At 41.0% G+C, this 144,179-nt stretch overlaps 2 protein-coding genes across 2 annotated transcripts; one reads left to right on the top strand and one right to left on the bottom strand.

Moving 5' to 3' along the window:
- Positions 1-2,609: 2,609 nt before the first annotated feature.
- Positions 2,610-15,865, top strand: syngr3b (synaptogyrin 3b). Its single transcript, XM_079811944.1, has 4 exons — positions 2,610-2,794; positions 4,263-4,497; positions 11,605-11,750; positions 14,491-15,865. The coding sequence occupies exons 1-4, from the start codon at positions 2,693-2,695 to the stop codon at positions 14,707-14,709; spliced, it is 702 nt and encodes a 233-aa protein (XP_079668070.1). The 5' UTR covers positions 2,610-2,692; the 3' UTR covers positions 14,710-15,865.
- Positions 15,866-30,843: 14,978 nt separating this feature from the next.
- On the bottom strand, positions 30,844-122,019 carry cacna1hb (calcium channel, voltage-dependent, T type, alpha 1H subunit b; the record flags this gene model as incomplete). The annotated part of the gene is made up of 33 exons (XM_079811975.1): positions 30,844-32,244; positions 38,573-38,730; positions 38,813-38,969; positions 40,988-41,281; positions 41,968-42,089; positions 42,530-42,608; positions 43,012-43,082; positions 43,704-43,837; positions 47,388-47,497; positions 49,488-49,639; positions 52,449-52,641; positions 55,236-55,325; positions 57,138-57,263; positions 57,451-57,577; positions 59,510-59,694; positions 60,042-60,110; positions 62,904-63,027; positions 63,140-63,240; positions 63,542-63,868; positions 65,249-65,436; positions 65,708-65,792; positions 68,385-68,540; positions 70,324-70,441; positions 73,027-73,212; positions 73,309-73,460; positions 74,991-75,340; positions 76,696-77,350; positions 86,893-86,985; positions 87,600-87,912; positions 110,016-110,175; positions 111,616-111,713; positions 113,869-114,002; positions 121,927-122,019. 33 exons carry the CDS (start codon positions 122,017-122,019, stop codon positions 31,228-31,230), a joined length of 6,417 nt encoding a protein of 2,138 aa, XP_079668101.1. The 3' UTR covers positions 30,844-31,227.
- Between the last annotated feature and the right edge of the window lie 22,160 nt (positions 122,020-144,179).

The following is a 144,179-nucleotide window of genomic DNA, read 5'->3' as shown; positions in this document are numbered from 1 at the left end:
ATTTTCAGCGTCCATTTTTATATCCATTTTTGCCGAGCGTTACATTATATGATCACGCTCTTATACATGTAAATGCTTCTAAGCGCGACAAGACACAAGAGAATGTGCCGTATGTCAATGTCCTGTCTGTGTGTGTGTGTGTGTGTGTGTGTGTCAGTGTCCTGTCTGTGTCCTGTCTGTGTGGCTGCGTCTCATGTCAGCTAATGGAGGGACACTCTGACACACACACACACACACACACACACTCGACGCACAGTCAGTCTCCTGCTCACATCGAGTTCTCTTTTGCTCATGTACAAACAATAACAACAACACAGATAATTTTGAGTATTCTCATATTAGGAGTCTTAAATTAGTTAAATAACGTCTTAAATGAACTTAAAGAGTTGTGAGGAAATAAAATGCGCGGGACAGCGCGTGAGATCTGCATCATGTTTGTCAGCAGCCATTCTTAAAGTGACAGTAGCACTGATGATGCCTGTCATTAATGTTCATCAAAGAACAACGGGAACAGAGAAAATTGTAGCTTTAATGATGATTAATCTATATTTCATGTATTATTTATGGCGTTAAGAAAGGTGTGTGATAACTATTACATTTCTGTATATGTTTAACAGGGAAGGCACAGGTAAAAATAATATTTATTATAATGGGGTTATGTAAAGATTGTTTTAAGTTCACTTAAATTAAAAGGTGTTTTTTTAAAAGCCTAATAAATGTTGAAATTGATAGCTTTCAGTTATACTGTAATGTAACGTCATTAATGTTTCATAGAGACATTAGTATCAGTGATACTGGCCATTCATAAAAACAACATATTGACAATACAACACATATTTAAAATATGCTGTCAATAAATAGTTTCTACATTAATTTGGAGAGTAACTGAAATTATTACAATATCAAAAAATTAAAAACGTATAAATCGTGATTAATTACAGAAAAAAATGTGAATAATTAGTTAATTTATTTAATCGATTCCCAGCACTACCTAAAACAGAATCATCCGTTGCAGTTTTCCAGCTGTTTATTCAAGTGCATTTTTTAGAGTCCATTGCTTTTTTTGTTTTGGTTGTTTTGTTCATTTATTGTGGATATTTAAAATGCTTTCCGTTTTACGTGTTAAATAGTCTTTAGAAATAAAAGTTTATTGATCTTTGAAAAGGTGTACCTCCATTATTATTTTAGATGAAAATTGTCTCAGAACGACAATATTATTGTTTATCGCAATAATTTCTTGGCCAATTTATCGTCCAGCAAAATTTGTTAACGTGACAGGCCTATCTGTAACAATGCAATACTAACACATATAAAAAAAACATGTTTTACTCACATAAGTGTGTGTTGCACCATTCCTGTCGGATCCCAAATAGAAGGCACAGCATTGTGTTTTAATCTCAATATGTCTGCAAATCCAGTCTCGACCTGTATCTTGTTTACAATCGATTCTCCTGTGAAATGAAACAAACAAACGCGCAATGTCTTACGCATGTGAGCTGGAACGTTTATTGCTCGGACCCGTTTAGCTCCATGAGTCGGTGGGCGGGCTTGAGGCGGTGCTTCTGCATTCTATGACGTCAGTGCTCGACATATTCTGAGATCTCTCGTTTTCTGGGCCTGGTGTCTATAAAAGCTTTTCTTTGACTAACAAGGACGTTTTCAGCTCTGAAACTTACAGGATATTCTTATATCACGATGAAATTTTATATATCAAAGGCTCAAAGGAAAGTTGATTTCTCAATTCATCACCCCTTTAAAGTTGTCTTGTTCTGTTTGTGATATTGATGAGAAGTTTTAAAGTTGAGAATAGAGCAATACACTCACCTATATAACGTATATATAATTTATATAAATGTATTTTTATTTGCAACAGTTATGTTAACAGCAATAATAAGAAATATCTGTCGTAAGAACAGCTACGGACTGTTTTGAAGGACCCATTGGATGTAGGCCTACTATCCTTCACAGCCTTAAATCACCCACAATCCTTTGCACACATTTAAAATTCACAAAAGTAAACTGACAGAAAACGAGTCGGTACTGAGCTTGTCTAGATTATGAAATGTAAGACAAAAATAATATTTTCTTATATGAAGTATGTTATCTTTTGTTTTGCTGTAGGCTAAATGAATTACAATCAGTAAACTGACAATAATGTAAGCCTGGGAGACCGCAGTAGTGTCATTCACTGTATTGCAATTGCAGTTAATTTAAAGATTTGTAATACAAAGTATTTTCCCAAAATTAAATTTCAATAGTATTTTCGTACCGTGACTGTGAAGGCGAGAACATGTGTGCCGTAGCCATGCACACTTAGGCCTACTAGACCGTCTCATTCTAGTGTTTAATTGCTGAGGAGGACACTATAGCCTGCTACAAGCCTCAGAAGGAAGGACTGGACAGGTCGCAGTCTCGGTATGATGCAGCCTTCCGTTTGAGAAACACCCTTGGTGTTGTGCCATCTACTGGCGCACGATATACAGGAATCCGCAGCTTAATGAATCTTTTCGGTGAAGTGATTCAAAAGATTCGAGTCACTGAGCTGAATCAGAATCCCCACTGACAGGCGCGCGCTCGACTATGGGTGTGCACGACAGGCGCCCGTGGACGCGCTCAGCTCTCCTCTTCCGCAGAGTATCGCACAGCAGCAGCAGCAGCAGCAGTCAGCGCGCCACACTTCTGTTCTGGGAGGATGGATGGAGCGGGCTCGTTTGGAGCGGGCCGAGCCGGTTCGGCCTTTGATCTGATCGCGTTCGTCAAACAACCACAGACAATCCTAAGAGTGCTGGCATGGGTAAGAACAGCAATCTTCTATGAATTATGATGGGCAGATTATGGCTTGCCGTTTATGCTCCGCTTTCAATGGTCGAACCATTATTTTAAAGGGTTGATTTTCCACCACGCGTTATATATTTTTTATTTATTTTTGACAATTTGCATAACTTTAAGGCGTTTGTAATCATATCATTTAATGAATGGGTGTTATTATAGGATGCTATCTTCTTTAGGTGGACGCGCGTCAGATGTAACTGTGACGCACGCATCGAGTGCGCGCAGTTTTTTAAATGGCTGCAGTGCCACTGGTTGCAATATTTGGGTCATTCTTAAAATATGGTGATAAATAAGCGACTTTTATAATAATATGATTAATAAAAAACAATATTTCATGAAAAATATTGCGTATTGAATAAACATAATACAAATCTTCATTCTAGACCTATAATATCTTATGAAATAATATGAAAGTTCAGTGTAAGAGACTGCGAGGAAGAGACTTATATCCCTTCAAAACTGTAAAGTCATTGATTCACCTTAGACATGCTCACTTGGTTTATTTACATGTTATTGGTGTCTGATCAATAGGGGTTTTACATGTCATTTTTAAACACAACATCACAAAATATTAATGGCAGATCTCATTGAAAACCAAGAGACATGATTTTTCTTATTTTTTATAAGAGACCAAGTTATCAAAGCTGTATTTTAGGAAAATAGCCATATACTGTATTGTTTTGGCAGAAACGTTTGTTAAAGGCAGAAACCTTTTACAGTATCACAGTGAGCTATGTATATATATTTTACTGATTTAATTCAAGGCATGTTATTTAATGACTGAATCAACCTGGCTACATTACATCAACAAAGGGGATCAGATAGGGCTTCCTAGAGGCATATTGGATGTCGCTTCTTCATTTAACACGTTTCATCCAGCCAGCCAATAACCAAAGCAGCTGCAACTGTTTCTATGACGACTGCATGATGTGATGTATGCGTCAGTTTATGGAGTTTCTTTGCCAAAAATAGCACATGGCACGTCATTCCTGAGCTTTGCTACTTATTTTGTCTTACTGTTACTCCAACACACACACACACACACACACACACACACACACACACACACACACACACACACACACACACACACACACACACACACACACACACACACACACACACACACACACACACACACACACACACACACACACACACACACACACACACACACACACACACTTGTTTGAGTGGGTGTAGTTGAGTGCGTGATCTGTTGCATTAGTGTGAATTAGCCACATTTTCTCCCTGAGGTGTAAATGAAATTCTTTCTGGGGAAATGCATAGCACTGCACAGCATCGGTAAAGAGAAAGATGTGTCACTTCCACTTCCGAGAATGCAAATAATTGAAGGGTTTTTATTAATTTACCAGCAGGGATGAAGTGTATGGACCTATTTCTGTGACTCATGTCTGTTCTCTTTCCAGATCTTCTCCATGGCGGTCTTTGCTTCTATAATAAATGAGGGCTATGTGAATATGGGGAGCGAGCGACTGCATTGTGTCTTTAATAAGAACGCAGACGCCTGTAACTATGGCATCACTATAGGAATTGTGGCTTTCTTAGCCAGTGTCTTCTTCCTGGCCCTGGACGTCTACTTCCCACAGATCAGCAGTGTCAAAGACAGAAAGAGAGCAGTGCTGTTGGAGATGGTTTTTTCAGGTAAAAGTCATGAATCACTTTGATTTGATGTTTGAAGATGATTCATTTGTTCTGATGCAGGTACAGTAATATCCAGTCAGTGATTTGTATTTACTTGTACATTTACATGCACTGATACAGGCACCCAACCCATGTGAGATGGGAGGAAAAATTATATGTCAATGCTTTTGAGTTCTTTCACAAATGATTAGCGTTCTCCTGAGAAACTTTGTGTTTGCTCTCAAAATGTTTTGCATTCCCCCAAGAAACTTTTATGTTCACTCTCGAAATGTTTTGCGTTCTCCTGAGAAACTTTTGTGTCCGCTCTCAATGTTTTGTAGCCTAACGTTGTCATACTCAATTCTAGTCAGAATTTGAGTCTGATACTGCTCCATTGGGCTGTGATTATGGGGCGTGTTTCAACCAAACCAGGAAAGACCTCAATTGGATAGACCTACAACCAATCAGAGCAATGGAGCGACGCATAACGTTAGTTGTCAAATGCAGAGGTGTCAAAAGTATTCGCATTCATTACTCAGGTAGAAGTATAGATACTGGGGTTTAAAAAGACTTCTGTAGAAGTTGAAGTATCAACTCAAGCTTTTTACTCAAGTAAACGTGTAAAAGTAACTGGTTTCAAAACTACTTAAAGTATAAAAGTAAAAGTAATGTAAGGGGAAAAAATGCCATTAAAGGGGTAGTTCACCCAAAAATGAAAATTCTGTCATAATTTACTCAAATTGTTCCAAACCTGTATGAGTTTCTTTGTTCTGAAGATTGAATAATTTTTGAAACAAGCAGATTATATGCAACCATTGACTGCCATAGCATTTTCCCCCTACTATGGCAGTCAATGGTTGCTCTATCTGCTTGGTTACAAACATTCTTCAAAATATCTTCAGAACAAAAACTCATATAGGTTTGGAACAACTTGAGGGTGAGTAAATGATGACAGAATTTTCATTTTTGGGTGAAGTATCCCTTTAAGGACAAAAGATTAGGCCGCGCCACAGTGCATACCCCACCTCCTCAAAAAAACATTTTTCTGAAGGCCATAATGACTATAATGTTATATTAAAAAGTTAATGTTGAACATTTTTAGATGCACTTGGCTACGCGTTTCAGCCGCATATATTCCCATTGAAAATGAACGCATTTTAGGACAATGCAAATACATTAAAGAACCATATGTGTACTACTGAGCATTAACGTGTTTCATGGAGCGGAAGATTTGATGACTAGTTGCCTATAAATATTGTAAAGGTGCAAAAAGTCAAAATTCAGAGGCATGTTATCAATAACCATTTTTTGAATGTGTGATCAGTGTGGCCAGATTGGGTCAACAATTTCCAGCCCAAAAACCTCACCAAATGTACATTTATATTTAAAAAAAAAAAAATGGTTATTGATAACATGCCTGGTTATTGATAACAATTTTGCACATCTTACAATACTTATAATAATAATAATAATAATAATAAATTTTATTTGTACTGCACTTTACATTTGGAACAAATCTCAAAGTGCTACAGTTAAGATCATTTAAGAAGGATAAAATACTAATAGATTGAATGGTTAAAAGTCATAAGTTCTCCTAAAAAGAAATGTTTTTAGTCCTTTTTTAAAAGTCTCAGTAGTTTGAGGTGCCCTCAGATGGTCGGGGAGGGCATTCCAAATCCGAGGAGCGGCAGAACAGAAAGCCCGATCACCCATAGTGCTGAGCTTTGTCTTGGGGAGAAGGAGGCGGTTTGAATTTGTTGATCGAGTTGTAGTTGAAGGTGTGAGTAGTTCTTTCAGATAGGGGGGGGCATTTCCATAGATGCACTGGTGGGTTAGAAGGGAGACCTTATAGTCAATCCTGGCGGTAACAGGAAGCCAGTGAAGTGAATGGAGAATGGGTGTGATGTGATCGTATTTTCGAACTCTCATCAGGATCCTAGCAGCACTATTCTGAACGTACTGCAGTCTCTGCAAGCTTTTGTTAGGGATCCCGGTGAGAAGTGCGTTACAGTAATCCAGTCTGGAGGAGACAAAGGCGTGGACCAGTTTTTCAGCATCTGCTAAGGATAGCGTTGGACGGAGTTTTGCAATGTTTCTGAGATGGTAGAAAGATGTTTTGCAGAGGTTTTTGATATGGGCTTCAAAGCTGAGTTGTGGATCAAATCTTACACCAAGATTGGTGACAGTTGTGGAGAGGGGAACGTCATGACCAGAGAGTGTTATACCAGTTATGGAGGAAGACTGGGTTTGATGTGGAGTGCCAACAAGAATTGCCTCAGTTTTAGAGCTGTTTAACTGGAGGAAGTTGCGCTTCATCCACATCCTTATCTCCTCCAGACAGGCGGTGAGTGTTGAAGACGGAGATGTTGTTGTTGAAATGGAGTTGTGTGTTTCTGATTTCATGTACAGTTGTGTGTCATCAGCATAGCAGTGAAATGAGACTCCATAGCGGCTAATGACATGGCCGAGGGGGAGGATGTAAATGATGAAGAGAATGGGGCCAAGGACTGACCCCTGAGGAACCCCGCAGGTAACTGTGTGTTGCCGGGACCTTGCACTTCCAAGTGAAATGTACTCTGTTCTGCTAGTGAGGTACGATTTAAACCAGTTAAGAGCAGTGCCAGTGAGTCCAGTGGTTTGATGCAACCGGTTAAGGAGTATACCATGATCCACTGTATCGAATGCAGCAGACAGATCGAGGAGAATGAGGAGGGATGGTGAACCTGCATCAGCTGTCATCCGTAGGTCATTTGTGACTCTAACCAGGGCCGTTTCCGTACTGTGTGCAGAGCGGAAGCCAGACTGAAATTTTTCGAAAAGATTGTTGTATTTGAGATGATCCTGGAGGTGGGAAGCTACAACTTTTTCCAGTACTTTGGAGAGGAATGGGAGATTGGAAATGGGCCTATAATTTGCAAGCACATCTGGGTCAAGGGTGGGTTTTTTGAGAAGTGGTCTGATTATGGCAGTTTTTAGGGCAGATGGAACATTGCCAGACTGGAGGGAGTTGTTTATTATTGTGGTAATCAGAGGACTTAGGACAGAGGTGTTTACTTTCACTAGAGCTGAAGGAAAAGGGTCGAGGGCACAGGTGGTAGGTTTCATCTTTTTAATTATCGTCTCAACCTCTTGCTGTGAGATTTCTGGAAAGCGATGTAGGGGCTCCGAAATTACAGGCTGTGAGTGCATAGTCAGGGTGGATAGTGGTGAGGATCCAGGAAAGGTAGAGTGAATTGAGTCTATTTTTGTTTTGAAAAAGTCCAGGAAATTATTACAGTGCTCTTCTGTAGTTTCTGTAAGTGAGGGGGTTTGTGGTTTGAGTAGATGGTTTATGGTGGAGAACAGCTGTTTGGAGTTTCCGGGACTATTTCTGATGAGGTTTGAGTAGTAAGTTGACCGTGCCTCCATAAGTGACTTTGAATAGTCCTTTCGGTGTTCCCGAAAAGCAAGCTTGTGCACAGTGAGACCTGTGGTTTTGAATCTCCTCTCAATGGCACGCCCAGCTGCATTGATTAGTTATAGGCAACTAGTCACTCCAAGAAAAAAACCCAAAACTTTAACTGCCAAAATAATGTGATATTATTGTATTGCCATACCAATCAATGTTGATAAGTAAGTTACCATTTTATCTCCTTAAAGCATAACATTGATGATTAAAAAAAAAAAAATCCCAGTAAAACGGTTCAAATATGACTATATGTCCAGGTAGAAACTGTCAAAACAGCAATCCCTTAGAAAAACACAAGATTTTCAATGTCAACAGTAAGAAGACAATTTACGTGCAAAAAGTGCCCAATATAGAGATTGGAAAAAGCAATGTAATTAACAGGCATTTCACACGTTAATGCTCACACCAATGTCAAAATGCATAATTCATTGATACTGTACAATAATCCGTCAACAAATAAATAACAACAATGCACTTACCTTTGTGTTGCACTTTGCTTTGAAAAAAATACAGTACGTCTTTTGTGAAGTACATGGAAGAGTCAACACGGATTAATCGTTGATTTAAAGCTCTTTCAGCAGCTGTCGGGGTTGCAGATGTCCTAAGTGTGTATATGATGATGGACTGGAGTCACGGTTATATTTAAAGAGTCTTCGTGTCACAGGTGTAATTCACGTTTGAGAGTTGAGTCACTCTCCAACTCTTTACTGTAGATACAACTTATATGCCACTGGCATAGCGATCACTGGAATATACAGCTAAAGTTATCGCGCTAAAAACCGGCTAAAGTCATGAATGAGGCTGAGCACGTCTGCCTGCTGATCGCTGATTGGCTGAAAGTACGTGCTCGTCGGCGAGAACCCGCCCTATCTGGCCACATGGTGTGTGTGATTTGTGCAGGTGCAGGCGTGATTGATCGCCTACAACCCAATAGGGTGTCGGAATGGTTTGTGTTTATCCTTCTCATCCAACCACAATCATATTCACTCTGTCCGGATGGCGCGATTTATCTGGATAGTTGTTTTTTTTTTATGACAAGCCGGAATGAAAACATGCCGAAATGGAATAGGAGTAACGAGGCTATTTTTAAAATGTAAGGAGTAGAAAGTACAGATAATTGCTTGAAAATGTAAGGAGTAGAAGTAAAAAGTAGGCTGAAAAATAATTACTCCAGTAAAGTATAGATACTCAAAATTTCTACTTAAGTAAGGTAACAAAGTATTTGTACTTCGTTACTTGACACCTCTGGTCAAATGTCAACAGAACTCAACTGCACACAGTGTCGCCAAGTCCACCGTTTTCCCGCAGGATGTTTTTCCATGTCCGTGGGTTGAAGCGACCCCAATTATGTGATATTTAGACCCAGGAATGCAAATTTTAGCAGGCAACCCTGCCAAAAAAACACAAATTTTACCCCCAAACGCCATATTTTTCCAGAGAACCCCCCGGGAAGCTATTGGGCTTGTTTTGGGCTAGTTTTGAGTAGCAATTGGGCGGGTTTTGTTGTGAAAACTTGGCAACCCTGTCTGCCCGCACGCTGGAAGAAGTAGAATCTTTACGATCTTAATTTGCCGGTGTTGTAAAAAAGAATTAAAGGATACACAGAGTACTTACCAACATGATCATCATTTCTGAGAGAAATAGTAAGGGTGAATGCATATACGAACAAGTTCTCTGTTTAGGATTAGAACGAATTCAACCCAAGCGCTCTTTGGTGACATGGATGATTACGTTACTGTTGATCATCTGTCCATCATTGCCTAAAGCCCACCCTGACAATTTAATTGGTCCGAACAGCTTCTGTTCGGGCATAGTTGCTCCACAACGGATCAAGTCCAGACCAAACTTCCCGAACTCAAATGTTGTGGGCGGGGATAAGTTCGGCTGGCATCCAGGCTAAATGTTTTGCGTCCTCCCGAGAAACTTTTTTGTTCGCTCTCAATGTTTTGTGTTCTCCAGAGAATCTTTGTGTTCGCTCTCAATGTGTTGTGTTCTCCAGAGAAACTTTGTGTTCACTCCCAAAATGTTTTGCATTCCTCAACTATGGGGGGAAATTGTTCACCTTTCAGGGACACCATTTGAAGGGGTGTTCCAAACCAAAAGTGAAACCTTCCGTTTGAGAAACACCCTTGGTGTTGTGCCACCTACTGGCGCACGATATACAGGAAACCACAGCTTAATGAATAATGAATGAATTTTTCGGAATGTTTCTCTCAATGTTTTGCATTCTCTTGAGAATCTTTGCGTTCACTCTCAAAATGTTTTGCGTTCCCCTGAGAATCTTTGCGTTCCTCTGAGAAACTTTGTGTTCGCTCTCAAAATGTTTTGCGTTCCCCTGAGAATCTTTGCGTTCCTCTGAGAAACTTTGCATTCGCTCTCAATGTTTTGCGTTCTCCTGAGAAACTTTGCATTCACTCTCAAAAATGTTTGCGTTCCCCAAAGAAACTGCGTTTGCTCTTGCGCTCCCCAAAGAATCTTTGTGTTCGCCCTCAAAATGTTTTGCGTTCCCCTGAGAATCTTTGAGTTGCTCTGAGAAACTTTGCGTTCGCTCTCAAAATGTTTTGCATTCCCCTGAGAATCCTTGCGTTCCTCTGAGAAACTTTGCGTTCGCTCTCAATGTTTTGCGTTCTCCCGAGAAACTTTGCATTCACTCTCAAAAATGTTTGCGTTCCCCTGAGAATCTTTGAGTTCTTGTGAGAAACTTTGTGTTCGCTCTCAAAATGTTTTGCGTTCCCCTGAGAATCTTTGCGTTCGCCCTCAAAATGTTTTGCGTTCCCCTGAGAATCTTTGTGTTCGCCCTCAAAATGTTTTGCGTTCCCCTGAGAATCTTTGAGTTCCTCTGAGAATCTTTGCGTTCGCTCTCAAAATGTTTTGCGTTCCCCTGAGAGTCTTTGCGTTCCTCTGAGAAACTTTGCGTTCGCTCTCAATGTTTTGCGTTCTCCCGAGAAACTTTGCATTCACTCTCAAAAATGTTTGCGTTCCCCTGAGAATCTTTGAGTTCTTGTGAGAAACTTTGTGTTCGCTCTCAAAATGTTTTGCGTTCCCCTGAGAATCTTTGCGTTCGCCCTCAAAATGTTTTGCGTTCCCCTGAGAATCTTTGTGTTCGCCCTCAAAATGTTTTGCGTTCCCCTGAGAATCTTTGAGTTCCTCTGAGAATCTTTGCGTTCGCTCTCAAAATGTTTTGCGTTCCCCTGAGAGTCTTTGCGTTCCTCTGAGAAACTTTGCGTTCGCTCTCAATGTTTTGCGTTCTCCCGAGAAACTTTGCATTCACTCTCAAAAATGTTTGCCTTCCCCAAAGAAACTGCGTTTGCTCTTGCGCTCCCCAAAGAAACTTTGTGTTCGCCCTCAAAATGTTTTGCGTTCCCCTGAGAATCTTTGAGTTGCTCTGAGAAACTTTGCGTTCGCTCTCAAAATTTTTGCGTTCCCCTGAGGGATGTTTTTCTCCCATCTCAGTTATCTGAGTTATCTCAGTTTCAGTTAATGTTTATTTTCTTTCAAATTATGGATTTTTTAGTAATAACGTTATCTAACCCCAATATACCAATAGCTGAAATTGTCAGTATTTTTGTATGATGATAAAATGTGAAGCATGCAAATAAAAAACAATTAAACCAAAAAGTTTTTTTTGAAGTCTGTATTTGTTATTTCTCCCACACACATTTTCCATGTCTTCTCTTTAGGATTTTGGACATTCCTTTGGTTTGTAGGATTCTGCTTTTTGGCCAATCAGTGGAGCCGTACGTCCCCTGAGGAGCTGCCGCTGGAGCAGGCGTCAGACGCAGCACGAGCAGCTATTGCCTTCTCTTTCTTCTCCATCCTTACCTGGGTAAGACATCCCACCTTCCCAGATACATACAGTCACAATTATATTCATATTTGAGCCAGTGTTGGTGTTTGTGTTCCAGGGCTATCTATGTCTGCTAGCAGTGCACAGTTTTAAGAACACTGCCTTTATGGAGGATAAACAGAGGCTTTTGCCCAATCAGACTAACAGTCTCTCAATAGTGTAGATAGTGCACACTAAACTATGCTAGTCTGATAGTAATACAAAGTGCTATCAATATGGTTAACCCAAAGCGTGCACTCTATAATAACTTAGATTTATAATAAACATAAATCTATAAAGCTTAAAAACAAGAATGTGTCATAAATATTGGTATATTCATACTTTGCATATAGTGTATATAAGATAAGTGTTAATATTTATTAAACTTTGCTTTCAGTAATTTATTGTTTTATTATACATTACTGTTTAAATAATAATAGCAAGAAGAAATGTTTCTTAAGCACCAAGTAAAGGATAATGTGAGTAATGGCTATTGAAAATTCAGCTATGCCATCACAGGAAAAGATTACATTTTAAAGTCTTTCTTGTAATAATATTTCACAATATTCCTATTTATGTTTCGAATACAGTAAATCCAGCTATGGTGAACTTCTTAAAAAATCATCCCAAACCTCAGAACCATAGTGTACATGTAGACATTTGGCCACTGTATATAGATGTATGACTATAGCATGTTTTATGGCACATTATGATATTTGGCTATTAAAGCTGAAAGCATTCAGAAAATTAATAAACCTACCTGAAGTGGGTTTTTTCCTCTTTAACTTTGGAATCAATTTATTTTATTCAGGGGAGACAAACATTTGCAGCTTACAGAAATTCCAGAAAAAAATTAGACTGATTTCCGGGTACACAACAAAACAGGCTGTACTTCCGTCCCCACATATTGTCTACTCTGATTAAAGTCAATCACAAATATAAACGCCCGATTTACACCAAGGACAATAACTATAACAATAACATTAAAGATACAGTTCTAAGAATTGTTCTAAATTTTAAATAATAGTAGAGTCCACACCACAACTATAACAATAACAACATTTTCAGAGCGATTCTTTCCAGCTGATGACTGAAAAAAAAAAAAACACTGATAGATCCATCCTGCTTTAAAGAGCTTGAGCATTTAAAGCGGCAGACGACGAAACTTCAGCGTGTGCTTATAATAAACAGAACAATATCGTCCACTGGTGTGGATGCTAATATAGTTATTGTTGTAGTTATCTTTACGCTAATCATTCTTGGTGTGAACGGGCCTTAAAGGGTTAGTTCACCCAAAAATGAAAATGATGTCATTAATTACTCACCCTCATGTCGTTCGACACCCGTAAGACCTCCGTTCATCTTCGGAACACAAATGAAGATATTTTTGTTGAAAGCTGATGGCTGAGAAAGGCTTCAGATAGGCCTCCATTGGCATTCAGTACATTTACACTCACAAGACCCATAAAAGGCACTTAAAACGTCGTTACAAAGTCCATCGCACCACAGTGACTCTACAATAATTTTACGATGCGACGACAATAGTTTTTGTGTGAAAAAAAAAATCAAAATAACACCTTTATCCAACTTGTTCTTGTCTTCCGTGTGTGCCTCCACAACGCATGCGCGAGAATATGACGCAGATCCGGTGTTCGGACACATGACCCAGAAGCGATTTGTTTACAAGCAGAGGAAGACACGCCGTATCTAAGCTGTTGAATTCTACATTGATCGTGCTTTAGGTCTCGGCGTAGTTCTCAAAATGGGACTAAAGTGTGCATTTCATGGATTCCCGAACCCCAGCGCTACGTCATATTCTCACGCATGCGTCGTGGAGGCCTACACGGAAGACAAGAACAAGTTAGATAAAGGCGTTATTTTGATATTTTTTTGCGCACAAAAACTATTGTCGTCGCAGCGTAAAATTATTGTAGAGTCACTGTGGTGAGATGGACTTTGTAACGACGTTTTAAGAGCCTTTTATGGGTCTTGTGAGTGTAAATGTACTGAATGCCAATGGAGGCCTATCTGAAGCCTTTCTCAGCCATCAGCTTTCAACAAAAATATCTTCATTTGTGTTCCGAATATGAACGGAGGTCTTACGGGTGTCGAACGACATGAGGGTGAGTAATTAATGACAGAATTTTCATTTTTGGGTGAACTAACCCTTTAAAGGTTCAGTGTGTATATTTTAGCAGCATCTAGTGGTGAGGTTGCGAATTGCAACCGCCCACCCCTCCCTTTCAAAGCACATAGAGAAGCTACGGTGGCTGACACAGGACAAAGATGTCGTTGTCTGAGACAGAAGAGAGTAGCTAGCGCTCTGTAGAGAAGTTTTTCCGTTTAGGGCTACTGTAGAAATATGGCGGCGCAAAATGGCGACTTCACTGTAAGGAGACCCATGGTGTATGTAGATAGAAATGCCTCATTCTAAGGTCGTAAAAACAAAACGGTTCATTATGTAAGCTCTTTATACACCACTGAAAACATAGTTATGTATATTATATTGCATTTCTGTCGATAGATCCTCCTAAATATTACACACTGCACCTTTAAGAATGAACTTCAACTTCTAGATGTAGTCAGAAAACATTCATCTTTTGCATTTATACTGTAACTTTGTTAACTCAAGCATTCCAACTAACTCTTGCTACTATGCTTGATACTTCAAAAGCTTGGTTATCTTTCTTACTAACATGTTAATCAGACTAATATGCATAATCCTGGTTATCCTGACTAGGCGGGCCTTACGGTGTGCGCCGTTCAGAGGTTCCTGCTCGGTACAGACATGACACTGTTCTCCACCGAGCCCGTGGCCGTCCAGGAACCAAAGCAGCCGTACCCCTCCAACGATGTAATCGGTCAGACTACCATCCCCGTCAACGCTTACCAGAGTCCACCGCTCATCGAAACCGTGGAGACCCGCCCCCCTGGATACAAGATCCCGCCTGCGTTTTAATCCACAGCCAATCAGAAGACAAGGAATATACAGTAGCAGCGCTAAAGGACAGAGTATAGACTGCCGTCAATGTTAGCTAAATGTATTGTATCGTATCGCGTTTTAGTAACAAGGTGGCGAAGGGATAATGCATACCTCTGTAGTCCGCACTATAATACAGAATGAAATGATAATGTAGTCTCACGTTAACTTGAGCAGAAGTGGATGTTTTGGGACATTGATTGTCATTGCCTACCCACGCGTTTTACATTGACAGTCAGCAGCAAATTATTGTCAAAATCACAATGTGCTATTTATTTACTAAAGCATTTAATTATTATTACTTTTTATCTAAAAAAAATAATTGAAGGTGCACCAAGCAATGCTTTCGGTTACTTCTTTTGCCATGGTAAAACCAATTGTGAAATTACAATTTATTCTAATAATAATTAAACAATATAAATTATTATCATGAAAAAGAATGAAAATTATTAATTCAACTAAATTGCCAGATTATAAAGGATGTGTTGAAACCTTTTTCCAGTTGCAAAAGTTAGCTAGTGCACCTTTAAGTATGATAAAGAAAATGCATTATACTTATTTTTCTTATTTTTGTGTTTCTGATTATTAAATAATAGCATCTTGGCACAGCTGATCATACCAAACGATACATCACATCAATGTTTAATGCAGTTAAATCAGTGCTGTCCACGTCATTTGTGTCAAAATATGTTTTTTGTTGAGAAAGAATGAGCATATTTTGTTTTAAAAAGTACTTAAAGTATGTCCCTAACAAGAGAGAGAGAAATAATGAGAAATGGTCAGAGCAAACGAGTGCGTGCCTCAGTCTGTGTGTGTGTGTGTGTGTGGGTGTGTTTGACGATGGACTCCCGGAGCAGTCAGAGACATTCCAGATGAGATAACTGAGATAACAGGCTGTTTACTTAACAAGCATACTTGTGCATATATGTGTGTGTGTGTGTGTGTGTGGGTGGAATGTGTGTGCTTGATCTAATTGCATGATTATGGTAAAATGCCACAAATTCCCCCGAAGCAGAGAGGTAACTGTTATATTTTGTTAATGGACGAATAAGTTACAGTGGTTATCAAAGTCTTCAAGGTGACAGTACCATGAGGTCCTGAATAAAGATGAGCCAGTACAATGATGGATACCATGATTGTGTGCTGTGATTCATGTTCTTTCTGACGTTACAAACCCAAAATACATTAAAAAAACTACACAATTCTGTTCCACAGAGAACAAAAAAACAGCATAAAGTTTTGAAATGACATGACGGTGCAATAAGAGAATTTTCATATTTGGGTGAACAATCATTAATTCTGAGAGAAGGTGGAAAAAGGTAATCTATTACCGTAAATAGCTTTTGTCCAGTGCTATTGTAAAATAAAAGATTTAAAAATAGTTTTTAGTAATTGAAATGATGCTGAAATAACAAATTAAATGAAAGAAAAAAGAAAGAAAACTGGTCTTGGCCATATGTTTAAGTTGAAGTACCAAACTTGCTAAAACTTAAATAAAATGTACTTTAAGCTACAAAAAAAATATGAATAAATAGTATATAAATAATAGTAAAAAAAAATCAAATAATAAAACAGAAAAAGTAGAAGTCTTTGCTGTGTCAGAATTTTTTTGTTGCTCAAATTCACTTTGCATCACAGTAAAAAAACAACAAAAAACAAACAAAAAAACTATGAGAAACAGTGTTTTAGGTTTAAGCATCAAATGACAGTGTCTTATTAAATAATTTCCATCAATCCAGTTTAATTAGCAAACGTTCCCTTAATGCCATAAAGCCCTTGACAAGAGACTTGAATTTATAAAACATTTACAGGTGTATCCATGAAGTTGCAACCCAGATTTATAGTACAGTGTGTCCCTTATAGTGTGCTTTATTATGCCATAAGAAAAACAAACAGAAATAAGGGCAACATACAGTCAGGTTGATATACATGCCATCAGGACAACACACAGAAGCTATCTGGTGCTTTCTTAAATATAGTACATGGTACAGCAAACTAAAGTTTGTGTTTCAAAAACCAGCTATGAATAGCTTTGATAACAAAAAGCTTGCAAATGAAGCTTGGGGGATGGAATTCTCCACAAATAGGGTACAAACGGTGTCCTGTTACTTTTTTTTCTAAAGCAATATATTTAAAAATCGCACGTTCTTCAGGCAGAGAGTTATTCATATTTAAGATACTATTTAACTAACATAATAAGCTATTCACAGCATTGCAATAGCTTCCAAAACATATTAAAAAAAAAAAATTAATTTAAGGGACATATAATTTTATATATAACTACAAACCAACATTTGGACCCAAACCAACTAAACCTAAAATTAGTTTAGACAAAATCTGCAATGCTGTTACCAGTGTTGAGAAAAGTATACTTTTAAAAGTAATACGCTACAATATTGCATTAAAGTAACTAATTGCGATACATTACTTTTTTGGAAAGTAATGTTACTTACAAAAAAAGTGATATTTTGGCAAATATCCAATATTACACTACAAGTGAAATGAATAAGCCTCAGGCTGAAAGAAATGCAAGCTCAAACAAACCTTTCAGCTGTGCTGCCATTCTGTGGTGCGTTTCTAAAAAGCATCGTTAGCCAAATATGGTCACAAGTTCTGTTGTTATCAGCATAGGTCAATGATTCGGTGGCTGCGTCCGAAACCTGCAAAATGCTGGCTTCGGAGGACACATTTCAAGGCAGGAAGGCACCAAGGGACGTCCAAATCTAATGTTAACTTCCTGTCTCATGAGATCCCTTCATCTGATCGATTTTTTAAGGCTACATATATGTATCCTTCCCTGCCTTTGATATCCCACAATCCTGTGCGTTCCATTGTGTGACAGTTGAGCTGGAAAAAAAAGATGGCGTCCGAAAGTTGCGTTTACTGGTCAGTTTGTGTGTAAATGTACATTTTTTACCAACATTTTCCACTTCTGATGTCATTTCTAGCGAGAAATTACTAATGTAGTTATTAAATATTTGTTTAGTTCTCACCAAAGCTCTCTCTATTTTGCTGTAGATCATTAAACGGTTCCACTGCCTAAGAAGTCTGTCCAAAATGAGTTTGCCTGTGAGGTGCCTTCATGCACAAACACTGCCTTACAAGCCATTGTCTGATAAGGCAACGAGGCAACAAGGTTTTCGGACGCAGCCGGTGTTTCCCGAAACTATAGTTCCAATGAACATTCGCAAACAGCATCGCAAAGTTGTGTGGGTTAGAAGCATAGTTTCTTGTTTGCATAACATGCACACTCAAAAAAAAAAGAGTACAAAATTGTACCTTTTCAGGTACAAGTGGCCGTCACTGGGGTGGTACCCTTGAGGGTAAATTTTTGTACCTCTAAGTCAGTCAGGGGTAGGCAGAATTTAGCTCCAACCCTACTAAGCCATCATAGTATAAAACTCATGGCTCCCAGCATGCATTGCAGCATTAAGTATGTCACCATTGATGAGATTCATATGCTGATTCTTGATATCTGTGTGCATCTAAACTTTTTCCCCCAAGAATGTATTTAAAAATCAAAATTCAGAATGCCTGATCTGTGGCAAGAAAGTATTGTTGGTGAATATTATTTATTAATAGTTTTAGTCAGTGATGAGTTCAGTCAAACATTTGTCTTCATGACAATTTTTGTTTATGGCTTCTTTTGATTTGAACAGATTATGTGTTTTGTTAACACTGTAACAAAAACCCCAAACTCACATAAAAAGCCAAGAGTCAAACTACCCAACTAAATGAAACACTGATCCACATAATGGTAACCAAACATTTTCAATACAACCAACATCTAAACCTCTGTTAATTCTCAATAGGAGATTCTATAGACGTCTTTCAGGGTTGGAGCCAAACTCTGCAGGACAGCGACTCACTAGGACTGAACTTGCCTGCCAATGGTTTAATTGTACAATAAGGACCAATTGTGTACCTTTAAAGGTACAGTTATATGTTTTATTCCCCAAGGAACAAAATTGTACCTCCACTGTACCTTTATTTCTGAGAGTGTGTGGACTTAATAAATCTATATCTTGAGCAAAATAAGCAAGCTGACAAATGTCTACAAATGTCATTTACGTCTTTTAGTTTGTTAGTTTAAAGTGCTGTTTTTGAAGAGTGGGCACGTACGTCCTCTATACGTACAAACGAGCCTGTGATTGAATCTGGAAATAAAGTAAAATCACATAAAAAAAGCTAAATAAATGAGAAAATTGAGAATTAGTCCTCAGATGCCATGTCCGTCATTTTTGCATTAATCCGATCTCAAATTAATTTATTAAATAAAGTTATTACTCCACCACCTGCGTGACTTCATTAGCCAACGTGTTTGAACGACATATTTGCTACAGTACGGTTTCGGGAAACAGTGGATTTCCTCAACGATGCATCGTAGGTACTAGTTAAGCTGTGAGTTACGCCGTTGTACGAGAAAGACACCCCTGAATTGCAGCAATAACCCCCCCCCCCCAAAAAAAATCACAAATATGTTTATCTAAATTACGGTTATGATATTGAGGATGTTGAATTGGAACATCGATGGTCAGAAGAAAAATGCATTGGTTAATAAAGTGAGATTAAATACATAAAGTGCGTTTGTGTTTTTTAACATTTAAATATTGCAGGTTTGTGTAATATTTGCATTTCACTGATTTTATTCATTTTGAGGAATACCGAATTTGTTTTTGTGCAAGTAAGACGAGTAAATGCCAGCTCACATTTAGTCTACAACTAAAATAAGCATGATGTTCACACAACGCCTCTGCACTTATTCGCGATTTCTTATGGGGTCAGAAGAGGTGTCAGTCAATACATGGGAAAATAAAGTAACTTGTGTTCCTTATTTGGAAAAGTAACTATATTTACCTTAGTAATTTTGTTGTAAATATAAAAATATTTAGTTGTAAATTTAAAAGTATTGTGTTCCTTAACTAGTTCCTTAAAAGTAATCTGATTACTGATTACCCAACACTGGCTGTTACCCATTCATTGTGTTAAGCAATGCTGTTAAGCATTTTTTTTATTATTATTGTAATACAGCTCATAGTTTACTCTGCTGAGGTGGATAAACGATATCTTCTGAAGATTATGCTCCTCCTTTCACCGACACATGTTATTGTCATTATTGATTATTGATATTTAATTTAAGCCCTATTTTGTACCCCATTAATGGAAAGTATTGGTCTGCCCTGTTTACACGCTGATCTGCCTCTTAAATGTTCACACATGTGACACACATGGGAATTACAGTCAGGAAACAAAGCACTGCAAGCAAAATAGAAATCTTTTCAAGTAGTTAACAGTCTCTAAACGTTTAATGTCCATAGTTTATCAACAAAATGTTTCTAAGTGAGACTCATTAGATCTCATCTGTAGAACAGCAGCCAAAATCATGAAGCAGTCAAACATCATTCTGGATCTCACACTGCACACACAACACACTTTCCTCAGTACAGAGATAACGCGTTTATATTCAGCAGCCCTTGGTTTTCCCCGAATTCCTCCATCACACTCTTGTTAATCATATAATGCATTTTTAAATATTAATATGTATTAGTGTGATTTTGAGAGCGAGTAAATGTGTTTGCTATTTTTAAAGGGCTTTTCACACTAATGTTTAACTCCAGGTTAACATGTGTGACCTGTTTTAACAGCTGCTTGTTTATAAATGATCGTGATTTTAACGGTAAAAGACTGTAAAAATGCTACAGTTAAAAAGAGTTAACTGGTTAACAGAAAGCTTCCGTACTATATACAGTGAATAACTGTAATAGAGTTAACCTTACATCTTTACAGTAAAATACCGTTAAAATGTTCTAAAAGAAGAAAAACGTCTCGGTTACGTATGTAACCCTCGTTCCCTGAGGAGGGAACGGAGACGTACGTTAGTGACTAACGAATGGGGGGTTTCGCTTAGAAGCCAATAATCTCAGAGAATTCAACAGCGCCCAATGGCAGTGCCAATGCCATGGGCATGCGGAATTTGCATGCGTAACTCCGCCCCACCTCGTGGGTATATAAGGAAGTACGCTGGCAACATCGCATTATGTTACTGCTGCAGGAGCCAAGACTGAACTCTGCGTTCCAGGCAGCACAGCTGACGTGGCAAAGGAAACGTACGTCTCCGTTCCCTCCTCAGGGAACGAGGGTTACATACGTAACCGAGACGTTCCCTTTCGTTCAGTCACTACGACGTACGTTAGTGACTAACGAATGGGGGTTCCAATACAACAACGCCACTCAGCTGTCATCCAGTGCCCTGCGTAAGTGTGAGTACCCTGTCGTAAGACTAGTACGGACGAAGGACTCCCACTTAACACAGGATTACCAAGGTACACTGGGAAGCATATCCCAGTGAGGGAATGCCAAGATGCCTACCCGTGGGGAGGACTTAGAGAATACACATATGACCCGCTAAGGGCTGCATATGGAAGATCTCTAGGGTACCAGCCGAAGGTGGATTTTTAACCCTAGGGGCGGCAGGGACTTGCCAAGGGAAAGACACCTGCTCGCTGAGGAGGCTTACGGTGGAAATACTCGTGTGGGGGTCGCCGGAGGGGAACCATGCACACGGAGCACCTGGCCGGACATGAGGGTCTGGGCTCGAAAGGGCAGACTGAACTGATGTCGGCGTAAGCAGTGCTGGAGGAGCTCAGGGCTCTCGGGGAGCTCACCTGAGGGAAAATATCGCACGTATCCAGTCCTTGGAGTGGAATGGCGAGCAAGCGAAGACACCTGAGCCTGGCCCATTACCGGCCACCCGTAAGGGCGAGTACATAGTTGGACACTGGCTCCACTCGGAGATTGTAGAATCTGGCGAATGTGTTGGGTGTCGCCCAGCCTGCAGCTCTGCAGATGTCTGTTAGCGAGGCGCCATGCGCTAGAGCCCAAGAGGAGGCCACACTCTGAGTGGAGTGTGCCCTCACACCAAGGGGACATGGTCGACCTTGCTGCTGGTAAGCCAAAACAATGGTGTCCACTATCCAGTGAGACAACCTCTGCTTTGAGAGAGCATTTCCCTTCCGCTCTCCACCATAACAGACAAAGAGCTGGTCTGAGGTCCTGAAACATCGCGTACTGTCTACATAGGCGCGGAGAGCGCGTACTGGACAGAGCAATGCCAAGGCTGGGTCTGCCTCCTCCAAAGGCAGCGCTTGCAGGTTCACCACCTGATCTCGGAACGGAGTGGTGGGAACCTTGGGCACATATCCGGGCCGGGGTCTCAGGATCACGTGAGAGTTAGCCGGCCCGAACTCAAGGCACGCTTCGTCAACCGAAAATGCTTGCAGGTCCCCGACCCTCTTAAGCGAGGCCAATGCGGTCAGCAGAGCCGTCTTCATAGACAAGAACTTAATCTCAGCCGACCGCAAAGGCTCAAAGGGAGGCCTCTGCAGAGCACTTAAGACTACTGAGAGGTCCCAAGAGGGAACGAGAGGAGAGCGAGGAGGATTCAGTCTCCTCGCCCCCCTCAGGAACCTGATGATCAGGTCGTGCTGACTTACCTTTTTGTCTCCCAGGAGATCGTGGTAGGCAGATATTGCGGCCACATACACTTTAAGGGTGGAAGGAGACAGCCTTCGCTCCACCCCCTCCTGGAGAAACGATAGCACGGACCCGATCGGGCATTTCCAGGGGTCTTCTTGGCGGGAAGAACACCATGTGACGAAGAGGTTCCACTTCAACGCATAGAGACGTCGCGTAGACTCAGCTCTAGCGGAAGTGATGGTAGCGACCACCGCAGGTGGAAGACTACTCAAACCTGCCGCGTCCCGTCCAGAAGCCACACGTGGAGCTTCCAGAACACTGGACGCGGGTGCCAAAAGGTGCCCCGTCTCTGAGTGAGGAGGTCCGGTCTCAGAGGAATAGGCCAGGGAGGGGCTGTCGCAAGGAGTAGAAGTTCTGGGAACCAGGTCTGGCCGTGCCAATACGGGGCGACCAACAATGACCTACTCCTTGTCCTCCCTGATCTTGCACAGTACCCGTGCAAGGAGGCTCACTGGGGGAAACGCATACTTGCGTAGCCCTGGCGGCCAGCTGTGCGCCAGTGCATCCGTGCCAAGGGTGCCCTTGGTCAGGGAATAATACAGGGAGCAATGGGAAGAGTCCTGGGAGGCAAACAGATCTACCTGTGCGTCGCCGAACCGTTCCCATATCAGCTGGACCGTCTGGGGGTGGAGTCTCCACTCTCCGGGGAGAGGCTGAATCCGTGAGAGCTCGTCGGCTGCACGGTTCAGGTCTCCCGGGATGTGGACAGCACGAAGGGACCTCAGGCGCTTCTGACTCCACAAAACGAGATGGCGGGCGAGTTGAGACATACGGCGGGAGCGTAGACTGCCCTGGTGGTTGATGTACGCTACTACGGCCGTGTTGTCTGTCCTGACTAGTACATGTTGACCCCTCAGCAACGCTCGGAAGCGGTGCAGGGCGACCTGTACTGCCAGTAACTCGAGGCAATTGACATGCAGAAGGCGCTGGGGTCCTATCCAGGAGCCTGCGGCTGCTTGTCCATTGCACCCCAGCCCGTGGATGATGCATCTGTTGATACAACAACATGCCTGGAAACTCGTTCTAAGGACACTCCGGTCCGTAGAAAGCTGAGGTTCGACCACGGGGTGAGCGTCTGTAAGCAGGCCCGAGTCACTTGTACCCGGAGCGTGCCAGACCGCCATGCCCATCTCGGGACTCGATCGCGTAGCCAGTGCTGAAGCGGTCTCATATGAAGCAATCTGAGCGGCGTCACCGCGGCTGCAGATGCCATATGCCCCAGGAGCCTCTGAAATAGTTTCAGTGGAACCGCACTCTTGCCCTCGATTTGACGAAGGGAAGTCAGCAGAGACTGCGCGCGCGCGCTCGAAAGCTGCGCGCACATGGCGACCGAGTCGATATCCATACCAAGAAAAGAGATCCTCTGCGCGGGGCAAAGTTTGCTCTTCTCCCAGTTGACCCGAAGGCCCAGACGGGCTAGGTGATGGAGCACCAAATCTCTGTGTCCGCAAACCTGCTCTCGAGAGTGACCCAGTATGAGCCAGTCGTCGAGGTAGTTCAGGATGCGAACCCCGTGCTGCCGAAGGGGCGCAAGGGCTGCCCCGGCAATCTTCGTAAAGACGCGAGGGGACAGAGATAGCCCGAATGGTAGAACTGCGTACTGATATGCCCGCCCCTCGAAAGCAAACCGTAGGAACGGTCTGTGTCGAGGTAGAATGGAGACATGGAAGTAGGCGTCCTTCAGGTCGACCAAACCAATCGTCTGGACGAACGCATTCGAAAAGGCATTTCGCTGTCAACATCTTGAACGGAAACCGGTGAAGGTAACGGTTCAAGACTCGCAGGTCCAGGATCGGTCGTAGCCCACCGGTCTTTTTGGGTACAATGAAGTACGGGCTGTAAAACCCGGAATTCATCTCGGCTGGAGGGACAGGTTTGATCGCACCCTTCGCCAGTAGGGTGGCAATCTCCGCTCGCATGACGGGGGCATTGGCCCCGATCATAGTGGAACGGACTCCCCGGAAGCAGGGAGGAACCTGCGCAAACTGAATCGCGTAGCTGCGCCTGACGGTCCGCGCGACCCAGCGGGACAGCCCTGGAAGCTGAAGCCAGACTTCCAGAAACTGCGCCAGCGGGTCATACGGAGTACAGACGTACCCGGTGTCGGCTTGCAGCGATGCAGCGTCACCGGCCCGGACATGGGAGGCTGAGGGGCGTCCCGGTGCGGGGGCACGGTTGACTGCTGCGTCCTGACAGAGGAGACCAGGGAAGGACGCACGTTCCACTGGGGTCTGCTCTGCCAGGAGGCTGGCGACAGAGTGGGATGCGAGTGGCGGGACCCGTGGGTGGCGCGCACCGTCATCACCGGACTCTGTGGGCTCAGGGATGGGAGTGTTGATTCTTTCTTTGACCAAATTAGGGTGCTGCTGACCCGGGGGCCAGCAGCTAAACAAAGGATTCTCCCCCGGCCCTCCACCGGGGGAAGGAGTGGTCCTGCCACCATCTCCTGGAAAGAATACTCCATCCCTGAGCCATCCGTCTCAGGAACGCCGCTTGGCCTGGCGTTTAGCGGGGCGCGGGGCGGGCTGAGCGGATTGTGACGCCTTCCTTCGGCGACCTCTGCCACCCGGCCCGGGTGAAGGCTGCTGATTGGGCCGGGCGGGAGGTGCGGGAGCCTTAGGAGGGCGTCCTCGGCGTGGAGCAGGCTGAGGCGACTGTGCCGGCGGCTGGGTGGAGGCAGCAGCTGGCCGCCGGGGCAGTACGTGTTTAATAGCCTCAGTCTGCTTCTGGGCGATTGAGAACTGTTGGGCAAAGTCCTCAACCGCCCCGCCGAAGAGGCCGGCCTGGGATATGGGGGCATCGAGGAACCGGGTCCGCTCGGTGTCCCGCATTTCGGCCAGGTTCAGCCATAGGTGACGCTCCTGGACCACGTTTGTGGACATCACTTGACCCAGGGAGCGTGCGGTCACCTTCGTCGCCCGGAGAGCGAGGTCGGTGGCGGCACGCAGCTCATTTAAGAGCCCCGGATCAACTCCACCCTCGTGCATGTCCTTGAGGATCCTGGCCTGGTAGACCTGGAGGATCGCCATGGCATGCAAAGAAGCGGCAGCCTGCCCCGCGGCTCTGTGTGATTTCGCCACCAAGGTTGATGTGAATCGACAGGCTTTGGAGGGGTGCTTAGGATCACCGCGCCAGGTTGAAGCGCTCTGAGGACACAGTTGCATCGCAACAGAACGTTCAACTGGGGGGACCCCAGTGTACCCATTAGCCGCCGCCCCATCGAGGACGGGGCTTTGTTCCACACCGTAACCGTCAGGTCACCCTGACCACCAGCCGAAGTACTGGGCCTCTGGGACTCAGTAGATCGGGGTGTGGTAGAGGGGACTCTCACTTCATTACGAAGGTAATGGAGTCTTGACCGCAACACCGCGATGGTCATGTTCCCGCAGTGGGAACATGACTCATCCACAAACGCTGCCTGGGCATGTTGAAAGCCCAAACATACCAGGCAGTGTTTGTGCCCATCAGAGGGAGATAACGACCGGCCACACCCAGAAGTACACGGACGAGACATCCTGAAAAGGACGCGTCACGTGTAAGCTCTTTTATGAGAGGAAGCTTCGCAGAGAACGCCGAAGCGCCCAGGGACCACACACCAGCTGTCTAGCGGACCACTGCGCAGATCAGCAGGCAGGCAGATGATGATCACTGGAACGTGCCGTCACACCAACGTCTCTGGAAAGCTGCTCGTCTCGAAGGCTTGTCGAAGACTCAGATCAGGCTTGAAGGAGTGAAGAGATACTCTTGGCTCCAAAGCAGAAACATAATGCGATGTTGCCAGCGTACTTCCTTATATACCCACGAGGTGGGGCGGAGTTACGCATGCAAATTCCGCATGCCCATGGCATTGGCACTGCCATTGGGCGCTGTTGAATTCTCTGAGATTATTGGCTTCTAAGCGAAACCCCCCATTCGTTAGTCACTAACGTACGTCGTAGTGACTGAACGAAAGGGAACTGTAAATTGACATTCCCAGAATTCCCTGCGTGACACTTCACATTTAATGTATTAGTTTTTTCTAATCAGTTATGTACATTAGGGTTTTAAGTTAATGTTACATTAATGTTTATTGCATTTTTAAAATGTCATGTGTTACCATGATGTTGTTTAGTGTTTGTGTGAATGGCACTGTGCACCTTCTATATTAGTTCTGCCCTCCTTAAAGCTGCTTTTGATAATCTTTGATTCATCATGTGACTCTCATCCTCACTGTGATTGGTGATTGTCACTATGTATCAAAGGTAACAGATATTAGTATTTCAATAGGTTGGTCATTTATTTTTTAATTTAGTTAATGAAATATGGTTATTTACTGTAAATTTAACTTAAATCTAGAAAACCTGAAATGTTGCTACCGTATTTTTTTTTTACAGTAAAGTTCTGGCAACCACAGCTGGCGTTTTTTTACCGTAAATTTTTTTACAGTGTATGGAAATGTGGCCATGTACACTATAAAGTGTATTCAAACGATTTTTTTTCTTATAGTCAGTATTTATTTGACCAAAAATAAAAACAGTAATATTGTGAAATATTATTACGATTTAAAATATCTGTTTACTATTGTAATATATTTTCTAATATAATTTATTTGTGTGATCAAACCTGAATTTTCAGCATCATTCCTCTAGTGTCACATGATCCTTCAGAAATCATTCTAATTTGGTGCTCAAGAAACATGTTTTATTATAATCACAGTTGTAAACCGTTGTGCTGATTATATTTTTTGTGGAAACCCTGATTTTCGAGTGAATGTTGCTTAATCTAGGATTAAAAGTGGCCTTAACCTGGGGTTTAAAAGGCTGTTAACCCAGAGTTAAGTGTGAAAAGCCTATTCAGCTGTTCATGCAGTGGAAAGGATTCACAATTTTTGATGCACATCTGCCTTTATGTGAGGAGGTACTGAACAACCTTCATGTTGTTGCAAATACTGCAACGTTGACAAGAATGGAAATCATGTTAATGCTATTCAATACATGTTGGGAATTCGAAACATCTCTGCGCAAATGTAAATATTCATGGGCTATACTTACTATTGACTTCATCACCTGATGGGCCAAAACACAAATGTTATCAATTCAAAAAAAGTGTGAGCATTCCTGTTATAGCTCATTTCTTTGGAAGCTTCTGTGCTTGTGCATATGAAAACAACAACAACAAAAACATTCAATTTGATCAAATGTTTACATGAAGCATGTTAGTGCACTATAGTTCAAAAGAAAGAACACTTCGATGGTTTTATAATTTAATGATAATCTCTACTGAAAATAATTTTGACTTCTCAATTTAATAAAAACTAAATGTGTTACAGTAATGCTCTTACAAAAAAAGTCTAAGGGGAAAACATTCCAGATGGGTTTAAAGAAAACACGTTTCTTTTCTGCAATTTCAACTCTTTTTAAAAAAAACAAGTTATACAAGGTGCAGTGTACAATTTTAGCGCATCTAGTGGTGAGGATGTGAATTGCAACCACCCACTGCTCACCCCTCCTTTTCGAGAGAAGCTACAGTGGCTGACACAGGACAAAGATGTCATCTGAGACAGCAGAGAGTAGCTAGCGTTCTGTAGAGAAGTTTGTCCGTTTAGGGCTACTGTAGAAACATGGCGGCGCAAAATGGCGACTTCACTGTAAGGGGACCCGCGGTGTATGTAGATAGAAATGCCTCATTCTAAGGTAATAAAAACATAACGGTTCATTATGTAAGCTCTTTATACATCAATGAAAACATAGTTATGTATATTATATTGCATTTCTGTCAATAGACCCTCATAAATACTACACACTGCACCTTTAAGTCAATTTAATATAATTTAAGTTGAAATGACTTGTAGAGGCAATTTGATTATACTCAAAAATTGAAGGCAGAAACAGTTTTTAAGTTGAAATAAGGTAGAAATGTTTTACAGTGTAAAAGTCCCTTTCTGGTATCTATTTGTCATTTTGAAAAAGACTTGACATTTTTATTTTGAATTAATAAAGAAATAATTTTTTTTATTTTTTACTTTTTGGCGCTCAGTCCTCTATAAACTGTAAAAACAATAAAACAAATATTAAATGAACACTCCACTTAAAAAAACTCCCCTAGAGTTTGAAAAGAGCATAGGAACTATACTCTCATTCTGGCGTAATAATCAAGGAACTTTGCTGCCATACCATTTGTTCAGCAGGCGAATGATATCACGCAGCGCCTGAAAATAGTCCCCAGCTCCCTGTGCAAGCAGGTTGTCATGGTTCTGCATAATATCATTGCGCCCCTGCACCCAAGGTACGGCAGCAAAGTTACTACAGAAGTAATGTAACTACAGAAGAGTCAAGTTTTAAATAGGAAAAATATGGAAACTCTTTGGTCATTTTTGAGCGAGATGCTAACGGTCTAATCAGATTCAATGATCTATGCTAAGCTATGCTAAAAGTGCAACCGTCAGACCCGGAGATTGGCTGAATGGATTCGAAAACGGTAAAACTCAACTGTTTAACTTGGACTTGGAAAATGAGCCTATTTTCAAAAAAAGTGGAGTGTTCCTTTAAGGGTTATTATTGTTAACTAAAACTAAAACTATTCAAACATTTCTGTTGATTAAAATAAAGCTGAAATAAAGGAAAATATAAATATTAGTTGATAATTTTTAACAAAAAAAAAATGTATTTGTTGCCAATTAATGAAATAATGAAAATTTTAAGTAAAACCAAAATACAAATAAATTAAACCTAAATAGCAATATATTTTTTAAAAGAAATTACACATTAAATGTTCAGTACTAAAAATGTTACTAAAATGAACATGAAAACTATTAAAATATTAACAAAAGTATAATAAAATAACACAGCAAAGATTATTGGAGTACATTTTACAAGAAAATACTATCTTTCTACTTTTTACCAAAGTTTGTAATTATTTGTGAAATTTACTAGCAAATTCTGAGCGATTATTTTTTAAAGTAAACCCAAAACACCAAATTCATAACTTTGCATAGACAGGGTTAGTAGGTAGGCAATGTTGTCACAGTTGTCATGTCGACACAATGTTGAAGTCTTGTGACTGTAGTTTTGAATGAGACTATAGTGTCTGTTTGATCCTGCTGCAATGTTTTCCCCCATAGACTTCCACTGCATCACTGCACACACACATTTTTTTACAATTAGAGGCATGAATCGAAATTATTTTCTGACGTAGAAGTTGAACACGGAACATTCCTTTAACACGGTTTCTTCCTGAAGGCCAACAACATGTAAAACTCCGACCCTTTACAAAAATATCACATGCCACACATATATACAATAATCATTTCATTCATTCAGCTACACAATCTGCATTATGAAACATGCATATGTTTCAGCTAAAATATTTCTATGTGTCGTATACTCTGTATAAGACAATAGGGTGTTACATGGGGTATGACTGTTAAGATAATTGATCATATGATATTTTGGGTTTGTTTGAAGATGAGACATCTAGCGCTGACATTTAACCCTCATGTTCTGTTGAGGCTGGTTCACTAATAAGAATTATTTCCCTTCAGATTCAAAACTCAGCAGACAGATATTAACATATCTGTTTTACCACAATTTGACTATTATCCAGTACAGTAATGTTGTTTCTGTCTGGAGTCAATAATAGAACACATTAAAAAAATCTTAAGAAATTGTGTTTTTCTTTTGCCAGAGGAAGATGAAACTCTAATATTTTAGAAAAGTAAAACTACACTTCTGCTCAACAAACTGCATGATATCATTCATGTCCCGTCACAAATGGTGCTGGTCAAAGGTTTCAAAAAAAGAGAAAACATCGATGTCATGCATGTGAAAATGATTTGCATTTATTCATGCTTTATACCTAAGACTCCAAACATAAGTGTACCATAAGTAATGTATACTTTTCATGATGGATATGTTCATTATAAAATGTACTTTTATGATAAGTTCTCATAATATTAGGAAACTCATGAAATGAACTAACCCTATAAAGTCAACTGCATCATATTTGATACGCAAATTTCTAAGGCCTCAAAATTATCAACACGATCAAAACTTTGCTGAAAAACCCGTTGTCTTCCGTCATCTGATTTATAGTTTATACTTTTTGATCAAGTTGAGAATCATTTCCTTCAAGTTGTGGTATACGTGTCTTTTTGCTGTGACATCTTTGCTGATATTTATAAAGAAAACGTAAGAATACGTTTTATATTGTTAGTAATATTTCAAGGTTTAGTTGATTATCAATACATCATTTTTTTTCCGAAAAATCATGTTAAAATGTGAATATCAAATATGGCTTTTGATACATCAGGCTTTTGAGGAACATTTGATTTATCTCTCAATCATTATTGTATTGCATTACATGTTTTGCTTCCACAATAAAAACTGCATTTAAATATCATCAGACATATTTTGGGAGATATAATCTCATTAATTTACATTACAAGCTATCAGTATTTCAACTTGCACCGAATTGCATATTTTTGCTCAGTTTGGGGTGTTTTTGTCCTCCATTTTTCTATATCATACCATAAAAGCCTGATGTATCAAATATGATACTCAACAAAAATACATATTCAAACGTTTTTTATTTGATTTTATTATAAAATATTTTGTTCCATTTAAAAAAATTCTATTTCATATGTCAGGCATTATAGGGTTCATTTAAATGACAACTATTAAATGATCGACCTTTCAGACCCCGAACAAAATATGAGGGTTAAAATTGCACCATCATGTACAGTAATTCTATGCCACGATGCGACTTGGTTCTGTGATGGATTTTCATATGAATTCACAAAAAATGTCACAATATCAATGCGTGTGATGGTGAACACTAACAAAAGTTCCCTAATCAATATGATCAGGCAAAAAAGATCAGTTCCATCAGAAACACATTTGCATACTTTTGCCGACACCGCCTCTTCCAGTTATTAAAATGCTTTACGAAGAGGTGGAATGCGTAAGTGGCTTCCTGCGCTTTTGCCTAGGCAATCGAATCCTCATTTCCGGGATCCCTAGTGCTGGCCATTCGGACCAATACCTTCTTCCTGAGTGGACTATGAGCTGCGTCCGACCGAGCCTCGGGAGGGAAGGACTGCGTCGACTGGTCACTATCCGAAAGCAGTTCTGACAGGCTACTCAGGGAACTTACATCCGATTGGTCAAAAGAGAATTGTGGGAGGGGCAAATGACTTGGCAAAAGAGGTTCGTCCTGCATGTCAGGAAGATCTAAGGACTCCCGTGGTAGTGCAGAGTCAAACGATGGGGTCCGCCGCCTTAGGACTGTGCAGCGCTCCTGGCTGACCGCTGAAGACGGAAACTCCGCATCGGTGGGAGGGTCGATGGAGATGCACGGCGGGCTCATTTTCTCCTTCTTGGGTGTCGGAGAAGGACCAGATGATGGTGAAATTGTCTGCTGCTGAAGAAGTAACTCCTCTCCGTGCGTCGAGTGACGGCGAGGGATGTGGAGCTGAGACAGGAAGCCATTATTCTCCATACTATTGTACTTCCGTAGACTATGAGCACTGGTATCCGGTTGACGGGCCGCCCCACCGTGCAATGAGTCCTGAGACTGGGTGTCAGGACAGAAAGGTGTGTCACAAGGGGACAAATTGTGACTGCGTGCCCCACGCCGAGAGGCTCTTCTGTGGGTGATGCTCGCGCTGAGTCGGACCGCCTCGTCAGTACCGTCCGAATCCCGTAGCTTGGTTTGTGCATGTGCGTGCGTTATTTCCAGAGATTTTATGGATTGCGTATGGCACGTGGTCTGTCGACAGGGGATGCTGCGCTGGCTGTACACGTTTCTGTTTGTTTGTACGCTCGCTGTCCGGCTGCGGAGGAGAGGGGGAGGCGAGGCCTGGGGGGAACAGGGGGCGGATCCACCGGTGAGGGGAATGATGGGGACTTTGAGAAGAAGATTATCACTGGAGCAGGGCTTGCTCGGGATATGTAAGGTGTCTCTGGAGTCAGCGTAATCAATGGAGTCACTCTTTATTGCTTGCTGTAGGTAAGAACGGATGTAAGAACACACATTCCAAATATATCCATCATTTACTGCAGAATTCTCTAATAATTTTCTTATATATTGGAATATATATATGTATTTGTTGAAAATGAATCTAATTTAATACATGATATTAAATACATTATAAATATAATTGAATATAGAATACATAGTATATTTTTAATGTACTACATATAAAATTATATATTTATATATGTTCATTGATTTAAATTACATCTCATTGATTTACATAACAAGCTATCGGAATTTCATAATTTTTAGCCATTTAAACAGTAGCATCTGCAAATTAATTTCTTTTTTCTCAGTTTGGGCCTCTGAGGTGTTTTTTTTCTTCCTCATATATGAGCTTCAAATTTTTCTATATCATATTATATGAGGTCACATAAAACATATACATTCAATTAAACACTGAAGTATAATTAATATCCTTTTATATTCATTGAGAGAACGTCTCGGGTTATGACTATAACCCTTGTTCCCCGAGAAGGGAACGAGACACTGCGTCGTCGAGTGACAACACTCTGGGAACGCCCACAGCGTTACGCATCTGAAGTATGAATGAAATCAAGCCAATCTGATTGGTGGTGCGTCGTGACGTAGTAGATGACGGCATACCCGGAAGATACAAAAAGGAAGCTGATGCAAACACACACTAGCTCTTTTGCGATGAAGCAAGCGCTCTAATCGTGATAGGTGTGGCGACGAGACGCAGTGTCTCGTTCCCTTCTCGGGGAACAAGGGTTATAGTCATAACCCGAGACGTTCCCCTTCGAGGGAACTCGAACTGCGTCGTCGAGTGACAACACTCTGGGAACGTTAATACCCACTAGGCCACACCGAAATCACCCCACGTCCCAGTGTGAAGCTGGAGACCCAGGCACACTCAGGACGCAAGAACTCGAGCACCAGGCGTCACCGGGAGGTGCAGACTGTAAAAACGTATGAAGGTGTGCGGGGTGGCCCACCCGGCCGCCTCGCATACCTCTTGAAGCGAGACGCCAGAAAGGAGGGCCACTGAGGAAGCCATGCTCCTGGTGGAATGGGCCCTCACGGCCATGGGGGAAGGCAAATTGCACACCCCATAAGCCGTGGCTATAGCCTGGACGATCCAGTTACTGATCGTCTGAGTTGACGCAGGCAGCCCCTTCTTGGGTGAGCCAAAGCACACCAACAACTGGTCTGACCTCCTCCAATGGGAAGACTTCTCTAGATAAATACCCAGAGCTCTGACCGGGCAGAGCAGATGAAGTCTCCCCTCTTCCGCCGTCAGGTGGGGAGGGGGATGGAAAGCCTGAAGAACCAGAGACCGGGCTCCCTGAGATGGAACCTTGGGAATGTAACCCGGTCTAGGGTGAAGAATGGCCCTTACTCTGCCAGGGGCAAACTCCAGGCAGGTTGGCGTGACCGCCAAAGCCTGGAGATCTCCTACTCTCCTCAGAGAGGTAATGGCGAGTAGAAAGGCCACCTTCAAGGTCAGGTTCTTAGGCTCAGCCAGCTCCAGTGGCTCGAAGGGGGCCTCAGCCAGCCCTTCCAGAACCACCGCCAGGTCCCAGGTTGGGACTCTGGAGCGAGCTACCGGCCTCATCCTCCGAGCCCCACGGAGGAACTGTACAACCAGGTGGTGCTTCCCCAAAGGTCCATCACCTAGAGGTGCGTGGAAAGCCCCAAGGGCAGCCACGTACACCTTCAGGGTGGACGGGGTAAGACCAGCGGAGAAGCGATCTTGGAGGAACTCCAGCACTGAAGCCACTGGGCAGTTAACTGGATCCACCTCACGCTCTCTACACCAAGTGGAAAATACGTTCCACTTGAGGCTGTACAGTCTCCTGGTAGAAGGAGCCCTGGAGCTGAGTAAGGTCTCGACTACCTCTGCTGACAGGCCTGCCTCTAGGTACCGAGCCCCCTCAGGGGCCAGACCCAGAGGCTCCACAACTCCGGCCGGGGGTGAAATATTGTGCCCCCTGCCTGAGAGAGCAGATCCCTCCTCAGAGGAACCTGCCACGGAGAGCCGTCTAGCAGAGCTATGATGTCCGAGAACCATACTCGAGTGGGCCACCGGGGTGCTACTAAGAGCAGGCTGATGCCCTCCCGGCGGACCCGCTCCAGAACTCCCGGGAGCAGAGTGATCGGGGGAAATGCGTACAGACGCAGCCTCGGCCACGTCTGCATCATGGCGTCCAGTCCCAACGGGGCTGGATGCCTGAGAGAGAACCACAGTGGACAGTGGGACGTCTCTCGAGACGCGAACAAGTCCACTTCCACTGGGCCGAATCTCTCGCACATGGCCTCCACCACCTCTGGGTGGAGTCGCCACTCCCCGGGCCTCAGCCCCTGCCTCGACAGGATGTCTGCCCCCTGGTTTTGGTCCCCGGGAATGTATATCGCCCTGAGGGACGATAACTTCCCCTGGGACCACAGGAGGATTTGATGCGCCAGTCTGCATAGAGGGCGCGACCTCAAACCCCCCTGGTGATTGAGATACGCGACAACCGAAGTGTTGTCTGAGCGTATCAGGACATGGTGGCCACGGAGGTCCGGGTAAAAGCTCCTCAGAGCCTTGTAGACCGCCAGCATCTCCAGGCAGTTGATGTGCCATGAAGAATGCCGGGTCTCCCACAGACCTCTCGCAAAGCGGCCTTCCATGACCGCGCCCCAACCAGTGAGGGAGGCATCTGTTGAAACGGCCTTCCGGCAACATGATGCTCCCAGCACTGGCCCCTGGGACAGGAACCAAGGTTTCCGCCATATGACGAGGGAACGAAGGCATCTGCGCGTTACCCTGATCATACGAAACGGATTTCCCCTCGGGGAAAACCCCTTGGCCCTCAGCCACCACTGTAGGGGTCTCATATGCAGCAGGCCAAAAGGTATCACGTTGGACGCTGCTGCCATGAGCCCCAGCAGTCTCTGGAACTGCTTCACAGTGAGGCTGCGGCCTGACTTCACTCTGGAGACGTTCGCCAGTATGGATTCCACGCGTGCGGGAGACATACGTGCCCGCATCGACGTGGAATCCAATACGACTCCCAGGAACGTGGTCCTCTGGGAGGGCGTCAACACGCTTTTCTTCGTGTTGAGTCTCAGCCCCAAGCACCTTATGTGGGCCAGAACGACATCTCGATGCCGAACCGCCATCTCGTGCGATCTGGCCAATATGAGCCAGTCGTCGATGTAATTTAGTATACGGATGCCCTGGAGTCTCAGCGGAGCCAGTGCTGCATCCATACACTTGGTGAAGGTGCGAGGGGAGAGTGCCAGGCCGAAGGGAAGAACCCGATATTGGTACGCTTCGCCCCCGAAAGCGAACCTCAGGAACCTCCTGTGGGTTGGAAGGATGGAAATATGGAAGTATGCGTCCTTTAGATCTATCGTGACGAACCAGTCCTCGGACTGGATCTGACTCACGATGGCTGGAATTGTGAGCATCCTGAACCTGAATCTCCTCAGAGACCGATTCAGAAGCCTGAGATCTATTATCGGACGCAACCCACCATCCTTCTTGGGAACTATAAAGTACCGGCTGTAGAACCCGGAGTCCCTGTTCGCCAACGGAACCCGCTCTATGGCTTCCTTGGCTAACAGGGCCTGTACTTCTTGTTCCATAACCCGAACCTGCTCTGGGCCGACCACAGTCAGGACCACCCCGTTGAACTTCGGGGGAGGAGAACCGAACTGCAGTCTGTAACCCAGCTCTACAGTCTGCAGGACCCATGTAGATACACTCGGAAGGCATGTCCATGCGCCAAGATAATCTACTAAGGGAACCAGCCTCTCGAGGCTGGCCACGGGTGTCAACCGAGCCTCGTTCCCGATCCCCTGAAGCGGCTGACCGGCAGGGAGAAGTCGGGAACGATTTTCGGTGGGTGCACACGTTTGCTGTCCAGCCGCAAGTCCTGTTGGAGGCAGCGAAGACAGCACGCGTGTGCGGGAGATCAGTGAGGCCCGAAGCGTCTGTGACGGCGGGAACACAGCACTGATCTCCCGAGAGCTCCGGGGGGAAGACGACCTCGGTCGTTCCAACCCGGGGGGGGCAGCTCTGAGCAATCCAGCCGCAGCTAGGACCGCTTAGTGGCAGCCTTTTTCGCCTGAAGGACGGTCCTCAGATCGACCTTAGGCTCTGAAGGCTTGCCACGAGAGCGCCGCCTCTTTTGCCAAGCTCCCTCAGGAGGGGCGCAAGAAGCAACGCTCTCCTTCTGCACCTGCCGGTGCGAGGAGCTAGCAGACGGCCGAGGCTGTCCCTTTGAGACAGCCTTCCCCGAAGAGCTGGATCGACGAGGGAGATACTGCTGGAAGGCCGCCGCCTGTTTTCTCACCTCCTGGAACCTCTCGACGACGGTGTTAACCGCACCGCCGAAAAGCCCAGAAGGCGAGACCGGGGAATCCAGGAGAAAGTGTTTCTCTCTCTCCTTCATCCCCGACAGGTTTAACCAAAGATGCCTCTCCACACACACCATACCTGCCATGGAGCGGCCGATGGAACGGGCCGTCTCCTTGGCGATGCGGAGAGACAAATCGGTGGCCTTCCTGAGTTCGAGGACATCGTCGAGCTCCTTGAGGAGGTCGGCCTGGTAGGCCTGCAAAACCGCCATAGTGTGCAGGCAACTACCAGCCCGCCCAGCCGCCATATATGCCCTCCCAACCAGCGCTGATGTATCGCGCGCTGGTTTGGCGGGCAATACCGGGGTCTTCAGGGACGAAGCGGCCTCGGGAGAAAGGTAGCTCGCGAGAGCCTCCTCTACCCTAGGCAGTGTCCCATAACCCTGTTCGGCCGCCCCCAGCACATTACCGAAGTCGAGTACTGGAGGGCTGGTTAATCTGGCCGAATAGGGTTTATCCCAAGACCTACACAACTCATTGTGTAGGTCCGGAAAAAAAGGCAGACCCCGGCGTGGAGGTTGAGGCTTGCGCCTGAAGAACCGTTCATCCAGCTTACTGGGCGGCTGGATTTCCGGTTCTTCCTGTGGCCAATGGATGTTTAACTTGGCCACGGCGCGGGACAAAACCTCCACTAGCTCCTCTGGAGCGGGTGCGTGAAGCGATGGCTCAGGCTCCACTGTACCCGCCTCGACGCTCAGCACATCCGACTCCTCAGAGCCAGATAGCTGAAGCATCGGGTTCTCCACCCCGCGGGAAGAAGCCGCATCGCGGGCTTCCGCACGGGGCGGGAGAACATCGGAATCCTCGGACGAGGATAGGGAAGGTGCCTCAGCAGTCCCATATCCCGTCACGAGGTCCCGCTGCGAGCCCCATGATCTACGGCGCCGCCGTGCCTCAGCAACAGCGGGCCCAGAACCCTGGGGCTCGCGGGCTTGGCCGGTCTCGCCGAACACAGCCAGCCGTGAGCGCAACACCCTGAGCGGCAGCTTCTCACACTCGCTACAGGCAGCTCCCTCGAGAGCCGCCTTAGCGTGCTGCACGCCCAGGCATGGTACACACAAAAGGTGTGTGTCTGTGCCCGAAAGGAATCGCGGACACGGGTGCACACACCTTGTGAACTGTTGCTCACTAGCCATCTTGTACTTGGATATATGTGACAAACAACACCAAATAGACAGACAATTTTTACATATAGCGCTTCGCTGAAGAGCAAAAAAGCTAGTGTGTGTTTGCATCAGCTTCCTTTTTGTATCTTCCGGGTATGCCGTCATCTACTACGTCACGACGCACCACCAATCAGATTGGCTTGATTTCATTCATACTTCAGATGCGTAACGCTGTGGGCGTTCCCAGAGTGTTGTCACTCGACGACGCAGTGTCTCGTTCCCTCGAAGGGGAACATATATGTTTATTATATATGTTTGTGTTTACATAATATATATGTGTACTGTGTATAATTATTATGTATATAAAAAGTGTTATATTTATATATAATATATATATTTTATATTTTATATAAATTATATATATAGTATAAAATAATTTCTTTCATCTATCATTACCTTAATTAATACAAATAATTTTGTATATATTTTATATAGCATTTCGTATTACGATATTTATGTAATTTAATACAAATTATATTAAATTATATTCATATTATTAAATACATAAAAATATATGTAGTCACAACAAGAATTATTATATTAGCATAACAATGAACATGAATTTCAGAATGTTTTAGTATCTGGTTTGTCTCTTTTGCGTTAACAACAGTTTGTGTAAAATCTGCCGATCATGTTCTCCAGCATGATTTGAAAATAACGACAATGGTGACAAAGAAAAAACAGTTTTTTATCTAATTGTCTTGATGTAATGTATTGTCAGCCCTAACAAACAGGCATCAGGAGGAGAGTTGCTGTAGTACCTGTCTCTTTAGAGCTCTGAAGGCATTGCAAGATCTCGCTCTTTGATTTCGAAGGCGGGGATCAGGAATTGAGGCCAGGCTTGTCTGAGATGCAGTTCCTGGAATCTGCATTACGGCACTATCTTCACAGGGCTGGGTGCCGAGTGAGGGAGAGGAGCCTGAAAACACACAAACAGCTTTAGTAATATTCTCTCTGTATACGTGTGCCATGAACAGCAAGGACTGGTTTAGTTTTGTCACCTGGTAGTGTAGAGTCCTGTTTGGAGAATCTCTTATGAATGGATCCATATACAGGCTTCACAGGATACAGCATGTAACTGTCATTAGGTAAGGACAACATCCGTGACATAGACGGCCTCCCAACTGTCAGGAAGTTGCCGTAATTGGGGTCTTTGCCCTGCAAACACAACAAATAATTACGATACGATGAGTGCTTTAGCCCATACGGTGTTGCCTCCAGGCAACATAGTCTATTTTAGTTTATTTTTTAATAAAATTAAACACCAATGTATTGTTCAAACCAATCTCAGGAAAGAAGAACTCAAATACTAATAAATAAAAGTGCAAAAAAAATTGGTCACATGACCCACAGGGGTCCATTTTGTGTCCTGTTTCAGCACATCTCCAATGAAAAGTGCATTTTTCACTCATTTCCATCCAGTTAATCACCCACAAAAAATATGAGTCATCTTCATGGGTAAGTAAAGAAGTATTTTCAAGAACTTTACATTATATATCATCAAATGTTTCAGAGTAAATAACAAAAAACTGTGTTTTTCCTCAAGGCAACGATATAAAGATGAGGATGAAGATGGATATGATAGCTTGATATGATGGTTTGGCAATACTTGTGTTCCACGATGGTACAACGTTGCCTGAGAGCAACAGCTGAATTTGAAATGTTACTTTTTTTTTTATATGAAATTTGTAATACATTATAGCCTGGATGCCAGCCGAACTTAGCCCCGCCCACAACATTTTTACTCGGGCAGTTCGGTCTGGACTTGCTCAATAGAGAAGTAATTATGCCCGACAGAAGCTGTTCGGACCAATGAAATTGTCAGGGCGGGCTTTAGACGATGATTGACAGATGATAAACAGTAACGTAATCATCCACGTCATCAAAGGCGATTAGGTTTAGTTTGTTCTAATCCTAACGGAGAACTTGTTCGTATATGCATTCACCTTTACTATTTCTCTCAGAAATGATGATCGTGTTGGTAAGTACTCTGTGTATCCTTAAATTATTTTTTTACAACACCGGCAAAGTTCGTTTACACTCATCTTTTTCTTCTAACGTTAGTCCAGCGTGTGTGCAGACAGGGTTGCCAAGTTTTTACAACAAAACCCGCCCAATTGCTAACGTTCCTCAAAACTAGCCAAAAACAAGCCCAATAGCTTTCCAAGGGGGTTCTCCGGGAAAAAAAGGCATTTGGGGGGTAAAATATGTGTTATTTTGGAAGGACTGCCGGCTAAAATTCGCATTCCTGGGTCTGTATATCACATAATTGGGGTCGCTTCAACCCGTGGACTTGGCAACACAGTGCAGTTGAGTTCTGTTGACATTTGACAACTAACGTTATGCGTCGCTCGGTCGCTCCGTTGCTCTGATTGGTTGTAGGTCTATCCAATTGAGGTCTTTCCTGGTTCGGTTGAAACACGCCCCATAATCACAGCCCAACGGAGCAGAATCAGACTCATATTCTGACTAGAATTGAGTATGACGACGTCAGGCTAAATACATTATAAACTGGATAAATGTGTTTGTTCAGGTGTCTGGTTAAAGATATTGATGTTTTCAATAAATATATTTCTTTTTTCTACATGAAAATGTCAAATGTTTCAATTTGTCCATTATGGTACAATGTTGCCTTGAGGCAAATTATGAACATTTTCATTGCTATTGTTATAGTGTCCTATTTTAAGCAGGAAAAACACCACAAATAATTTTTTCCTCATTGAAATCATATTGCGTACCATAAAGGGTTTTAACTATAATTTTTGCCATTTCTTAAAAACAGGCTTGAATCCAAACTGTATGGCAGCTTTTCTTGGATTTCCTCAAGTCTGAATAGTGTATTATTATTGTTCTCTGTAATAATTCATTGAATCAATGATTATGCCTTGCTTATGTTAGACCCCCCCCCCATTTTGTTTCTGTTTGTTTGTTTGTTTTTCTCCTTTTCTTTGTACTCGTATATGTATACATTATGTAAAACATGTAAAAAACCCCCCAAAAAACAGGCTTGACGACATATCTTAAAGAAAACCTGAAAAAATATTTATAAAAACAATTATATAAATTAAATTATATATATATATAAATGTTCATATTATACTAAAATATCATTAAAAATTGTCATCTTAAACATATGAAAAATACATTTAGCATTACTCTAATCCAATAGAACTTACCTGCTCATGTGAAAGAGTCTCCATTTTAACTGCTGTACCCTCAAGCCCAATGACTCCGCCCATAGAGGCGGTGCTTTGTCTACGACTGGCCTTAAGTTCTTCCCTCAATTCCGCCTCCATCTCGGCCTCCTCACGGGCATCTTTGTTACTCTCCTCTAAATGTTTCATGAGCACAGCGACCACAACATTCACCAGCACAAACTGTGCCATCAGCACAAATGTCACAAAGTATAGAGGCGACAGAAGCGGAAGGTAACTCAGACATTTGTCATTTTTACATTCCCGCAGGGTATCCTAGACACACACAGAAACAGAAATTGTGAGTTCTGCCAAGCTCAAAAAGTGACAAGTCCTGAAAATGTACTGTATGCGGACAACAAATAATCTTTTTGACAATCAATTAAGAGCTAACATTAAAGGGATAGTTCACCCAAAAATGTATCCATTTGTAACACGTTATAAAGTAAATATCTAGCTTCCACCAGACCACCTTCCATATTCAACTTATGAAGAAAGTGTAACGCCTATCACATGTGCCAATCAAATCGCTTATGCTACATCCAACATCATGTCATGCTTTTTCCATAAAATTAATTTGGAAGGCTTTCTGGTGGAAGCTAGATATTTTACTTTAAATATGGATATTTTTCTTACAAAAATGCTTCAGAAGGCCTTTATTAACCTCCCAGAGCCGTATGGATTTCTTTTATAATGGATGGATGCACTTTTTTGGGCTTAAAATTTTGGGCTGCCATTCACTGCCATTATAATGCTTGGATTAGCCAAGACATTTTTTAATATAACTCCGATCGTATAACTCCATGTGAAAGAAGAATGACTATACATCTAGGACGGCTTTAGGGTGAGTAAATCATGGGGTAATTTTCATGATAGGGTGAACTATCCCTTTAAACATCAGCATTCACTAATCAGGTATTAATAACAAGCAGCATGAATATTTTTCATGGTTTGCAAAATACCTTCATGATTCCGTTCCAGTTGTCTCCTGTGGAAATGCGGAATAGAGTGAGGAATGCCATGCCGAAGTTCTGAAATGTAGCATGCCGGCTCAAACCCTCACACGGGTTCTCCTCAGTGCATTCTGATTTAAAAATATTACATTTTAGTACTTCACCACAAAAATACATTTATTTGTTTTAAGCAACAACATACACTACCATTCAAAGCTTGGGCTCTGTAAGATTTTTGTAAAGAAATGAACACCTTTATTCATGCAAGGACACATTAAATTGATTAAAAGGGGCAGTACAGACATTTACAATGTTACTAATCATATTAGAATGATTTCTGAAGGATCATGTGACACTGAAGACCGGAATAATGATGCTGAAAATTCAGCTTTACCATCAATAAATTACATTTTAAAATATATTACAATAGAAAAGGAGCTATTCACAGTACTACAGTTTTTACTGTATTTTTGATCAAATAAATGCAGCCTTGGTTAGAATAAAAGACTTCTTTCAAAAACAAACTTTTGAACGGCAGTGTATGATAACAGGAAATGAATGGTATACCGACCAAGTTTGCCAAAGAGTTCAACTCCCAGTGCCGCATAGATGAAGAACAGCAGCATAAAAAGCAGACCCAGATTACCAACCTAGAGAACCAGAACATCACCAGAAAAAAGTCATCTATGGCCTCTATGAAGTACTGTAGTTCCACAATACAAATCCCAAAGGATATAGCACACAACATATGTGACCCGATCTGGAGAAATGAGTCGGAAGTCGCAACGTTCCATTTTAAGATACGGGCCGATAATGTGGAAAAACAATGGAAATATCGATTTTTCTTTTTTAGCTAATTTCAAAGAACATACATTAAAAAATAATCCCTGAAACGTCACTATCTCTGCTCTCCGAATATGGTGTTAAACGTTGTATAGAACCAATGAAAAATCTTAGAAATGTAGAAGCCCAAAAATGTCATCTTAAAATGGAATGGAAAGTTACAACTTTCAACTAATTTCGCCAGAACGGGTCACATATGAACTTACTGACCTGCGGTAAAGCTTGAACTACTGTATCCAGAAGAGATCTCATTCCTTTAGCCATCTTCAACAGCTTCAACACTGAAAGGGAATTGTACTGTATATTATATTTCATTTTTTATTTTAATCACTCTTTTTGACATTACTTGCCACAAATCCTCACTGTATTAAAACATGTTAGCATTATATAAATGAATACAGTACCATTTAAAAGTTTGGGGTCTATAAGATATTTTAATATGTTTAAAAAAAGTATCTTATTCTCACCTGATTATTTTATCAAAAATACACAGAGGTGATTTCATTCTAATATGCTGATTTGCTGTCCACAAAAACATTTCTTATTATTATCAATGTTGAAATCATTTGAAAACTGCTTAATGCTTTTGTGGATTTAAAAAAATATATTTTTCAGGATTCTTTGATGAACAGAAAGAAAAAAAACAGCATTCATTTTAAATAGATATCTTTTATAACATTATAAATGTCTATCCTGTCACTGTTTAACATGTCCTTGCTGAATAAAAAGAAAGACAATCTTATGGACCCCAAATTTCTGAATGGTAGTGTAAATAAAAAAATGCAATTTTTAAGATTTGCTAGAAAATCTGGAAACTTCTTCTCGCTCTTGACACATCTTAGACATTGCTTTATTTCCTCATAAGTCATGGCTGGCATGTGCGTGTTGTCGTGCATTTATACCTCTGGCAATGCGCAGCACTCTCATGATGCGTATGATAGTTGGGTTGATGGGTAGAGAGGCATTCAGGTCAATTTCCTCAAGTGTGATGCCCATAATGGAGAGAAGAACAATTGCCAAGTCTAACTGATTCCACCTGACAGAAAAAAGACAGAAACACAAAATGAGATAAACGAGACAAGGTCCTGTGAAACCATTTAATATTCCTGGAAAGCGCTACACTTTGACCATTAGAGACTGCCTGAGGAAAGGTCTTTCTTTAACGCTGAAATTTCAAGCTTAAAGGGCCACAGAATAGGAATGACAATGGAAGACAATATTAACATCCTGTATTTTTGATTTATAAAGGGGAAAGTTATTAATTTAGAGACTTTCAAGACTCTTTCTCTGCGTCAATGTCACATAACTATTCATGATTCTGCATGGCCTTATCCTATGAGAAGACCTTGTCTCATTATTATTCATGACACCATATCACCTTTCTCTATGATAGGCACTTCAAACAATGAGTTGATACCATTTTGGAACATGGATCGCAAGTTATCGAGTTTGCATGACATGCAATTCTGACAGAGCGACAGGCTTTCAATCAATGACTGACACATTTGAAATATTTGTGTGCAACAATCATTTTTATAGCAGTTTGGCACCGAGACTCATTTCAATAAAAGCAAGTCGCAGTTTGATACTTTTGATACATCCCAGACACCATCCGTCTTTACTTTAAATTCAGACCACTTATAACTGTGAATCAATCAGCGTCACAGAATAACAGACTTTAAAGTTAGGGTGCATTAGCAAGGATCTATTAAATTGATCAAAAGTGACAGTAAGAAAGTTTACATTGTTACAAAAAAAATTCTACTTCAAATAAATGCAGTTCTTTTTAACCTTCTATTTAAAAAATGCAAAAAAAAAATGATCACAGTTTCCACAAAAAAATATAGCAGCACAACATTGATGATAAGAAATATTTCTTGAGCATCAAATCAGCATATTTCTTAAAGGAACACTCAGGCCCGTCGCAAGGGGGATGCGAGGCCCTGTGTGAACGTGACGTGCGAGGCCCATGGGTATATTAACGGGGGTATACTGATTCTATAGTGACGTATTATTAGTTGTTTATGTGGATATTTAAGGGGAAAAATAAAATAAATTCAGTTTAACAGCATTAGGTTCAAGAAGTTAAACTGTAGGCTACCTGAACTGCGCACTGCGCACATTTTGATGTTTAAATGTTGTAAATTATGAATGGGTCAAACGTGTTTGCAAAACGGCCTGAATCCACTTGAATGAGTTTGGACTGCTCTCTCACTGAATCATCTGAAGCCATTTCTCAGTCAGTAAAATAAACAGACAGTACTGAGAGAACAACCAGCTCTGTTGTTCAGTTGTTTTCCTCTGTGAACATGCGCTAAATGGATGTTTGGCTATTTAATTGCTTTTTGCAGTTTTCATATTTAAAAAACGTTTAAAACGTCTAGAGATAGAGTAGCCTATAGGCTTTACTCGTTCTGCGGCACTGATGCTCCGAAAGGTGCGTAATAGTTAGGTTATATGGTTATTTAACTTAATAGTGTTAAATAAAAAAACTTTTGTGCGTACATCAGCTGAAATGCAGGCGTCCTGTTTTCTCCATGCATGCAATAAATGCACATCCTTCAATGAGCGCGCGTTTCTATAGCCTATTTACTTGAACTTCTTTGGTAGCGAAATATCTATGGTTTAACCCATTTCAGAGGCAGCCAAAATAAAATTTGAATGGACTGATTAAAGCTCTCTACGAACTTGAGGTGCGATGCCCGCTGACTGACATGTATATGCGCATGAATCAATGTCACGCGCCTTAATCATTGTCACAAGCACGCAAAGAGAAATATTGTAGCCTATAGTTACTGCATAGCCTAATAAATTTTTAACAAGCAGAATAATACAGCATTATAATACACATTTTTAGCTGTGTCTTTTTAACTATTATTGTATTTTGAAGGACAAAAACATAAACTTTAACTGTCAGCTTTTACATCAAGTCAGCTGTCACTTTACTTTGCGAGGCCCTGGTGAGGCGCGAGGCCCTGTGCGGTCGCACACTTGGCACAGCCCTTGCGACGGTACTGGGAACACACCACTTTTTTTAAATAGGCTCATTATTATTAGCACTTTTAGCATAGCTTAGCATAGATCATTGAATCTGATTAGACCGTTAGCATCTCGCTTCATTTTCCGTCGGTCTTAGTACACGATGTAACTACAGAAGAGTCAAGTTTTAAATAGGAAAAATATTGAAACTCTTTGGTAATTTTTTTGAGCGAGATGCTAACGGTCTAATCAGATTCAATGATCTATGCTAAGCTATGCTAAAAGTGCAACCGCCAGACCCGGAGATCGGCTGAAAGGATTCGAAAACGGTAAAACTCAACTGTTTAACTGTAGGGGAGTTGGAAAATGTGCCTATTTAAAAAAAAAAAAGTGGAGCGTTCCTTTAAGGATCATGTGACACTGAAGACTGGAGTAATGATTAGGGTTGGGTACCGTTCACATTTTAACCGGTATCGGTACCGGTACCTGAAATTCGGTACCGGTACCCAACAAAGTTTGACTTTTGAACCCAACAAAGATTTCCCACAAATTATGTGTTGTGTATTTTCTGGTAATCAAATGAAGACAAAAGACATTTATTTAATTTATCTTTTAATTTAATTAAACTCACAACTGAGCTTTATACGGTTACCATGAAAACATGAAGAACATTTTTAATTTATTACTTAAAAGATAAAGTTTTGATAATTTATTATTATTACATTAGTTTTAGTATTATTATTAGATTGAGACGTATCTAAATTCTACTGTAAAACAGTAATGTATTTGTCAAAATAGCCAAACTTTTATTTTGACGGGTTGCCGTGAAGACCTTTGAGTTTCTGTGTGTTTATGATATGACGGTAGTTTTTATAAAAAAAACGGTAAAATGCTGATGAAGTGACTCAGTGGCTCTGGAGATGACGTTAGTGCGTTCATGTCCTCATATGAGACGACATAGATGGAAACATGCGACCGTCACGCGCGATTTGGAGTGTGTGTGTGTGTGTGTGAGGTAAATTGCGCGTATACGGCATTCATTCGCACAGAGACATGCAGGATTCATATTTAAATAGTCTTTTATGCGGTTTAATATTCACAGACACTAGTCTATATCACCAGATGCGTTCTCAAGTACCGAAATTTGGCAATGATTGATTTAATGTGAATCGGTACTCGGGAGTACCGGCGTAATTCGGTCGGTGCCCTTAAAAGTACCGAATTCGATACCCAACCCTAGTAGTGAGTGATGCTTAAAATTCAGCTTTGTCATCAAAGGAATAAATTATATATTAAAATATATATATATAAAAAAAGAAAAGAATAGTACTGTTTTTACTGTGTTTTTGATCAAATAAATGCAGCCTTGGGGAGCACAGAAGACTTTAAAAACAATTAATATTGTATATTAATGCATGCAGTTATAGCAGTTGTGAACGGCGACATGCCATTAAAGTGAAATGAAACTGATTGCAGTTGTTTTCTCACTTCTGTGATGAGAACAGACCCATCCTGAAATGTCAACTTAAGAAAACTACTAACCAGTGAACCAACTGTCTAGAAAAGATACTGCATCTCTGCATTGTGTCCTCAAGAGGGAGCCTTACCTCTCTTTGAAAAATCTCCTAAAGCCAAAGGCAACCAGTTTCAGCACAGCCTCGATCACAAAGACCAGCGTGAAGACATAGTTACAGTACTTCAGACCTTCATCAAGATACTGAGAAGCACAGACATAAACAGTGAGACACCTGCAATATTAAACTCTGAATTAAATATAAAATCAAATTTGAACATTGTATTTATATGATCCTGGTCTTATTGTGAATGATCCATCAGTGCATATTATAAACGTTTGTTATAAATATGCATGTTATAAATATTTCAACAAAATGTAATTGTTCTGCCTCTGAAACAACATCACCAAGCCCTCTTATTTTTCAACCCCTCCCCTCCAGCCTGGTGTGTTCAACTTCATGCAGCGCTGCACAGACCAATCGGCGTCTGACTTAAAGCAGTGCATGCCGGTTAGAAATTTTGTCTGACTTGAGACAGCACAGACGCCACATCACTGTGATGTATGTCATCAAAGTACCGTGAGAGCAGACGGCTGACTCAGCATGAGCAGCTTCTCAGAGCGGCAGCACAAGCTCTGACAATGACACGCTGTCCCACGATTGGCCGGATTCACCGATGACAACAATGACGTGTGTCTCATGTTTATTCTGACACCTTCAGTTCCGCTAATGTGAAATCCATAAACTGCTTTCATGTAACCATAATGTTATATTGTGTCATACTTATCAAAATAACACTGGTAAAAATATATAGACCCACAGGATTGGTATTTAAATAATATAGGCTTATGTTGAACTCAAGGCCGTAACCATGTCTTAGACTTAGACATTGGGGGGGACCAAATGGGGACGGGGGGTGGGGGGTTATTGGTCTTATTGGTTTATTTAAAGGAATTAGATTATTCAAAAGGATTAAAAGGGATTCAAGGAAATAAAGAAAAAGAAATAAGAACGGTAAAAGTTCCAGTTCTATTGTAGTTATGAAGTAAACTACCTGCAAATAATGTATATATTTTTTCAAAATATGCATACATTCACTCTTATTTTCGTCTGCCTAATACGTAAAAATGCAAAAGTTTCTTGTCGCGTCAAATTGGGTTATGATTTACATAAATAATGCCATATTTTCAATTCAAAATGGTGAAATTTCATAAAAAATGTCAAGTAATTTGCATCATATTACTGTTGGCCGCTGAACGTTTTTATCTAAGAAAATTGAACATTTTACTTTTGTCATCCTAGTAACAAACAGAGCGGTGTGTAATGGAGTACAGCAGAGCAGCATCAACAAGGCAATTTGGCCATTTCTAATTATTTGGGGGGACTTGTCCTCCTCAATGTCTATGGTGGTTACTGCCCTGGTTTAACCTTATTCTTGTACAGCTGGCGCTGTATTAAGCAGTATATGAAAAGTGTTTCTTTTGCTTCATGAAAACATCTGAAATGTCTGTGTACTTGACAAATATTGCATCTAAACCACTTTATCTGTGACAACGTAAGCACGAGCGCCACTGTGGGAAGCAGAAAATGTCCGACTTGGCGGCTCTATTTTCAACTCCTCCCCTGGCTGCAAGTGGCAACTCTCGTCTACGCAACGGTGCATGAAGTCGAACACACCTTATCTGTTACATAACTCCCAATTTTCATAATCCAATTAATTCCAGATGCATAAAATTATGTCTCACCCTATATTTGTTTCTCATTGAAAACCGCATTGAAATGCGTCTGATTATGGAACCAGTGTTGTTATCGTTAACTAAAACCAAAACTAAAAATACTAAAAAAAATTATGTTAATTGAAATGAACTTTAACAGAAATGTAATTACAATTAACCGTGAAGGAATTTTTTTACATTTTCATTTAAATCTGGAATAAATTAATGTCTAAATAATTAAATACACATAAAAATACCAATAACACACATAAAAATTACTAAAATGGAAATTATAAAAATACTAAAACTAATTAAAAATACCAACAAATATTAAAATAGTATAGTTAAGCATTTGTGTGCCATATGTTGACTAAAAACGCTAAAATACTGTTAGCATTTTTGCAGCCAGGTTTTTGTTAACCTATTGCTCATGTCACTGCCCTGCAGAAGCGGTGTGTGTGTGTGTAATGCACCAAACCTTGGGTTGTCTGTAGTGCTCCATTGACATTGTAAGGACATTAATGGCGATGATGATGGTGATGAAAAGGTCCAGATAATGACTAGTGCAGAGCGTGTGAATATAGAGGCGTGTTGGAGAGTAGTCTGCATAGTACGGTCTCTGTAGGGCTTCTAAAAGACAAAACACACACCCAGAGAACAATAGAACCCTTGGGGTGCATTCAGGTACTTACACACATATACACATGCTCATCTGTTTTGTAATACAGCTTTAAATTGAATATGTCTTAATATTCAAGTAATTTGCGACGTTTCATTGAAATAACTCAAGGGCATGATGTGTGTTGTTAGCGTACTGTATAGGCTACTTTGTTGTCCCTGTCAAACACAAGCACACTGACCCAGTTTTTTTTCTGGCCAGTAAATTGCTAACGTGGCAGTGTGTGTGTGTGTGTTCGTGTATTCACAGTTAGCAAACAGTCGAGTCATCCGAGGGGTGTTATAAATGTCCAGCCAAGCGTCCCCCCACATCCATCACTGCTGAAGACTGCTCAAGGTGTCTCTGAGTGAAGCTTTGTGTGAGAGAGAGGCAGAGCAAGTGAGATCTTGAGACTAACTAAGTCACTTTCCAGTTCCATGGTAGACTGATGGTCTTTGATATATGCAACAGTACTGTGAGTAATGATCACTCAGGGTGTTGCTATTAAGCTGCTAAACAGCTTTTGTCATGTTATATGATTGCTAGGGCTTTCTGGGTTGTTGCTATGCAGCTGCTTACTGTGCGTTCACACCACCGGCGGAGAGAGCGTCAAAGTTTCCGGAAGTCATTCATTTTCAATGGGAGCGGCGCGTCTTGGGCGATTTGGGCATTGAGGAGAGTTGAAATCAGGTAAACTTTATGGTAATGAGCTATGACGCGGTTTAGCGGCTACCAATCCGAATGTAGAAGTGCTCCGCTTGAGATGATTCCAGAGAACGCAGTCCTGTAAACTTTGCTTTCGAGCACATTAGTTCCCAAGCAAGACGGAGGAGAAGTTGATCATTTCCGTGGCGGGTTTCATAAGAAATACTATTTATAGCCAACATTTTCGCGCTAGAATGCGTTGAATGCAACGTACAGTTACTGTTCAACATTTTTACCCCTAAACGTGGCTTGGGTCCCTACCTACACTAAATTGCCAAAAGTATTGGGACACCCCTCCAAATTATTGAAATCAGGTGTTCCAACCACTTCCATGGCCAAAGGTGTATAAAATCAAGCACCTAGGCTTGCAGACTGTTTCTACATACATTTGTGAAAGAATAGGTCGCTTATCACCAAGTGCAATGCAAAGCATCGAATGCAGTGGTGTAAAGCACACCGCCACTAGACTCTAGAGCAGTGGAGACGTGTTCTCTGGAGTGACGAATCACATTTCTCTGTCTGGAAATCTGATGAACGAGTCTGGGTTTGGCGGTTGCCGGGAGAACGGTACTTGCCTGACTGCATTGTGCCAAATGTAAAGTTTGGTGGAGGGTGGATTATGGTGTGGGGTTGTTTTTCAGGGGTTGGGCTTGGCCCCTTAGTTCCAGTGAAAAGAACTCTTAATGCTTCAGCATACAAGACATTTTGGACAATTTCATGCTCCCAACTTTGTGGGAACAGTTTGGGGATGGCCCCTTCCTGTCCCAACATGACTGCACCAGTGCACAAAGCAAGGTCCATAAAGACATGGATGAGCGAGTTTGTGTGTCAAAGAACTTGACTGGCCTGCATAGAGTCCTGACCTCAACCTGATAGAACACCTTTGGGATGAATTAGAGCGGAGACTGTGAGCCAGCCCTTGTCGTCCAAAAACAGTGCCTGACCTCAGAATTGCGCTTCTAGAAGAATGGTCAAAAATTCCCATAAACACACTCCTAAACCCTGTGGAAAGCCTTCCCAGAAGAGTTGAAGCTGTTATAGCTGCAAAGGGTGGGCCAACTCCATATTAAACTCTACGGATTAAGAATGGGATGTCATTAAAATTCATGTGCATGTAAAGGCAGGCGTCCCAAAACTTTTGGCAATATAATGTATGTAATATGTAAGAAATATGTGGTTCTAGCAATTTTTTCAAATTTTTCGCCAAATCTTGTTACCTGACATTAGTAAAACTACTTAAGCACAGGATTAAAGTGGCATTTGAGGCAAAAATAAATAATTATGTGTTAAATGTGGTTTTGAAGTAAAAAAAAAAAAAAGTCAAGCGAAGTCAAAGGGCTTTTGAAGAACATGTCTGTGGAAATCAATACTATGGGCCAGATTTACTAACAGCTTGCACCAACACAAACCCTCTTTTGGCATTAAAAAACTACTGTCAGGATTTACTAAAGACACGCAGTGGAAAAAATTGCATTAAAATTTATGGGAGGAGAGTATTTAAATTAATCACGCAAGGTGATTTACTAAGGTTTGTGCTAGTCAATGAACTGGTTTATGTGCCATTATTTAACGCCCCAAAAAAGCATGTCTTAAACCAAATGCTAATTTGCGCTGCTCTTGGTAGATTGTGTTGGTCATTATGGAAATGATCCAGCTGTGTCTGTTTTCTTTTTTGCACATCGTCAGTAGATCACGCACAGAACTTTCCACTCCCATCAACGCTTTTTTGGTTTTACGCTCTCGCGCTAATTTGCCGTTTAGTAAATCTGGCCCTAATTGTCTATTTCCCAAGCTAAATACACACAACAGCAATTAAGCTGTACTGTGCTGACCACTGTGCAAAAACGTTATAAGCAATAAAAGCACTCTGTTCCATGCTAGTTTTTATCCTAACCTGCAGTGACAATCCACAAAATATTGTGTTGCCCTCTGCTCCTGTTAATATTAAAGTGGCAAAAAAAGAACAGAAATGGCCCGAAATCCATTTAGTTGTTTCGTTCTAAATTTCACTTTCAGTGACAGCAGGAAAATGACTGAAATTTTGTTGCATTGTCCCATTACGAAAAAGACACTCACTTCTGCGTTTCTTCTCCATGCGCTTCTTTCTCTTTTCCTCTCTCAGTCTGGCCTCCTCTTCCTCTTGGTCTTGTCTACACTTGTGGAAGTTCTCGACCACCACACCTACAAACATGTTCAGCACGAAGAAGCTGACGATCAGCAGGAAGGAGATGAAGTATAGAAGCATCCAGGGATTATGATTCCTTATGGGCTATACAGAGAGGAGAAAGAACAGAGAAATCATTTAGATAAGGTGGTGACATTGATTAATCAAGGAAATATTCATGTGTACACATCTTTTTCAATTAAGCCTGGAATATTCCTGTGTGCATCAGCACAGTAGAATACACCGGTCATGCATAACATTATGACCACTGACAGGTGAAGTGAATAACACTGATTATCTCTTCATCACGGCACCTGTTAGTGGGTGTTGTATATTAGGCGAAAAGTGAACATTTTGTCCTCAAAGGAGGAGTTTGTCCTGTGTTAGAAGGAGGGAAAATGGGCAAGCATAAGGATTTGACCAAGTTTGACAAGGGCCAAATTGTGATGGCTAGATGACTGGGTCAGGGCATCTCCAGAACTGCAGCTCTTGTGGGGTGTTTCCGGTCTACAGTGGTCAAAAGTGGTCCAAGGAAGGAACAGTGGTGAACCGGCGACAGGGTCATGGGCGGCCAAGGCTCATTGATGCACGTGGGGAGCGAAGGCTGGCCGGTGTGGTCCGATTAAACAGACGAGCTACTGTAGCTCAAATTGCTCAAGAAGTTGATGTTGGTTCTGATAGAAAGGGGTCAGAATACACAGTGCATCGCACCAGTCAGGGTGCCCAAACAGTGGGCACGTGAGCATCCGAACTGGACCACGGAGCAATGGAAGAAGTTGGCCTGGTCTGCTGGCTGTGGCTTCTTTCAGCAGGATAATGCGCCCTGCCATAAAGCAAAAATGGTTCAGGAATAGTTTGAGGAGCACAACAATGAGTTTGAGGTGTTGACTTGGCCTCCAAATTCCCCAGATCTCAATCCAATCGAGCATCTGTGGGATGTGCTGAACAAACAAGTCCGATCCATGGAGGTCCCACCTCGCAACTTACAGGACTTAAAGGATCTGCTGCCAACATCTTGGTGCCAGATACCACAGTACACCTACAGGGGTCTAGTGGAGTCCATGCCTTGACGGGTCAGGGCTGTTTTGGCAGCAAAGGGGGGACCAACACAATATTAATTGTGTCTTTATTAATCACCTGATTGGTGAATAAACTAAGTATATAAACTTTATATGCTATATTACTTTTCATACTATTCTTTTGTGGAAATGCTGGAGATGATAGCTAGCTCTTGTAGTTTATTTTGCTGCATTTCTATAATAATTACATTAAAATGTATTGAAAAATGCAGGTCATAAGACTTAATGGTTCCCCTAATCACTAATTTATTAATTTTGATGCATCTAAAAAAGCTCCTTATTCCAAAAGTGTGTTCCTTCAAACGCTTGATGCTTGATTGTCTTGTAGTATTTATAATAACTTTAGTTTGGTCATGCCATGTGCCAATATAAATGAACAATATTTATATAGTCGAAATAATATACCAGCTGTCTTTGTACATTTTGTAGATTTTTTTTTGTTTAAAAAAAAAAGTTTATTATTTTGTTGTTTTTATTTCAAAATGTAATTTATTCCTGTGATGGTAAAACTGAATTTTCATTACTCACATCTTCAGTGTCACGTGATCCTTCAGAAATCATTCGAATATGATGATTTGCTGCTCAAGAAATTGTTGCTGCTCTTTTTATTATCAATGATGAAAACAGTTGTGCTGCTTAATATTTTTTTGTAAACTGTGACCAATTTTTCAAGATTATTTGATGAAAAAAAGGTTTAAAGAACAGCATTTGAAGTCTTTTGTGACATTATAATTTACTGTCATCTTTGATCAATTTAATGCAACATTTCTGAATAAACATATTAGAAAATACCCCAAACAGTAGCATATATAGTTTCTCTGAAATCAAGTCTTATTATCTTACATCATTTATTATTATTATTATTATTATTATTATTATTATTATTATTATTATTATTATTATTATTATATATTAAGTAAATGTATCTATCTACTAAAAAAAGACAAAAATACTGATGAAGACTGACGGAGAATGTGAAGGCACCCTTGAATATAGGCTTACTATGATGCATGCATAATCAGAATATGAAAATTTTTATTGCACACATAAAAGTAATTGCAAGTTGCATTCCCTATAAAATGTAAAAGGGCAAAACTGTCAAGAGGAAAAGAAAGTAGAGAGAAAGAAGCCCATCAGGACGAAATCAAAGACAGGAAATGCGACAGGAAGAAAGTGCAGAATGCAATGGAAACTCTGTACTTGTCTTATTGTGTATGCACAGATGGGCCACTGTAAAGGACACTATATAAACCAGTTGTGTTGAGTCTGTTATTGTCCGTGGACTGAACGTTTCTGTCCATGTGTGTGTGAGTATAAGACCTCTCAGTGGAATTAAATGATGAATGTTCTGTCTCTCCTCCTCAACCTGCTCATTTTGGTGTCCTCCACTGTATTTTTATCTCTCTCTCTCTTTTCTCTTCAGTTCAGGGCTGAATTAATCAAACACTTGCTTTACCCAAACCCGCTGCTGCCTTTTGTGATTGTGTCACTTGAGCTTGTGGGAACAAAAAAATAGTAAACACTCCTGGTGCCTGCGTTTTCTTTTGTTATAACAGACAGATTCAGAGTAAGGCGTAAGTGTTTCCACATTGAGTAGAGTTATCTGAAGAATGCACACACCTGTTGGTCCACAGCCACCGCATCTAAGCCATCGTACATAATGTTGACCCAGCCGTCTTTAGATGACAGGACAAATAACGACATCAGTGCCTGCAAAACAGAGATAACGTGGATTCATGTGAACAAGAGAATATTACTGTATCATTGACAACAATATGAATATCTGTACAATTTTGAGATGAGATGAACATAATTCTGCTCAGTTGAAGGCTACTGCACAGAATTTTTTTTGTTTGTTTTTTGGGGAAAAAATCTAAACATACTAAAACAACAAACAACACGTATTTATAGAATGCATATTGAATTAATATTGTATATTAAATATTGAATTTTTCCTGTATTGATTGTTGTTTCTTAACTTTACTTGCTATTTTTTTTTGCAAACTGGCAATATGTCCAGCCTAGGAAAATTGACACCTTCCCCATTTATTGAAATATTATTTAAACCTTTTGTAAGCATATCGCATAGTTATGCTTGGAGTCAATTGTTTTATTTGTAATAACGCAATGAAACATGTCAGATTGGGCAGACAATTTTTGGCTAGGCAAAGAAATTATGATCAAATGCAAAATAAATTATGAGCACATGCAAAAACAAGAGAGAACCAAAGCAATATTAATAGCTAATTATGTTGTAGTCAATATGTGTGTAACGGTTGGGTGAACCAGGAACAGGCTGAAGACTCAGAAGATCAAAATACTTAAACTTTAATTCAGGTGTGTGTGTCTAATCATCCTTGTTTGCTTTGTGTGTTTATCTTGAGTTTGTCGGGTCTCGTCTATAAGGTTACATTGTGTTACTTTTCTCTTTGGTATTTGGATTTACCTGTATTAAACTCTATTTTGAACCTATCTTCATCGTGCGCTTAATACCACAACTCATCTGACATCTCAGCCAGCTTGACAGGTGTGCTTGAAAAAAATCAAACATGTTGGATGCCAAACATAATGTTATAGGTGGACAAAGTACACAACTCTATTACTTGAGTAAAAGTAAAAGTACTACTGGTAAAATATTGCTATGTTACAAGTGAAAGTTGTAAAAACAGATTTTTACTTTAGCAACTAATTAAAAAACTTAAGCTCTTTACAAGTCACTTTAAGGCCGAATGTACGACCCTATAAACTGATACACATCTGATTTTCTCCCAGACGTTTACATTTTTGAACATTTTATGAGACATGTATCAAGTGAATGCCAACTAAACTAATCATTAATCTTTTCAGAAAACTGAAACATACTTTCTAAGTATGGCCATGGGTGCACACCCTATGGCCATGGGTGCGCAGAGGGATCAGTGTTCAAAAAATGTTGGGAAACTTCACATGACCCTACAAGAGTGATTACTGATAGGCTATCTGCAAAAAAAAAAAAAAAATTAAGGAAGAAAAAAAATCCTCCACTGACTTTCAAAGCTGCTACAGAAACATCTTTCGACTTTGAGGACCTTGATAAAAAATGTAGTGGAGTAAAAAGTACGATATTTGTCTTTCAAATGTAGTGAAGTTAAAGTCCAAGTTTCCTGAAAAAATAATACTCAAGTAAAATACAGATACTCAAAAAGTGTACTTAAGTACAGTACTCAAGTAAATTTAGTTACTGTCCACCTCTGCATGAGGGTATTAAATTTGAAGCTCTAAGCTAAAACATAACAGGAAAAAACATATGAACATATGAAAAAACTGAACAGGTATAAGAAACACTTTCCACCAGAACCCTGTCATCTTGATGAAATGCACTTGTGTGACCTGAATCTGAAATATAATGGGCTGCTTGATGGTTTAGAAAAAGGGCAAATGAGAAGGTTGATTTTTTAATAAAAGACACTGCCGGTGGTCATAATTCATTGTTCATGAATTCCCCTTAATGTCTATGTCTGTGTGTGAGTGTGAGTGTCCTACCTGACCCAGGTTATCGAAGTTGTACTTCCTACGGACCCATCTGTATTTAGCATCCAGGCACTCTGATCTATTGGTGATGTTTCTAGTGTCAAAGCCTTCACAATGATGAAACTTCCCCTTAAAGAGCTGAGTAAAAGAAAACCTTACATTCAGACAGCTTTAATACAAATTAACTGCTAATTACAAAGCAAACAACTGCTCATATGCTAAAGATATATTTAATAAATAAAACCATTAATAAAAGTTAACAAAAACTAACTAAATTCGGATTTTTGTTTTTTAAATCATTGAGATACTAGCAGCATGTGTGTACCTGAACTCCCAGAATGCCAAAGACAATAAAGAAAGCGCAACAGATCAACACAATATTTCCAATAGGTCTGAGAGATGTGATCAATGTTTCAACAACCAGCTTCAGTCCGGGGGCCCTGCTTATGACCCTGGCAACACAAACACACACACACACAAAAAAGCATATTTAGTGTTGCAAATAGGGCTTGACATTAACACCCGCCAACCCACCAAATGCGGGTGGATTTCAGAAGTAGGGTGTAACACACTCCTTTTAGCCACATTGGCGGGTTGAATTTTATATATAATACATGCATTTTTAAATTGTAGTCTTTTAAAAAGGCATCTGAAAGAAAAAGTACAATGTAGTATCAAAAATATAAATATTGATACTGAAATTTTTGAAATGCTTCCAATACTCATTTTCCACAGAACAGATACACGATACCAGCTGCGCTTTCTCGCTCGCTTATCTCTCCGACAGCGAGTTGACACACAAACCCGCCTCCCCTCATTCATTCGTTTAATTTTCTCCGGAGGAATATTGTTGGTATTACAGGGCTTGAAAATGTAATTATTTTTCTCTGCTTACTGCGTTTAAAAAGTCAAATACACACAAAATAATGTCAAAATGGCGGTATTGGTGAGTATTCACGTCAGTTATGTTTTAAGTAAATGTAAACAGTTGAGAAAGAAAACCCCTTTGGAAAGTTAAGTCAAGCCCTGGTTGCAACACTATATCTGAACTCAAAGAAAAACCACTGAACTAGAAAGAGGCTGTTAATAAAAGGGCTCTGTGTTGAACAACAAGCTGACGAGACTAGATGTGCTCTAGTGTTAGCCTTGAAATGAATAGGTAAGTCTGCTCAGCAGAATATATCTCTGTCTGAGACTTGCAAGGTTTTGTTCAAATGTGTGTAGCGGAAGAGTTTCCTATGGAAGCTCGATTCTGCCATGGAATAGAAAAATAAAAAAGAGTAATTGCAACTTCAATAGTTCAATAGCTTTAATAGTTTTCTGACAATAACAAGATATTAAGTGTTTCAAGGTTTCAGCACCATGGACAGCAACGCTATATTATATTTTATATACACTACATTGCCAAAAGTATTGGGACGCCCCTCCAAATCATTGAAAGTCACCAACTTTCTGCAGAATCAATAGCTACAGACCTCCAAACTTTGTGTGGCCTTCAGAATAGCTCAAGAACAGTGCGTAGAGAGCTTCATGGAATGGGTTTCCATGGCCGAGCAGCTGCATCCAAGCCTTATATCACCAAGTGCAATGCAAAGCGTCAGATGCAGTGGTATAAAGCAGGCCGCCACTGGACTCTAGAGCAGTGGAGACGTGTTCTCTGGAGTGACTAATCACGCTTCTCTGTCTGGCAATCCGATGTACGAGTCTGGGTTTGGCGGTTGCCAGGATAACAGTACTTGTCTGACTGCATTGTGCCAAGTGTAAAGTTTGGTGGAGGGGGGAGTTCAGCATACCAAGACATTTTGGACAATGTTATGCTCCCAACTTTGTGGGAACAGTTTGATGTCATTAAAGTTGTAAAATGTAAAGGCAGGCGTCCCAAAACTTTTGGCAATATAGTGTATATATATATATATATATATATATATTAGTGCTGTAAATAGATTAACATTTTGAAATCGCGATTAATCGTACCTTTGTAAAATGAAATTCGACACGCCACTACAGGATGTAGTGTAGGATCATGGGTGCTCCAACGCTATTGGTTGTTGCTCTCGAAAGTCGCACTTCATTTGCATAAAATAAAATCTCAACTTTGTAAAATCTCAAACGCCAGCTTTTTATTAAAATTAATGGGATTGTGACGCTTTGTTGCTGTGTGACGCTGGTAATGTGAATGCAGCTTCACCAGCTCCAGTTCCAATTCACTTTGATTGTATCAAAAAAGCAGTGTGAACATTCTGCTAAACATTTATTTTTGTGTTCCACGGAAGAAATATAGGTGATCTAGCCCTTTAAGAATATTACAACAGCCTTCAATAGAGGACATAATGTACTTCCCCACATTTATACACACCCACACATTCCTTCAATAAAAGTCTTACCTCAAGGGTCTTAGTGTTCTGAGCAGTCGAAGTACTCGTAAAATACCCAGGATTCTGTTCCCGCCAGAGGAAGCGAGTGAGACCAGGATGTCCACAATAGACACAAATACCAGCAGGCCGTCTAGAACATTCCAGCTGCTCTTCAGATACGAGCCTGGACCAGCGTACATGCCAAGAGAAACCACCTACAACAGCATAACAATCATAACCATCATCATCGCTGACATGTCATCAGCATATTGCATTATTATTGTTTTATTATATTATAAATATAACTTAAATAACTTGCACTTACATTGTACTTCCCTAAGAGAGTACTGGGTAATATAAGGTAACTACAAGGGTTAAGGTTAGGTTTAGGGGTAGGTTCAGGGTTAGTACCTAGTTATTATGCAGTTATTGTAATAACTATAATAAGGACATAGTATATGGGGAAAAGGACTGTAAAATAAAGTGCTACCAAAATAATACACAAGTAACTAAAATGTATGCCTTTTCTAAATCAATTACACATTTTTTATTAATCTCCTACCTTCACAGTCATCTCAGCCACAAAGATCAAAGTGAAGATGTAGTTGGACACTTTAAGAAAAATCCGCTCCTGTCAAACAATGATAAATGAATAATGAAAATGTCCTTTAAAATGGCAACAAATGCACCATATTCGTAACAGACCAATACAAAAGCAGCTTTGAGATGTTATTGTTTCCCCGACTGATGAGAAGTCACCAAGTGACTTTTTAAGTATTTATTGTGCAGTATATTTTCATTACTGAGTGGTATGTGGGTTTTTTTTTTTTTGATTATGATAATGGGTTTATAAATTAATACTTTTATTCAGCAAGGATGCATTAGATTTAATAAAAAAGACAGTAAAGACTTTTATGTTACAAAACTGAATGCTGTTCTTTTGAACATTCTATTAATCAAAGAATCCTGAAAAAACATGTTTCCAAAAATATGCAGGATAACTGTTTTCAACATTGATAATAATAGAAAGCAGCAAAACAGCATATTACATGTAGATTGCATTATTACGATTTTTAAACGATCATGTGACACTGAAGACTGGAGTAATAATGCGGAAAATTCATCTTTGCCATCACAGGAATAAACTACATTTCAAAATATAATAGCATATAAAACAATTATTTTAAATTGCAATAACATTTCACACTATGACTGTTTTACTGTAATTTGGATTAAATAAATGCAGCCTTGGTGGCCATAAGAGATATATACATACAAAAAACAGTAACACTTTACAATAAGGTTCATTACATTAGTTAACATGAACTAATAATGAACTGCACTTACAGTATAAACCATTTATTTATCTTTGTTAATGTTAATTTCAACATTTACTACTACTTTATATATCTTGTTAACATTAGTTAATGCACTGTGAGCTAACATGAACAAACCATGAACACCTGTATTTTTTTAACAAACGTTAACAAAGATGAACAAATACAGTAACAAATGTATTGCTCATTGTTAGTTCATTTTAATTAATGTATCGCCGTGCATTTCACACCTAGGCCTTCAGCTGTATCCTACCTGAATTTATTCACCTGTTAATAAAATCATCATGACGCCACGGCTATAGAAACCATTAATATTATACATCTCTCATGATTCATATTATACATCGCTCATGAAGCAAGAATGAATTATTAAATTATTAAACCATTTAAGAATTATTAACGCAGGAAACCCAATTGACCGTTCGCAAAGACCCGCCCTCTTTAGTTACTGTTGCTATGTCCGACAAGCCATGGCGCTCTCACACCACACACATCAAGGAGCAAAGAGGATACTGACAACACGCCGACAGACAGGACAGAGCAAGTTACTTTTGATATGAAACAGTCTCAACTATGAAATTGTCATTTTTTTAAAGAAATTTAAACAATAAATAGCGTTTTGTGGCTCTTTAATGTGTCGTGATCGCTGTAGCGCCTCAATTAAAGCTGCTCATGAACCGATTATCTCTTCCTTCTAGTTAATTGATAAGCATAACATAAGCATGAATGAACACTAAAAGAAATGTTGTTTCAACTGCGGAAAGACGTCAGTACACACCGTTTTTCCAAGTTCAAGTCCACCGACGTTACTCTCCTAACTCTTCTGACTGCTTTGTCGGACAAAACGGCAGATTCGGCGATGTGATTGGTCAGATCGCCTGTCAATCAAACTTGCGGTGAAGGGTGAATTGACACAATTTAACAAGTCTCCTTTCACTGCAGCCACAGCTGCACCACATACATCATATCTAACAGAAGCATCGATCCGCTCCGTGTTTTCCGTGCATTTTTGTAGTAGGCTACCTTTTAAGTTCTCCCAAATTGTGCGTTTTTTTTGTGTGCAAATTCTACAGGAAAGAAAACGCAACAGCATAAATGGTTCTTGAAAAATGTTACCAACAGTATGACAAATTTATTTCAGGGTAGGTTCAAAGATAATACAAAGTTTTTAATTAAAATTGATTTAAACAACAAAACTCGCGATTTTAACAGTATAAAAATGTTGAAAATAATATATTCATAACGAAAATAATAATAATAATAATACATTTCGATCATAAATTTACAAGAGAAAAAAACGGGGCTAGGATTAGCCAGCCCAGGGTTGACTCTAGGCTATAAAAAATGTCAATAAAATTTTGCGGGAATTTTGAAAATGGCTTTGCAAGTATGTTAATTAATACATACATTTCTTCTCTTCTGTCAGCCATTGGGGTTTGAAGAAAACTCTATTAAAACTACAGATGTTTTATCTTGTGCGGTTTGCTAGTTATTCTGACTAGGCCACTACTTATAGTACGCGTCGCTCTCTGATCATCCAATCAAAGGACATGAAAATGCCGACGTTATTGTACGCCTGCTAGATGGTCGAAATCTGATTGGCTGTTTAAATCTGAGTGATTATCTGATTGGTTAAAGCGCACAGTTTCGTTGCCATTCATTTTAATCTAGAGGTGCCCGTAATATTGATCCTGAAGGCCTCAAGGCAGATTTCTTTGACCCTGGCAACACATGATGCCTGAAATATGATTGGATAAAAGCTCTAACATAAATAAACCCTACTGGAAGCAGCGCAACCAAGAGAAAAACTATGAAATTAAGGAAATAGACTATTGGGAACAATTTAACACACATTCATGGAAAAAATATATTAAAATTTAAGTCAGAGATTCTGATTAGACCAGCAGAAAAGGCCTTGCTGGCCCTGACGGCCCACCACTGCATTAACTAAAGTTAACTAATGAAACCTTATTGTAAAGTGTTACCAAAAAAAACAAAAATTTCACAGATCCAAACTTTTGAATGGTAGTGTACATAAATAATAGAGCTAAATGAAAGTGCTAGAAATGTGTTGTGATTGTGTTTACCGTGCTGTCGGGCTGGATCTCGGGTCTCTCTAGAGCGATTGTGATGCAGTTGAAGAAGATGAAGAACAGCACAATATGATCAAACATCTTATGAGTGATGACTTTCTGACAGCGCATACGGAACCTGCAGAGAACGAGAGGGAAATAGCGGTGTGTATAGCATGAGAATGTGCAAGCACAGCATTCTTTAGTTGTTTATGTGTGTGTGTTGGCTGGTTTTCTGTGTTGCTACTCACTCGTTATGAGGGGAAAATAAGTAAAGTGACCAATCCTCATGGTCCCTGCACCACTGGGGTTTATACGGCTCCAACAGTTTCTTCACAATGAGACACCAGCTCTAAACAAAACCAGATAAAAAAAAAATAACCAGGTAAAAAGAAAAAAGATGCAGAAGGAAAATACATTAAGTTTTTAATGTAGTAGTTTAAATGTTAGTGGTGCAAAACTTGCCACAAGGATGCTAAAGTATGTAAAAAATCTAAATTTATGGGATTTGTACACCTATCTTACCATCCTCCTGTCAAACTTTGTGAGTTGGATCACTAAGAATGTGCAGCTTGTTAAGGTTTGTATATAGAGATATGTGTACAGTATATTGGTATAATCAACAATACAAATGATTAAAGACAAGGCCCCACCTCCTCAAATTCATCATCATCCGCCCCTTTTGTGGATGTTGGCTCGGGGTGTGTAATGTTTGGAGGGGATGGATAACCTCCATCAAATCTGCCATTACACTCCAAATATGGGCGTGGAACCTGCAAAAGCTCTGGGAAATCAAACGAAACGCCGCCTAGACTGCCGGTCCTGCTGGATTTCCCATCATCTGATTGGTTTTCATCCATGCTGTCCTGTCCCACTCCAGAAAGCAGCGACTCGCGCTCCCCAGACTGAGCACGCCTTATTAGACTGGGGGCATGGCCAAGGCTGTTCCAACTGGAGCGGCGACTTCCCCAAAGGCTGGACTACAACAGACATGCAAATTATAGCTGTTTATCATGGCATGCAACCGATGGTGTAATATGTAAGAATAATGCAAAAAGCAATAAGTTGACAATAAGTTCATTAAATAAATATCATTTAAATATTAATACGATTTAATTGACTACACCATGGTCTGTCTGAATACTCGATTCTGATCGGCTGGAAGGTAGCTTCAGGTCAGTTTAATCATCATTCTATATTAATGCGCTGCATTTGATGCATACCGACATGAATGAAGTTCCAGGCTTGCATAATTTGATGGGTTTGTTTAATCATGTTCACTGCTTAGATTACTGAAGCATGTCTTTGCAGCAGACAAAAAAAACCTACGTGCATTCACAACTATTACAAACACTATTCTTCTGCTTATACTCCAAGCTTGTACCTTTATTTCGCTGGAGCCCTCTAATGTTGGATCGTTAAAACAATATGCCTGCTTGAGCATTACTCACAATAAATGAAGCAGGTTTTTATGCGTTTGCACCAATGCTGCCCGTAACTTTAACGAAATAGCTCTGCTACTGAATCGCTATATTATTTATAAGGGGGTAACAGCTGTTTTTAAAGGAATTAAACTCATGCCTCATTGTAGAGTGAAATGCTCCACAGACAGGTAATTCACACCTCTCTCTCTCTCTCTCTCTCTCTCTCTCTCTCTCTCTTGATAATTCAAATAAATGTAATCTTATGCACTACTTCATCTTTGTGTCTGATTTAAAACGGGCAGAATGCTAGATCTAATGAGCCGTAACTGACAAAAATAACCAATCCATTTTTACTCTTCCGGTCAAATTTACCACTGCAAACATCAAAACAGCTTTAACTTGTCAATGTTGGCAAATGACCATGGTATAAGCGGGATAATCCACGGCTAGCTGTGCATTAAACGATTTGAATGTAATTCGCTTAGCACTGGGTGGTTCGTTGTCTTCACGTCGTGCATTACAATCATTTAATGCACAGCTAGCCCTTACATATATAAGGAATGCTAAGGCAACTGATCATAGCGGTGAAGAGAAACAAAAAAGTATTTTATTATATTTTAATATTTGTATGCATTTTATTTATTTATTTATCCATACTTGCTTATGTATTTATTTATTTTAGTATTAAATATAACAGGTAGGTAAAATTATACATTTCTAGATGTGTTGTATATTGCTTATGTTTCAATATTAAACCAAAACTCCAATATAAAAATTATTAAGGCAATAAAGACAATAAGATGCCATGTTAATGAAGAAGGAGGAAAAGGTGTGAAAAAGGCCTTAAAAGTGATCATTCTAATATGAATATAGAACGATTGTTTTGAGGTGAACACTATTTGTGTAGGTTTGCATGTAATGGCATTTACTGCTCACCAGGGATCTCTGGTCATGGGGTTCGGTGGAGGTGTTGCTGTTGCGCCGTGATTGGCTGTAGATGTGTGACACCTCAGTTCTGGGTGTGGCGTTGAGTTGTATGTGTGTGTTGTGAGGTGGCATTGACGCTCGAGGTTCCAGGTGTCCGTTGGAGATGGGCATTAATGTCTGCATTTTTATCTCTGATCCTAATATCAACAAGAGATTAGCATAAAATAACTAAACACATATACAGTTGTGCACAAAGACACGCACACACACACACACACACACACACACACACACACACACACACACACACACACACACACACACACACACACACACACACACACACACACACACACACACACACACACACACACACACACACACACACACACACACACACACACACACACACACACACACACACACACACACACACACACACACACACACACACACACACACACACACCTGATTTCAGTAGTTCACTCAGTTTGTCCTCATCACCATAGTCAGACGACATGCCATCATCAGTGTCTGATCTGCTAGCATCACCCTGAAAGAGAGAGAGAGAGGAATGTAACATTTAAAGGCTAAAATTCTGAATTAATGATAATGAATGATTATATTTTCATATCAACCCAAACAACACAAGGCCTGCATAAATAAATGCAGAACAAACTCAATTACATTTGCTCTTTCAAGGGTATGAAACTCTCTACCTTCTACTTTCATGCTTAGTTAACTGTTTTTCATTTTGTCCTCGTCCTATTTCCTGCTGAGTCATTGAACTTCAACTTCCAAATGCATTTTAAATGACATGAAATGGCATTCAGACACATTTCACTTCCAAAATGTGACATACATTCATATATTCACCCTTCAATAATATTCAAATATTATTAACATTTTGTTAAAGATTTTGTAAGGACATTGGTAGTAGTGCTTGGTGTTTATTTATAATAACGCAATAAAACATACCAAATTGTGCAGACATCATTTTTTCCCAGGCTGACATAAAAAGAAATGATGAACACATGCAAAAAACTATGAACTATTATTATGCTGTAGTCAATGAATGCTTTTTCCTTAGACTCTTTTTGTAAGCTTTTTTTTTGCATAAAAACCTGTAACTGTAGTTTGCATATTATATATATATATATATATATATATATATATATATATATATATATATATATATATATATATATATATATATATATATATATATATATATATATATATATATATATATATATATATATATATATAATATATCACTAGAAATAAACCCACTAGAAATTAATTTTATTGTGAAAAGTGGGCGTTCAATACCAAAACGAACCAAAAACATACTTCCTGGATGAGTTATGCCACACAAGCTACGACTATTGAGATTTGCTTGTTTATACTCCAAAATGTATTGTAAATCCATGGAAAAAAAGAGTGATGGAAAAAGAGAGCGAAAAAAGGGAAAAAATGTGAATGAATGAGAATTGGGATTCATCAGAGTAACAACTGGAAAAGTGTGTGTAAATGTGTACTGTAGTATTGTGTGAGACATGTGTGTATGTGTGCAATATGATATTACCTTGCGGACAAAAGAGAGAGAGATAGATAAAAGACAGAGGGAGAAAAAGGAACAACAGAAGGTTTGAGTGAAAGCGTGTTCCTTTCAAACACATCATCACACCAGCTGCAGCCCGGCGCCTGCGCTTATACACTACAGATGAGTCTCATCTACATGAAAATTACACACACAAGCCAAACATACACAGATCCACACAATCAATCTCTTTGATGTGACACCAATAACGAAAAGAAACAAGAGCGTGTTTTTGTTCATTTCCATGTGCGCTCAAAGGAAATCCCTTTTTTCATGGTGTGCATAATGGTTACTGTGCTGTAATTGAGTTACAGTGCAATAATTCCAGTCCTCTGATAACATCTTACTCTTAACTTGAAAAATTCCCTCTTGGAAACTCAATTAAATGCAATATGGCCACATCTAATTCACTCGTGCCGAGGATTCGCACAGATGTTGCAAAGAAGAGGAAGTAGTTTCAACGAGCTGTTTGTTACCGTAGTAGCCCCAAAAGGTATTTAGAGGCTTAAAGGAACACTCCACTTTTTTTGAAAATAGGCTCATTTTCCAACTCCCCTAGAGTTAAACAGTTGAGTTTTACCGTTTTCGAATCCATTCAGCAGATCTCCGGGTCTGGCGGTAGCACTTGTAGCATAGCTTAGCATAGATCATTGAATCTGATTAGACCGTTAGCATCTCGCTCAAAAATGACCAGAAGAGTTTAGATATTTTTCCTATTTAAAACTTGACTCTTCTGTAGTTATATTGTGTACTAAGACCGACAGAAAATTAAAAGTGAAAATAGGCTAACTTCCTTCAACATAACCAAAGTGACAACCTGCTTGCACATGGAGCGTACTGGGGACTATTTTCAGGTGCTGCGTAATATCATTGTGCCGCTGCACCCATGGTACAGCAGCAAAGTTTCTTGATCGGTCTTAGTAGGCTACACAATGTAACTACAGAAGAGTCAAGTTTTAAATAGGAAAAATATTGAAACTCTTTGGTCATTTTTGAGTGAGATGCTAACGGTCTAATCAGATTCAATGATCTATGCTAAGCTATGCTAAAAGTGCTACCGCCAGACCCGGAGATCGGCTGAATGGATTCAAAAACGGTAAAACTCAACTGTTTAACTCTAGGGGAGTTGGAAAACGCAGTTTGAGCAGCGGCTCGCATTGATAAGGCTCTGGGTCTGTGTCTACAGACCTTACACCCTCCTCCACTTCGGGTGAAGGTGGGGGAGAATGACCGCTCTGTTGCAAAGCTGGCGTCACTCCAGTCATTCTCCATCTTTGCGACTCACGAGTCAGACAGCTGTCAATCAACCCGTCACTGCGGGTCTCAGGTGCACGCCCTCCGCTCAGCCCCGCCCTCGGTTCGTCCCCTCTGTCTCCGCTGGGCTCTGCCCACTTTTCCAGAATTTTTTAAAAATTGCCAGTGGGTGGAGTTAAGCTCTGAGCAGGGGTTTAGTTACCCTTTAAAGAACGATATTACACACTTTTCTAGCTAAACATTTCAAGAAAATAGATACAGTCCCTAGTCCAACATCTGACATCTCACCTCAGCTTGGAAGCCCTCTACTAAGATGGCAACCAGTAAGTTGAAGAGGACGTAATTCCCAAAGGTCATCAAGGCCACAAAGTACAGAGCCGCCAAGGGGGAGGTGGAGGCCATGCCGTTATACAGAACCACATTCCAGTCCTCCTGGGTCAAAATCTGTCAAGACACAGGACGACTGTTAGTACAAATGTAACATTTTAAACTATTGTCTCACACTGTAAGTAGGTAAATGACATCTAACCAACAATAAGCACCAAACTTCATTTAAATGCTATTAAAACCATCAAAATATCATTTATTAATGACAACAACACCTTTATGTGCACAACATACCTTGAAAGAATCTGAATTTTGACTATAATGGTATATTGATATCAACAAAAATCGGTTTAATTGGTGGTACACAAATAATAGCATATTAACAAAATTGTGTGCAAAATGAATGTTCATGACGCCACAGAATTTTATGCCCAATTATTTTGACTTCATTAAATGACCAGATTTACAACATTTAATCTACAAGTATCTACAAGTATCTATTATTATTATTATTTTTGTGTTTAATAATTTACTGACTGCAAAGTTAATCTGGCATGAAAATATAATTTCTTTAAAGAAAGAAGAAAAATAAATTAAATTTAAACTTTACAACACAAACTGCAAAGTTTAGCATGAAAACATATTTCTTTAAAACACTATTTCCACAAAAAAATACAATGAATTAACTATAATTAATTAACTATAACTAAAAATAATTAATTAACTAAAAATATAATAAGATAAAGAAAAATCATTAGCCCAAGTAAAGTAGCAAACTAGCAAAGTAGCAAAAGTTATTTGAAAAGTATTTTTCACACCAAGTACTGAGTGGCTCATTTAGAATTCAACTGCAAATGCAAAGAAACTTTGTTTAGTTTGTTATCCCTTCACTCCAGCACATTTCACACAGACATCCACAACAGAACCCGAACACATCTCTGCCTCTTCCTGCAGACTGATTTAGAACAGAGGAAAAACAGCAGGTTCAGTCTGGAGTTTATATTCTGCTTACAAACGCACACACACACACAGACACACAGAGACAGAAATAGAGATTAGGGAAATTAAAGGCTCCCGGTACCGAAGAGACCCTGACTCCGATGGCTTCCCTCAGGGCCTGGAGTTAATACAGCACCATATCAGTATTTGCACAAGTGTCACCCCGGTGACCTCATCACACTACCCAATACTGCAGGGAGAGGGATGATGACCTCATTGTGTCTGCAATATTATAGGGCAGGTTTTGATGACCTCAGCAATTTCAACTCTGACACGACTTGTAGAACTTTGAATAATCCCAGTCTTAAAAGTAAGACTGAAATACACATAAACACATACACTCATATCCAGCATATGTGAGTCTTTTTTATTGACATTATAAAGTAGAATGGAGAAGAAAAAATATGGCTTTTACTTGAATACTTTACAAATGATTTACAAATCATAAATCTAAATGTACAGCTTTAAAAATGAAATGACTGTTTTGCTCTGACACGCAAGGATTTGTTACTTCATTTAAGGGAGGCTAAATACCCACAATCCCTTGCCTCAGCATTTTTTCCCACATTGAGGAGTGAGTATTTAATCAAAACTTGCCTCTGAAGACTAAAAATTATATTTCTGGACTTTAAATGAATACAAGCTGCTGTAAGATTTTAAGTTAAACCGTCAGTTTAGTGACCTACAGATTCCCAGTGGTCAGCAAACATATTTCAGGAACAGCTGCTTCAAAAACTACTTGTATAATGTTTTATCATTCACTAAAGAGGACTTTCATGTTCCTTAAGCAATAATAATTCGTTCTCCCAGAAATATTTCTACCTCTGAATAAAGAATTGACATACATATATTGCTTATTAAACATTATTTTTACACATATGTTTGTGGACATTATTCTGACCTGGAAAACGGTGACGATGGCCCAGAGGAGCGAGTCAAAGTTTTTCCTATCAGACACCGTGTCTCCATTCTCCAAACGTAGAGTAAACTTACACCCAAACAGATGCATTCCCAATATACTAAATCACAGAAGACAAGAGAGAGAGAGAGAGAGTGATGTGAGAACAAGTGGGAGAGACAGAAATCAGAAAAGTTGCAACAACAAAATTACATGATGCATCTACTGCATTACATGATGCAAGAATATCAGGGTAATTTTCAGGCAACAGTGACATTTGTGTCCAATTTACCACTGATATATTTATCAAGATACAGAACTAAAATATCATGCTTACACTGCATTTTCTTTTTCTAAAAATACTACCGAAAAGGCTGATATTTGCTAGTTATGGATGAAAATGACCATTATGGCAATGAAGCTGAATGAATTAACTTAAAACTTAACAGAGTAACAATACTAGCGTTAACTAAAACTAAAATCATAAAAAATGACCTGAAATAAAATATATAAAATAATACAATATTTTATTTCAGCTAGTTGCCATGGGAGCATATTTCTCATTTAGTTTAAAGTACTAAAATAACTAAAATGAAATGAACTAAGACTAAAAACTTTATAAAATCACAAAAACACTACACAATTACTAAAACTTTAAAATTAAAATGAAACTATAATAGCATATCTAATGATATTACAATTACTAGTCATAATACTAAAACAACACTTTGAGTATTATGAAATTATGATATTAATTCCAAAGAAGAATTGTGTGCATGTCCAACAAACTTTTTGCAGGTGCTAGATTAGATGAAGCATTTAGTTTCGACTCAAAGGGTCTTCGTCAGGCCACACAGCAGTAGCAGTGTGCAGATTCTTGTTGACTTCGAGTTAAATATTAATTCCAAACTCATGGGATGGGATTTAAATAATGCTGTGCTTTAGGGTTATTAATAATAATTTGCAAGGCTGTAACCACATATTTAAAGTCATGAAATACATTTTTTTAATGCATGTTATAGATCTTATTTTAAACAATTCATTAGTGTATGTTTAATTTGTAAAAAAAAATTTGACCTCGTAATGCTTAATAAAAATGTCATAACAAGACCTGAACAGCTGATGCATAAAACCAAGTCCCCGCTCTGCATTACACTTATACGTCACGATATGGAAGAAAAGATCACTTACTCCTTTTTTCCATTTCATTGTGAATTTAAGATGGGGGATTATGGTCTTAGAACTGCACAATGAAGAATACACACTATATTGTCAAAAGTGTTGGGACGCCCTTCCTTTACATATACATGAACTTTAATGACATCCCATTCTTAATCCGTAGGGTTTAATATGGAGTTGGCCCACCCTTTGCAGCTCTAACAGCTTCAACTCTTCTGGGAAGGCTTTCCTGGCTCGCAATCTCCGCTCTAATTCATCCCAAAGGTGTTCTATCTGGTTGAGGTCAGAACTCTGTGCAGGCCAGTCAAGTTCCTCCACACCAAACTCGCTCATCCATGTCTTTATGGACTTTGCTTTGTGCACTGGTGCACAGTCATGTTGGAACAGGAAGGGGCCATCCCCAAACTGTTCCCACAAAGTTGGGAGCCTGAAATTTTCCAAAATGTCTTGGTATTCTGAAGCATTAAGATTTCCTTTTACTGGAACTAAGGGGCCAAGCCCAACCTCTGAAAAACAAGTAACGTTCTCCTGGCAACCGCCAAACGCAGACTCGTCCATTGGATTGCCAGACAGAGACGTGTGATTCGTCACTCCGGAGGATACGCCTCCACTGCTCTAGAGTCCAGTGGCGGTGTGCTTTACACCACTGCATCTAAGGCTTTGCATTGCACTTGGTGATGTAAGGCTTGGATGCAGCTGCTCGGCCATGGAAACCCATTCCATGAAGCTCTCTACGCACTGTTCTTGAGCTAATCTGAAGGCCACACAAAGTTTGGAGGTCTGTAGCTATTGACACTGCAGAAAGTTGGTGACCTCTGTGCACTGTGCACCTCAGCATGCGCTGACCCCGCTCTGTGATTTTAAGTGGCCTAGCACTTTGTGGCTGAGTTGCTGTTGTTCCCAATTGCTTCCACTTTGTTATAATACCACTAAAAGTTGACCGTGGAATATTTAGTAGTGAGGAAATTACACGAATGGACTTATTACACAGGTGGCCACCTATCACGGTACCACACTTGAATTCACTGAGCTCCTAAGAGAGACCCATTCTTTCACAAATGTTAGTAGAAGCGTTTGCATGCCTAGGTGCTTGATTTTATACACATGTGGCCATGGAAGTGATTGGAACACCTGAATTCAATGATATTGAGGGGTTTCCCAATATTTTTTGAAATATAGTAATAATCTAAATATTGGTATAATACAAGTATTTTAGAAATAGTTTCTATTTCTGCAATGTTACAACTGGAACAACAACATTCAAAGTCATCAAATTCCTTGCGAATGTAGTGTGCTTGCAGAGAGACTCTGCCTACACGTTCTTCTGATTGGCTGTGATTTTTGATTGATTTTGTTGGGTCTCATAGTCGTGTCACATCTGCCGTGGAAAGACAATTTCTTGTCGCTGGAATCTTATTGAACCACATCTGGTTAGGACACAGTGTTATGGTCTACATGCAATAAGACTCAATTGCTTTCAGTCAATACTACACTCTTGTTCTTGTATGGAAGCACTTTCATTCAAACCTAAAGATGAAGATGAAGAGCATCAGTAGCATGCAGAAGGTGGCCACATTGTCCATGGTCTTCATCAGTACAACCAGCTGCCTGCGCAGAGCAGGGAGGAACCGCACCAACTTTAGTACCCTGAGCAAACGGAACGTCCTCAAAACCGAAAACCCACCGTCCGCTTGTCCAACGATCTCACACACACTGTAGAAACCACCAGACAGAACATGTGCGGTCAAAATATACAATGAATTTACAACAAAAGAATGAGAATGTAAAAGAAACCAAACAGCACAGAACCTGATGATAACGACGATCCCGTCAAAGATGTTGTAGGGGTTGCTGATGTAGTTGAACAGACCGCAGGCCGAAAGCTTCAGGAGCATCTCTAACGCAAACAAACTAGTGAAGACAATATTACTGATCTCCAGCACGTCTGTCAACTCATCCGGCTAAAAGAAAAAGAGAACAAGAATATGCAATATTACTCCAGTTTTACTCCAAATACTTTGAAAAGTAATAGCATGCCTCTCCTCTACAAGCCGCATGATTTGAGGTATCATTCATGTTTGTAACACGTGCTAACATCAACATATACAAAAGCTAAACTACAGTGTTGTTACTGTCATGACATTGTATTTAAGCTTCTTCTCATTCTCTCCATGTTGCTTTATTTCTTGCCGAGGAAGAGCAGGCGAGCGCTGTTATTAACCGTGTCGACTGTAATGTAAATAATCATTTCCCTGGCAACAGTGTGAATGTCCCCTGCCTCAAACCGGTTAATCTCAGACTCCCTGTCTGTCTCACATAGACACACTAATCCTAACCAAGGGGGTTAATTAAATGCAATATGAGCCATAAACATGCATACAATCGCACCGCAAACACAGCAGAGCATGATCACTTTGTGTCACAGTGAGAGCTTTTGACACTATAGGGTATTTACTATTTACTACGGTATTTGCTAGCAATAACACTAGAGGAACATTTTACTGCTCAAAAGTAGCTTTTCCATAGTTCAGGAGATTTATTAAGATACTTATTATGGTTATGTTTCATTTAGGTATCAACTACTTTTTTTTTACGGCACGTGATCAGTTTAAATTTGTAAAATAAAAACTTGTTGCACTGATTCAGATCCAAAATGATGATGCAGACATATTAGAAATTACGGTAACACTTTACAATAAGGTTGTATTAGTTAACATTAGTTAATGCATTAGTTAACACCTCTGTTCAGCATTAGTTAATCTTTGTTTACGTTAGTTCATAAAAATCCAGCTGTTCATGGTTTGTTCATGTTACTTCACAGCGCATTAACTAATGTTAGCAAGATTTTAATAATGCATTAGTAAATGTTGAAATTAACAATAAGAAAATAAATAAATGGTTTATAAGTGCAGTTCATTATTGGTTCCTGTTAACTAATGTAGTTAACTAATGTTAACAAATGAACCTTATTGTAAAGTGTTACCGAAATTACAAGCGTTATGATTTTTTTAATTGAACATCATCGATCCATTTAATTGCATGATTTATTTAATAAAGCACCCTGTTAAAAATGTATTATTAAAAGTTATTATTTCCATTACAACACTTGAACAAATCCTTATAAACATACGACAACAATAATAATGATGATAATAATAATCATATATTAAAGTAAAAATGTATTATTATTATTATTATTGTATGTATTAATAATAATAAAATAAAATCAATATTAAAACTAATAATAATAGTACTATTGTTATTATTACTACTTCTACTACTACTAATAATAATATTATTATCAATATTATTGTAAGTTAAAAAAAATTGTTCTTGAGTTGTTATATTGAAAATAAGGACAAAGCGTTGATCGAGTACGATATAAAAATATAAACAATAACAATAACTTACAATAACAATAAAATATGTAAAAAATAAGTAAATAATTATTTGTGTGTAAAAAAAAAGAAAGAAAAGAGTATTGTTTTCACCTGTTCGTGGTACTCCACACCCATGCTTAGTGTATTGATAAGGATTGCTATCATTATCCCTCTGTTGAAGTACTTGCTGTCCACAATCCGTTTCAAAATGGCTCTGGCATAATGAAAACACATACAAAAACACTTCTCATTCCCAGACTCCTTTTCCTTTATATCTTGATTTATTTTGCTCTGTTCGAAGCTGACATCTGGCCCCTGCTTCTCTGGGTCCGATTCCCCGTTGGAGTCGCAATTAACACCATCACTTTCCTGGACGCAAATTGGGCAGGAGGATGACTCTGAAGACACCAGCCCCACCCTGCTGTCTGCACACACACTCAAGCATGTGCCCGAATACACACCTGCAGTGAAGGACAAGGTTATTTAATATTACACATGAGTAGGACTGGGGAAAGTTGTCACAAGGGCTCTCAGTAACGAAGTCCAGTTCTTTACACAAATGCTTGCTTTCTTATGTGTCTATACAGAAACTGACTGTCAAATAAATCTATCCTGACTACGTTCGCTCGAGCCACCTATATTATATACAAATTCTCCAAATGCAACCTATTAATTAGACAATCCAGTGATGTATTAGAGAATTGATTACGGTTTGGGACACTGCAGGCATGTGTCATTAACACACATGCTTTGTGATTTGCTTAGGCAATAGTGATCGATACTGTCTCTCTTTTGTAATCAGGGCAAAGTCTGTCTACACCTGCCTTTTGAGACCCATCTGCAGTGACTGAGCTTTGATTATCACCAACATGAAATTCACAATATTTATGATTAATATATTTGTTGATCATTTCAAATAGATGGAGGACATCAACCCCAGTCAAAAATGTCAAATATTTTTTAATCATAATTTGGTATCAATCCTTTAATTAGCCTAATGGGGTGAAACTGCATTTCTCTTAAGATTTTATAGTTTTTAGCATTATATAAAACGCCAATTCTAACGGTTACTGTCTTTGTCAGAACTTTTATTGTGTGGATAAAATATATGGCAACTGCCCTAAAATAACATCATAGAGGGAGCTATCTGAGTTTCAAAGTTTTAAATGGTGTTGGCTGGTTGCAGAATTCCAAAGAAAATACACTACCGTTCAAAAGTTTGGGGTAAGATTTTTTTTTATATAAAATTCTTTTGAACGTGCAATTACAGGAATAATTTACCCTTTTTTTATATATATAAAAATAGAACCTGTCGAAGGGCAACCTGACCACATTCTGCAATCTATCTAAATGCAGTTGCACATGAGTGTGGGCAAGAATGTGAAGTTGAAACAAATCAAAGTTATGAATATATTTGAACCAAAATCGCTTCCTCACCAAGTACAGTCATTTCAAGTCAAGAGGCACATAAATAATGACTAGACAGAGTGTGTGTTTGTGCAGACGGTTCCCTCAATTCAATTTGGAATTATTAGGGCATGACAAGTGCGCAAAGCTAAGGAAATAAAGTATTTTATTATCTATGTTATTAAGTTAAAACCCCAGAGAGAGAATTTACTCTTAATCCACAAACCCAAAGTCAAATTTTACACATGACAGCAGGGCCAAAACACTTAAGTTTTTGCATAGAAATGGCATCATTTCTACTTAATATGATTTGCAGTGGCCCAAAAAGTATTTTTTCCTTTAAGCCACAATTAATATATGAATGTAATTGCATATTAGATAACAAAATACTGCTTATCTGTGTTCTTACCGTGCTGCAACTTGTAAGTATCATGGTATCCACTACAAACAGAGATCTTCCTGCCATAGACTCCATGATGGAAAGCTGGTGCTTTGACTCCACTCGCGTGTGAGCGAGTATGTGAGTTTGTGTACAGTTTCGAGGGCAGGATGGTGGGATAGTTCATACCGAGCCTCAAACCCTTTAAATTTTGTAGTGTAACTGGGAGCGATGGGTTTTTTTTGGAATTTTGAGCGTCTCTATCGAGATGAAGGGTTTTCATTTCTATGCCATTGCTGAGGTAATGTTGATTCTGATGGGGGTGATGATAATGCAGCATACAGTATTGGGTCGGACCCATCTTTGTCCCACTGTCGCTCCAAAATCCATTAGTCCCGCCCACTGAGAGGGAGCTGCTGGGATTGGCCACACCTTTGCGTCTCTTGGGACATAATTCGCGGTAGAGGCGCACGGCATTGCGACAAAGTTTGCGGCAAAGGTGGACGAGGTACTTCAGCATTTCTTCGTAGCAGGACCCTGGTTCGGTCAAGCTAGCTAAGGTGGATTCGTTACTGCGGAAACGTGCTCGCTGCTCTTTCATCAGCTGGTTCTCACGTTGTTTGGTCTCGGAGAACTGTGTTGCTATGACGACTAGGCACAGGTTGATCATGAAGAAGGAGCCTACCTGCGGACAAATCAGAGATATTGAAAACAATAGTTCAAAAACATTACAGGATTACGAATGGAGACTGCAAATACCTTGCTACAAGTATACTGACGTTTTGTCACTGGGTATTCATGCAAATTTCAGGACATTGATCTTTCTTCAGTCTTTTTATCAAGACAAATGTTTACTGTATGAAGGGTATCACTTCTGAATGATGTTCATTTTTAAATTGTAATAATATTTCACACTATTACTATTTTACTGTCTCCCTTTCGAAAGGGAACTCGCGCTGTGTCAGATGACGCTACGGGGAACGCCTCCAGCGTGACAGGTGTCTGGATCACTATGGAATCACGTCAATCCTATTGACCGGCGACAGCCTATGATGTCATCAAGGTGCGACCAGGGAGTATATAAGGGTGCCTTGCCAACATGACACCGCTTCTTCGTCTTCAGTGACTGTTTGTTTGTTGTATCACGAAAATGAAAAGAATCACGTTCGAGGATGAAGTGCACACAGAGGAAGCGCAAAGGAAGTGCAGAGGAAGTGTGCCGGCCCGTGCCCCAGTTTTCTGACGCCTGAGGACACGCACACTCTCTGTGTGTACTGCCTGGGGGAAGAGCACGCCCGGGAGGTTCTCGAGGGAGCCTCTTGCGCAAACTGTGAGCGTTTCTCCATCCGGACGCTCCTCTCTCGCCTGGCCCTCTTCTCGAGGGAAGAGGGCCCAGCTTCTGGGGACGGTCCCGTCCGTGATGAGGCAGAGCGGCGACAACTTTCCTACTTTTCAATTGAAGTATAGATCGGGTATAGATCTAGATTGGCCTAAGCTTTCTAGGGATTACGGAGGCGCCCGCTAAAAAGCGCTGGCGTTCCGGGTAGCTACTCAATAAATCAATGTCGTTTTTTATTATCCCTAATGTTAGCCTCCTCTTATGTAGAGTCGTCCGGCCAAGGCCCACCCCCTTCTCTGCGTTCTGGGGCTTTCACTAGTAATGCAGGTCGGTGCTGTGCAGAATTGATAGCGACTTTGCAGAGCTAGCCCCTCCAGAGCTAGTTTCTTAGAAAAGCTGCCAGTTTTTTGGCAGGCTCTGGCCCTGTTTATATGCCCTGGCCAGGTGGCAGTACTCCTCTGATAAGGCAGGGTAGATTTGAGTACCCCACTCCTAGCTCTGTATCATTCTGCCTCACCCATGGCTCGGGTTGAGCATCACTTCGCAACCATTGTTATGTAGGTTTGGTTGTGAGCTCCCTTGTAGCCAGATCATTGCCATGGCTGACGCCCTCGCACGGTATGGTAGGCCGCTATTAAAGCTAGGACCTCCATGAGGTGGGTGGCGTATGTGGTACTCCCCCCGCTTAGGGGGTCCAGGGCGTTTGGTTTGCCGAGTACCCTGCTATGGACAATGTGATTAGGTTCCAGTGCTTGTAGGCGCTGCCGATAAGACTGCCATCATACAGTTGGCTCCAGAAAAAAGGAAGCCTCTGGGATGGGTCACCCCAGGCAGAAGTGGGGCAGATTGAAGGCCAGCTGGCTGTGAGTAGCCAGCTTGGGCAGTCTTGGCAGTAGACTCCAGGTCAGGTAGTAGGCCTCAGCAGGCCTCCTTGCGAGTGAGTCCCGACGTTTGGGGAGGTTAGCACTTTATTAGCTGCAACATGGATAGGTAGTCAGCCTTGGTAGGCCACTTGCAAGTTCAGCACCATGTGTATTGCGGTATGTGTTACTCCCCAACAATGTCGGCTTCAAGTAGCAGAACATTTCCCAACTAATAACTCTATTTAGCAGTTGGACATTACTTTTGTCAGCCAGCAGAGAAGCTACTGTCAGCCCAAGGTTATAGCAGCCAGTTTTTCATACCTGCCTCCAGGAGGCCGTCCCTGCAGGCCTGCTATAGGGTGGTAGGCCCCATCAGGCCTCCCTGTAAGTGGGCTCCCGTTCGCCAGTCGCTGTGTCAGCTAGCATGGGCTGCTAGGCTGTTGTTGGGTGGTAGGCCGCACCAGGCCTCCCTGAAGACTCGACATAAGGTAGCAGGCCTCACCAGGCCTCCTTTGAGGGCGCGCTTCTGGGCTTCAGTTACTTGGCAGGTTGTGATGAACTGTTGGCAGGTAGAAGGCCCCCACCGGGCTTCCCTGAAGGAGGGCTCCTGATTGCCAGTCGCTGTGTCAGCAGGTAGTAGGCCTCACTGGGCCTCCCTTGAGGGCGAGATGCGTGAGCAGCTAGCATAGCCTGCTGTTAGGTAGTAGGCCTTTTCCAGTTTCCCTAAAGGCTTGCTATCAGGCAGTAGGCCTCACTTGGACTACCTGAGAAAGCGAGTTTCCGTTTTCCAGCTACTTTGACAGTTGGCTTTGGTTGCTATCAGTTAGTAGGCCTCACCAGGCCTCCCTGTAGGCGAGTTTACGAGTTATGGGTTCTCAGGCTTTCTTAGCATGTGCTGCTATCAGATAGTGGGCCTCACCAGGCTTCCCTAGGCGTTTGGTTCTCTGTTCTGGAACTGCTAACTGGCATAACTGACAGCTAGTGGGGACCTGCTGTCAGTGATCTGGCCCTTATTCGGCAGCATCTGAGGATGGTCTTACCCTAGTGCGACTGATGTCGCTTCTGCTACTTGGTCCCCAGGTGAGGGAATTTAGCCTACAACCTGGCTTACCTACCAGGCAGTCCCCTGTTAAGCTCCCCTCTCTCTGAGGGTCGTCTGTGAGCCCGAAGCTGCCTGGGCCTGATCAGATGGTCGTAGGCCCCTAGTGAGGCCTCCCGATTAGATCAGTTTGTAGGCCAGTCTGGCCTCCTGAGTGTTTCTATTTGATAATAGCTCAGTAGATCCTAGGATCGAGCAGATTAACTCCCCTCGCTAGCAAGGGTGGAAAACGCTATGCTGAGTACCGCTCTCCAGGATGCCCGTCTCAAAGATCTGGTCTGTGGAGGACACTGCCTGTTCGCAGTACCTTGGGCTGGATGCCTCTCCAGAAGGCAAGTGTCCAGAGGCTCTGTTCTCAAACAGACAAGGATGGCCCGGCCGAAGTGCCCTTCGGAAACGGCACCAAGCTAGGCCTCCCTGGTGGCATTAGTGGCTGGCTGGGGCGCCTTAGGGCCCTCTAGCCACATTTCCTTAAAGGAGGCCCTTCTCTTGAATTGGTTGGATCCAGGCCTTTGAGCGGCCTGGGTAGGACTTCTCTAAAATGTTTGAAGCTTCCTACTCAGGTTTATAGCTTGGGCTATGACCGTAGGGAATGCTGTCACTGACAGCCTTGTGTGACCAGAGGGGGAGTGGTTCAGGCATTTCACTGGAATTTGCTTGTCCTGACAGTTGTCACTGCCAGTAGGCATGCACTCCCCTCGGCATGACGGCGTGGGTATTCCGTTCCCCGTAGCGTCAGCTGACGCAGCGCGAGTTCCCTATCGAAAGGGAACGTCTCGGTTAAGTATGTAACCATGGTTCCCTGAGAACAGGGAACGAGACGCTGCGTCGCTTTGCCATGCCTCGAGGCCTGCCTGCCAAACAGTCCCTGAAGACGAAGGTCGGTGTCATGTTGGCAAGGCGCCCTTATATACTTCCTGGTCGCACCTTGATGACATCATAGGCTGTCGCCGGTCAATAGGATTGACGTGATTCGATAGTGATCCAGACACCTGTCACGCTGGAGGCGTTCCCCGTAACGTCAGCTGACGCAGCGTTTCATTCCCTGTTCTCAGGGAACCATGGTTACATACGTACATACGTTACATACGTAACAAATAAATGCAACATAGGAAATCCCAAACATTTGAACAGTAGTGTAAGTTAAAGAAAAGATACTAGTATCTAGCTAAAAATACTGACTAAAATTTTCCATATTTAAAGGTGCAGTAAGTGAATTTCGAGAAACACTGTTGATATTTGAAATCAAGTGTTGGAGAAAGTTACTTTTAAAAGTAATGCGCTACGCTCTAAAAAAAGTAAAAGGTAATAACTAATTGTATTACTAAATTCACACCTGTACTGTAGAGGGCACAGCTCAAACAAACCTTTTAGCTGTGCTGCCATTCTGAATTGCAGAAGAATAGGACGCAGGAGGAGAAAGTTCAACACTCTGGCTACATCCGAAATCGCATAATTCCCTACTATATAGTAGGCGAAAAACAGTATGTGACAAAATAAGTATGACCGAATTCAGAGTACTGAGTAAAAGTAGGAAAAAGTACCTGGATGACCTACTACTTCCGGTGAGAATCTGAAGTGTGTATACGATGGACACTTTACTATCCCATGAGGCCATGGAAGAGGATTTATGAATGGAGGTGAAGCCACGCAACTGACACTGATAGGTCACGTGATAATGACAACATTGGGGAATCTGTTTTTCTGCAAGTGCGATGAGTAAATGCCAGCTCACATTTAGTCTACAACTACAATAACCATCATGTTCACACAATGCCTCTGCACTTACTCACAATTTCTCATGGGGACAGAAGAGGTGTCAGTCAATAAATGGGAAAATAAAGTAACTTGCATTTTTGAAAAAGTAACTCTTATTTTGTTCTAAATTTAAAGAGCACCTATTATGGCATTTAAAATGTTCCAAATATTGTTTTAGAAGTCCCCAACAACAGTTTTGCATGCATGCAATAAAGACAAAAAAGACTTTAGTTTTCTTATAATATGCATTTATTTTTACCTGTTTTGACAGCGATTCTCAAATTAGATTAGATTAGATTCAACTTTATTGTCATTACACAAGTACAAGTACAAGGCAACGAAATGCAGTTTAGGTCTAACCAGAAGTGCAATAGCAGCAAGTGCAGGATATATACAATGGTTGCGTAAGTGCAGGACATAAAAATGTTCTGAATATATATAAATATGTATAAGTAGAGAGATGGTTATTACTATAAGTAGAACTGAATTTACAGATGAATATATACAGTGAATAAATATACAGATGGCTATTACTATAAACAGAATTTACAGGTGAATATGTACTATGAATAAATATACAGATGGCTATTACTATAAACAGAATTTACAGGTGACTATGTACTATGAATAAATATACAGACGGTTATTACTTGAACAGAATTTACAGTTAGAGGTATACAATAATATGTTAGGCTAATATGAGGAATATAGCAGTGGATTAAGTTAGTACAATAAATTATGGACAGAGCTATCCGAAAGAAAGTGTAAAAGTGCAGTGGAAAGTGGTTGCATATTCCAGTTAGAAGTACGGTGCAAAATGCAAATGTAAACATTGTTACTGTAAATACAGTCGGCAGTGCAGATGAGCATTATCCAGTTACGGTATGGTGGTGCAGAATGCATAAGTAAACAGTTGTTACTGTAATAAACAGTCAGTAGTGCAAATAACAAAGTGAAGGCAGATGTGAGGTAGGAGAGTTATCAGTTTATGAGGGAAGTGGATCAACGGGGGTTTGAGTTCAATAAAGAGACAGCTCTGGGGAAAAAACTGTTCTTTAGTCTGCTGGTCCTGGTCCGGAGGATCCTGAAACGCCTGCCGGAGGGCAGGAGAGAAAACAGTCTGTGGGCTGGGTGAGAGGAGTCCTTGAGGATGCTGCGAGCTCGATGCAGGCAGCGTTTCCTCTGGATGTGTTCGATGGCAGGCAGTGGAGTCCCTGTGATGCGCTGGGCAGTTTTCACCACCCGCTGCAGTGCCTTGCGCTCCGCAACAGAGCAGCTCCCATACCACACTGCCACACAGTTGGTCAGGATGCTTTCTATTGCGCAGCGGTAGAAGTTCACCAGGATGGCCGAGGAGAGCTGATTCTTCCTCAGTGTCCTCAGGAAGAAGAGGCGCTGGTGAGCCTTCTTGACCAGGCTGGAGGTGTTGGTCGTCCACGACATGTCCGCCGAGATGTGGATCCCCAGGAACTTGAAACTGGAGACACGCTCAACAGCCATTCCATTGATGTGGATGGTGTCGTGTGTGCCTCTTGACTCCTTCCTGAAGTCCACGATGAGCTCCTTCGTTTTGGTGGTGTTGAGGAGCAGGTTATTATCAGCGCACCATGTGGCCAGGTGCTGGATCTCTTCCCTGTAGGCAGTCTCATCGTTGTTGCTGATGAGACCAATCACCGTAGTGTCGTCCGCAAACTTGACGATGGAATTAGTTCCATACACAGGCTTGCAGTCGGAGGTGAAGAGGGAGTAGAGAAACGGACTTAGCACACAGCCCTGTGGTACACCAGTGTTGAGTGTGATGGATGTGGAGCAGGTGGATCCTGATCGAACATTCTGGGGTCTGTCAGTTAGGAAGTCCAAAATCCAGTTACACATTGAAGTGTTGATGCCATGATTCCTTTAGTGATGATTCCTTTAGTGATTCCTTTAGTAATGATTCCTTTAGTGATTCACTTTTCAAAACCCCGTCTTTACGTGACGCTAATCTGCGGTGATTGGTCCGATGACCCAGTCAGTTGTGATTGGTATAGTCTGTGCAGATATTTTCGGAAACGGAACGCCCATCAAAGTCTTATAGTGACAGTAATTTGTTAATATGTGTCAGGAGTTATGAATATGAAAACCGCGTCGGTACCGTTTGATTGTAAAAAAGAGCCTCAGCTGATCTCATTCATAAAAAAAACCCTCCTCTATTCTCCTCATGAAGACTCGCGACAAATCAACATCCCTCAGGGCTTTTAGTTCAAAAGTGTGCAGATAAGGAGACATATTGATAGATTCTCATATGTCTGTGTCAAATTTTTAAACAGAGGAGTATTTTTTATTCAATACCTCCTCAAAATGCGCAGATGTCTCTTATGTGTTGTTTTCAATTCATACTGGCAGCCGGAGGGCGCTCTGTGCACAAGTAGTCCATATATGGTACAGACAGACGAAGAAGATACCATGTGCCATAATAGAAGTCCATAATAAAAGCTTCCTGAGATCACGAAACAAGCAAATAGAGACATTTGAAGACTAATAAACACACAATCGCGACGATGTATGGTTTGTCTTCAAGCCACTTAGTCTTCAAATGCTCATCCTTGGGCAGATGAAAAAAGTTTGCTTTTGAGTCGCACTTCAGAACACAGCGTCTCGTCGCCATGATGTTTTCTAGTTTTCACTGGCGTCTTGGAGCGCAATAAGTGGGCGTATCGTATTCAAATAACTTGACAAGTCGACGTCATCTAGTCAGAGAAAAAGCTTTGGTCTTCTAACGATTCTTAAAAATGACTCAGAGTCGACTCTTACTTTTTAAAGAAAATAACTATATATACGGTGCACTGTCATATTTCAAACTTTGCAGGATGTTTTTGTTCACTTAGATCTATGTTACACACTACATGAAAGGTAAATTTCAAAATTCCATGATAGGTGCTCTTTAAATGTTACTTTACTAATAGTCTGATTATGTAACCCACGTTACTTACAACCCAAACAAACACACCCCTCCCTTCTTTGCTCTGCCCCAAAATGCACAAGCACGCAATGCATGAGTGGATGTCTCTTTATCATAGCTGAAGAGAAGCAAAATTATGCTTTCCAAAATATAAAGCGAAGATGATGAACGTGTAACTCTGCTCGCTCTGAGCGGGATCCGAACCAGCGTCTCCGCACTGGAGGCGGGTGCACTAACAAGGACGCTACAGTGTGCCTCTTGAGGCCAGATGAGTGAGGTTTACACACACAGCTCTAACTAGCTTGCTTCTGTTACAAACAAATGGCAAGGAAGAACAAAAAATGAACAGTACACAAGAGTACTGTATATAGAGTTGTTAGTCGCCAGCAGCACACCAGCTCCACACAAACAATGACACTCAAAACTGCCCTGTTACTATATAACATTACAACAACAGAATAGTTTGGTTCTGTGAAACATAGCAATCCAATGTTACTTACATATGGAGAAGAAACAACGCAACCTCTGCATCTGTTTTCAGGTCTTCCCGCTCAGGTCTCTCTAGCGCTGGAAAGCTTTTCTAAGCCCTTGCCTGATCATAGCCTTTCTTTTTCCAGTGATATTCCTCTGACCTTTTCTCTTTTGTAATGTCTCTCAGCCATCTCTATTTTCTACAGTCTTCCTTCAAATCTCCATCTTGCTCACTCTCTCTCCTCCCCCACCATGAGTGGACACTACTCCTGATTGGCAAGTGTGTTGTGGTACTTGGTCCATTCACTTTCAACAGCGTTTCTCAGAAATCACTTTTTTGCACCTTTAAGTGTACATTTAAAAGTAGCCTAAAACCTTTGCTTTTAGCTTTTTTAATTGAAATTTGAAATCAAGAGCCAAAGGACATTCTCAATTACTGTAAGTACATTTCATGCACAAACTGTGCAAGTCGCCCTGTTTAATCACAATTTTGTCTCTAGGACACACCAGACAGAAACCTGTTATTAGAAATAGTTAAGTGTTAAATTCAGCTGCAAATTATTTTATAGTTGCTTATACATAGTTGTTAATACTGATAACTAGTGTTGCAGTACTCGAGACCAGTCTTGGTCTCAATGGTCTTAAGACCATTTTTTTTACGGTCTTGGTCTTGTCTTGGTCTCGACCACATTTGTACTCAGTGTTGTCTTAGTCTCAGATTAAGGGGAGTCTGGATTTTGTTTCAAGACCATAACTGGGATATTACTAAATTGCCAGTGCATTGCCTGATTTAGTTATTAACATCATTAATGTGATTGGATGTAAAACATACTGCTTCAGATGCAATCAATAACTTATTTCTAATTTGATTTATTTCTTGTGTCGATTCAGAAATTAATGAGGGATTGTGTCAAAAATGTCACCACAAATGAATACAAATGCTCACAAAATTCAAGATATTGTTGCAAAAAGTTCTTGTATGAGATCTGGATTTATAACGTGATATAATGAACCAATATCACAAGAGCAAAAGAGCTGTTTTCACAAATTTGAGCATGACTGCAAAATGATATTGCTTTAACAACCATTCAATATTTTTTTTTTAAAAACAATTCAGATGCATCTTCTGTATCACCTCTGTAGCGCAAAGATGAATTTTTTGTTAATGATTTCCTTTGATTGGTAACAGCTCTATATAGTGTCTTGTTCTAATTATATTTATTATAAGTTATAAGTCATTTCTCAGGTGGTAATGTGGATCTCTATGAATTTATGGAGGGCTGGTCTAGTCTTGGTCTTGACTCTGTCTCAACACACATTGGTCTTGGTCTTTACTACAACACTACTGATCACTGACCTTGGTTGAACTCAATGATTATAGGTAAAAACAAAATAATGTGATTTGACTTGCTAGTTCAATGAGACAGAAAATATTAAATATTTAATGCAATGATAGATTTACACAATGATGACCAGTACTTTAAGTGTCTAAGATTTTAAGGTGTAAAAAGTGTGATTTTCTCTCAAGAAATGTACAAGCATTTAGTTTCATTAGTGCTCAATCACAAATTCTCCTAAATGATGAGAGAATTTTAATTTTCATCTCTTAAAGTATAGTTATCAAGTGAAATTACTCCAGTAATTTACATCCCTGATGAGAGCAAAAAGCACTTCCCTGCAACTAATGAAAGCAGATACTCCAGCAGAGGTTAAACGAGAGGAAGATGCATCAGTTAATTAATTACTGCGCACTTACAATGATGAGGAAGATGAAATAGATGAAGTTGTAAAAGGAATGTGCATCCATGACATAATACATGATATCCACCCATCCCTCTAAGGTGATGACCTGATGAGAAAACAGAAACAGGATCATAAAGGTTACGACATCTGCCGTGCAAGTATTGCTTAAAATATAGAGCAACATCTTCCGATATTGTTCATCGCTTCCATAAAACTAGGTCAGGAAACTCTATGGAATGATAAACGTCATGCTGTGGTCAAATTGGATTTACTCGGAAACCAGATAAATGTCCATGCACATTCCCAATCAGATTACTAAAGAATATGATAAATATTGTTGCACCTAAATATTAGATTAGAATGGAACATGATAAAACTTGATTTCATGGGACAGGTAAGTTGGTTGATGTAAGAGGATTCACTCTCGCTGTAGCCCCTGGCAACCATTCACTTCATTTTCCAACTCTGAAAGTAAATGTCTCTTGGCGCCAAAAGGATATGTGAGGATAAAAAATATCACCAGCTGCCAGACTGAATATGTACTCAGCGAAAATTGTAATGAACAACTTGGAGCGGATGTCTAATACGCAAGTAAAATAAGAAGTCTTGAACTGCCTTAGTAAAAAATTATTGATGACTTTGCATATATATGTTTTTTTTTACATAAATTCATTCTATGCTCTTTAATCTTTTCGCCAACTCACAAACACGCATACACACCTGAAAGATAGCAATCCATGCATATCCAATGTTGTCAAAGTTGATAGCCCCATTATGGGGATTTTGTTCGCTTGCTTTGCAGATGTTGTAATACAAGTTCCAGTTTACACATCCATGATGAGGGGGCTCTTTAAAATCAAGATCTGTGACATCAGCAGGTGTGAGTTCACAATCAGCCCCTCCCACTCTGCGTTTGGGGATATTGTAGCAGTGCAACATTCCGTTCTCCCGAATGGTGGAGCAAATGAAGGGGATGTCATCTGTTTCTTCCAGTCTGTAGTATTCGCTCACAGACTCTGAAACATTATAAAGCCTGCAGACAGACCACATGGAGCAGGTTAGGGAGAGACACATGCACTGTGTAGGGTTATTATTCACTAAAACTAAAATAATAAAACTATTTTCATTTCTTAAAATAAAATAAGCCTTAACTTAAATATATATATATATATATATATATATATATATATATATATATATATATATATATATATATATATATATATATATATATATATATATATATATATATATATATATATATATATATATATATATATATATATATTGAAAGGATTGAAAATAATCAAAGATATTTGATATTTGATATTTGAAATCCAACAAAGAAATTTGCTTTACTGTTGTCAACACATTTGCTTAACAGAAGGACAAAAGGCAGGCCTGTAGGCCGCAGGGGGTGCCACACCTTTTACAGTGGGGGAAGTTTGGTCAGTTTGAATGTTATGTGTGAGTTTGATCTGATTGGTCAGTTTAAAAGAATACATTTGGTTTCGGTCACATGGTCAAGGGATAGATAAAAGAAGATGGGAAACTAGGCTCTCTCTTATTTTCCTGTGGCTCTTGAAGTCATCTGGGCTTCTTGTCTTTGCTCTCTTCTTCTCTCTCCCCCACTCTCTCTCCCCCCTCTCTCTCTCTCTCTCTCTCTCCCTCTCTCTCTCTCAGGTAACATTGTATTCATGCTGTGTACGATTAATGGTATAAGTTTATCATCTCATTCATCCATTTTGAAACTATTTTAAGTGTAACCATAACCAGATTTTGTCATTAAATCCTTTTTATTACAAATACTGTGCTAACTATTTTTGATTTAGTATTGACTTTGAAGTGCTCCCTATTGCAATACAATATAGTCACATTATAGCAACGCTCTCCCACATATTTTGCTATTGTAACTGCGCTTATCTCCGTCGTTGGTATGAGTTGCAGTGGGTGGAAATAGACGAGAAATGTAGTTTTCTTCCATCTTTCTGATAACGTTTTTTAGTCTAATGGCAACCCTGTAGATTGAACCATCTACAGGAGTCCACTCTTACAGATGGTGCCGAAACCCGGGATCCCTTGCAGTGAATTTTCTGAAATTTACTTTGATCTGTGTAAGAATGAGGACATTTTTTCACAGTTGATCTTGTGAATGGATTAAAGCTGACCTTCTTTGGGTAAGTCTGTTTTCATTGTTTAATGGTTGAAGGAATTGCATGAAACAGAATTTAGAAGGTTTTAAATAGCTTCAATAGTCCCATTACTGTACAATCAGTGAATATTCAGATAATCTCCTCGGGATGGAAGGGAAAATTTCTAGTGACATATTGTTTGCTTTATGGAGTGAAAAAGTTGAGCCTACCTTGTCTAAACTCAAGAAAGAGTATATTGGAATTAAAAGTTCAGATGATGAAATGTTCAGATATTGGGAATTAAATGGCCAACATCAAAAGAAATCAAAACATGGTGAAATAATTGAGGCTTTAAACTTCATAAGTTGTAAAAGGCTACGTGATGTGACAACACATCTATTTTCAAGTATAGATGCGAAATGTAAAGAAGTGGATTCTAAAAATGAAGAGGCAGAAAAGTCTGAGGCAAAGATTCAAGATCTTCAAACGCAGCTAGATAACTTACTAGCTGAGCAGTTAGCCCTGACTGAAAAGTGTAAAAAGCACAAAGAAACCATTGCAGATCTCAAGGCTAAGCTAAATGCTAAAAAGCGCATGCCTCCCATAATGCTTAACAGCGATGGGATTAAAAAGCATGTTCACTTCATAGATGAGGTGACTTGCTCTAATGAATCTGAAACGTTTAGTTCAGAAAATGGCCAAGAAAGTGTGCCTATTTCAGTTCTTAAGCGGGTGCAGCAACAGAATAGCGCAGTGTCGTGTACCAGAACGCATGGTTTGCAAGCATTAGAGAGTCATTATCCTCATACTCCAGGAGAACCTAGCAAACCATCCCATGACAAAGAGAACAGGTTTTGCAGATCTTGTCAGAAAATGGGGCATGGCGATTTGAAATGCTGGTCGCTGGGTCGAGGTCGGCCTCCTCCGTATTTTCTGAAAAATAGGAAATTACTTTCTAAGGCAAAAGATCAGCGCTCATTTGCAGGTAAGACTCTCAGTGAGCTAACTGCAGTGTTCATGCAAGGCCTTCAGCTATTAACTTCACTTGCGAGCGGGTTAGCAGCCTCTTAGCAAGGAGTTTCAGATTGCAATGATCCTGTTTGTATTTTCGAATTTGTAATTGTATAACACATTGTGCGCATTGATTACACAGTATGGTTGTTTGTGTTACAAGATACACATAGACTAGTCAAGTTTATTCTTTAAAACACATGATTGCTTTACTGTAAGTGATGAAACACTTAGGATAAAGGCTGTAGATTCTGTGCATCCTAAGCCATGTATCTTGTGTAAATTGGAATAACTTTAATACTGGAATTGTACAGCAATTTCAAGTTGCATGTGTGTCTATGTTGAATTTGTTAGTCTCCGAATTGGAAACTCTGCTATTCCCGATATAGCTGCAGTTAAACCACGTACAGGAGCATATAATTGCCATGTGGCTACAGTGTGAATTACAATTGCATTAACCATGAGAATGTTTTCATCACAGCGCAGGATTCAAGAACTCCAAACTTTGCATTTTATCATGCTCCTTAACAAAAACATTGGTGTGAGAGGAATTTTGAGCCAGGTCACATCTCATACTCAAATTCACATACTGGCTGCCTGTTTTACAACAGGGCTAAATTTGCATCACAATTGTTAACCCTCCTCACCAGTGTTTGGACATGATTTACACATAGCCACAGCTAAATTCAGTCACATAAATTTGATTTTCACACAAAGTCAAATCTCCATCTGCCTCACAAAATTTCTTTACATCTAGACTGTATTACTACTGTGAATTTCTTCAAGTTATTGTTTGTTTTGTTTCTTTCTTTTGATTTACTAAATCAGGTATTATTTGTCTCACCAAGTTAAATATCAAAAGGGTATTTCTCATCCTTACCTAGTGAAAAATATTTTATCAGTGTATTGTAAAAATGCATTTGATTTTGAATTTTGTTGATTTTGATTTTGAGTTCTGAGACTTTGTATTTTGTCAATGTAACAATATGTACATTGTAACAATGTAACAATGGTTTTGGACATTAATTCAATTGAATTTCTGTATTTGGTTACACAATATTTTGCTGATACTCTTAATGAAAGAGGGGTGTAAACCCAACAATGTGATTGTTGTTTTGCTATGATGCAGATTATTTAAAGGTTTCTAGAAATAATGTAAGAGCTTGTGAGATCTTCTTTTTATTCTAAACCTTGACCACTTTATTAAGTACATCGATTTAAAGGCTTATTGCCAGGGAATATTTTAATCTGACCATATCAAACTTCTGACCAATGACAAATGCCAATGACCAAATGACAAATGACAAAAGTGTATGCTATTTTGCTGTGTGTTGGGCTATTTGTTACAGATTCCTGCTGCTCGAATTCACCTCCTGTGTTCTGCCTCAGAAAGAGAGACAAGCGTTTGTTCTCATCTTCAGTGACTGTTCTTGAGGTGTGAGGTATTCAATGGACGTTTTGCATATCAGTGATCAAAGAGGTTGCACCACACCATTTGATGAAGTTCTCAAGCAGGGCTGTAAGGACTGACAGACTGTTTTTCCAACATGCCTGGACGACAAGTCTGAAGATGACATCTACACAACGGAAAGCATGTCTTTGTTGACTGTGTCACCTCTGGACATTTTATGAATGTGGCCAAATGTGCCAAGGGGGGACTGAAAGGGGATATTTGAATATTTGAAATCCAACAAAGAAATTTGCTTTACTGTTGTCAACACATTTGCTTAACAGAAGGACAAAAGGCAGGCCTGTAGGCCGCAGGGGGTGCCACACCTTTTACAGTGGGGGAAGTTTGGTCAGTTTGAATGTTATGTGTGAGTTTGATCTGATTGGTCAGTTTAAAAGAATACATTTGGTTTCGGTCACATGGTCAAGGGATAGATAAAAGAAGATGGGAAACTAGGCTCTCTCTTATTTTCCTGTGGCTCTTGAAGTCATCTGGGCTTCTTGTCTTTGCTCTCTTCTTCTCTCTCCCCCACTCTCTCTCCCCCCCTCTCTCTCTCTCTCTCCCTCTCTCTCTCTCAGGTAACATTGTATTCATGCTGTGTACGATTAATGGTATAAGTTTATCATCTCATTCATCCATTTTGAAACTATTTTAAGTGTAACCATAACCAGATTTTGTCATTAAATCCTTTTTATTACAAATACTGTGCTAACTATTTTTGATTTAGTATTGACTTTGAAGTGCTCCCTATTGCAATACAATATAGTCACATTATAGCAACGCTCTCCCACATATTTTGCTATTGTAACTGCGCTTATCTCCGTCGTTGGTATGAGTTGCAGTGGGTGGAAATAGACGAGAAATGTAGTTTTCTTCCATCTTTCTGATAACGTTTTTTAGTCTAATGGCAACCCTGTAGATTGAACCATCTACAGGAGTCCACTCTTACAATATATATATATATATATATATATATATTTAAACTTGGAGCGGTTATATTTTCAATGGGTATATATGTTGACCCCTTGATGTTGCAAATCAATAAAATATAAGCTTATTTTATTTCAGCTTGTTTCCAAGGCAGCATTTCTCATTTTTTGTTTAGCTTAAGTTGAAGTAACAAAAAACATAACCAAAACACCCCCTCTAAAAACAACTACTAAAAAACAATTGAAAAAACTAAATAAAACTACATAATTCACATATTTAAAAAAAAAATATATATAAGACAAAAACACCCAGCAAAATGTATTAAAATAAAAAAAAAATTGACAAAACTTGTATTCAAAATATTAAAGAAATTATAATAGAATATCAATGATTATCAACAGTTCCCTTTCAGTCGGTCACGTTCGACGTACGTCGGAACTGACCGACGAATTGGGATCTGTTTCCAGAGACCGACCTACTTCGAGTGATTAAAACGAGCCAATTGACATTGGCATGCGGTTCACACATTCCACGCACCGCCCCGCAGCGCGGGTATAAATACGGAAGTGGAATACCGCATCATTGCTTTTCAACTGAGGAGCCGAGATAAGTGACTCTGCCTTCAGCTGAAGCACAGCACCTGGCGACGGGACGTACGTCTCCCTTCCCTTTCAGTCGGTCACGTTCGACGTACGTCGGAACTGACCGACGAATTGGGATCCCTACCAACACGCCAGGAGGCTGGCCCTTCCAGCGTCCTGCCTGAGCTCGCTGGACCACTCCTATGTTAGAGTGGGAGTCTCTAGGAAGAAGAAACACTCCTTGTTGAGTGTGCTCGCAACTCGAACGGGCAAGGTACGTCTTGGGACTGGTAAGCCAAGACAATGGCATCCACTATCCAGTGGGCCAACCTCTGCTTGGAGACAGCCTTTCCCTTCTGCTGGCCTCCGTAACAGATGAAGAGCTGCTGTGAGGATCTGAGCTCTGAGTCCGGTCAACGTAAGCGCGAAGAGCGCGGACGGGACATAACAAAGCTAGGGCTGGGTCTGCCTCCTCCGAAGGCAGCACTTGCAGGTTCACCACCTGGTCCCGTAAGGGAGTGGTAGGAACCTTGGGCACGTATCCAGGCCGGGGTCTCAGGACAACGTGAGAGTTGGCCGGCCCGAATTCTAGGCACAATTCGTCGACCGAGAGTGCATGCAGGTCCCCTACCCTCTTGATTGAAGCCAATGCAATCAGGAGAACTGTCTTCATGGACAGGATTTTTAGCTCAACAGACTCCAAAGGTTCAAATGGAGGACCCTGAAGTGCTCTGAGCACCAGGGCTAAGTCCCAAGAGGGTAACGAGGTAGAACGAGGAGGATTTAGTCGGGCGCGGGTATAAATACGGAAGTGGAATACCGCATCATTGCTTTTAAACTTCGGAGCCGAACGGTTTGCTGTATCAAGCTGTTTCTACGAAGAGTGTTTAGACGAGTCTCGAGGAGGATCGCTCTCTTACCTGGGTGCTGGTGTGACGGCGCGAGTCAGCGAGTGGCCGCTGCAACATACACTTGTTCCTGTGTTGGTTGGCTGGGCGTTTCCGTTCTTTGAGTGCTCACACGCAGGCTAGCAATTGGACTGCTGTGAGCCGCGGCCATCTCCCTGAGTGCTTCAGCACTTCTAAAAGAGCATTTCCTTCTAAAAGAGCAACACGGTTTGACCCTGCGTCTTTTTCAAGATGTCACTCAAACCGTGTGTTTCTGGATGCGGTTGTTTCCTGTCCTCATTTGACGGCCACGATCTCTCTCGCATATAAACATGTGAGATTGCTTTCGTGGGTGATCCATGCTCTCTCAGGAGAGCATGGTCACGTCGGCGCGTTGTTCGTCTCACCTTTCTCATAAGGGCTTGAGCGTTCAGCGCGCCGTGTGCCGTCTCGCGCCGGCTGATAGCGGGGGTTGTCACGGCAACCCAGCGCGTCACTCGGCGCTCTGATGCGCGGTCGAGACTATGAAACCTCAAAAGGGGTTGAGTCCCTTCGCTTATTCCCTGATCTAGTTTCTTTTCTGGGGCCCCAGAAAAGGATTACTTTGGCTAATAAGCGTTGGTGGCCTGAGGATTACAGTGGGGCTTCCCCGCCGAGTCCATCTCTTCGGGCCCCCACTCCTCTATCGCATCACGAGCGTGCTGAGACTTTGTTTGTGGGTGGTTCATGTTCTCTCACGAGAACATGACCACGTCGGCGCGTTGTGCACCTTGCTCTTTCATAGGGGCTAGATTGTTCAGCGCACCGTGTGCCGTCAAGTCTGACGGCCACGCTCATTGTCTCACATGCCTGCTGGTAGCTTACAGATGGGATTGCTGGTCCTTTTAAAAAAAAAAAAAAAAAGAGGATCTAGCGTTTCATTTGGTGCTCTGGCTGAGGACAGATGTCAATTGCTGCATTGGAGAGAGGGCTGTTCTGCGCTGGAAATGATAATGCTGAGTTTCCCACTATAATGGTGTGTGCTCATGCTGAATCAAATTCAGAGTTGACAGCAATGCTTTCCGGGGTGGCTGCCCGGATGTGCATTGGAAAAATTTAACAGCATGGAACTATTTGGTGTCAAAATATGGAACACCAAAAGGTCCATAAAGTTTTTCCCTCTCTCACTGCCCTCTGTCCTGCATGCATGAGGGTAGTCCCGACCCAGGGGTTATGCAGGAACTGCGTGCGGTGATGGACCTTGCTCTCCGGGTGACGAAAGTCACTGCACGCTCCCTGGGTCAGGCGATGTCCACACCAGTGGTCCAGGAAGCTGGGGCTAAACCTGGCAGATATGCGTGAGCCCGACGAAGTTCGGTTCCTCAACGCCCCTGTCTGTCAGGCTGGCCTCTTCGGCGATGCCAACGAGAACTTCGCCCAGCAGTTCTTGGTGGCCCAGAAGCAGACGGAGGTGGCTAAAAAAATAAAATAAAAATTAATAAAAAATAAAAAAAAAACCTGCCCCGACGACCAGCTGCTGCCTACAACCAGTCGTCGGCCGCAGCACCTCCATCTGCTTGTCGCCGAGGGAGCCACCCTGCGTCCGCCTCCACCCAGGCAGCAGGTGGCCGGGCGCAAGGGAGGTGCCCAACCCGTCCAGGGTCCCGCGAGCCTGCTAGCAAGCACAAGGGCAAGCAACCCTGAAACGGGCAGCCCAGCGAGAGAGGAATTGCTTGGGGAGACGGTGTCCGCACCCCTCCCTCCCCCGGAGGAGGACCGGGGGGAGAATATTTTTTTGGTTTCGGTCCTGCCGCTGGCTCCCCGGAGTACCCACATTCTCAGAGCAGTTTCTTCCCTCCCTGAGCACCGAGAGGGACAGGTTGGCAGTGTGCGACGCCCCCGGGCCTTGCCACTCCTTTCCTCCCCTCTCACCCCTCGCCAGGGGGAAGCAGATTGGGCACCGAGGATGCCCCCCGGGCCTTCTCACCCACTCTCTGCCCCACCTGGAGTATTCAGGCAACACTCCGGGCCGCCTCCGGGCCTCCCGAGTCGGGTCTGAATACTCCACCTCGCTGCCTCACCCCGGGTACGTCTGTGGTGCCGTTGGTTCCGCTAGTTCGGTCTCTGGGGGCCTGGTTAGCGCTCATCGGTACCATCAGACTCGGCTATGCGATTCAATTCGCACGCCGGCCTCCCAAGTACAGGGGCATCCTCTTCACCTCCGTGCGGAGCAGCGATGCCCATGTCTTGTGGTCCGAGATCGATGCCCTGCTGGCGAGGGCGCGATCGAGCCGGTTCCTCCTGCCGATATGAGGTCGGGGTTCTACAGCCCCTACTTCATTGTACCCAAGAAAGGGGGTGGGTTAAGGCCTATCTTGGACCTGCACATTCTGAATCTGGCCCTGCACAAGCTCCCGTTCAAAATGTTAACGCAGAAACAAATTTTCCAATGCATCCGTCCCCGAGATTGGTTCGCAGCGATCGACCTGAAGGACACGTACTTTCATGTCTCTATCCTTCCTCGACACAGACCGCTCTTACGCTTTGCGTTCGAGGGGAAGGCATATCAGTACAAAGTCTTGCCCTTCGGGCTGTCCCTGTCGCCTCGCGTCTTCACGAAGGTCGTCGAGGCAGACATTGTTCCGCTCAGAGAATGCGGCGTTCGCTTACTCAACTATCGCGACGACTGGATTATACTCGCCCAGTCTCGGGAGCAGTTGTGCCAACATAGGGACATGGTGCTCAGTCACCTCAGCCCGTTGGGACTTCGGGTCAACCGAGAGAAGAGCAAACTCTGCCCCGCACAGAGGATCTCTTATCTCGGTATGGAGCTGGATTCGGTCAGCCGGACAGCGCACCTCACTCCAGAGCGCGTCCGGTCAGTGTTGAACTGCTTGAATACGTTCAAAGGCAGGACAGCGGTCCCACTGAAATTCTTTCAGAGGCTCCTGGGGCATATGGCATCTGCAGCCGCGGTAACGCCGCTCGGATTGCTTCATATGAGACCGCTTCAACGCTGGTTGCACGACCGAGTCTCGAGATGGGCGTGGCAGAGCGGTCAGTACCGGGTCTTAGTTACTCCTTACTGTCACCAAACCTTCAGTCCGTGGTCAGACCCCTCGTTTCTCCGGGCCGGAGTGTCCCTAGAACAGGTGTCGAGGTATGCTGTGGTCTTCACGGATGCCTTATCCACGGGCTGGGGGGCCAGGTACAACGGGCACGCAGTTTTGGGTCTGTGGACGGGGCCCCAACTGCGTTGGCATATCAATTGCCTAGAGTTACTGGTGGTACGTCTTGCCCTGGCCCGGTTCAAGAAGTCGCTTCGGGGTAAGCACGTACTGGTCCATTCGGACAGCACTGCGGCCGCTGCGTACATCAACCGTCAGGGTGGTCTACGCTCCCGTTGCATGCTCCGGCTCGCCCGCCATCTCCTCCTGTGGAGTCAGAAGTTTGTGAGGTCACTTCGTGCCATTCACATCCCAGGTGCGCTGAACCAGACAGCCGACGAGCTCTCTCGCCAGTCGACACCTCCGGGCAAATGGTGACTCCACCCCCGGAGCGTCCAGCTGATATGGGACCACTTCGGAGTTGCACAGGTAGACCTGTTCGCTTCTCCGGCCTCAACCCATTGCCAGTGGTACTACTCCCTGACCGGAGGTACCTTAGGCACAGATACACTGGCGCACAGCTGGCCCCGGGACCTACGCAAATATGCGTTTCCCCCAGTGAGCCTTCTCGCACAGACACTGTGCAAGGTCAGGGAGGACGAGGAGCAGGTCTTGTTAGTTGCGCCCTACTGGCCCAACCGGACATGGTTCCCAGAACTCACACTCCTCGCGACAGCCCCTCCCTGGCCGATCCCCCTGAGGAAGGACCTGCTTTCTCAGGGGCAGGGCACTCTATGGCACCCGCGTCCAGACCTCTGGAATCTCCATGTCTGGTCCCTGGACGGGACGCGGAGGTTCTAGGTGGCCTACCACAAGCAGTGGTAGACACCATCGCTTCAGCTAGAGCCCCCTCTATGAGGCGCCTATACTCTCTGAAGTGGAACCTGTTCGTCGAGTGGTGCTCTTCCCACCGGGAAGACCCCCGAAGGTGTTCGATTACGTTGTGCTTTCCTTCCTGCAGGATGGGCTGGAGCGAAGGCTGTCTCCCTCCACCCTCAAAGTATACGTCGCAGCAATAGCGGCGTATCACGATGCAGTAGACGGTAAATCCTTAGGTAAGCACGACTTAATCATCAGGTTCCTCAGAGGTGCGAGGAGACTAAATCCTCCTCGTTCTACCTCGTTACCCTCTTGGGACTTAGCCCTGGTGCTCAGAGCACTTCAGGGTCCTCCATTTGAACCTTTGCAGTCTGTTGAGCTAAAAATCCTGTCCATGAAGACAGTTCTCCTGATTGCATTGGCTTCAATCAAGAGGGTAGGGGACCTGCATGCACTCTCGGTCGACGAATCGTGCCTAGAATTCGGGCCGGCCAACTCTCACGTTGTCCTGAGACCCCGGCCTGGATACGTGCCCAAGGTTCCTACCACTCCCTTACGGGACCAGGTGGTGAACCTGCAAGTGCTGCCTTCGGAGGAGGCAGACCCAGCCCTAGCTTTGTTATGTCCCGTCCGCGCTCTTCGCGCTTACGTTGACCGGACTCAGAGCTCAGATCCTCACAGCAGCTCTTCATCTGTTACGGAGGCCAGCAGAAGGGAAAGGCTGTCTCCAAGCAGAGGTTGGCCCACTGGATAGTGGATGCCATTGTCTTGGCTTACCAGTCCCAAGACGTACCTTGCCCGTTCGGGTTGCGAGCACACTCAACAAGTGTTGCATTATTTGCGATTGGATTTTTACTGAATAAAGATTTAAATAATTCTTTTAAGATAGAAATCAGCTAGAATCTATGAATGCCAAATATAAAAGTTACATGGCATATGTGGATATACAATAATACTATAAAAATACTAAATAAAACTGTATGGGCAGGTATGATACTTTCCACATATATCTATTTGGACCTCTAGGTTGGCAATCAATATTTTGTTGCTTTATTTATTTATTTATTTATTTATTTATTTGAGTTTATCTAATTTATGGATTTGCTTTACTTAGCCTATTTATTTACAGTAAACTGTAAATCTTAAATAAAAAATAAATACTAAAAAGCTAATAACTGAATGCTAATTTAGTTGACATTTAATAGTTGACAATTGCACTGCATTGCATTGACATTTTGATTTAGCTTTCATAAATGAAGCATCTATTTAATATTTTGACAACACAAGCTTAAGACTCCTGTGACTCATGCTAACGGAAGCATCTCTCAGTTACCACCTCAAAGCTACATAATAATGTGTGATAGTGTGGAGCATTTTGTTCTCCGAGCATTTACAAACCATTTGAGCCAAGTGAGCTTCGGCTTTGATCTGTTTCACATCCTGCGTATTAAACTGAGAGAGCCAGAACAGCTTAAAGCTGGACTATTAGGTAATCACATCATCTGCAAACAAGTTTATATTAGGTTTTAAGAGAGGATGTTAAAGATAATTACATGAGAATTGGTTACTTAACGCATCTGAAACTTAGCAGCATAGTTTCTTTTTAATTGTAATATTTGCAATCATGTAACATGAATTGAACGCGATCGTCTCTGAGCTCTGCCATTACTTCCGGAGAGTGAGGTCAAATTTGATAGTGGTCATAGATGTATACGTAGATGCCTCATTAGTGACTGCACGGATCAGTAGAATGAGGCATCTACTATCGATATATCTATAACCATGATCTAATTTGACCTCACTCTCCGGAAGTTATGGCGGAGCTCAGAGACGATTGCGTTCCTCTGTTAAGAGGTAAAATAATAGCATAAATACTGCTCAGTTTCTCGCAGAAACTGATCGTTTCACTAGATAAGACCCTTATTCATCGTCTGGTATCGTTTAAAGAAATTGTCATTTGGACCTTGAACCGTTTGGGTCCCACTGAAGTCGATTATATGAAGAAAAACCCTGGACTGTTTTCATCCAAAACCTTAATTTCTTTTCGACTGCAGAAAGAAAGACATGGACATCTTGGATGACATGGGGGTGAGTAAATTATCAGCAAAAGTTTATTTAAAAGTGAACTAATCCTTTAAGGTACTACTATGAACAGCAATTTATTTGCTAGTAAATTATGTACTAATTAATACAAATACACAACACTTCTAAATATAACATATCACAGTGGGTACACAGTTATCAAAATAGCTGGCAAAATCATCAATACCGCTATAAGAGAAAGTTGAAGAAAATAGCCTGAGAATTGTATTATTTATCTGAAAAGTATTGAATTTATCTCAACTGCTGAGCTGATTTAGTCTGAGCTACAACTGCATATTTAGGCATTCATCTGCAGATTTCAGGCCAGTACATTCAGAGGGCCTGGATCCAAACCATAACATTTGTCTGGTTCTAGTGTTGTAGCCTTAGATAAAACAATTCCCTCTTTTGTCACACTAAAAGATTGCCCAGAGGTCATCTGTTTTGCGAGCTCATGCACTGAATGCATTACACAGATACTCTGCAGTTAAGCAAAGAGAGAAATTCACCTTATATGTTCTGTATTGAACTGCATCAGGGTTCACACTGCTACATTTTTTAAGGATTGTGAGATCTGGGGGTGAGGACACTATGACTGCTTTTCTCAATTTAATTGGGTCATTAAAATGAATGAAAGAAAGAAAGAAAGAAAGAAAGAAAGAAAGAAAGAAAGAAAGAAAGAAAGAAAGAAAGAAAGAAAGAAAGAAAGAAAGAAAGAAAGAAAGAAAGAAAGAAAGAAAGAAAGAAAGAAAGAAAGAAAGAAAGAAAGAAAGAAAGAAAGAAAGAAAGAAAGAAAGAACGACTTTACACTGCAATAAAATTCAATCAAATTTCATTGTCTTGAAATGGTGATTAGTCAGGATAGTCATTTTTCTTTGTTAAAAATTAATTAAAAATTAATATAGAAAGGAGTGGACTCCCTTATGAGAGTGCCAAATCATGTGGGCAACAAAACTGGCGGCAGGCTCCAAAAATAATGACTAGATGTGCAAACAGACAAATTTGCACATCCCATGGGATTCTGTTAGACAGAAAGCCATTTTCACACCTGAGATAGGTGTAATATGACTGGCAATTTCTGCATTTGTGCTGCAAGCCACGGTAAACATTTATTAACTGGGTCATTCTCTGAAACGGGTGCCTTTCCCAGTCTTACAAGGTTACAGTGTTTAAGTGTTAAAAAATTTGATTGTGACATCTAAAGCCACATTAATACACTTCAATATAAACTGTGGTATACTTATCCCTTCATAAAGATATTATGGTTTATGATTGTAGTTTAATCTGATATTGTAAGCCTTGTGTTTAAGGTCATAAACCTACAAAGTGCTTCTTATAAAAAAAAATGTAAGTCAATATTTAAACAAATAATACCTTTCAATTTTACATAGCAAAATCAAGATAACAGTATTGAATTTTTTTTCAATTTAGCCTTAATGAAAATCACTTCTGGTGGTGCACAACTTAGAGCACAATTTCATGTCGTTAGAGAGAATAAAAGACAAATACTATCTTTTATTTTTATTTTTTTTTCAATAAATGTAAATATTTGCCATTACAGCAAGGACAGGTCAAAAAACCGCATACACAAAGAAAGATGAAAATATCTACAGTAAAAGTTGACACAAGTTATTCATTGTTAAAGTTATTTTTACACATACTGGGTCTCATTTATCAATCTAACGTAGAAACGAGAAATCATCTTATGACAGGGTTCATGTGTGATTCATGAAATATTCGTATGCTGCCAATCCTATCGTACGTATAATCGTACCTCGATGAATGTGGCGGCTGAAAACAATTGTCATTTAAATATCAGGGCCCTAAAAATTCACGGTTTATAAGCCTCGCCCCTATAGTTTACAAGTCAAAATGAATTTATTTAAAGCGAAAATGAAAAGGCATTGGGCTCATCTCTCTCATTCAGCAAGCATCCAAAATATACTTCCATATTTGCCATGAAACGTTAGGTATTATTCATTATGTAAACAAGTTTTGTACTTTACTCATGTTTCAATATCCACAGAAAACAGCACCCTTCACATGTGCAAAAAAGTGTTTGGTTGGGCCCAGCGCTGGGCACACTGATTTTTACAGTGGACCATTTAATTTGAGCAGTGTAACTTTTATGTTTGATTGGCTGCGTTTTGTGTGTGTGCGCGTGTGAGGCACCTTATCAGTTGAATTTAATAAAATAAAGATATAAAGAAAACAAATACAATGCGTTAGAGCAGGGGTTTTCAAACTTTATGATGTCAACGACCCCCAAATAAGATTAACCTTTTATGAGGGACCCCTTTCCTAAAATTCTCTGAAATTTTTTGGGGACCCCTTATGGTGCGTTCACACCGGACGCGAATGACGCGATTGGCGCGAGTGATTTACATGTTAAGTCAATGCAAAGACGCGAATAGACATTCTGCGGTGCAATTCGCGCGAATGAGGCGGCGCAAATTATGCAAATTGAGTTAACCAATCAGGAGCTTGCTCTAGTAGTGACAACAATGAGGAGAAAATCTGTATATTAATATCTGGTTCAGACAATATGATTATCACTGTGATAACATTAAATGACATGAAACACAACCCAGTCTCTTTTTGTTAAATGCAATTTAATAAAATAAAGATATAAAGAAAACAAATACAATGCGTTAGAGCAGGGGTTTTCCAACTTTATGATGTCAACAACCCCCAAATAAGATTAACCTTTTATGAGGGACCACTTTCCTAAAATCCATCAATATATTTGTATGTATGAAAAACATTTAAACTGTTAGATAAATAGTACATGTGACATTATAAATACAACATATTTTTTGCAAACTTAAATTGGCTATAATTAATACTAGATGTATAAACCTGAAGAAAAACATATTTAATTAAAAATTATTTGTATAAGCAACTTTCTCAATAAATGTATTGCGTACTGCGTTAAGAATACTGCCTTTCAACCCCAGTGAGCCAGATAAAGGGGACTATAGTGAGAAAAACTCACAAGAAAGATACAAAGCAAACACACAATTCTGGAAAATATAGTCAAACCAAAAAATATTCAGACACCAGATATCATTTTTTACTAGTGGGTGCAGGACACTATAGTTTATTTATGTAAGTGAGGATAGCAAAATAATGTAAACTGTGACATTATACCCAAAATAATTTGGGACCAAATTTATTCAGACACTTTGACCTGACCATGCTTAAGTGTTTTTTCTTTAATTGCTAATGCAACCTTTTACACCACAGACTGAACAAAATTAAGCAAGCTTGGTAATTGGTTGACCTAAATTGGTATTATCTAATTGTGTACTTAAATTGAACAGCTTACAGCTGATTGGTTGATTGTAATCCATTATATAAAGTTATCTGACATTATAAAGATTACGTTTTTGTCATATTTTATTAACATACAAAACTATAGCGAAAAAACTGTGATAATGTGAGAAAATGTTGAAGGTGTCTGAATAAATTTTGGTTTGACTATGGCCCCGTCCACACGGAGACGCGTTTAGCTGTATACGTTAAAATTGTTTACCATATCAGCGTTTCATCCACACGGATCCAGTGTTTTGGGAGCATGAAACCGATATTTTTTCAAACCGGGTCCCAGAGTGGATAAATCTATTGCAGCATTATTGTGAGGGTAGGTTTAGGGGTGGGGTAGGTGTAGGCGCTAATAAAACACATCTGGTAAGTAGCACATTTATTTATTATGTTATTGTGAGATTTTGACTCACTTCCTACCATTGCTGTACCCCTTCTAGCCACAACTCTTCTTCTCCGTTTTTAGTGTATTTCTGTGGCAGAATTACAGTGCCACATACTGGCCTGGCATAAATACTACATCGTTTTGTGTCGTTTTCATTGCTCTCGTGTGTACCCAGATATTTCTTATCTTGAATTTTATTTCTTGAAACGAGAAAAAAAAAAAAGATTGTATAGGGAAAGCTCTGGCTTCATGTGGACAGGGTCTATATGTATACAGCAAGAAAGGTGAGACACATTTAGAAATGAAACAGTTAGAATGTCCGGTAGACTTTATCCATTTTTGCTTTGTCTTTTTATTTTCTGAAATTTTTTGGGGACCCCTTATGGTGCGTTCACACCGGACGCGAATGACGCGATTCGCGCGAGTGATTTACATGTTAAGTCAATGCAAAGACGCGAATAGACATTCTGGGGTGCAATTCGCGTGAATGAGGCGGCGCACATTATGCAAATTGAGCGTTTTGAACGCGTGATTAACGCATGCGTTAACCAATCAGGAGCTTGCTCTAGTAGTGACAACAATGAGGAGAAAATCTGTATATTAATATCTGGTTCAGACAATATGATGAATATGAATGACATGAAACACAACCCAGTCTCTTTTTGTTAAATGCAAGTTTATGTATGATCAATAATACAAAAGTATAAGTAAAAGGTATAATAAGCTATACATGAAATAAAGCAAACAATTCAGTCAAACATTCAAAGTCAGTGCTAGCAGGCTACAACTGTAACTTAAAGTTATAGCCTAAAAAGAAAAAAGTAATTAAACTTCACTTTGCCCTCTGCCTAAACGATTGGCCAGTGAACAAATTATAGATCCATGAGACCAAAGATCGCCCGTTACATATACACAAGATGAATTATAGCTCGAGACACACCATAGAGACATCAGAGCCAGCGGCAGACGGCAGAAGGACTAGCCGAGGAAAGGCTACTCTCGCCGGGGTAAACAAGCGCGGAGCGTCGCTGATCCACTGGAGCTCACAACTCCGAAAACGCCAGATAAAATGTTCAAATAGGCACTCTTTTTATAAATAAACCACAGATTTGAGCTTTAAACAACTACATTATCGCCTGAAAAAGTCTTAAAACTACGTTTTGTCACACATTAACAGTAGATTTTAACAAAAAAAGACGTGTAAACACAGCCCATGTCAGCCATTTCTCAATGAGACGAGCTGGCTGGCAGAAGCCCCTCCCATGACACGAATTTGCGTCTGTTGTGCAGTGAATGTCACACGCGAATTAAGCGAATTTCACGCGCGAATGAAGTGAGTAAACTCAAAATGTTCAAGCGTCCAACTTCGCACGAATAGCGTGATTTATTCGCGGCATTCGCGTCCGGTGTGAACGCCACATTAGAACCTTAGAATGTCACAAAAGACGAGCACCACACAGTTAATTTCTTTTGCAGTGAGCTATATTTTGTGTAGTCCTATTTATTTTATTCCTTTATCTGGTTAATTTTAATTCTGTTTTTCTCCATTCACTTTGGTTGTCAGTCAGGAAAATAATCTAAATGATCAAAATGCTCTCGTTTCAATTCTCCGCCAGATTCGCTATGCTGCACGCAAGTTCACGCTAACTCAAAAACTTGCGTATACGAGCTGAGACCTGACATGAGATTTGATCGTAGCCACCGCTCACATCCATATTGATAAATGCCAAGTTTTGCGTGGAAACGCCTGTACACACATCATAAGTTTGTTTCATAAATAAGGCCCACTGTATGTATACAAGGCACACTAATGCACCTGTTTGGTAGAATGACACAATTCAAAAAAGTTTCTATGAGAAACGAGACATGACTTTTCTGAGGTAAAGGCCACTTCTTCATTGATGCAGATATAGCAGCAGATGGACCAAAGTGGATATTGTAAGTGGTTTTTGACAGACAATGCAATAAATGTTGTATGCACAAGAGAACTGGATTTTTAAAAGGGCAGCATGATTTGAGTGAGAAGCATTATTGTAACAGACATTGCTTGGATAGTGTTGGGCTTTGGGGAGGGAACTGGAGAGAAGCAGTGATGCACCTGAACAGGTCAAGGCTTCTTTCAGCAGTCTAGCTTTCTGGTATGCAGTACATCAGGGTGGACAGTTGTCAAAATGATTCACTGGTACAAACTGCCTTTATGGATACTCATTATTCAACTCTTTATTTTATACACTCTTTATGATCAATGAGGCCCTTATGGCGTATGTAATGTGAGAATTGATATCTTGTGTCAGCATACACAACGCAATATAATGCAACATTTATACTTGAGATTGCTGTGATCTGCTAACCTAAATTCCTCACTAAAAGTTAATTTCAGGTCTATTAGCACAGAAAAAATATTTCACATGTCCCTTAGTTTGTAAAAACTAAGGAAAATGTGTGTACAGTAGCACACCTTCAGTGGAAGTCTATCCAGTCAGTGTACAGACAAGGAAATGTACATTTAAATATGCCAGACTTTTTCAATAGTATAAACTAGTGGTGGGCCGTTATCGGAGTTAACGTGCTGCGTTAACGTGAGACTCTTATCGGGCGCTAAAAAAAATATCGCCTTTAATCTATTCTCAAAGTTGGGTTGGGAGCTGGGTCTATACTACGCAAGCTATGATGACTTTCACCTTGATATTTTAGCGCGGATGTATACCCAGCCGAATTGCACTGTAGGGGCGAGAGAATGAGTCTTCGAACCTGTGTGTATGCCTACTACTGTTGTCAAAAATATCCATATTTTGCTCTGTAGCAATCGATACTGAAATATCTGAAACGATACGATACTCATTTTCTACAGTATCGATATCAGCTGCGCTCTCCTCACCTCTCCGACCGAGAGTGAGTTGACACGCACCCTCCTCTCATTCAGTCCGTATAATACTCTGAACATGGCGAACGGGTGTTCTACTGGATTTTCCCTCATGACAGCGTGTTAGTATTGGTGTGACTGGTCTAAATTTCGCGCGGGGTTGCACAACGTTAATTCTACTAATTCCCGCAGATTTCGCGCTCGCATCTGAAGCGCAAACACACATACCGTAATAAAGCCGCCTCTGACATACAAGTGCAAAAATGAGCTCCTTTTTCCATCTTATTAATGGTCAAATACACTCAAAAAATGTTTTCGCAATGCCCATCTTGGGTAGTTTTAACGTAAACACAGTCGTAACCAGCTCACAGGAACAGTGGGATCCATGCGTGCGTCAGGTCTTAAAGGGACAGAAGTTATTTATTATTCAAACTACAAAAAAGACAAACGATAACTTACGAGCACACATATTCTAAATGCCTTCGGCAGAATTCAAATGAGCCATTTTAATCTAGATTAATCTAGATTAATTCCAAGATTACAGTGAGATTAATCTAGATTTAAAAAAAGTATCTATGCCCACCACTAGTATAAACATATCATGATCCTGTAAATTCAGAAAACCTGATAACTTTCGGTATAGATACTCGACATATTTGACATACAATACCATTCAAAAGTTTGGAGTCAGTAAGATTTTTTTTTTCATTAATACGTAATACTACTATTCAGCAAGGATGCATTAAATTGATCAAATGTGGCAGTAAAGACAAATTATAATGTTATAAAATATTTAAATTTCAAATAAATGTTATTCTTTTGAATGTTCTATTAATCAGAATCCTGAAAAAAAAAGAATCACGTTTTCCACAAAAATATTAAGCAGCACAACTGTTTTCAACATTGATAATAATGAGAAATGTTTCTTGAGCAGCAAATCAGCATTTTAGAATGATCTCTGAAGGATCATGTGACACTGAAGACTGGAGTAATGATGTCACAGGAATAAATACATTTTTTAAATATATTAAAATAGACAACTGTTATTTTAAAGATTGAAAATTCTGCATTCTGTTAAATTGCCATCTATTTAGGGTCAGAGAGCTCTCGGATTTCATAAAAAATATCTTAATTTGTGTTCCGAAGATGAACGAAGGACTTACGGGTTTGGAACGACTTGAGGGTGAGTAATTAATGACAGATTTCATTTTTGGGTGAACTAACCCTTTAAATTATAATAATATTCACTATATTACACTATATTTACTGTATTTTGATCTGCAGCCTTGGTGAGCATAAGAAACCACTTCTTTCAAAAAGATGAAAAACTTTAACAGACCCAAACTTTTGAACAGTAGTGTAGGACAGCTCAACCTACATGAACCACATCAGTACCACATAACCATGAGTTCATCTTAGTAGAGAAGCAGTCACAAACAGGACAATTTGGACCATTTTTAATATAATATCAAACAGGCCTGTCACAAGGGGGGTTCGAGGTCCAGGGGTATATTAACGGGTGTCTACTCTTGCTATAGTGGATATTTAAGAAAAAAAATTGTATGTTCAATTTAACAGCAATAGGTTCAAGAAGTGAAACCGTAGCCTAACTGAACTGTGCAGCGCGCACATGACATCCAAATTATGTTCTAAATTATGAATGGGTCAACCGTGTTTGCAAAACGGCCTGAATCCACTTGAATTAGTTTGGACTGCTCTCTCTCACTGAATAATCTGAAGCGGTTTCTCAGTCAGTGAAATAGCCTAAACAGACAGTCTATTGAGAGAACAACCAGCGCTGGTTTTTTTCTGTTAATTTCCTCTGTGAACATGCGCTAAATGGATGTCTGACAATTTTGTTGCTTTTTACAGTTTTCAGATTTAAAAACATTTAAAACGTCTAGAGATAGAGTAGGCTTAACTCGTTCAGCGGCACTGATGCTCCGAAAGGTGCACAATAGTTAGGCTATATTATATTTAACTTTAGTGTTAAATAAAAAAAAACGCTTGTGCGTCGGATGAAATGCAGGCGTCCTGCTTTCTCCGTCCATGCAATAAATGCACGTCCTTCAATGAGCGTGGATTTCTATTGTAGCCTTTTTACTTTAACTTCTTAGGTAGCCTAATATCTACGGTTTAACCCATTTCAGAGGCAGCCGAAATCAGAATTTGAATGGACTGAATAAAGCTCTCTACGAGCTTGATGTGCGATGCCCGCTGACTGACATGTAGGATATGAGCATGAATCACTCACTTTCACACGCACAATCTCACGCAAAGAGAAATATTAAGTTACTGCATACAAAATTTTTAAAGGTCCCGTTTTTCCTGTTTTTTTTTAAGCTTTGATTGTGTTTACAGTGTGCAATATAACATGTGTTCATGTTTCGCGTGTAAAAAAACAGTATTTTTCACACAATTTACTTATCTGTATACCGCTTTCACTGTCCTAAAAACGGCTTGAGGATTTCCTTATTCTATGAAGTCCCTCCTTCAGAAATACGTAACCAGTTCTGATTGTGCCAGCAGTTCCCGTGTTGTGATTCGACAGCAGCTTAGCGCACGTTGCCCGGAAAGGTCACGCCTCTTACCATAACGGGGAGATGCATGCGCTCAATGTTATTGTAAACATGTCTATATTACCGTATCAATTTGAGCCACAAAGGTGATTTGACTCCGGGATGAAAATAACAGCGTCTCGACAACATGGCGACAAACGCAACACTTCCTCTTCTCCACGTGGTAGAGCAACACGACCACGCCCCCTTTTTTGCGTATTCTTGTGGGCGGAGGTTAGTCGACAAACTGCTCTACTGACGTAATTAAAGCAGGATGTACATGGATGTAGTCCAAACCGGCCGTTCGCTGTAGGCTTTGAAAGGGAACTTCTGTTAAATAAAATATCTCGCTTGGCATTGAACTTTGAGCTTTATAATTTTACAGGCATTATTTATGCTCTTACAGCAACATTACACACTAACTAAAGTTTGAAAAATGGGATCACGAAGAACAGGACCTTTAACAAGCAGAATAATACAGCATCACAATACACATTTTTAGCTGTCTTTTAACTATTTAGTATTTTAAAGTACAAAAACATGAATTTTAACTATTGGCTTTTACATCAAGTCAGCTGTCCCTTTACTTTGCTCGAGGCCCTGTGTGGTCGCACACTTGGCACAGCCCTTGCGACGGTACTGATATCAAACATATGTGTACATGTGTTTACAATCTCAATCAATATTATTTACTGTGAAAATAGTATAATAATTACAATTAAAAATGTCCATTTGAGATTTTCATTGAAATTTCCACTCAAATCTGGACAGTGGCCTTCAAAACAACCAAAAAGTAATTCATTCATCTGATGAAACAACATAAACAGGTTTCACCGAGGAATATACTGTACGCATGCATTTCAGAGCATTTATTGTTGCAACATTATTCTCACCCAAGCAAAAAATGTTCAAACCCCCGCAATTTGCATGCATTGAGTACCTTGAATCAGCACCAGTTTTGCACTTACTTTCTGACGTCACTATCAAAGAAGCAGCGGTTCCGGAGAAGCCCCGCCCAAAGCTGCACGCCGACGATCCCGAAGATGAAGAACACAAAGAAACAAAGCAGCAAGACGTTTCCTAGCATCGGTAAAGTATCCAACAGCAATGTCACCAGGATTCGCATACCTACGAGACACAGATACACAATGTCACGAACATGAATTTAATAACACGTGCAATGAAGCATCAAAGCCATCGAGGTTCACTAGACACATTTAGAGATGAGACTCTGTTGTGTTACATTTAGAGATGAGACTCTGTAGTGTTACATTTAACTTTGATAACTCTGATCTGACGTTCACATCTCTTCATGTACACATTTTCGCAGTGCCTGATGTGTTCAGTAATTGAGCCAAGAAGTGAACACACGCACAAACAATAACTTGCGAGGCTTTGGCTAAAGCTCAGTGGTTTGAGAATAATCGAATTGGAAACTTAACAGCCACAGGCTCTCACTCCTCACTGGGTCCAAAATCTATTACCGCATTGCTGAACACACACACACTCACACACACATACACACACACACACACACACACACACACACGTTGTGTCCTGGTAAACCCTACATATAATCCTTGTCCTTGTGGGGACATTTTTTGGTCCCCATGAGGAAAACAGCTTATAAATGGTACTAAATGGGTTACTGTTTTTTTAAAGTCCCCATAAAACACGAAAACACACACACACACACACACACACACACACACACACACACACACACACACACACACACACACACACACACACACACACACACACACACACACACACACACACACACACACACACACACACACACACACACACACACACACACACACACACACACACACACACACTGTGTTTTCATGTTTTATTGTGACTTTCCATAGACATAATTATTTTTATACTGTACAAACTGTATATGCTATCCCCTTACACTAACCCTATTCTTGATCCTATCCATCAAAAAAAAAAAAACCCTCATTTTACATTTTCAAAACACATAATTTAGTATGATTTATAAGTTGTTTTCCTCATGGGGACCAAAAAATGTCCCCACAAGGACAAGGATTTCGGATATTGCCATCTTTGTGTATATGTAGAGTTTACCAGGACACACACACACAAACTTATATGGAACGTGTAGACAAAAAGAGTGTGCTATAAATGGTATGAGTATCCGTGCATGTCAAGAATTTACGGTCTTGCCCTACATTAAACAAAACAGACACTTACTTTCACTGTTGGACTCAATCCATGACTGTAACATACACCAGCACCTCTCTGAAGACTAATAGCATGTGTGTGTGAGTGTTTGTGTATTTTTTGTGGTCCATCAACTATGAGATGTTGAACTGTGGCCACTTAGCTTCAACAATCAGCGTCAGTGAGCATGTTAATACATCATGGTAGTCTTGTGTGCGTGTGTGAAACTATAAATACAGCAGGCACATCTTTTTTTTTCAGCCAGAGTCCAGATCATTTGCTTTAAATCAATAGCTGGGTTGTAAAACAGTGACAGTAAGAGAGAATCGAGGAAGATATACAGATGGAAACAAAGAGAGCGAAAACAATACTCACTGGGAACTCTGTTGATGGCTCGTAAAGGTCGGAGAACCCGTACGGTTCTGATGGCTGAGAAACTAACATTATGACCATCTAACGAATACTCCAACATCCTAAAACATAAGCAACAGAAATTCATTTAAACGAACTTGAAATGCAACACAACAGGGTAATACAGATCCATTCATTCACCTTCCTAGCGTTACTCCCACTCAAGCGGACCACACACACATTTGATTTGGCACAGGTTTTACGCCAGATGCAACAGGGTAATACAGCTATATAGGATAATATTTTTTTTTACCATTACATGACATTAATATAATATACGTACAATCTGTTTTGTTTTTGTTTTTACTGTGTTTCCTGTGTGCATTTTGCCTTAGTTCCTAGTCACTGTTAGTTTCCTTGGTTGTTAATTAATCTGCGCACCTGTTCTGTTTTCTGTTAATTACTGTCTGTTTTTAAGCCTTCAGTTCATTGTCTGCTATCGGTTTTGTTCAACGTGGTTGTGTTTATTTTATCTCCTGTGTTTTCCTGCATTTTCTAAAGAGTGTTATTAAAGACTGTGTTGGTTTGGATTCTCTAGCATCATGCGATTTCTACAGCCACCAATTTGTGATAATTAATATAATATAATATAATATAATATAATATAATATAATATAATATAATATAATGTAATGTAATGTAATGTAATGTAATGTAATGTAATGTAATGTAATGTAATGTAATGTAATGTAATGTAATGTAATGTAATATAATATAAAAAAAACATAGATAATTAAAAATATGTTATTTGTTTAATTAATGTTATCAATTTAATTTATATGTAACAAAATATTAATAAGCAGCAGTATTTATCCGCATACATCAATGTTCAAAAGTTCGGGTCAGTATTTTTTTTTATTTATGTTTTTGAAAGAAGTCTCTTATGCTCACCAAGGCTGCATTTATTTGATGAAAAATATAGTAAAAACAGTAATATAGTGAAATATTTTTGTGAACAATTTAAAATAACTATTTTCTATTGTAATACATTTTAAAATGTAATTTATTTCTGTGATGGCAAAGGTGAATCTTCAGCATCATTACTCATTACATCATTACTGAAATTTCAAAAGAACAGTATTTATTACATTTTTTTAACATCGTAAAAGTTATTGCTGACACTTTAATCAACTGAATGCATCCTTGCAGATTAAAAAAAAAAAATCTTTGAAAAAAAGGTAGTGTATATATTTTTACTGAAACATTTTGATACTTGAAATATAATGGGGCCTTCTGTTAACATTTGTGTTGCAGACCAGTGTTTGGTCTTGATTCACTGACTCATAGAACATCATGTTTACTACATTACATTTAAAACAGAGATTGTGTTAAACATCTGTTTCTTGCTGCTCTCACACACAGCAGAAAGAGAATATTTAATGTTACTAAATTGTTTCAGAATATTTAAATGTTCGCCCTGCTGAAAAGTGAAGCTTACGCCCACATGAATGTCAAAGCTATTTATACTAGTTAGTGTTCGTTTAGTGCTGTTATAGCCATACTTTTCACCTGATTGACCAACATAATATTTCTGGTGAAGGAGATTCATGAAGGAAGTCTTTCTGGTTAAGCTAGTTAAGAAGTCTAGTGGGAAAACCCGCACACCAGAATCCCAAAATGGTTTAGAAATGTTTTTCCTTTGTCCGAATTAATGACCAACTTACTCCTTACTCACACAAGAATTTTAATGAGTTTTAATGAGTGATCAGGAACTTTAGATTGAGCTGCCTTTTACAGAGAGGAAAACTAGTAGAAATCACAGAGTCAGTGACAGCACAAGTGACAGGAGAGACAAGATACAGTCAGACACAGAGACTCACGCCTGGTGGTAATTGTCATTCATGAGCTTAGCTGTGACACATCGACTTGGCATTAGAACTTGACCTGACATTAAAACTGGATCTGACATTAAACAAACACACGCACACATATATACACACACACACACACACACACACACACACACACACACACACACACACACACACACACACACACACACACACACACACACACACACACACACACACACACACACACACACACACACACACACACACACACACACACACACACACACACACACACACACACACACATACACCTTGTAATAGTTAAGAGTTTAATGACTCATTGAATTCTAGGAATCGCACACTAATAGTTTACTTTTTAGATCTTCTGAGAGTGGCAGTCTCAGGTTTGTGATTGGTCACTCACCCAGCCATGACGATAAAGAGGTCAAGACGGTTCCAGGTGTCGCCAAGGTAACATTTAGGACCAAATACCCCCAAGGCCACCATTTTTAACACCATCTCCACAGCAAAGAATGCAAAGATGAAGTCATCGAAGGCCTGTAGAGTGAAGAACCATAAACACATTGAACCACTACATGGAAAAAAGTCACATGTAATTGTGCATTTGTATACAGTTGTAAGTAAAAGTATGTGAACCGCTTGCTTTTAAAACGACATCACAATAAACATTAAGGTATTTTAAAGTTGTCTTTATGCATAGTAAGTAAACTTAATTAAACTTGAACAAAATGTAGTTTCATCTAAAATTTCTACTTCTATATTATAGTTAATTTAGCTTTTGTTTATGGTGTGATTAAGTTGTAGAAAACCCCAAAATTATTATATTTAACTACATTATGTAACATTTTGGCTTATATCTGAGAAAACGCTGCGGATATATGACATCACGGGCTGGGTCGCGCCGGCGCAGAGCAACCAGAAGCTGGCGAACCCATTGTCTGTGTGTATTTAAAGGGTTACTTCAGTGATTTAGCATTAAGCTTTGTATTTAAACAGGGTCATTTATGCAGTAGAAATGTGAAATTATTTTTTAATTTGGTGCCTTCTAGACTGAGAAAAGACAGAAAATGTATTTTTTGTCTCGTGGATGAAAGACAACAACTCCCAGAATGCACTTGCTTCGCTGCCCTATGAGGCCACTCCGTAAACCGTCGTTTTGATCTTCATAGTAATACAATAACTTCGTTCAGTTAGAGAATAAACACTACGATTAAAAACTGAACGTGTCTTTTCAATAAAGTGTGAGTGAGCCGAACGAAAGTCACGGCACAGACGCAGCAGTGTCAGATTTCCTTCGAGCTGAGCAGAGCTGAGGTAACGTTAAGCGCCAGTCTGGCACGTTTTCAGATCGCATATGGAAGCTAAACTATCACAGGAATTCATTGAAAAGTTGAAACACTCACTTTACTCTGCACCGCGCTCCATTATGATTGGCCGATTGGCCGTCTGTGTCTTACATTCTTTGCGTGAGATCTCCCCCCTGTGGGCGGGTTGATAACATGCGGAACAGCTCCATCTAGTGGCAGTAGTCTTTAGCCTCTGGCCAAAAAATCCTGAGGATTTTTTCCAGAAATAAAGTGCATAATTCTCTCGTCTCAGGGGGATATGAGGGGGGAAAGTACCATAATTTGAATATACTACCGGGTTTCTACTGATACAAAGCCTAATGCTGAATCACTGAAGTTACCCTTTAAATGCCAAGATATTAAAGGATTATGCATTTATTATTATATGTATAAGTGTGGAATGGATTATTGTTGATTGATTATAACAGATGTCAAGAAGATGAGGTACTTGTATGTGTATTAAATGTAATACTTACCCAATAATGGTATGGCCCAAAAAGGGGCGGGGCTTGGCTTAAATAAACCGAGGACAAACCTAAAGTCACTGCTTGTTTACCAAGTCGATGCAAGAGTGCTACCGTGATGCCTCGAGCAAACCCTAAACCACTTGTTGGTTTAGGGTTTGCTCAGATTTTTTCCTGAAATTTATTTTCCCTTTTTGTTGTTTCTTTGGTACTTTGGATTTTTATCATTTTGTGGGTACTTGTATATATTCTTCACTGTGGATGAACTTTCTGGCACTGTTCCACCTTGCACGAAAGTGCTTCTGTGAGTGAGCCATAGTTTTTACATCCCTTCACGGACTCACATTTTTTCCCCGAAGGCAAGCTGGTGGCCTTGTTTTCATCAAGAGCAGAGAGAGAAGCGATATCTGCGGGAGCTCCGAGGTCTTCGTGAGTCCATCTTGCAATTGATTGGTCATGCTGAGATCTCGCATGGCGCAGAGAGCGTATGAATGAAGCTACCAACACCAGCACCGAAGGTATCCACAAGACACAGACCAGCCTACTTCCAAGACTTCCTGAATGTCACAGTGCTGGGAGAGCCAATGCAGTGGGATGATTCAAAGACGCCGAGCATCCAGCAGGGGGAAGACATCGAGAATTATCTTAGGTGGTTCGAGCGTCTGACCAGGACCTGGAGGTGGCCTGAGGAGGAGTGGAGCTACCATCTGGTTCTGTTGCTGAAAGGGCAAGCATTGAAGGCGTACCTGGCAATGGACGAGAAGCAGGCTGAGGTCTACACTGACCTGAAGAAAGCACTGGTGGAGAAGTCCTACCGTCAGTGCTTCTGATCGTCTACAGTCCCAGCTGAAGTGTCGCCCACAGATACTTACCACCGGCTAAAGAATCTGTATAAGAGGTGGGTGTAATCGGAGGAGCACTCTAAAGTCATCATCCTGGAGCAGCTTCTTCGGGTGCTACAATACGACGGACACATTGCATCTCTTGGGTGAGAGAGCACAAGTTGATATCAGGACTGGTGGCAGCAAAGTTGGCTCAGCAGTATGCTCATCGCGGAGGTCTTCGTACTCAACCACTCAAAGGTACTGTATGTAGTGTTTCACATTAGCCTAGAAATCTAGACGCACCCTAGCCGCTGCAAATGTAATTTAGTCTAGCAACTCTCCGTAGACTTGCGAGCTGGAAAAACCAAACTCTAGTCAGACCAATAATGACGGCAGAGTTGCGGCGGTTCCGCATGCTACTTGTAAACGTAGAAGCTGGTGAACAGCGGTCTTTCGAATCGGCTTTGACCACGACTCTGGAAGACTTGGAGTTAAGCTTTTCTTTGAGAAAAGAACAAAGAACTGCACTGAAGTCATTCTTAAAAAAGAAGTTCGGAGTTTTGCCGACCGGATATGGCGAAAGTTTAATCTATCAACTAGCTCCGCTTCACCTTCTTCATCTGACTGATTGCACCTTATCTTATACATTTACTCAATGAGCTCTGTGCTTTGTCCGAACTGCTTGCACTTTAATTATGTGTTTCAATTTACCCCTGTTTTATTTTTAGTTTTTAATTACACTTTTTATTTTTTATTATTTTTTATTTTGTTAAGGCTGTCTGGGTGGAAGAGGTTGAGAGACGGGGGAGCGATAAATCAAAATCCCTCCGGTGCGAGGACGATCCGTTTAGATCTGCTCTGACGGATAGATCTGTATAGCCTTGGTGGTAAGAGGAATGACCGTGTAGATCCGCTCTGACGGTCGAACAAAGTAGAGATAGCCCTGGTGTTCCTGTCCAGGAAGATTTGTCTGTAAGGGTAATGTTTAAATGCACAGTTACCTGACAAATATTTTTTTGAGTACTCCCTCCGGTGCGAGGAAGACCCGTTTAGATCTGCTCTGGCGGGTAAAACATCTAGAGAACGCCCTCAAGTTAGGCCAAGAAGATTTGTCTGTAAGGGTACTGTCTAAACGCACAGTTACCTGACAAATATTTTTAAAGTAAACCTGACTCTCCATTTTCTTCCACCACAGATAGGGGATTTCATCTTTATTTTTTATAACTGTTATACTATATATATATATATATATATTTTTTTTTTTTTCACTTATGACTATTTTAACTTAATTTCTATGTAAAGCACTTTGAATTGCCACTGTGTATGAAATGTGCTATACAAATAAACTTGCCTTGCCTTGCCTTGCCTTCATTGCTCTGGTTGGTTGTAGAGCTATCCTATTGCGTGCAGAGGGAATTTGAAAGACAACCGTTTATCCCGCCCCTCGGATTGAGCCTTGCCAATGGTGTGTTCCCAGACCCAACATCTTGATGTGGGTCTGGCTTGTCAGGCTAGTTTCACACAACACTGTGCCTGAAAGGGGTTGTGTTGAACAAGCTGACAATGCACAAGTTCCAAAGTCAATGACCAAAGACTTGCTTTGCTTTTACTGCCGCACAAAGCAGCTGTCAATGTTGAAATCATACTTTGTAAATCAATTATATGAACACTACCTCTGTTCAATGCGTGCATGGGGACATAAAGTAGTATGCCCTAGCTGAGGTAATGGTGGAGGTACAGGAACAAATGTACTTACTTAATGTTGCCACAGTGGAAAACTTACCAGCTGATATGATTCTAGGAAGAGACTTGCCAGTGCTATATGAACTCTTGCAACCCACCATCATGGACTCTGAACATTCTGTTGCCCCTGCCACGGTTTATTTGTCATGTCCTGCTCTTATTAGAGCTCAAGCCAGAGCAGGCCTGCAGCCACTGCCAAGACTTGGACGGTAGTCTGTTGCAGGGCGGGATTAAAGGCCCTAAAATGTCACGTGCCACAGCTTGAGAAGTACCTGGGCTCAGTGGGGGGTCTGGAAGTTAATAGCTGGAAGGTCCCAGGGAACATAGCACAACTTTAAAGGGAAAATAAATCTTTAAAACCCCTATTTGTCAAAGCGGAGGGTGAAAAAAACTCGAATCTGTGCAATGAAGAATATGTAGTGATGAATGGCGTGTTGTATGTGCGAATCAATGATGTGACTCGTTTAATTGAACCATCTTGTTGTCGTCCTCTTGTTCTGCACTTTGCACAAACTATTCCATGGGCTGGCCACCTGGGCCAACAGAAAACCTACGCACACATTGGCTCCAACTTTTACTAGCCCACACTATACACTGATGTACAAATGCCATCTGCCAAAAGACGAGTGCTGTGTCCCAGCGGGAGAAGAGAGGCCAGTTGTTTACCTCAGCCACAAGCTAATGCGCAGGGAGACTAGATACTCGGTGGTCGAGAAGAAAGGTTTCGCCATCAAGTGGTCCCTGGACAGTTTGCACTATTACCTCCTTGGTTGAGAGTTTGATCTAGAAACAGACCACGGGCCCTAACCTGGATCCAGTCCATGAAGGACCAAAATGCCAAAGACACGGTACCGACCTGGCAGACTCTAAATGGATGAACCTCATTCATCCTCTGTATCGTTCCTCCTGGCCGTTGCTGCTATTGTAGGGGCGGGGCAACATGTGATCACGATAGCTCAAGGACATTCTCCCATTTCTCCACTCTCCGCCATTCATTTCCCAGTCATTTCATGCAATACACTGCACTTGTTGTTTCGTCCCCGTGTTGTTTGTCTGTGTGGGCGTAGTCAGTCTTCCGGTGGGAAACGCTGTGCCAGCCAAACCAAACGAACAAGAGGCGGCAGATTATGACATCACGGGCTAGGTCGCACCGGCGCAGTGCAACCAGAAGCTGGCTGTGTGTATTTAAGTGCCAAGATTACATGTTAAATGTATTAGGTATATATGGATTATGTGTTTATTATTATATATATATAAGTGGGGAATGGATTATTGTTGAATTATTATAATGGATGTCTAATAGATGAAGTATTTGTATGTGTATTAAATGTAATACTTACCCAATAATAGAATATATATATTGGATTTTCTGGTTTATTTTCCCTTGTTGTTGTTTCTTTGGTACTTTGGATTTTTATCATTTTGTGGGCACTTATATATTCTTCACTGTGGATGAACTTTCTGGCACTGAAAATAAATTCCACCTTGAGCCACAGTTTTTATATCCCTTCCTGTTTCTCACATTTCTTCCCAGAGGGTGGGCTGGTGGGCTCATCTTCATTACAGATCTACAGAACAAAATTGTTTCTCTTCTAAACTTGATTTCTTTGCTTTCAAATAATATAATTCTCTAAAATGTACAATCTATTAGATTACATTATGTAGGGTGACTGTAAACCAATCCAGTACTCCAAAAAATATTTTTTAATGTTGACATAACTGAAAATGTTCCCAGTATGCTTTGCATGGGATTGAAAGGGGAGACTGATAGTGTTTAATGTTCAGTTATGTTGGTATTTAGAATAGCAAATGCCTGAAAATGCTTCATGTCGCATGTATAGTGGCCTCAAAAAATATGCAGACGCATTTAAAAAGGTATTAATTTCAATACAAAGTATCAGTGGAAGTGCCATATGCAAATAAATGATCTGACTTTTATAAACCATCTTTTATCATTCACTTTCAACAAACTGGTCCCAGGGCGATTATTAGCGTATGTTTGAAGTCAGTTCCCCTCAAGTTCACACAGATGTCCTAGCAGAGAAACCACAGGTTTTCTTCTCTTAATTGATCTCATTTAAAGCAGTGCTTGTGAACTAAATTCACTGCCTTCGACACTAAATTTCAAGACAATCTCTGTCAGACTTCAAATTGCCTGTTGTGAGCAATGTTCCCATTATTATGCGAACCTACAGGTTATTTTCAAGTTGTTGTGGAGAGATTAAAGAACCGTATGTAGTCAGTGACTGATGCTTTATGGTGTCGCTCGTGGGTGTTATGTCACAATAGTTCTGTTAAAGACAAAACTGAACAAAACTTGACAGTGTCCAGGAACCACATAAACAGATTCACACTGCTTCGTATTGGTTTGATATTTTGTTTTCTACAATCCAATGTACCATGTGTATGTGAACATGTATGTGTTTTAAGTGTATGTTTTTGTCTTTAAATGCTTTCTTTTCTGGGAACTCAAACAAAATAAAAGATAAAATAACCACAGAGATTGAAATCTTTAGTTAAAGTACCCCTATTATGGTATTTCAAAGGTTCCTAATTTTGTTTTAGATGTCTCCTACAATCGGTTTATAAGCATCCAAGGTCAAAACCACTTAAAGGGTTAGTTCACCCAAAAATGAAAATTATCCCATAATACATCCTACTGTCTTCTTTCTGTCGAACACAATCGGAGTTGATTAAAAAATATCCTGGCTCTTCCAAGCTTTATAATGGGAGGGAATGGTACCTTGTTTTTTGAACCCCAAAAAAGCGTATCCATCCATCATAAAGTATGAAAATACTTATAAAAAATACATATTTATAACTTTATAAACTATAATTACTGGCTTCTGGTGAAGGCCGTACATTTCTCTTTAAAATTTCATTTTAGACTTCTAATTTGTGAACTGTGTTTTGTTTTGCTCTATCCTCTGCGCTTCCACGTTTGTCAATACATCATGCGTCAGGTCAGAGGTCACTCTTCACCAGACCCACTGGAGTCTTATGGATTACTTTTTATAATGGATGGATGCGCTTTTATGGGCTTCAAAAAACAGGTACCATTCACTCCCATTATAAAGCTTGGAAGAGCCGGAATATTTTTTAATATAACTCTGAAAGAGTTCGTCTGAAAGAATAAAGTCATATACACCTAGGATGGGTTGAGGGTGAGTAAATTATAAACCCTTTAAATTTTCTCATAATATAAATTTCATCATCACCTCTTTTCTCACAGTGTCTGAAACGATTCAATAAAGGATCCAGTCTCTCTAAACCACTCTTTTCCGAGAGCCTACTCTGCTCCTATTGGTCAGAAGGCCCAGTCTGTTGTGATTGATCTACCACTTACTGTCAGAAACTAAACTCCCATTTCAGCTCAGAAGTAAATTTCCTCAGCTCTTTATACACAGTGATACGAACAGTAACAATGGTGTCGGTTTTACTGTATCAAATCGAGCCAGAGTCCTCGTCCTATGAAACTGCCTGGAATGTGGATTTGCTTTCACAGCGCTTCTCGCCATGTCAACAGCACGATCCAAACTCTTCCAGGCCTCAGCTATAACCACAGTGTTTGAGGGCAGGTCAAAGTACACATTGTGCGTGGGCAGCCAATGAAGACCATTCATTCGTTGTCCATGAACAATGTCTACTTTGACCTCAAAAAGCACATCCATCCATCATAAAAGTAATCCATAAAACTCCAGGGGCTTAATAAAGAACAAGCATGTTTTTTGCAAGAAAAAGATCCATATTTTCAACTTGATAAACTATAATTATTGACTTCTGGTAACGGTTGTACGCAAGTCTAGTTCCGGCTGAAGAGTGAACTCTGACCCGATGGATGACGTAGGATGTATCAGTATAGGTTCATGCAGGAAGTAAGACCAAAATTACAGATAACTCGTTTCAGGCAGTTCCGAATCAGTTCTTTCCTTTGGGAGACAATAACTTTGGGAAGACATTGTAAATTCACAAACAGCTATAATACACAACACATGAAAGAAAATATCCGAAAAAGCACAATAGGGGCATTTTAATGAATCAAACCATGTGTGTGTCTGTGTTGTGTGTTATGCAAGTGTGTTACCTGCAGTATGCTGCACCTGTCAGAGTGGCACTCCAGATCTTGGCAGGGCTGGAACATGCCGAGTGTGATGCAGTTGAGCAGAATCACCAGCATGCTGAGCCGCTCGAACCACGTAGAGCTTCAGTTAAGGACAATACAACTCACAAAGTAAAACAAATTCAAGAGTTCAAATATTCCTTTCATCGTCAGCATTAAAGATTGGGGTTAGCGATATTTGAAAAACGGTTGACCAACACAACAACAAACTTGTAGCCAATCAGCATTAGATGTTACATTACATGTATGATGGTGGAGGAGAGAGAACGAACAAGAGGGAGATTTGAAGAAAGACTGTTGAAAGAGAGATGCCAGAGAGACATTACAAAAGAGAAAAGCTCATAAGAATATCACATGAAAAAGAAGGGGTATGATCAGGAAAGATCTTTAGGACCCACGTTAATATTAGAAAAGCTTTCCAGCGCTGGAGAGAGCTAAGCAGGAAGGCCTGAAAACAGCTGCGGAGGTCGCTTTGATTCCGCTCCGTACGTGAGTAACTACTCCGATGTACACTTCAAGCAGCTCTATATCCCACAATTCAACTTGATTGTTTCATCACAGCAGATAGCGTGATGTGGAGTATGATATAGTAATTATTTTGAGAATTAAACACTTCAGTGTATAAATAGTGTAGTCATAATATATGAATTATGTTGAGATTTAATCACATAATACTTGTAGCTACCTGCAATTAATCCTATTGATATTTTTTTTCCATTTGTGTAATTTAATTTTTCTCCAACAGCTCATATACATATAGGATTTTATATATTTTCTCCAACAACTTATATGCATATAGAATGGTGCATAAAAAAAAATTCAACAAAAATTTTAACGTAAAAAAGGGGTTTAAATGATAAATCAGCTACATAGTGAATTCTAAGTGATCAAGGGCTTATTGCGTTCCATTTAAACCTTATGCACGAGTTAGTGAGCACTCGTGTAGTGGGCACTCGTGCAACGTAAGCAATGACGCACATCTGAGTCCATGAGATGGAGGGAAGTTAGCAAGTGAAGGGCATAAACATTTGGAGCGGAACGCAGCCAAGATCTGACCAAGAGCAACTGAAAATGAGGGCTATATACACAAGCAAACATTAGGGAATAAAATAAATAATTAACAAGACACAGGTGTAACACATGAGGGCAAATCAATCACTATGGCAACAGATGAACAAAGACATGAAGAAAAAAAACAACTCAAAGTCAAACTGAGGCCACATCCACACAAAGCCAGAGCTTTCCCCATCCGATCTTTTTTTCCTCTCGTCTCAAGAAATATCTGAGTACACACGAAACCACTGAAACCAACTCAAAACGATGTAGTATACATGCCAGGCCAGTATGTGGCGCTGAAATTCTGCCACAGAAATACACTAAAAACGGAGCAATGGTAGGAAGTGAGGCAAAATCTCACGATAAAATAACAATAAATAAATTTGCTTACCAGATTGTTTTATTAACGCCTACACCTACACCTACACCTACCCCAACCCTAAACCTACCCTAAACCATTATTATTATTACAATAATGCATATACAGTACTTAAATTATGCAATATTGATGTGTGCATGCCCAGTGCCCGTAATTGTATCTCTTCTAGTCTTTACCATGCAGGACGTGGTGTGATAACATCACCGTTTCACAAGATATACGGATTGGCTGTACACACGAAAATGCAAGGGTGTCGGTTTCAGATTTATCCACTCTGGGACCTGGTTTAAAAAAATATCGGATTCATGCTCCCAAAACGCTGGATCCATGTGGACGAAACGCTGATACAGTACAAAAGGTTTACCTATACAGCTAAACGCGTCTCCGTGTCGACGGGGCCTAAAACACAGGCAAAATGTGACATATGCATCCTTGCTGAATAAAAGTATTATTTTCATTAAAATAAGAATCTTACTCAAACTGTTGAATGGTAGTGAATGTTATAGTAGAAAAGAGAAGAAACAGAGCAGAGTGAAACAGAGTTGTAGAAAAGAGCACAATTATGATACATTATTATATTAATATCATACTTGCATAATTTGCATCTTAACACTTATTATACTGTACTGTATTTTGTTAGAAGTGTTTTTATATTTTCTCACCAACAACTGATAGAAGAATAGAAAATAGAATAGAATAGAATAGAATAGAATAGAATAGAATAGAAAAGTTCAGAGCTAAAAAATGAATGAAATGTATGGAACTGAGCATGAATAATGTAAGACATTTGTAGATTAATAATTGATTTTGTTCTCGAGAAGGTTGAAATAATAGAATTTGGATTGCATAAAAACCCAGCATAATTCCTGTTTAAATAAAACGTCCTTTTTAATATGCTCAATATTCCTGTCTGTGGCCATAAAACATTCAACATTATAAAATGCAATAAAGCCAGTTTGTTTTTATATTCTTCTAATTAAAAACTGCAATTACATTCTCGCATTACAGTGCACCAATCTACATACCTGCCGCTGTAAAGGCAAACTTTACCTCATTAATCATAAACCTGCCACAGCAACACTGTTCACACCCTTTCAATCACCATGGTAAATCCTGCAGTTATCCTCATTACACCAGGACACATCACACCTCATTTACGAACCGAACAGGATTTAAAATGCTTCTTTAAACCCAGTAGACTATATGTATCTGTGTCTCAGAGCAGCATTAACATGATCAGGCCCCTGCTGCTTCCTCAGGTCTCCGTCTTACCGAAACCCTTCTGGAATTCCAGCAGACTTCCCTCTCACTATAACTGGAACAGCGTTCCCCTCATCAAACATTTATTCAGAGCCCACACTAATGCATACAGACAACTCCAGTTCTCATCTCTCATCCTTAAGATTGTTGTGGTCACATTCATACCACATACTTTCTTCTATAAAAGACATAAGAAGGTATTTTGAAAAATGGGTCCCACTTTATATTAAGTGCTTTTAACACTTACATTGTACCTAGCAATTGTTTATGTAAATGCATAGCAGTTAAAGACACCTACAATAAAGAGTGACTGAATTTTGTTTGTTTGTTTTTTCCATGGGTTTTCATTGTATAGACTGAAATAGTTTCGTTTTTCTCAGTCGCTTTGGTACATTTTCTCAGATCAGAATTGAAATTCTCAAAACTATCTGTTCAATCTTCACATCATTGTGTCACTTGTGCACACCAAAAAAGCAGTTTCTCATTTCTTTGAACAAGTTGCAAATGCTTTGGTACATTCATGCAAATGATTATGTACAATTCTCTGCAGTTTCAACCCGTTCTCACTCCCAATGCGTCAAAATCTGAAGCATTGTCAAGTGCCTTTCGCGTCACAATGAAGACACTAAAGGCACCCCTAGGCGTCATTTTTTGATGCGCAGGTGCTCCATTCATTTAAATGTGAAACCTTTGCCATCATACACAGACGCGTTGGGCATGGGAGCGTTATCTTCATGATGATCATATATTGGGTTATAAATCTGCATTATGACCTGTTGGAGTGTGATTCTCAATTTAATCAGCCAGCATCATTTTAGTTACGCTATCTAGACACGTTTGAACATGTAACCCAACCCCACCCCATCCCTAAACCTACCTATTTGTGTATTATATGATATAAAACACATGATATAACAGGCAGATACGACTGCATGCACAATTTATTCAAAAAGTACAAATATTCCAAGTGTTCCAAGGCCAAACGATTGATTTGTATGAAGGAAATCCCCAAAAACAATTTTCGTCTCCATCTGCCGAAGATCATCCACACATTAAAATTTCAAAAAATTGCCGCCAGTTATGTCAGATTTCATAGTGAAATTGCATTGGCTCTCATATGTCTCGTGACCAATGGCGTCATTACGTCAGCTTTGATTGTAAAATGTCATTGGCTCTCATGTGTCTTGGTAGGTTTAGGGTAGGAGTTGGTTCAGTTGCTCCAAAATATGAAAGCAGCCTATAAATATTCATAAAATCATGTCTGCTTAATGCAAAGAATTAAATGCGTCTTGATCTGATGCATTGGGCAAACTGAAATCAATGGAATACCCTGTGCATCGATATAGTGATGCCTAGCGTCTTCATTGTGATGCGGAAGGCACTTGACCATGTTTCAGATTTTGATGCCTTGGGAGTGAGAATGGGTTGGCTGTTTCCTACATTATCAATTGCTTATGTCATGTTGATTAAAAAATGTATTATAATGGGTCTCTGTTGAATAGTCTCACCCCCCACAAACATTTAGGCATTAGTTCATAGCATAAGTCTTTACGTGCAAAATGGTTGAACAAGTTGTCAAGCATATTTCTATACATTTCCAATAGACTTTTTTTCTAAAAATATTCGTTGTGATGTGGATGAGAATTTGTGGCCCAACAGATAGGAACGTCAGGAGGTGTAGGAATACTGCACTGTAATTCCTACAGCACTGCATGTACAGTTTTCCCTAAGGAGATTGTCCTATGTTCACATTCCTACTTTTGTTTTTTTTTCCCTTTGTGCTATGCAGCAGTGTCTTTTCCTTTCTGTATCGCAATGACATGGTCTGTCAACAAATTACAGTACAAACAGTAAAAGCGTAAATATGAATCTTGTCCAGTCTCTTGCAATCAAACTCCCACATACACTAAGGTGTAACCTACAATTTACAACCCCAAATCAGAAAAAGTTGGGACAGTATGGAAAACGCAAAAAAAAAAACAAAAGAAGTGATTTCTAAATTTACTTTGACTTCTATTTCATTGCAGACAAATTGAACACAAAATATTTCATGTTTTGTCTGGTAAACTTCATGTCATTTGTAAATATGCATCCTTTCCTGTCATTCAGACATGCAACACATTTCAAAAAAAGTTGGGACAGTAAAGCATTTACCACTTTGTAATGTTGTCATTCCTTTTCACAACACTTAAAAGACGTTTAGGGACTGAAGACACCAAGTGATGAAGTGTTTCAGGTGTAATTTTGTCCCATTCTTCCTGCAAACAAGTCTTAAGGTGGGCAACAGTACGGGGTCTTCGTTGTCGCATTTTGTGCTTCAAAATGTGCCACACATTCTCTATTGGAGACAGGTCGGGACTGCAGGCAGGCCAGTCAAGTACCCGTACCCTCTTCCTCCGCAGCCAGGACTTTGTAATGTGTGCAGAATGTGGTTTTGCATTGTCTTGTTGAAATATGCATGGACGTCCCTGGAAAAGATGTCTTCTTGAAGGCAGCATATTATGCTCCAAAATCTCTATGTACTTTTCAGCATTAATGGTGCCTTCACAGAAGTGCAAGTTACCTTTGCCAAGGGCACTGACACAACCATACCATGACAGACCCTGGCTTTTGGACTTGTTGCTGGTAACAGTCTGGATGATCCTTTTCTTCTTTGGTCCGGAGCACACGGCATCCATTCCTCAAAAAAAATACCTCAAATACTGATTCATCTGACCACAGTACACGTTTCCACTGTGTGATGGTCCATCCCAGATGCCTCCGAGCCCAGAGAAGTCGACGGCGCTTCTGGACACTGTTAACATAGGGCTTCCTTTTGGCACAGTACAGTTTTAACTGGCATTTGTGGATGTAACTACGTATTGTGGTACTTGACAAAGGTTTGCCAAAGTAGTCCTGAGCCCATGTGGTGATATCGCGTATAGATGAATGACTATTCTTGATGCAGTGCCGCCTGAGGGATGGGAGATCACGGTTGTTCAGCTTAGGCTTGCGCCCTTGTCCACTGAAATTCCTCCGGATTCCTTGAATCTTTTAATTATGTTATGCACTGTTGAATGCGAAATATCCAAATCTCTTCCTATCTTTCTTTGAGGAACATTGTTTTTAAACATTTCAATACTTTTCTCACGTATTTGTTGGCAAACTGGCGATCCTCTGCCCATCTTTGCTCCTAAAGGATTAGACCTTTCTTGGATGCTGCTTTTGTACCAAACCATAATTACAATCACCTGTTGACATCACCTGTTTCAAATCAAATTATTATTTAACCATTTTACCTCATTACTAGCCCTAAATTGCTCCTGTCCCAACTTTTTTTGAAATGTGTTGCAGGTCTGAATGACAGGAAAGGATGCATATTTACAAATTACATGAAGTTGACCAGACAAAACATTAAATATTTTGTGTTAATATTGTCTGCAATGAAATAGAAGTCAAAGTAAATTTAGAAATCACTTTTTTTATTTGCGTTTTCCATACTGTCCCAACTTTTTCTGATTTGGGGTTGTACAATCATTGTCATCAAAACTTTAGCCATAGTTAACATCAGAACATCCTTCCAGACAGTACACTGTTATATTGACAACATGACTAAGCAATTTGACTGTCTTGTCATTCTGATGGCATTGACATGTTCATGACACAGATATTTACTTTTGAGAGATGAACTAAGGATTTTGAGCATGAGACTGGCTTTTGCAGGTAATCCAAGGTGTTTTCCTATTTGTACGAATTGTTTTGAGAAATGTACTTACTGTTTTGCAAATGTCGAGGATGATTCGAGAAAATGACTGAAAAGCGACTGAGAAAAACTGTACAATATATTATTTTGTTGTCTGCAGAAGAAAGAAAGAGAAATCAGATTTTTCATTTTTAGGCGAACTAGACCTAATTTAAAAATAATTTTTGGTCATTGAAATAAAGCTGAGATAAACTATAAATATATAAAATATAAATATTAGATTTAAAAAATCAGAAATGTCAGAAGAAAAACATGATGCATTGCAACTAACTGAAATATTATTCAAACTTTGAACATATTTGATAATATATCGCCTCATTTCCATATTTAAACATAACATTTCAAATAGTCTTAATGTACTGTGATAAATCAACTGTAAAGTATAGTGATATCTGTAAGTTAAGATTGTCTACCCTACTCACCTGTAATGTCTTGCCTAAAATAACACTGACACATATAAACACAGAGATATGCTTTAGTCCAGAGTCTTTAAATGCCAAACGAAAGCCTGGAGAAGTCTGTCATAATACATTTGGAAATTAACAACTCACCCTCGCATCAAATTAGCGCAATTCAACGTCATGTGCTCTTAGAATTCTTCTTGTAATAGTGCAGAAGGCGTTCAGTGTATAATGGTTGAAAACACAGAGATGAGATTTCTTGAGATCTCCAGGGCCTAATGTGCTGGAAACACAATGATTTGGTTTCTGGTAATATGGTCATAGCCCCATTCCTCCAGGAATTCTATAACACTAACTGAAAAACTTATTTTAACTCCCTGGGAAAAAAAAAACAAAAACAGGTCATACCCGATTTAAGGTCAATTCGGTATTTAGCTGATTTGTTGTTAGTAGCTGGGTAGAGCACCAGCTGGTCTACTAGATCTAACCAGGTTAGCCAGATTGACCTCAGCCTTACCTGCTAATGGATAATAAACCCAATCAGTTTTCACCAGCTACTCATCATAAAGACAGGCTTTAACCATGTAGATTTTGAAGTGTGGCATTAACATTTATAAATTAATAAATGTATATTTCCACTGTGATAGTGATGAAATGTAATACGATTTATTCAGCAAGGATGCATTAAATTGATCAAAAGTGACAGTAAAGACACTTTTGTTGCAAAAGATTACATTTCAAATAAATGCTGTTGTACAAAGATGTATAATGACAATATTAAGCAGCACAACTGTTTTCAACATTGATAGTAAATCAGCTAACCAGCATATTAGAATGAGTTATGAAGGATCATGTGATGATGAAAATCTGCTTTGCCATCACAGGAATACCTTTCATTTTTAAATATATTAACTAAATTAAAAAAAAGTTATTTTAAATTGTAATAATACTTCACAGTATTAATGTTTTACTGTATTTTTGATCAAATAAATGCAGCCTTAGTGAGAATAAGAGACTTTGTTCAAAAACACACATGAAAAAAATACCCCAAACATTTGAACAGTAGTGTATACTGTATGAATCCAGTCAAATGGAAACAAATGTGGTATTCGTCATTATTTATTAAGTCTAAGAGAGATGTTTCTGGGAAAAAACTAGGACTAGTACATGTGCAGACAGTGTGTAATCGCTACATGTGGCTTGATCTCGTTTGCGCATGCGTATGCGACATGCTTATTTTTATCTTCTTGAGGTACATCTTGAGTCCAAACATAAACAAAACGCATGTACTGTATACACACACTGCATACGCTCATTATCCTGATTACTTCAACAAACCATTATACACAACTGTTTCTATGGTTGCTTAGTAACAGTTTGGTGGCTTTTGATGTGAAGTGAAGAAAAAGACAACTGAAAAAAGCAAGGGCTCAGTGGGTTTCATGCACTTCAAGTCAACATATTTAAAAGGTCATTTCGTGCCTGGGCAGTAGGAAAATAATCTAAAAAATATGGGGATATATATATAGTGAAAAGCAAAAATATGACTGACAGACAGACAGACAGACAGACAGACAGACAGACAGACAGACAGACAGACAGACAGACAGACAGACAGATGATAGATAGATAGATAGATAGATAGATAGATAGATAGATAGATAGATAGATAGATAGATAGATAGATAGATAGATAGATAGATAGATAGATAGATAGATAGATAGATAGATAGATAGATAGATAGATAGATAGATAGATAGATAGATAGATAGACAGACAGACGGGTGGGCGGGTGGATGATAGATAGATAGATAGATAGATAGATAGATAGATAGATAGATAGATAGATAGATAGATAGATAGACAGACAGACAGACAGACAGACAGACAGACAGACAGATAGATGATAGATAGATAGATAGATAGATAGATAGATAGATAGATAGATAGATAGATAGATAGATAGATAGATAGATAGATAGATAGATAGATAGATAGATAGATAGATAGATAGATAGATAGATAGATAGATAGATAGATAGATAGATAGATAGATAGATAGATAGATAGATAGATAGATAGATAGATAGATAGACAGACAGACGGGTGGGCGGGTGCATGATAGATAGATAGATAGATAGATAGATAGATAGATAGATAGATAGATAGATAGATAGATAGATAGATAGATAGATAGATAGATAGATAGATAGATAGATAGATAGATAGATAGATAGATAGATAGATAGATAGATAGATAGATAGATAGACAGACGGGTGGGCGGGTGGATGATAGATAGATAGATAGATAGATAGATAGATAGATAGATAGATAGATAGATAGACAGACAGACAGACAGACAGACAGACAGACAGACAGACAGACAGACAGACAGACAGACAGACAGACTGACAGACAGATACTAGATAGATAGATAGATAGATAGATAGATAGATAGATAGATAGATAGATAGATAGATAGATAGATAGATAGATAGATAGATAGATAGATAGATAGATAGATAGATAGATAGATAGATAGATAGATAGATAGATAGATAGATAGAGAAACAGACAGACAGACAGACTTATTTTGCTCAAGAGAAGGATTTATTAATAAGGATTTATTGTTATGCAAACAAGAAACTATGCTTCTAACTACAGGTCGAGAGCTGTCGTTCCAACCACACAACTTTGCGATGCTGTTTGCAAACGTTCGTTGGAGCTATGGTTTCGGGAAACACTCACTCGTTGAATTATTCTGATAATGACGGAACTTGCGACCATAGTTGGCTAACAACGCTTTAAGGAAACCAACACCCCTGGTTAGCTGTTCTGAATCTGATTACTTAATCTATTATCAATCATAGTAATGTTTTAATTGTTTTTAATAGTATGATCAGACAGAGTTGACACGATTTGTTCCCGCAGCAAAATAATACAATTTACAGAGCTATTACCTGTGGTGTAATCAATCACATACAGTACATATTTACATCTCTGCTCAGTGTGTCTATTAGCAGAATAACTGCCTTTCCTGGGAATGTAAATATCATATTAAGTGTTAAATCATTATGAGCGAGGAAAATTAACATGTGTTAAAGAGATAGGAAAGCAGAAAGGCCAGTAGATAGAGAAGGGACAGACACAAAGGAGAGAGAAAAAGAGCGAGGAAAAGACAGATAAAGCAACTGAGATCAAGAGCCAGACAAAACAGAGACAAAAAAAAAAAGAGACCAATTACGGTAGCTTCCGATTCTTGCGTTACCATGGGAACCTCCCACTGGAACTTCGTGGGAAAGAGCAGTTTCACTCCCCTAGGACACGCGGACACACACGCGCTTATGAATTGTGATAAAGCAACATGACCCTCTGAACCGCTCCTGTCATGCTGAAGTCTTAAGAAGGTTTTAAGAGAAGAAGATCAAACACCAAAATTTGAATGAATTTCTGGTGGGAATGACATAGTGAGCAAGATTAAATACTTGACTTGAATAATTAGAACAACTAAGGAGTTGCTAAGATTTCTTTCTTTGTTTTGACAAGTAGTCATTATTAGGATTTTTCAGCAAATATAGGATTCTTCCAAACAAATAATGCAGAATTTTTGGTAGCACTTTATTTTATAGTCTTGTTCCCCGTGTATATATTATGTACTTGTTATAACTGGGTAATAACTAGGTATTAACCCTGAACCTACCCCTAAACCTAACCTTAAGGCCGTGTGTCCACCAAAGCCGGCTGAAAATCGGCTGATGATACAGAATATCTGTGGAAGTGTTACGAGTATCTCATTTCACAGATAGTTTGTTTCTGTATTGATTCTATATAAAAATGCAGATACAATGTAAAGTATTTGCTCTGGCTCTTGTTTTAAATTATTTTTGTTCCGTTATTATACTGCTTGTTTTCATCTGTTGACATTTTACAATACAAGCAGAATGTGGCATTTGGTCGGTGTTGTGTTTGTCCCGCCCCTCCTCCACTGTGATTGGACGGCTGGGTGAAAAGTGACAGTGATGAGCGGTGTGTTTTTCTCAAAGTTGAACATTCTTCAACTCTCGGCGACCAGTAAAAAACGCAGAACGCTCAGCGCTCGAGCGTGAAATACTCGCTTAGCACCTCGTTACACTCATGGTGTTCTAAAAACGCGATGCTCCCATTGAAAACAATTGAATACGCCAACCATCCGCGTGAAAAAAACGCTTTGGTGGATTCAGTCGGAGCCGGTTGAAAATCGATACAAATGTGTGACGATTCAAGTTGGTTGAGATGTTAAACGAATCGCGATACACGTTTTAAACAGCAGGGACGCTGAAACCATATACTATGACCTCGCTTTACAGGCATGATAGCAACGAGTAAGTTGTAGCTAGCGTTTCAGACTGTGTGTGCACACTGGCACGAAGAAGTGAAATCAGCGAATGTTTTCAGTTAATTCATATGGAAGTTGGGCGCGAGCAAGCGTGTAGTTTACATTGACTCATTCAAATCGGAGGTGTGGCGGCATTTTAACTTTCTGAAGACTAATAATCGCCACAGTGCGAGGCTCCAGTCACCATCGTATGCATGTAAAAGATAATAGGCCATACCACACCGATAGTTTTTCCTTGATGTAGGGATGTGACGGTGAGGAAATTTTCCCACCGGTTAATTGATGTGTGACAACACCGGTAATACCGGTATCATCGGCGGAGGCTTTTAAATCACTAATTCTATCAAACCGAAAGTAACATGCACACGACCGCTCTGAACTGAAAACGCGCCAGTGTTGCGTATTCACACACCGTGAATGACAGCTCGTCTGTAAATGCGCGCTCTGTGAGGCCATGGGTGCGTCGCAATCAGTTCCCTAGTTCAGTAGTCAGGGCACTGATCAAGCATTGATCAGTCTATGATTGAGATGCACGCCATGAATGAATAACAGTTCGTCCATAAAGTCTCGTTAATACTCGACGTGCCGGCACGAGCGCGAGGGTGCGCGCGGCAAAAATAAATGCGCGCAGTCAGCGTAGCGCGGAGGCTCGCACTGCGGAGCCAGGCGAAAGTAAACAATGCGCGCTCTGTGCGGCCGTGCACATTTTACTTTCAGTTTTGAATTAGCACCAATTCGGCTGCGGGTTGCTTGAATTGTGGGTTCATTAGCCTATTATTTTTAATGAAAAACACAACAACAAAACAAATGACAAACTCCCTTAAATAGGCACTTTTATGTTTCGCTTTGAAACCAAATCTTCCGCGATCATCTCAGTCAGCTCCTCACTCTTAAATCTGAAGAATGACTCCTGCCACTGCCGAGACTCACGGTCGGATCCTGCTTTATTAAGCAGATACGTTCAGTTTTTATTTGTATTGTCTGTTCTCTAACTGAACTAAATTATTTTATTACTATAAAAAAAAAATCAAAAAGACGGTGGGCGGTGCCACGGTGGGCAAGTGATGTAGCCGGTGTTGAGTCTGGACACCGGTAACACCGGCAACACCGACTATCGTAGCAAGCCTACCGTGATGAGAAGGGTCTGCTGGCATTATATAGCACGAGAGCGGCCTCTAGAGGCGAAAAAAAACCTCATTGACACCTTGTGTTTACATTCACACGTGAGGTTGCTCGCTGCACGGAAAGCACACGCTGCACAGAGAGCACTGACACAAGATGCGCGTTTAAAACACAACAGCGAAACGGTATGAATACTGAACACTACAGTTCTTGTTGCCAAATCATTATAAAGTAATTCATTTCTTGACTAGATGCTGCATTAACAGGTAAAGAGCAGCAGTGTGTGTGTTTGTTGACGAGGCTGAGAGGACGCTAAAAAATTAGCAGTACCTCAAGCAGTTAAAATTATGTGATAAAAACACACGCAAGTCCGACCCAAATGTTGCATATATAAAATTAGTGATGTGAGAAAGCAAACTATCGTCATGCTGCCGACAGAAACATAAACAAAGCAGAAGCATTCGTTTTTTATTAGATAATCTCCTTCTAAAAAAGCAGACTGTTTGGATTTATATGAAATGTAACACTACGATAAGATTCCATTTGTAACATTAACTAAGGTTAATAAATGCTGTGGAAGTATTGTTCATTGTTAGTATGTTCATTTCAACATTAAATTGAGTTAGAATTTTTATTTTATCTGGTAACTTTGGTTAATGCACTATGAACTAACATGAATGATCAAGGTACAATATTGCTCATATTAAATGCTGTAAAAATGTATGCATAATGCTTGTTCATGTAAGCTAACACATCCTTGTTGCATAGGGACTTGCATAGTGTTACCTATGATATGTACATGCATGTTTCTAGGTTATAGGTAAAGAAACGTCTCAGTTACGGATGTAACCCTCGTTCCCTGAGGAGGGAACGGAGACGTAACGTTAGTGACCAAAGAATGGGGGTTTCGCTTAGAAGCCTATCATCTTCGAGCTTAGAGAAAACGCCCAATGGCGTGCCAATGCCAAGGGGCATGCGGAATTTGCATACGTAACTCCGCCTCACCGCGTGAGTATATAAGGAAGTACGTGGCAATATCGCATTATGTTACCTGCTTGAGAAGCCAAGACTGAACTCCTGCGTTCCAGGTAGCACAGCTGATGTGGCAACGGGACGTTACGTCTCCGTTCCCTCCTCAGGGAACGAGGGTTACATCCGTAACCGAGACGTTCCCTTTCGTTCAGTCACTACGACGTAACGTTAGTGACTAACGAATGGGGGTCCCAATATAATCCCGCCACTCAGCTGTCTTCCAGTGCCCTGCGTAAGTGTGAGTACCCTGTCGTAAGACTAGTACGGACGAAGGACTCCCACTTATCACAGGATTACCAAGGTACACTGGGAAGCATATCCCAGTGAGGGAATGCCAAGGATGCCTACCCGTGGGGAGGACTTAAGAGACACATATGACCCGGCTAGGGGCTGCATATGGAGATCTCTAGGGTACCAGCCGAAGGTGGATTTTTAACCCTAGGGTTGGCGGGGGACACGCCAAGGGAAGAAACCCGCTCACTGCGGAGACTTACGGTGAAATACTCGTGTGGGGGTCGCCGGAGGGGAACCATGCACACGGGGCACCTGGCCGGAGACGAGGGTCTGGGCTTGCTAGAGGGCAGACACACAGGTATCGGCGTAAGCAGTGCTGGAGGAGCTCAGGGCTCTCGGGGAGCTCACCTGAGGAATAATCGCACGTATCCAGTCCGTGGAGTGGAGTGGCGAGCAAGCGAAGACACCAAAGCCTGGTCCAATACCGGCCCCTCGGGGGGGCGAGTACATAGTCGGACACTGGCTCCACTCGGAGATAGTAGAATCTGGCGAATGTGTTTGGTGTCGCCCAGCCTGCAGCTCTGCAGATGTCTGTCAGCGAGGCGCCATGCACTAGAGCCCAAGAGGAGGCCACACTCCGAGTGGAGTGTGCCCTCACACCAAGGGGACATGGTCGACCTTGCTGCTGGTAAGCCAAAACAATGGTGTCCACTATCCAGTGAGACAACCTTTGCTTTGAGAGAGCACTTCCCTTCCGCTCTCCACCATAACAGACAAAGAGCTGGTCTGAGGTCCTGAAACACTGCGTCATGTCTACGTAGGCGCGGAGGGCGCGTACTGGACAGAGCAATGCCAAGGCTGGGTCTGCCTCCTCCAAAGGCAGCGCTTGCAGGTTCACTACCTGATCTCTGAAGGGAGTGGTAGGAACCATGGGCACATATCCAGGCCGGGGTCTCAGGATCACGTGAGAGTTAGCCGGCCCGAATTCCAGGCACGCTTCGTCAACCGAAAAAGCCTGCAGGTCCCGACCCTCTTAAGAGAGGCCAATGCGGTCAGCAGAGCCGTCTTCATCGACAGGAACTTAATATCAACCGACCGCAAAGGCTCAAAGGGAGGCCTCTGCAGAGCACTTAAAACTACTGAGAGATCCCAAGAGGGTACGAGAGGAGAGCGAGGAGGATTCAGTCTCCTCGCTCCCCTCAGGAACCTGATGATCAGGTCGTGCTGACTTACCTTTTTGTTCTCCAAGAGATTGTGGCGGGCAGATATAGTGGCCACATAAACTTTGAGTGTGGAGGGAGACAGCCCACGCTCCAGCCCCTCTTGGAGAAACTCAAGCACGGACCCGATCGGCATTTCCAGGGGTCTTCTGGCGGGAAGAGCACCAGGTGACGAAGAGGTTCCACTTCAACGCATAGGCATGCTGAGTGGACTCTGCCCTAGCGGAAGTGATGGTGGCGACCACCGTAGGTGGCCACTCAAACCTGCCGCGTCCCGTCTAGGAGCCACACGTGGAGGTTCCAGAGGTCGGGACGCGGGTGCCATAGGGTGCCCTGTCTCTGAGTAAGGAGGTCCGGTCTCAGAGGAATAGGCCAGGGAGGGGCTGTCGCAAGGAGTATGAGTTCGGGGAACCAGGTCCGGCCGTGCCAGTACGGGCCGACCAAAAGGACCTGCTCCTTGTCCTCCCTGATCTTGCACAGGAGCTGTGCGAGTAGGCTCACTGGGGGGAACGCATATTTGCGTAGGCCCCGCGGCCAGCTGTGCGCCAGTACATCCGTGCCGAGCGTGCCCTCTGTCAGGGAACAGAACAGGCTGCAGTGGGAAGAGTCGTGGGAGGCAAACAGATCTACCTGTGCGTCGCAGAACTGTTCCCAAATCAGCTGGACCGTCTGGGGATGGAGTCTCCATTCTCCCGGGAGAGGCTGAAACCGCGAGAGCTCGTCGGCTGCGTGGTTCAGGACCCCCGGAATATGGACAGCACGAAGGGACCTCAGGCGCTTCTGACTCCATAAAACGAGATGGCGGGCGAGTTGAGACATACGGCGGGAGCGTAGACCGCCCTGGTGGTTGATGTACGCTACTACGGCCGTGTTGTCTGTCCGGACAAGCACGTGTTGACCCTTCAGCAACGCTCGGAAGCGGTGCAGGGCGAACCGTACTGCCAGCAACTCGAGGCAATTGACTTGCAGTAGGCGCTGGGGTCCTGTCCAGGAGCCCGCGGCTGCTTGTCCATTGCACATGGCACCCCAACCCGTGGCAGAGGCATCCGTCGATATGACAACATGCCTGGAAACTCATTCTAAGGGAACACCTGCCCGTAGAAAGCTGAGGTTCGACCACGGGGTGAGCGTCTGTAGGCAGGGCCGGGTCACTTGAACCCGGAGCGTGCCAGACTGCCATGCCCATCTCGGGACTCGATCGCGAAGCCAGTGCTGAAGCGGTCTCATATGAAGCAATCCGAGCGGCGTTACCGCGGCTGCAGATGCCATATGCCCCAGGAGCCTCTGAAACAGTTTCAGTGGAACCGCACTCTTGCTCTCGATTTGACGGAGGCAAGTCAGCAGAGACTGCGCGCGGTCGCTCAAAAGCTGCGCGCACATGGCGACCGAGTCGATGTCCATACCGAGAAAAGAGATCCTCTGCGCGGGGCAGAGTTGCTCTTCTCCCAGTTGACCTGAAGGCCCAGACGGGCTAGGTGTTGGAGCACCCGATCTCTGTGTCCGCAAACCTGCTCCCGAGAGTGGCCCAGTATGAGCCAGTCGTCGAGATAGTTCAGGATGCGAACCCCGTGCTGCCGAAGGGGCGCAAGGGCTGCCTCGGCAATCTTCGTAAAGACGCGAGAGGACAGAGATAGCCCGAATGGGAGGACCGCGTCCTGATATGCCCGCCCCTCGAAAGCAAACCGTAGGAACGGTCTGTGTCGAGGAAGGATGGAGACATGAAAGTAGGCGTCCTTCAGGTTGATCGCTGCAAACCAATCGTGAGGATGAACGCATTCGAAAAGGCGTTTCGCAGTCAACATCTTGAACGGAAGCCGGTGAAGGGATCGGTTCAAGATGCGAAGGTCCAGGATTGGCCGTAACCCACCGGTTTTCTTGGGTACAATGAAGTAGGGGCTGTAGAACCCCGACTTCATTTCGGCTGGAGGGACAGGCTCGATCGCACCCTTCGCCAGCAGGGTGGCAATCTCCACACGCATGACGGGGGTATGGGCCCCGGTCACGGTATACCGGACTCCCCTGTAGCGGGGAGGAGCCTGCGCGAACAGAATCGCGTAGCCGAGCCTGACGGTCCGCGCGACCCAGCGGGACAGCCCCGGAAGCTGAAGCCATGCTTCCAGAGACTGCACCAACGAGGTCATACGGACGGCAGACGTACCCAGGGTGGGGCAGCGTTACCGGCCCGGACAGGGGAGGCTGTTGGGCGTCCCGGGGTCGGGGCACGGTTAACGGCTGCGTCCTGACAGAGGAGACCAGGGAAGGACACACGTTCCACTGGGGTCTGCTCTGCCAGGAGGCTGGCGACAGAGAGGGATGCGAGTGGCGGGACCCGTGGGTGGCGCACACCGTCATCACCGGTCTCTGGGTCCTCAGAGACAGGAACATGAGTTCTTCCCAAGCGCTGCTAGCCCGGGGGCCGAGCCCACAGGCTTTGGGAGGGTGCTTAGGACAGCCACACCACGCCACGTCAAAGCCCTCTGTGGACACCGTAGTGTGCAACAGAGAGTTCAACAGTGGGGGGGAGGGGGCCCCAGTGTACCCTAGGCCGCGGCCCCATCAAGGGCAGAGAAGGCGACCAAACAGTCGCGGGAAGCACGGGGACTTCCGGGACCGCGTGATCTCCTCATGCACCCCGGGAGCGAAAGGCATTGGGGGCGGGGACCAACAGCTGTCGGGTGCCGCCCCCAAAAACCAATCGCGCAACCACGAGCACCCGCGACTGGGCGGAGTTCCACACCAGCGCGAGACTCGCGGCTGCCAGAGATAACATGGCTGTCAACTTTAGGTCGGATCAGGCAGTGCTGACACACCCGGAGGCGGAGCACAACCTAATCATCATCCCCAAAGGACTCCATCCCACCTAGGGATGCGGCGATCGACATCTCACTGCTATCCGGAGCGTGAACTGAACGAACCGTTGATTCAGTCCAACACTCGCGGGAGGCGATGTGTAAGAGGGGGGCGTGGCCCGAGGAATGAACGTCGGGGTTCTTAATACCACAGCACCGCCCTCAGGTCACCCTGGCCTCCAGCCAAAGTACCATCTCACTCGGGGACGGTAGATTGGGGTGTGGCAGAGGGGACTCTCTCTCCTCACGGAGATCATTGAGTCTCGACCGCGACATCGCGATGGTCACGTTCCCGCAATGGAAACGTGACACATCCGCAAACACTGCCCGAACGTGCTGAAGCCCAAACACGCTCGAGCAGTGAATGCGCCCATAGACAGCAGCGGAAATCGATCGCACCCGGAAGTGCACGGGCGAGCCGTCTTGAAAAAGACGTGCCACGCGCAAGCTCTTTTTGTGAGAGGAAAGCCTTGCAGTCGATGCCGAAGCGCCCAGGGAAACACACACCAGCTGTCAAACGGACCACTGCGCAGATCAGCAGGCAGGAAGTATGCGATCACTGGAACGCGTCGTTACACCAACACCGACTGGAAAGCTGCTCGTCTCGAAGAAGCTGACAGAGTCTCAGAAGGCTGTAGGAGTGAAGAGGTAGGTTCTCTTGGCTCCGAAAGCAGAAACATAATGCGATATTGCCTCGTACTTCCTTATATACTCACGCGGTGAGGCGGAGTTACGTATGCAAATTCCGCATGCCCCATGGCATTGGCATGCCATTGGGCGTTTTCTCTAAGCTCGAAGATGATAGGCTTCTAAGCGAAACCCCCATTCGTTAGTCACTAACGTTACGTCGTAGTGACTGAACGAAAGGGAACAAATTTGACCTTTAATATTTTAATGTTTAAAGGTCCCGTTTTTCGTGTTTTTTTGAAGCTTTGATTGTGTTTACAGTGTGCAATATAACATGTGTTCATGTTTCATGTGTAAAAAAACACAGTATTTTTCACACAATTTACTTATCTGTATACTGCTGTTTTCACTGTCCTCAAAACGGCCTGAGAATTTCCTCGTTCTATGAAGTCCCTCCTTCAGAAATACGTAACGAGTTCTGATTGTGCCAGCGGTTCCCGTGTTGTGATTCGACAGCAGCTTAGGGCACGCAGAGCGCACGTTACCGGAAAGGTCACGCCTCTTACCATAACGGGGAGATGAACGCGCTCAAACTACAGCCCCTGAAGGCCAAACAAAGGTGATTTGACTCTGGGATGAAAATAACAGCGTCTGAACGACATGGCGACAAACGCAACCGAACCGAACGCAACACTTCCTCTTCTCCACGAGGGAGCAACAAGACCACACCCCCTTTTTTGCGTATTCTTGTGGGCGGAGGTTAGTCGACAAACTGTTCTACTGACGTAATTAAAGCAGGACGTACATGGATGTAGTCCAAACTGGCCGTTCGCTGTAGGCTTTGAAAGGGAACTTCTGTTAAATAAAATATCTCGCTTGGCATTGAACTTTGAGCTTTATAATTTTACAGGTATTATTTATGCTCTAACAGCAACATTACACACTAACTAAAGTTTGAAAAATGGGATCACGAAGAACAGGACCTTTAAAATATTTTCTGAAGAATTTGTTCTGTTAGAACTTTTTATTTTAATATTCATATTTATATGTTTTTAATTTAGCACATTTTCATGAATCAGCACTGTTTTTAATTTCTTGTTATAAAGTTCAGCACTGTTTTACTTATGCTTTTATCCAGTATCCATTTTAAAAACTATCGGTCGATGAATCGGTTATCGGCAAGTGCGGCCCAACCTAGTTATCGGTAAAATCCACTATCAGTCGACCTCTAGAAATCTGTGCTGTTGCAGAACCAGGTGTTGTATTTATTTTATTTGATCTCTTTCTCTAAATGTGTACATGGATTTTTTCAATAATTTGTTAATTATTATATGGCATATTTATCTAAATGTGTTCTGTTTTTCTAACTCTTGCAAGTTTAATGATACAAATTATAATTAAAATCTTGCTTTTATAACGATGTGAAACCCCTGTCACTGTCCTAGTCTTTTTACTTCTGCTATTCCTCAGTGCAGGATGAGGGTGAAGAAGCTGACACAACTCTGAAGATCTGCTTGAAGGGACTTTTTGAGGATTAGTTTTAAAATTTCAATTGAGTTATTATTTGACATAAAATATATATTTACATTTTACAAAGAAATGTGCAGGATTTTGTCTGAGAAATAAAAGGACACTTTTATTTCATAATTTGTCTTAAATCTCATTTTGTAAAAAAAAAAAATAGTGAGAAAATCGTATCGTGAATCCTATCGCATCGAGAGTTGAGTGAATCGTTACATCCTTATTGTTAGTACACTGAAAGTGCACATACTGTAAAATAAAGTGCAACCAAACTTTTTGTCACAACAATATATTTCACAACTCAAAGGAAAGAAAAATCATTGAGCGCTTGACTGTGCATAATAAACACCTGGTCAGGTATGTGCAATCCTTTTGAAGTAGGTTTTTAGTGTGCTACAGTCATTAACTATGAAATCAACATGCATTAGAAAGAGTCGTTTATTTATTTCAGTTTCACACTGTGGAATTGCATGTGATGTCCTCACTGAAGTAACCTGCCGTTGCCTCATAGCTACAGACCGTGAAATAACAAGTGTGGACCACCTTCATTATTTATGAATCACTGCAATAGTGCCATCCTTTTTACAGAGCTGGTATACTCTGAAGAATTACACTGAACTAGACTGACCTTATCTAGTTGGGAAAAGTTTAGGTTTATCATGACTTCAACAAATTGAAAGGTTGGGAATGGAAAGTCTTTTCACTGCATGGTCATGCATTTTAGGGTGATTCAATGCAATCTTATGGCTGCAAAGACAAATAAATTATTATAGTGAATGCATGAGTATATATTGTGTTTATGTGTACGTATTTTGTTGCTGATTTTTGTTACTGTAACAATGTAATAGGATAAAAGACTGAAATTAGAAAATCTCCCCTTCATTTGCATTAGCCCCCAGAGGTCGGCAGAGTCGCCAGTGCCTTCACCTCGCTTTTTTCTTATCAGTGCGAAAGAGACTCAAAATACTATGTACTGTTAAGTGTCTACTTTTATTTGTGTACACTCACAATAAAAACTAAATGTTGTGCTTTTTGCAAAATAAAGAAAGCAAACATGATGCGCGATCGGCAGCCTCTCTCTCAATGAAGCCCATTCTGAGACTTGTCAGAAAATGAACTGTAACTTAGTGAATACTTGTCACACAAACATGAGACATAAGTTTAAAGAAACATTGAAATGTCAGGTTTTAAATAACGTAAATCAAATCGGTCAGTTGTTCGCGAGCTGCCTCGTTATCTGCTAATGCGGCCACGCCCACAGGGAACTTATAAACCTGTGAGCTACGGGGTTGTTAATCGAATATATTTGCTTCTGTTGAAACCTTCAGACTGCATTTTTAAAATAATCATGTTTAACAGTGGAATTCGTAGTGAAAAACTATTTTACCCATGATGCTGTCCACAAAATTCGATAAAAGTGTCGATAAAAAGAAAAAGCAGCCAAAAGAGCTCTTTAGCTCCGCCTATATTCCCATGAAACATTATCGTTAATTTAATTATGCAATGCTTTGTGGGACTGTAGTTATTTCCCGTCTTGTACTTTTGTATTTTTTTCTGATTTTGAAAACTTCACTGTAAAAAAAATAGTTTTTTCAACTTAAAAAAGTAAGTGTTCGTGCTGCCATAAAATAAAAGTTTAGTCAACTCAAATATCCAAGTTGTCACTTAGTACAACTTCACATTTCAAGTTGACTAAATTTAACATTTTAAGGCAGCATGAAACCTATGGGAAAAAATACTTCTGGAACCATCACTGCCGAAAAAGAGGGCGGGCACTGTTGCACTCTATAGAATGTTCAGCATTCAAAATGTAACTGAAATTGTTGACATTTGTACATGGAATTGCAATTGGGTTTATTGTTTATATCAATTTACATACTAAAATGTGATTGGTCTTGCCTTCCTTGCATATATTTAACAATTTATAGTCACCTACATGCTTAGTAAAGCCATTGGGCGCAATGCAGTCCGGGCGAAGATTTAATTTTCACGTCCTGTGCCATGTTGTTTAAATAGCAAATGTATTTGCGCCCATTTATGTGCCTAAACCTGAGTATTAAACATTTGCAATTACTTCAGCCCAAATTATTCAAAATGATTTCAATCTAAAGTTAACTGTTGTGGCCTTTTGTCCATGTCTGTTAGCTTTGAAGCATTTTTCATTATAGTACTGTACTTTTTAACAGTTGCAAAGATGATGCATAATAAGCCATAAATACTAATGACGTTTCAATATGCGACCAGGTAAATGTGTCGCAGAAACCCGAGTTATCCGTGTCCCAATGTTTAGATGTATTGATTCACAACATAAGGAGTGGAATGAGACACAGCAGTTCTTTTCCAAGAAAACACACCAAACATATCAACGACTTATCTTGCTCTCAGGAGCATATACAA

The sequence above is a fragment of the Gobio gobio genome (assembly GCF_949357685.1).
Source record: "Gobio gobio genome assembly, chromosome: 3".
In the NCBI taxonomy this organism is placed as follows: domain Eukaryota; kingdom Metazoa; phylum Chordata; class Actinopteri; order Cypriniformes; family Gobionidae; genus Gobio; species Gobio gobio.
Note: the sequence above shows the minus strand (reverse complement) of the source record. Positions and strands in the feature narration are given on the sequence as shown.

What these genes read in the sequence shown, in the direction of transcription:
- syngr3b (XM_079811944.1), top strand. Translation starts at nt 2,693, where the DNA reads ATGGATGGAGCGGGCTCGTTTGGAGCGGGCCGAGCCGGTTCGGCCTTT. An exon ending in TCCTAAGAGTGCTGGCATGG is followed by an intron (nt 2,795 to 4,262) that starts GTAAGAACAGCA and finishes TTCTCTTTCCAG; the next exon opens with ATCTTCTCCATGGCGGTCTT. An exon ending in TCTTCTCCATCCTTACCTGG is followed by an intron (nt 11,751 to 14,490) that starts GTAAGACATCCC and finishes TATCCTGACTAG; the next exon opens with GCGGGCCTTACGGTGTGCGC.